At 43.6% G+C, this 144,179-nt stretch overlaps 6 protein-coding genes and 1 long non-coding RNA gene across 17 annotated transcripts in view; 6 read left to right on the top strand and 1 right to left on the bottom strand.

Moving 5' to 3' along the window:
* The first annotated feature begins 30,087 nt into the window (after window positions 1-30,087).
* On the top strand, window positions 30,088-34,162 carry SRP14 (signal recognition particle 14). Its single transcript, XM_072115280.1, has 5 exons — window positions 30,088-30,218; window positions 31,625-31,697; window positions 33,357-33,469; window positions 33,580-33,612; window positions 33,748-34,162. The coding sequence occupies exons 1-5, from the start codon at window positions 30,195-30,197 to the stop codon at window positions 33,835-33,837; spliced, it is 333 nt and encodes a 110-aa protein (XP_071971381.1). The 5' UTR covers window positions 30,088-30,194; the 3' UTR covers window positions 33,838-34,162.
* Window positions 34,163-50,380: 16,218 nt separating this feature from the next.
* On the top strand, window positions 50,381-63,897 carry CHP1 (calcineurin like EF-hand protein 1). Its single transcript, XM_072115274.1, has 7 exons — window positions 50,381-50,606; window positions 56,980-57,052; window positions 60,683-60,763; window positions 61,094-61,215; window positions 61,768-61,829; window positions 62,462-62,584; window positions 63,404-63,897. The coding sequence occupies exons 1-7, from the start codon at window positions 50,540-50,542 to the stop codon at window positions 63,455-63,457; spliced, it is 582 nt and encodes a 193-aa protein (XP_071971375.1). The 5' UTR covers window positions 50,381-50,539; the 3' UTR covers window positions 63,458-63,897.
* Window positions 63,898-68,751: 4,854 nt separating this feature from the next.
* On the top strand, window positions 68,752-79,193 carry LOC140069490 (uncharacterized). The gene is made up of 3 exons (XR_011848795.1): window positions 68,752-69,093; window positions 70,953-71,095; window positions 73,754-79,193. It is a non-coding gene; the product is annotated as an uncharacterized lncRNA (long non-coding RNA).
* Window positions 79,194-84,454: 5,261 nt separating this feature from the next.
* Window positions 84,455-98,344, top strand: NUSAP1 (nucleolar and spindle associated protein 1). The gene is made up of 12 exons (XM_072115271.1): window positions 84,455-84,655; window positions 86,069-86,134; window positions 86,425-86,586; window positions 86,897-87,032; window positions 88,764-88,856; window positions 88,947-89,059; window positions 89,270-89,320; window positions 90,312-90,478; window positions 92,315-92,484; window positions 92,807-92,920; window positions 96,642-96,744; window positions 96,928-98,344. Exons 1-12 carry the CDS (start codon window positions 84,563-84,565, stop codon window positions 97,013-97,015), a joined length of 1,356 nt encoding a protein of 451 aa, XP_071971372.1. The 5' UTR covers window positions 84,455-84,562; the 3' UTR covers window positions 97,016-98,344.
* Window positions 98,345-98,399: 55 nt separating this feature from the next.
* Window positions 98,400-108,273, bottom strand: NDUFAF1 (NADH:ubiquinone oxidoreductase complex assembly factor 1). Of its 2 annotated transcripts, none has more exons than XM_072115272.1 (5): window positions 108,116-108,273; window positions 106,217-106,777; window positions 104,366-104,551; window positions 98,969-99,043; window positions 98,400-98,582 (listed from the first exon to the last, which is right to left on the bottom strand). In XM_072115272.1, exons 2-5 carry the CDS (start codon window positions 106,703-106,705, stop codon window positions 98,445-98,447), a joined length of 888 nt encoding a protein of 295 aa, XP_071971373.1. In that variant the 5' UTR covers window positions 106,706-106,777; window positions 108,116-108,273; the 3' UTR covers window positions 98,400-98,444. The 2 variants fall into 2 exon arrangements, with proteins under 2 accessions (XP_071971373.1, XP_071971374.1); XM_072115273.1 differs by having other exon boundaries at window positions 107,994-108,122.
* A 331-nt stretch (window positions 108,274-108,604) lies between these two features.
* On the top strand, window positions 108,605-124,746 carry RTF1 (RTF1 homolog, Paf1/RNA polymerase II complex component). The gene is made up of 18 exons (XM_072115270.1): window positions 108,605-108,764; window positions 111,550-111,660; window positions 111,963-112,113; window positions 112,831-113,035; window positions 113,451-113,571; window positions 115,614-115,725; window positions 117,343-117,481; window positions 118,310-118,487; window positions 118,570-118,652; window positions 118,745-118,832; window positions 118,936-119,043; window positions 119,379-119,456; window positions 120,127-120,248; window positions 120,537-120,594; window positions 121,130-121,207; window positions 121,440-121,535; window positions 121,661-121,772; window positions 124,021-124,746. The coding sequence occupies exons 1-18, from the start codon at window positions 108,687-108,689 to the stop codon at window positions 124,125-124,127; spliced, it is 2,025 nt and encodes a 674-aa protein (XP_071971371.1). The 5' UTR covers window positions 108,605-108,686; the 3' UTR covers window positions 124,128-124,746.
* Window positions 124,747-133,124: 8,378 nt separating this feature from the next.
* The window catches only part of PACS2 (phosphofurin acidic cluster sorting protein 2), a 64,275-nt gene continuing 53,220 nt past the window's right edge, over window positions 133,125-144,179 (top strand). For 3 of the 10 annotated variants that reach the window (XM_072115258.1, XM_072115254.1, XM_072115249.1), the window contains exon 1: window positions 133,125-133,671. In XM_072115258.1, the coding sequence (XP_071971359.1) occupies window positions 133,562-133,671 (110 nt within the window). In that variant the 5' untranslated portion in view covers window positions 133,125-133,561. The remainder of the gene's footprint in view (window positions 133,672-144,179) is intronic. The other 7 variants (XM_072115257.1, XM_072115253.1, XM_072115252.1 and 4 more) reach the window with 4 other exon arrangements.

Here is a 144,179-nt window from a genome sequence, read left to right as displayed (position 1 = left end):
TATGCCTTGGAGCTCCCCCTAGTGGTAGTTGAAGCACTCAGAAATGTATGTCAGACTTTTGAAGATCTGTTTCAGGAAAAATGAGTTCTTTCTAGTGTAAACAAAAATTTAGGAATAAATCATAACAGAATGGAGTTTGTTCAGTGGTTTTTAGCTACAGTAGCGGTGTGGCTCCCTGCCACACCACTATCACCACATGTCATCCCAGTCTTGCTGCATGTGGGAAATGGGAACAGTCAGGATTGAGAAGGAGATAGCAGAAAGCTCTGTGCTCATCTGTCCTATACTGTAGCTTGCAGTGTATTTTTTATTCTTTACATTTACAGAATGTAGAGAGGGTTTTATTTAAAAAGTTCACCAGCTATTGGCTAGTTATTGCCATAAACCACTTTTAAATCAGCATTGCAGGATCGCATAAAGCCCAGACACAGTACCAGTCTCCTACCAAAGCAGCAGACAATTCCCTTATGAGCTGAGTTTCTAACCCAATATTGAACCCAAAAGGTCCAGCAAAAGTACCCAATTTGGAGACTGCTAGGGTCTATTTCCTAGGTTGGTGGAGGTTAAGGCCCTTACTTGGTGGAGGTTAAGGTGGAGATCCTGGACAACCTACTTACAATTCGGAGGGCAACAGCCTCACCCAGAGAAATACAGTCCCAGACCCTTAACCTTCCAGCACCAAAATTTTAAAGTAGGCACAAGCGTAGACTGCGATCCCTGAACACAGTGTCAGGCTGGGTTTCCTTTGGCCCACCAGATAAAATTATTCCACGGTCAACCCTCTCCCAACCCCTAGTAAATAAAGTTGGATGGCCTCCATCCTTGGTTGTCTTATGCCTGATCATCTATTGGGTTAAAGCCTGGGCCCACCGGAGAATCCTCTGGTGGTCTGGTGGGCCCATCCGACACTAAATCTAGCCTTGCCCACCTTTTGGACAGGAAGGAAAGTTCAAAGGGCATTATTTTGGCATGGAAGTCTAAGAGGTAGCCGATCTTATCCCATGCACTTCATATCACCCCACATGTTTCTATTTTGTTGTAAAAATGCTATAAGACATAGAAACCAGAACATAATGAAGCCGGTCACAATCCAGTGAAACATGAGACAATGTAATATTTGTAATAACATTGTACAGTGATATCTGCATGTTTGTCATGTGCTCAGAATAATCCTTGTAATCTGAGAAACGTGTGTGTCGAAACAAGGACGCCCCAGCCAAAAAACTTGGATTTGTGTATTCACAAAGTTTATTTTGCTGTAAGATCTGAGGTCTTTACTTTAGCTTGCATTTCGATTTATTTTCAAAGATAACATCTAATTTAAACAAATGTTGTCAATTCAGGAAGAAAAAACACACACAAAAACAGACATGAATTTAGGGCGATACAAACTTCAGGACAAGAGTACAGGGTGGGACATTTATATTGATACACCTAAATAAAACGGGAATGCTTGGTGATATCAACTTCCGGTTTGTGGCACAGTATATGGTAGGGGGGAAACTTTTCAAAATGGGTGTTGGTCATGGTGGCCATTTTGGGGTGGTCCATTTAGGATCCAACATTTTATTTTTCCTTTATATAAGGATGTATATAAGGATTCTGGCTGGTGGCGCTTCCATATGACCTTCAAAGATCAAGGATGATATATGTGCCATCACTCAAGAGAATGCTGAGGAATGATTGAGCCACACATCTCTTGTCAGCAGTCTCTGTAGGGTAAGTTTAGCATAAGTGACCATGCAATGCATGCCTATGTCTCAATGGATAATATATGAGGAAACCCCAAAGGTGGAGTTCCTGTCTGATATGTCCATAAAAGACCTTCTTGAGACAATCTCTATAACATGATGCCCAGTTGCTATTGCCTCTGAATACCAGCAGTTCCCCAGATCATCAATTGATTTAAATGGGTCCTGCAATCTTCAATCTTCAACTTCTCCGGTTTTGGCACGGGGCTTCCAGTACCTTCTGACTGATGGTGTCACGTTCTTGTGCACAAAACCAATAACTTGCTTCGATTAATGGAAAATTACACCAGATACTTGGAAGCAGGGGAAAGAGGAATGTATATTGCTGACAGAACCTTGGTGACTATACTCTATCTCATGTATAGAACAATTATAGAAGTCATGGCAAAGAAGAATTGGTAGGGTTCTCACTTGGCCAGTATTCTATTGGTCCAGACTACAGGGACGCCAAATGGAGATGGTCTCTTTGAGTCCTTCCCCCTGTTGCACCTGGTATTTTTCAGTCCTATATTTTTTATATTTTTCTGATATCTTTGAGTCACAACCATAAGAATTGGGCAGGTTGAATTCCCACATGGTTTTGTACTCTGAGCATTAGATGTTTTTTGGCATTGGCTCACTTACTTTTTCCAATTCAGAAGGCCTCCATACACTCTGGACAGAAATGTATATATGAATAGAGGAGTCAGACATGCATTTGGCATAAGGGTGCTATGGGTGCATGTAATCACAGATAGCATCCTGGAACTTCTGGTGCCGTTAGGTGTCCCTCACCATTCCTAATCTAGAAGGGGTGTCTGAATCCTAAATAAAGATGATAGTGTCCATCCCTCCATTTGTCGTGTGGAGTGGTTGTGACTGGGCTTTATTTTTCCCTGTACAACGTTTCACGCTGACTCTGTCACCTCCTTTACAGCTGAGGGCTCCACATGCCAAGTCTGTCCTGGCTCTGTCTGCTAATAATTGTTTGTGGCTTCGGGCCAGGGACTGACGCCAGAATCTGTCTCACTTGACTGAATGTGAGACGCAGAGTTTATTAATTCACGGTGAGCCCTATTGTCTGGGCTCCGGCCTGTGTGTTTATTTACTTCTGCAGGCCTCCATTAACTTAGGCACAGCCTGGTGCATTGTTTAACTCCACAGTGACCTCACGTAAACTCTCCCAAAAAAAGGAGGAAATGTGCACAAAAACAAAACTAACTTATAGCCTCTTTAGTTTATCTTTGGTTTAAGTTTTGGAGAGTATTACTATAATAGCGAATGGAAATTCACCGTACTGTACTGAGATGGCGAATTTTGTACAATGAAGTGAAAGCACAGTCTAATACTGAATCCCATGCAGAGAATGGATGTCAATGGCAGTGACTGATGTTTAAAGGTGGCATTCCAAGAATTGTGGAAAAATCCTTGGGGGCATAAAATAAGGGAAAACATATTTATTCTGCATCGTTTTTTTTTTGCTTACGGTTTAAGTTCTAGGAGTCATAGGACCCTCTTTTTGGCCTTTTTGAACCGAATGAACTGTGGTCAGAAAAACTGTTGAACCATAGTCCAAGGAGGTGATTCATTTGCCAAAGTGGGTCAAGAAAAACAGAAGTTCCAGGGTAATGCGAGAACCAAGATTATGAACAGCCTTCCGGGGGTTTACCAGAATTCTTAGAAAACGCCTTTTATTTTTTAGAATCCTTTTTTTTTTTTTTAGAAAAAAACACCCTGTCATCTTTTGTTTTGGTGTCAACTCGGGAAACTCCACTTAAACCATTGCAGGTGGCTTAGAAGTCACAGGAGTCCCTACAGCAAAAATGCAATGCTTCCCTTCATGCTATCTGAGTGCTAGGGGATAAATGTCCGAGATCTGGGGGTCAGAATACTAGGAACTCCAGCAATTTACAAAACCAGGGAACAAAAATCCCCCAGACCTGCTGGCTGCTGGTCACATGTCCATATCACATGTTCTGCATGTGCCTGGGCAGGTCATGTGATCACCACTGTTTGTCTGTAGTCGGTTGGGTGCAGTGCACCCAGTATGGCCGGTGTTGTGGCCAAACGTCATCCCAGGGAGGTAATGTGCAGTGATGGCTGTTACACATTATAACTCTGGTAACAGAACAGAACAGTCTGTTACATCATCACTTGGAGTAGAGCATGAGAGGGAGGAGCTGTTACTGAGAGCTGAGGGATCATGGGAGTTGTATGAGTTGTGAATCATAAAAGCAAACTATTCAACTCTGTTTAATGATTAATAACTTTGAGTTTAGTTGTATTCATTTATTTTATAACATTTCAGACATTCATATTCCCGGAATAAACCTTTAATGGCAATCTACCATCAAAATCAAGCATGATAAACCAGGAACACTTACTAATAGTTACAGGCACTGAAGCTGTGGTAATATTTGTTATTGATGGCATTCTTCCTTCTAAAACCTTTAAAATTATGCTAATGAGCCAAAAAGGGCTCCTGAGGGTGTTACCAGAGCCCTTCCATGGCTGCAGATTTTTAGATGTTATGGTGATGATCCTTTAAGTGATGGAATATAACTTCATTCCGTAATGTTTCAGTTCTTCTCTGTCATGTAAAGTCATTGGATAAGCATCAACAACACAACATGTTCATCATCACTTATGTCAAAGGTCTTCAGAATTTTATGCCCTGTCAGGAGAACATTTCTGCCTAATATGTTTCCATTAAAGGGAACCTGTCAACTCAAACATTGATACTAAACCTAGCAAGATACCTGGGACGAAAACTGCAGCTAAAAAAACTACGTCAATATCTTACTTCCCCAGGAATCTCAGGTCCTTCAACGCATCAAACAAAATATGGAGAATGTTCTAGGAGTCCTCGAAAGCGGGTGTGTTATTGTTTGCTGTCGCATGCTAGGGAAAGGGTCTTGGCTTCCTCCTGCCATGCAATGCGCATGCGCTGACATTATGAACCTGTGGACAGTGACGTGGGTTAGCGGGCAGGGTGGAGGGGCGGTGCATTGTTGTGTAGCGGTTTTAGTGAGATACACATCAGAGAGGAGGCCGGGGGAACTCGACTGGAGCTGAGATCTCTCTCACCTCCTTGACTTCATACAGTCATTAAAGCAAGAAGAATAAAATTAATTTGTAGAGAACATCAAAAACATACAGAAACCGATAAAGAAACATTGGAGCCTCTACACCGGTCTATAATGTATTGTGCGAGATTTAGCTTGAGGTGACAGGTTCCCTTTAAGTTGGCATTATATCAGCTCTTTACAATGAGAGATGTGCTGCCACCAACAAGCAATATTTTATCTCAAGTCCACCAAAAAAACTAAGTGGGAACAGCAGCTGGCACCACTGCCTGGTAGTGGCCACATAGCTACATGAGCGCTTGAGCCTTTCTCATGAATATATGAGGTTTGAAATGTACAGCGGATGTGAAAATATTCATGAGTTTCAGGACATTAAATGTGATGCAATGATCCCTGTAGACCAATTTTAAGAGGTAAAGAGTTTGCCGCATAACCTTAGGCTACAACTGAAATGCCACTCATCTCATTAATAATACAAACGAAGACATTTGTATACGAGCAATGTGTACTTTACGTGTGCAAACACTGAGCTTGCGGCAAAAATCTACCAGCAATATAAATAACATTTATTAAGATGTTTGTTCCAATCTAGTTTAGCTATTAGAAGTAACAGGTAGGTACCTACAGTAACATTTCTATTTATAAAAATGGCTCTAATATGGCTTATGGCTCTAATAAAAGTCACTTATGTAAAAATATAGGGGTACATTTACTTACATTTACTTGTCGCAATCCCCAATCCAGACTGTCCGACGAGGATGAAGTCCGGCGCAATTCACCAAGATCGTGGACCTGATATCCTGCACGTGTCGCTTCCCTGCTGGGGTCCGCCGGAGTTCACCATCTTCTTCCCGGTGAATGTGAGTCCGAATCAGTCGGGTTGTCTGACGGCCACACCCCCCGATTTGTGTCGCATGAAAGTCAGCACGATTGGGCCAAAATCCAATCAAGTGCGGCAAAAAACCCTGTTAAATGCAGCGCAAATCGGAAATAGTCGGGAAACCCAACAGAAATTCGGTGTGCAGAACCTTAGTAAATGTGCCCCATAGAGTTATAAAAGTTATGCAAATTACCCTGAGGAGCTAAGACCTCCCCTGAGCACATAGAGAAGGTGATGGGCGGGACTGCTAGAGCTACGGAGGAGATGCATAAATTAAAATATGAGACTCCCTGAGGCAATCGGGTGACGTAGCCTGAGCGTCCCAGGGTAATTGCCACAATCGCGGCATATAGCGCTATAATAAAAGAAGTCCTGAGGAACATCTTCACTCAAGCGTCCATTATAGGACACCTCTTCCATGAGAAAACTGATGGCAGATGTCCATTGAGGCAACAACAATCAAACCCTACAGTGCCCTGTGTGAAAAAGTAATTGCCCTCTAACGCTAATTGGTATAATATAATAACTGGTTGGGTTCTTATCAGCATTAACTGCTATCAAGCGTATATGATAACTGCTAATGAGTCTTTTACACGCTCTAGAGCAGTGGTGGCGAACCTATGGCACCACGGGTGCCAGAGGTGGCACTTGGAGCCCTTTCTGTGGGCACCCAGGCCTTCATCCCAACACAGTTTTCCAGTTAGGACTTTCTCCTGTGATCCAACACCGCCCAGGATGTGCCATGCTCAGCACAATTTTAAAGCAACATCCTTGGCTGCCAGGACTACAGGAGGAGCAGGAAGGGCTGGATAGAGATGGATTTTCATTTGAGCTCCTGCTCTGGGTCCCCTGATTCTACCTCTTCAGTGTACCCTGGAGGGAAGCTACAATCCAAATTTCTCCATCTTTCTATTGTATTGGTGAACTCAGGACACCAATACGATTAAAACCTGTGATACAGCAGGGATCAATAAGTTACTGCTTAAATTGTCATGTTGGCACTTTGCGAATTACAAGTAGATGGTTGTAGCTTGGGCACTCTGTCTCCAAAAGGTTCGCCATCACTGCTCTAGAGGGATTCTGGCCACTCATCTTGACAGAATTGTTGTAATTCAACATCATTCGAGGGTTTCCAAGCATGAACCTCTTATTTGAGCTCTTGCCACAGCATCTCAATTGGATTTAGGTCAGGACTTGGCTTAGTCTTCATTTTGTTTACTTAAGTCACTCAGAGCTGGACATACTGGATCATTGTCCTGGTGCATAACCCAAGTACTTCAGCTTGAGGTCCCGAGCAGACGGCCTGACATTCTCCTTCAGGATTTGCTGGAAAACAGCAGAATTCCTGGTTCACAGCAAGTCCTCCAGCTCCTGCCCAGACTATCACCCTACTACCACCATGTTCTTCTGTTGATATGATGCGCCTTTTCTTAAATTCTTTGCTCCTTCTAGACGTAATGTGACTCACGCGTCCAACATAGTTCAACTTCTGTCTCATCAGTCCACAGAGTCTTCTCATAAGAGTCTTGGGGAATAATTAAGATGTTTTCTGGCAAAACTGAGACAAGATTTTATGTTCTTTTTGCTCTGCAGTGGTTTTCATCTTGAGACTCTCCGATGCAGGTAATTATTGCCTAAGTCTCTCTCTTGTGGTGGAGTCATGAACACTGATCTTCACAGTTCTTTGGATGTTGATTCATGACTAGAGATGAGCGAACATGCTCGTCCGAGCTTGATGCTCGTTCGAGCATTAGCGTACTCGAAACTGCTCGTTGCTCGGACGAATACTTCGCCCGCTCGAGAAAATGGCAGCTCCCGCCGTTTTGCTTTTTGGCGGCCAGAAACAGAGCCAATCACAAGCCAGGAGACTCTGCACTCCACCCAGCATGACGTGGTACCCTTACACGTCGATAGCAGTGGTTGGCTGGCCAGATCAGGTGACCCTGGGATAGAATAGCCGCTGCCCGCGCTGCTCGGATCATTCTGTGTCTGGATGCCGCTAGGGAGAGAGCTGCTGCTGGTCAGGGAAAGCGTTAGGCTGTTCTATTAGAATAGTGTTAGGCAGGAGTGATTCTCCAAGAACCCAACAGCCCTTCTTAGGGCTACAATAACGTTCTACTTTTTTTTTTTTTTATTTGCATCTAGTACCATTTTGTGAGGAATTAGCAGGGGGACTTGCTACCGTTGTGTTTAGCTCTTAGTGGCACACATATCCACCTCAAACACCAAAGTGGGAAAATTTAGTAGGGGTTGGATTTCAATTAGGCACAGTCTGCCATTTTTCCTTTTTTATTTTACGTTTATTTTGTTTAATAACTCAGTGTCATCTCATCTGGCATAGTAGTGTGCTTTCATACTTGGCTAGAAAATAGCCATAGGAGAATCCAAACGGCTTACTTACGCCTACAGTAGCGTTATATATTTGATTTCTGGTTGATCTGCTGGTGGCTGTACTTGCTGCAGTGCATCTACTAGCCAATTGTGAGCAATTTGTAGTGAGACTTGCGACCGCTGTGTTTTGCGCTTAGTGACGCACATATCCATTGCAAAGACCGAAGTGGGAAAATTTAGTAGGGGTTGGATTTCAATTAGGCACAGTCTGCCATTTGTCCTTTTTTATTTTACGTTTATTTTGTTTAATAACTCAGCGTCATCTCATCTGGCATAGTAGTGTGCTTTCATACTTGGCTAGAAAATAGCCATAGGAGAATCCAAACGGCTTACTTACGCCTACAGTAGCGTTATATATTTGATTTCTGGTTGATCTGCTGGTGGCTGTACTTGCTGCAGTGCATCTACTAGCCAATTGTGAGCAATTTGTAGTGAGACTTGCGACCGCTGTGTTTTGCGCTTAGTGACGCACATATCCATTGCAAAGACCGAAGTGGGAAAATTTAGTAGGGGTTGGATTTCAATTAGGCACAGTCTGCCATTTGTCCTTTTTTATTTTACGTTTATTTTGTTTAATAACTCAGCGTCATCTCATCTGGCATAGTAGTGTGCTTTCATACTTGGCTAGAAAATAGCCATAGGAGAATCCAAACGGCTTACTTACGCCTACAGTAGCATTATATATTTGATTTCTGGTTGATCTGCTGGTGGCTGTACTTGCTGCCATGGCACAGTCTGCCATTTGTCCTTTTTTATTTTACGTTTATTTTGTTTAATAACTCAGCGTCATCTCATCTGGCATAGTAGTGTGCTTTCATACTTGGCTAGAAAATAGCCATAGGAGAATCCAAACGGCTTACTTACGCCTACAGTAGCGTTATATATTTGATTTCTGGTTGATCTGCTGGTGGCTGTACTTGCTGCAGTGCATCTACTAGCCAATTGTGAGCAATTTGTAGTGAGACTTGCGACCGCTGTGTTTTGCGCTTAGTGACGCACATATCCATTGCAAAGACCGACGTGGGAAAATTTAGTAGGGGTTGGATTTCAATTAGGCACAGTCTGCCATTTGTCCTTTTTTATTTTACGTTTATTTTGTTTAATAACTCAGCGTCATCTCATCTGGCATAGTAGTGTGCTTTCATACTTGGCTAGAAAATAGCCATAGGAGAATCCAAACGGCTTACTTACGCCTACAGTAGCGTTATATATTTGATTTCTGGTTGATCTGCTGGTGGCTGTACTTGCTGCAGTGCATCTACTAGCCAATTGTGAGCAATTTGTAGTGAGACTTGCGACCGCTGTGTTTTGCGCTTAGTGACGCACATATCCATTGCAAAGACCGAAGTGGGAAAATTTAGTAGGGGTTGGATTTCAATTAGGCACAGTCTGCCATTTGTCCTTTTTTATTTTACGTTTATTTTGTTTAATAACTCAGTGTCATCTCATCTGGCATAGTAGTGTGCTTTCATACTTGGCTAGAAAATAGCCATAGCAATAGGATAGCATCGTTTGGTTTTAAAAACTCAAAAACACAAAAAAAAAAAAAAACACAAAAAAAAGTTTAAAAAAAATTAAAGCTATAACTCTCATTTTAAAAATGTTTAACCCGAGGGCTAGGGGTAGAGGACGAGGGCGGGGACATGGGCGTCCAACTACTGCAGGGGTCAGAGGCCGTGGTCCTGGCCGGGGTGAGACACCACCTGCTTATGAGGGAGCAGGGGAACGCCGCAGAGCTACACTCCCTAGGTTCATGTCTGAAGTTACTGGGACTCGTGGTAGAGCACTGTTGAGGCCAGAACAGTGCGAACAGGTGTCGTGGATTGCTGACAATGCTTCGAGCAATTTGTCCACCAGTCAGTCTTCCACGCAGTTCACCCATGTCACCGAAATCGCCACTCCTCCAGCTCCTGCACCTCAGCCTCCTCCCCCCCAGTCTGCCCCCTCCCAGGAAAATTTGGCATTTGAACCGGCATACTCTGAGGAACTGTTTTCTGGACCCTTCCCACAGTCACAAACCACTTGTCCGGTTGCTGCTGAGCAATTTTCCGATGCCCAGGTTTTCCACCAGTCACAGTCTGTGGGTGATGATGACCTTCTTGACGTAGTGGAAGTGTGTAAAGAGGTGTCCGACGATGAGGAGACACGGTTGTCAGACAGTGGGGAAGTTGTTGTCAGGGCAGGAAGTCCGAGGGGGGAGCAGACTGAGGGATCGGAGGATGATGAGGTGACAGACCCAAGCTGGGTTGAGAGGCCGGGTGAACACACTGCTTCTGAGACGGAGGAGAGTCCTCGACCAGAACAGGTTGGAAGAGGCAGTGGTGGGGCCAGACGGAGAGGCAGGGCCAGAGCTGGTGCATCAGCGCCAAATGTGTCAACTAGTGAAGCTCCCGTGGCGAGGGCTCTTGCGGCGAGGGCTAGATCTTCAGAAGTCTGGAGGTTCTTTAAGGAAACACCGGATGACCGACGGACTGTGGTGTGCAACATTTGCCAAACCAGGCTCAGCAGGGGTTCCACCACTACAAGCTTAACTACCACCAGTATGCGCAGGCATATGAATGCTAAACACCCCACTCAGTGGCAACAAGCCCGTTCACCTCCGGCCGTGCACACCACTGCTCCTTCCCCTGTGTCAGCTGATAGTCAGCCCCCTGCCCAGGACCCTGCCACAAAAACCCCATCGTCGCCTCCACGATCCTCCACAGCATCCACCAGCGTTCAGCTCTCCATACCCCAGACGCTGGAGCGGAAACGCAAATATAGTGCAACCCACCCGCACGCCCAAGCCCTTAATGTGCACATCTCCAGATTGCTTAGCCTGGAGATGCTGCCCTATAGGCTAGTAGAGACCGAGGCCTTTCGCAACCTCATGGCGGCGGCCGCCCCTCGGTATTCGGTCCCCAGCCGCCACTACTTTTCCCGATGTGCCGTCCCAGCCCTGCACCAGCACGTGTCAGACAACATCATCCGTGCCCTGACCAACGCCGTTTCTGACAAGGTCCACCTGACCACGGACACGTGGACGAGTGCTGCCAGGCAGGGCCACTATATATCGCTGACCGCACATTGGGTTAACTTGGTGGAGGCTGGGAGCGAGTCTGACCCTGCGGCTGGTCATATACTGCCGACGCCGAGGATTGCGGGGCCTACCTCGGTCCAGGTGTTTCAGGCCTACTATGCCTCCTCCTCCTCCCACCCCTCCTCCACCTCCTCCTCCGAACTACCATCCGTGGGCACGGCGCCATCAGTCGGTAGCTCTAGGCACAGCAGCAGTGCCGTCGCTAAGCGACAGCAGGCGGTGCTCAAACTGCTGAGCCTAGGCGATAAAAGGCACACCGCCCAAGAGCTATTACAGGGCATCACGGCGCAGACTGATCTGTGGCTGGCACCGCTGAACCTGAAGCCAGGCATGGTTGTGTGTGACAACGGCCGTAACCTGGTGGCGGCTCTGCAACTCGGCAGACTGACACATGTGCCATGCCTGGCCCATGTGTTAAATCTGATAGTTCAGCGTTTCCTCAAGACATACCCCAATCTGTCTGATTTGCTCACGAAGGTGCGCCGCATCTGTGCGCATTTCAGGAAGTCCAGCACAGATGCTGCCACTCTCAGGGCAGCGCAGCGCCGCCTCCAACTGCCCGCTCACCGACTGTTGTGCGACGTGCCCACGAGGTGGAATTCAACACTGACCATGTTATCCAGAGTTTACCAGCAGCGCCGAGCGATTGTAGACTGCCAGATGTCAACTTCCACCAGAACTGGTAGTCAGGTCAGTCAGCTTCCTCAAGTCTACAATGAGGAGTGGACGTGGATGTCTGATATCTGTCAGGTGCTGAGTAACTTTGAGGAGTCAACACAGATGGTCAGTGGCGATGCCGCCATCATCAGCCTCACCATCCCGCTGCTTGGCCTGTTGAAAAACTCTCTGATCAGCATGAAGTCGGAAGCTTTGCGCTCGTCACAAGAGACGGGGGAAGAAGATTCCCTTGTTGGTAGCCAAAGCACCCTCAGGTCTGTTTCTCAGCGCATATCGGAGGAGGTGGAGGTGGAGGAGGATGAGGAGGAAGAGGAGGAGAATGTTGGCGAGACACAAGAGGGGACCATTGTTGAGTCCTTCACTGTTCAGCGTGTATGGGCAGAAGAAGAGGAGTTGGAGGAGTTGGAGGAGGAGGAAATGGACAGTCAGGCCAGTGAGGGGAGTGAATTCTTACGCGTTGGTACTCTGGCGCATATGGCAGATTTCATGCTAGGCTGCCTATCCCGTGACCCTCGCGTTCAAAGAATTTATTCCAGCACCGATTACTGGGTGTTCACTCTCCTGGACCCACGGTACAAGCAAAATCTTTCCACTCTCATCCCTGCAGAGGAAAGGAGTGTGAGAATGCATGAATACCAGCAGGCCCTGGTGCACAAGCTGAAACAGTATTTCCCTTCTGACAGCGCTAGCGGCAGAGTGCGTAGTTCTGCGGGACAAGTAGCGAGGGAGAGTAGGCGAGCAGGCAGCTTGTCCAGCACTGGCAAGGGTACGCTTTACAAGGCTTTTGCCAGCTTTATGTCACCCCAGCAAGACACTGTCACCTGTCCCCAGTCTCGGCAGAGTAGGGCTGATCTTTACAGAAAGATGGTGAGGGAGTACGTAGCTGACCATACCATCGTCCTAAATGATCACACAGCTCCCTACAACTACTGGGTTTCAAAGCTGGACATGTGGCACGAACTGGCGCTGTACGCCTTGGAGGTTCTTGCCTGCCCTGCCGCTAGCGTCTTGTCCGAGCGGGTTTTCATCACCGATAAGCGTACACGCCTGTCGACTGACAGCGCTGACAGGCTGACGCTTATTAAGATGAATAAAGCCTGGATTTCTCATAATTTCCAATCTCCACCAGGTGAAGGAAGCTCAACCTGAATACTTGATCCACTCCTCCTCCTCCTCATTTTCCTCCTTCTCCTCCTCTTTGTACAGTAAAGCAGAGGAAACTGGCTATTTTTTGACAGGGCCCACTGGCTCTAGCTATAGTACTTTATGCATTTAATTTTTCTGGAGGGCCACCTACCCGGTCCTCTGTTTTAAACAATTTTTGGGAGTGCCACATACAGGCACTCAATCTATTCAATTTTTCTGGAGGGCCACCTACCTGCTCCTCTGGTTTGAAAATTTTTTTGGACTGCCACATACAGGCACTCAATCTATTCCATTTTACTGGAGGGCCACCTACCTGCTCCTCTGGTTTGAAAAATTTTTGGGACTGCCACATACAGGCACTATCCAAATTAAATTGTCTCCATAGCAGCCTCCACACGTTGTCTCCATTGCTACCTCCAAAAGTCGTCCATATAGCTGCCTCCATACATCGTCCCTTTATCAAACGAGGTGTGTCAGGCAGAAATTTGGGTTGTTTTCATGGATTCCACATCAAAGTTGTTAACTTTGTCGCCACCCTGCTGTGTAATCCACAAAATATACTTGCAAACTTTTATCATTTACCGATATTATTTCAGCGCTTCTTGCGCATCTCTTTACATTCCCCTCACCCGGCATATCCTAAACTTATAAGAACGCTACTACACTTGATCTTATACAAAAGGTTCTTAGAAGTGCTGTTTGGGGAGTAGCCTAGAGACAGGGGCTTGGATTGGCGAAAGCTCGCCTGGCAGCAGAGCGCCAGCTCCATGCGCATCAGCCGCTTCTTGCGCATCTGTTTACATTCCCCTCACCCGCCATATCCCAAACTTATAAGAACGCTACTACACTTAACTTGGTGCAGGCTGGGACAGAGTCTGACCCTGGGGCTGGTCATATACTGCCGACGCAGAGAATTGCAGGGCCTACCTCGGTCCAGGTCTCAAAGGCCTACTATACCTCCTCCCAACCCTCCTCCACCTCCTCCTCCTCCGAATTACCATCCGTGGGCATGGCGCCATCAGTCGGTAGCTCTAGGCACAGCAGCAGTGCCGTCGCTAAGCGACAGCAGGCGGTGCTCAAACTGCTGAGCCTAGGCGATAAAAGGCACACCGCCCAAGAGCTATTACAGGGCATTCCACATCAAACTTGTTAACTTTGTCGCCACCCTGCTGTGTAATCCACAAAATATACTTGCAAACTTTTATCATTTACCGATATTATTTCAGCGCTTCTTGCGCATCTGTTTACATTCCCCTCACCCGGCATATCCTAAACTTATAAGAACGCTACTACACTTGATCTTATACAAAAGGTTCTTAGAAGTGCTGTTTGGGGAGTAGCCTAGAGACAGGGGCTTGGATTGGCGAAAGCTCGCCTGGCAGCGGAGCGCCAGCTCCATGCCAAGATCCAACTAACATAGTTTTAACTGCAGCACCTTTAATCTACTACTAGTTCACTGCCTCCATACATGGTCCCCTTATCAAACGAGCTGTGTCAGGCAGAATTTTGGGTTGTTTTCATGGCTTCCATGTTAACTTTGTCGCCACCCTGCTGTGTAATCCACAAAATATACTGGCAAACTTTTATCATGTACCGATATTATTTGAGCGCTTCTTGCTCACCTCCTTTGGTTCCTCTCTGCCACCCATTGGTTTGAAGCCTGAGTCCATTTAGGGTATGTCGCCATGCCACTCTCTAGCCTGCTGCCGCTGCCTCTGCATGCCGTCCCCTATAGTGTCAGGGTCAATAATAATAATAATAATAATAATAATTCTTTATTTATATAGCGCACACAGATTACGCAGCGCTGCACAGGCATGTCAAATTGGTCCCTGTCCCCATGGGGCTCACAATCTAAACAACCTAACAGTATGTTTTGAAGTGTGGGAGGAAACCGGAGTACCCGGAGGAAACCCACGCAAACACGGAGAGAACATACAAACTCTTTGCAGATGTTGACCTAGGTGGGATTCGAACCCAGGACCCCAGTGCTGCAAGGCAGATGTGCTACTCACTCAGCCACCGTGCCGCCCTTATTGGATGTTTTAGATGCTATCTAGCTTCATTCTGTCACTCTGTCATGGCCATGCTGTTGCCCATAATTTTGGCATAATGGTGCGATTAGGCAGCCTCAGAGGCATCCATGCATGCTGCCCCTGCTGTTTCCTGTCCATTTCCGTGGTGTTTCCATCCTTTTCTGAGGTTCCCAGGTGTTTGGCCAAGCTTCCCTGTGCAGAGCCTTGGTCCCCTTGAAAAATGCTCGAGTCTCCCATTGACTTCAATGGGGTTCGTTATTCGAGACGAGCACTCGAGCATCGGGAAAAGTTCGTCTCGAATAACGAGTACCCGAGCATTTTAGTGCTCGCTCATCTCTATTCATGACCTCTTAGATGACTCGTTGTTGTGCGCTTGGAGTAATTTTGTTGTACACATTTTCTTTTGGGTCTTTAAAAGTGACACAAATGATAAGTGAAATCCCATACAGTCAGTAAGAGGTTGTAAGAAGATTGTGAGTCAACACAATATATGCATGTTATGAGGAAGAAGGAAAGTCCGAAATTCGCCAACATGTATTTCTATGTGGCTTTTACGTGATTCAATAAAAGAACCATTTTAGAAGATGTACGTCTTTCTGGAATCCACCTTCTTGTTACTTATAGCCATGCAGATCCGTCGTCTCTTTGGGTGCACATGGCAATTTACTGATGACTTTGTGAGCTGTAATAAACATTGTTTCTTGCTTCTATTACTTGTTGACTTACCTCCTAATATACCCCAGTCCTTGACATTTGTCGCAAAATAATTTGAATGATTTCCGTGGTCAGTAATTTTAATCTTATGACAAATTACACTAGCAAAGAGTTTGTATGTAATCTCCATATTTGCGTGTGTTTCTCCTAGGTCCCCCGGTTTCCTCCCACACGCCAAAACATACTGGTACGTTGATTAGATTGTGAGCTTGATTTGATGCATTATGAAGCAAACATACCTTGAGAATGCTGTAGCTACACTGATGTAGGATCTTATCTTGGTTAATCCCTGAAATCCTTGACCCCTGAAAGCTGGGTCAGGCTGGCTGACATAAACACATTACACAAGGGAACTTGTAATTACAAATGGAGGTTAGTCAAGACACGACTAATCAACCTGAGCTGCATCACTCATACACAGCAGCTGGGGGATGGTGCAGCAATTGATTATTCTGCCTTCAGGCACAACTCAGGGAATACATCATCCTCTCCTGCAGAGAATAACTCACGTGCTAGGAGAAGTGCTGAAGCGACAGAGCTTCATTATCATAACGTTATATCTGTTTTATCAGCAAAACCCCTCCGCACAGTGTAGCTACAGCATTCTCAAGGTATGTTTTCTTCACAATGCATCAAATCAAATGGTAGGTTTTCTTTAAGTAATTATTATTATTTATTAGTGCATAAATACTGGTGTTAAATTGGCAATTGAGTATATACAACTGCTAAGCAAATCTAATTGTCTCCATAGTTACAGACTACAAATAAACCCTACGTAGTCAGACCTTGCAGTAATTTGTCACTTACCTTGTTTTATCGGTCATTTTCTACACACAATGGAATAGAAGAGAGAACCATGCTACATAATAACCAACTACTAATCAGTGTTTAGAACCTTTCCGTAACTGTTAGGAACAAGGTAACAGATTAAACATCCGTGTTGCAAAACATACATCATCTCTGATTAATCATGAGTGTTTTTCCCTGTGTTTGTCTCATACAACAGCCTCGGGAAGTTCATGCATAGGTACACACATGAGAAGACTAGAGGCCATGTCACATTACCATGTCTTACTGATCACAAGGTTTAACTTGGAACAGGGTTCTCCATTCACTTCCATTTAAAGCCAAGTCAAGTGATTGTATATATTATATGTATATGTGGCAACACTGGAAAAAATTATACTTATGTAACCAGCGTGTATTAATAGATATTGGGACTAGAAGAGAATAAATAAATGTACTGCTGTAATATTCTAACTCTTCTATCCGGTTAAGCTCTCTCCAGTGTTATGTCTTCCACCTTAAAGGGAACCTGTCAGCAGAAATTGACCTAATAAACCACTTCCAGTATGTCCTCAAGCAGCTGAACACCTTCTAGATCATGTCTATTTCATGGTCCATCGTGGTCGCATCATTTAGAAAATCAACTTTGAAGTGACATGTAATTTGGTTGTATAAAATCAATGAAGGGGAGAGTTTAACACCGAAGTCCAGCTCTCCTCACTTCAGAAGGCTCTCTTCACTGTAATTGATTGCCCTGCATCCAGACATATCACTAACCAGATCTCCTTCATTCTGAGGTGAGGAGAGTTTGACCTCAATGCTGCATGCCTCCATGACTTTATACAACCAATTTACAACTCACTTCAAACTTGATTTTCTGTATGATGCCACCATAAAGTGGCGCACCCTCCGAGTTTTTTGGTGCACAAACTAATTTCCATTTGACCATGACCCCTTTCCAGAGACCACACCCTTTTCCTCAAGGCAGGAAAGGTCGGAGAAAGGGCAAAAAATGGTCAAAAAAATTTATAAATGTGTTGGAAGGCTTTTTTTTTGGCGCAGAAGCAATAATAAATACCCCCCCCCCCAATGAGTTGTTTACTGCCACAACCCCTGTCCAACCACGTAACATACAACAGAGATGTTCTTCCAGCTCCATCTTTGTTGTAGCTTCTGCTGGCTCTGGATCCAAACAAAATCAGCTGATTGTTGGGGTTCCAACACTTGAAAAAGCTCATCAATATAAATAACCTGGAAATCCCAATACAAAATTTGGTGTTTCTGTTTTATGAAGACATTAGATGTTGATGTCTGCATTGGACAATGGTCCATATCGCCTCCCTGAAGGTGACAGAACAAATTGTGATGCCATCCTTGTACTAGAAGAGTCAAAAGTCCAGTGTTGTCTGTTGTGCTGAGCACAGCTGAAGGCAGTGGGAATCCAAACATCGGGAATCTATGGAGAATATCTGTTTTGATAACGTTTGAATCACAGGAAAGATTTGTGGCAATTGATTTCTGAGACAGTTCTGGTTTACTACATGACCACCCTGCTCTTGATCCAATATGGGGGCTTCCAAGATTGGTGGCTTGTAGTGGACATAGCCTTAAAGATAGGCTATTGTTGGGGTATTCAGAGAGATCACATAGGGGCACATTTACTAAGGGTCCGTTGGACGCATTTCCGTTGGGTTTCGCAATTTTTTTCCGAATTGCCCTGAATTTCCCTAGGTTTTTGGCGCACGCGATCGGATTGTGGCGCATCAGCGCCGACTTGCATGCAACACAAATCGGGGGGCGCAAACGTCGGACAACCTGACTGATTTGGACAAACCACGGAATTTAAAAACCAAATTGTGTTGCAAGATCAGCACTCACATACACCTGGAAGAAGATGGTGAACTCCGGCGGACCTCAGTGGGGGAAGTGACACATGCATATCGGGCACACAATCTTAGTGAATCACGGCAGCTCCGAATCCTCATCGGGCATTGCGGACCGTCTGCGTCAACGGGTAAATGTAAATGTGCCCCATTATCTTCTATTTTTGAAAGGCGTCCTGGGAGTTTTTACTCACACCATGTATGATCCCAAGCTCATGTATGACATGTATGAGCCGCAAGTAAGAGCCGAAGAACCCGGCAGCCATGGCTATACCTTAATCATCATGTTGTACTGACCAATGACATTGTCTCGGGGGAGGAGTCAGGATCACTATTATAAAAGGGCATTGTGTGGTCAAGGGTAAACCAGCCATGAGGCGATTTGAGCCCCTTGCTTCAGGCAGCACCCCCTGCAGCAAGATGGGGGGCAGCATCAGGGTAACAGTCACCTGCTACAAAGCAGAATGTGACACGTAAAAACAGCATTTCTTCACACCGGATGACAACATGGGTGTGATACACCGCATGGAAAATCCACCTATTAAAAGAAATAACCTGATATATTACTACTACTGGGGTGGAGTGGGTGCCATTCTAGAGAGTTTAGGTTCACCCCTGTGTATGGGGCATATTTAAACCTGCAAATGGTGTCCCAATTTTGACCACAAGGAGTTAAAAAGTTGTATTCTTTTACTTTTGCCTAAAGGTGAGACCCGGCCTGTAAATCACATCTCCAGCTGTCATCAGTACACAGTGCAGCCTTTTCTTGGAAACCTTCCTGCTCTGGTTACACTCTGACAGCTGGCAGAGTCAGCAGAAAGTAAATCACTGCCTTTATCTGGAATCTGCATGGTTTGGGGGGGGGGGAGCGGGCTCCGAGAGGGGTACAAGGTTATGGGCAGATTAGACTAAAGGACAAAAGGAGAAGTTAAGACAGAACATTGTTTATATACAGTGATGAAGAATGTAGTAAATCTGAGTATGGGAGGAGGGGGGGGGGGATAGGTAAGTCTATGTCAGAGACAAGTGATGATGTGAAGCTGAGAACATAATAAAGAATCATGTCTATTGTGTGTGCGTCTGTATAAAACAATCAAATAGGACATGGTTCAAAGTTATAGAAATTTATAACACTCTAGGAAATTTCATTGTATGATATCAGAATACTGTTCTGAAGAAGCAAAGTGTAATGTAAACGTAAGGGGTTATTGAGGGTATGTGGGGACCCCCTGCCCCCTTAATATTCTGGAAATCAAGACACATAATCAGCTACAGCAGATGTTATAGCCACCGGTGCTTCTTTGACAGTATGTGTTGGCCAAGGTTAATAACAGTGCCGGACTGTCCCACCAGGGAATCAGAGGATCCTCCGGTGGCCCCAAGCTCTAAACTAATACTGGACACCAAACATACTGAAGAAGACAACTTCATTTTAAACTCAGTCTGGCTCCATTTCGTAGGGGATAATGGAGGGTGATCCCCCAGAATAACTTTATCCGGTGGGCCCAAGGAACCCCAGACCGATACTGATGGTTATCCCCATAACATTTATGCTAACAATACATTACATAATGAAATATTAGATATCCACAAGATATGTGAAATATCTAATAGTGGGCGGCCCATGTATTATAGGAATAAGTCATTTGGACTGTGGAAACAGTAAATATTCATGCAAAACTGATGCCCCATGAAATTAGGCACAATGGACCCCCAGGGACATTTTTATCAATAGACAGGGGGTGCAAAAGCCATTAGGAGTAGGTGGGAGGACCAGTGGCCACTTTAGTCCTCCTATACAAGGGTCAATATTAGCGTGGTTCTTTACAATGCAAATACTATGAGCACCCCGGACCAAGGACTCCTTTTCTGGTGCTGTATTTCTGTACAGAGTCCAGTTCCAGCAGGGGCGTAACTTGAGGGGGTGCAGAGGTTGCGGTCGCACCAGGGCCCAAGAGGTTTAGGGGGCCCATAAGGTGTCACTTTCCCATATGAGAAGACTATTACTATACACCATACATTATAGTCGGGGCCTGGCACAGTCTTTGCACTAGCTTCTAGCTACGCCACTGAGTTCCAGAACTATAGTTCTCTACATAATCAGTTTCTAGAACAGTTTTTCTGTACTGAGCCTAGTTTTAATGATAAAGCCCAGTTCTGGTGCTATATTTCTGTAATGAACTTCATTATGGTGCTGTATTTAGATACTGGTGCTTTAATCTCCATACAAAGCTTGGTTCTGGTGCTGTATTTATACACTGAGCTCAGTCCTGGTGCTGTAATTCTATACTAAGCTTGGTTCTGTTGCTGCATTTATATACTGAGCTATTTTCTGGAGCTGTATTATATACTAATATTGGTTCTGGTGCTATACTCATATACTAAACTGTGCTCTGGTGCTGTGTGTATGAATATATGTGTATATATGGTATGTATACTATAATCCAATTAGAAGCAGTGTATTTGATACAATTATTAAGAGCAACTGTTGAAAATAAACAGGTTCATTGTATATATTTTAAGGTAGGGTGCATTTTTTGGATATTCGTCCTGTTTAGATGTTTGAATATTTCCCAAAAACTGCCCTTCCCCTTTTTCATGTTAAATTGGAATATCCAATTTAATATAAAGGGATCATAACTACACCCTGTATAGAGGTCAGAAGCCGGAGTTTATCTGAAAAGACCATTATATGTAAGATACCATGCATTAAATGGGTGGCAAAATATTTCCATATAATTTTATGAGAATATCCTCTGACGCCATAAAGTCCATGTAGTGGATTTATTATGAGGCAGAATAGGCCAATTCACATTTACTATAAATGGCCTTTATATTACAGAGCGGTGGTGAGCAACTCCAATAAATGAAGTATATTGTGTTGTTAATATAATTCTACAAGATACAGTACAAGCCTAGGTTCACTTTTGGCTCTATTTCTGCCCTTGTCTGCCAGAGATGAGCTCCAGATTAAAGGGTGAATGGAAAATAAGATCCATTCTATGTATCGCCCTCCAGCCAACAGGGTATAGAGCCAACACTTGGCACAATTGGTATGTGAACATTCATCCCAATAAATAAAAAAAAATACATAAAACTTTCTGACCTATCAACTCTCCAGTTTTTATCAAAACATTGTGAATTTTCGGATGATTTTGCATATATTTCAGTCTTCAATGTTATGGGATCGGAGAGAGAGAACACATTTGGCCATAGCCGTAAAAATTCTGTTTGTAATTCTGTTCATCTGGTATTCATTATAGATCTTGCATGTGATCACGTTGGTCTTGTCAGGTGCTCCTGGTGTCCAGAAGTAAGCACCTACCTAAAGTGGTCCAAGCAAGGAGAACCATTGAACTGGCGACATGGTCCTGGATGCCATAGCCTCATAGATGTGAGACTCATAGATAATTAGGATGTACCATGTTTAAATCCTATCCTTAATCTACAGGAAAGTGAATATTATTTTGAATGATGCTGACGGCTGGGACCCCACAAGCATTAGGGCTTCTGAACTGGGCCATGCAGCTATGGAGACCTATGTCCATTCATTTATGTGGATATTACATTGGGATCTATCAATCCCCTAAACACTGTACAGATGCCCCCTATTGGCTCATTTATAAAGTCCCTAGACTGTCTCATTTTAACTTCTTTAAGGGAGTCTACCACCAGCATTATAATCTGAAATGGATTGGGATTTCCAACATAGTTTTATAATTTCTATTCTTTATGCCAAGATATTTTCATTTTAATCCGTATGCTAATGAGGCAGTTGCTGCACTCAGGGCATGTCATCAGAATCAAGAGCATTGCTCTTCTTCTAGGTTTTCCCCATGTCTCTCATATGACAAATCTTCTGTTGATGACGAGGGGGGGGGGGTGTTTAGCCTAGGTAGGAATAGTAGTACTGCAGGTGCTGAATTACTGAAACTACAGTGTTCCACCCAAACATGGGTCATGGCATCCAACACATCAACCAACAACCTTTACTACGGGAACATGCAAGTTATGACACTAGCTGGTCCCCCCTTTCCATAGGAAAGGCCTAATATGACACCTGTCAGTGTTATGATAACGTAAAGTATAAAGTATTGCAATACAGCATAAAAACTGTATAAGAACCAAAAAGAACAATAACTTTTTAATAATTTTTTTTTCCTTTTTTTTTGCCACCAAAAATTAAATACTCCCAAAATAATCCAAATGTATCAAAAAAGTCGTTTGATATTGATATTTTTGAAATTTTTTGAAAATACACCTATAAAAGTGCCTAAATAAACCCAGATCCCCAAACCCTAGGGTAGTGGTGGCGAACCTATGGCACGGGTGCCAGAGGCGGCACTCAGAGTCCTTTCTGTGGGCACCAGGGCCACCACCCCAGCACACCAGACAAAACTCAAAGAATCTTCCTGCAGTTCCAAACAACTTAAAAGATGATGCTTCCAGTCATATTTTGATACTTACTTTGTTACTTGGGACTGTAGGAAGAGGGAGAAGGAGTAGACAGGGCCGAATTATCTTTGGAGGACCCTCTGCTGGCCCCACGATTCTCTGTGTACAGAGGGTCACTGGAAAGAAGCTAAAATGATGAAAATTTTCCATCTTTTTTCTACTGTGTTGCTGTCCTCAAGAGGCCAATATGATTGAAAGTTGTTGAACAGGGAGCAATAAGTTACTGCTTTAATTTTTGGTTGGCACTTCGCGATAAACAAGGGGGGTTTTGGGTTGCAGTTTGGGCACTCGGACGCTAAAAGGTTCGCCATCACTGCCCTAGGGGGTTATTTATCATTAGATCAGCTACTTGGGACAGTTGAAGAGCTGAAGAGGTGTATTTAGTCCTGTGAGACTTTTTAGCATTGAAAAGTCTCAAAAACCCTCAATGTGACTACTTTGAGGGGTTTTTTTACGCCAAAAAGGACAGGAAAAGCCATGATAAATAACCCCCAAATCATAAAATTAATCCAGACTCCAGACCTCTGAATGAACTCAGAATTAAAGGGGTTGTGTATTTAAAAATAAAAGTGATCAGGGGCAGAATGTGAACTAAATAGCATAATTCTGAGTTATTAGAAGACACTTAATGAAATGCGTCCTACAAGATCTTAGGCCTTGTTCGGTTGTGTTTACCTCTCTAAGGGAGTTAGTTCCAGTGAGATTGTGGAAATCAAATAGAAAAGACTTTTCCTGAATGCCAGACGCCTGGGTCTATAAAGCGCAGCTTTTCTTCCACCCATTGTTCAGTGGCATTGAGAGTCTACAAAACAGGAAGCAGCTTCCTCCAGCCCCTCAGCTGTGCTCTAACCCACCGTATCCTCTTCTACAGAGATTTTAAGGTCACGTTGGCTGTTGTTTGCGGATGTGCATAGTTACGCCAACGTTGTTGTCTAACTCCTTGTAATTTTGGCATACGTTATGCAATTTGTTACATTGGCATCTCCAGCACTCCACACCCAAAGGCTTCTGGTCCATCAGTGATGACATCATGATTATTGTCCGTGAAGCTATTGCTGACTGTAAAAGTGAAAGTCACTAGCCATCCATGCACACGTGACAGGTGAGGCCAGGGATAGGATAAGCGGTCGTTTCCATAATAAGAATGATGTCTTTGATGTTCAATGAAGGTACAAGTGGAGGGGACTAGAGCAATGGAACTGGGCGACCTGCCAGATGGATATTTTTGCTAGTCGTAAGTTGCTGTTTTGACCAATTTTTTCAAAGGGAGCCCCCTCGCACCCCCAGGATGCCTCCAGACACAACAGAGTAGAATATGGAGATACTGCAGCGAGAAGTCATCATTGTGCCTTTCCCACTGCTGTGCAGGGAGCCTGCAGGTGTGATGTCATGATGTCATCTGCCTGACCGTTTCATTGCTACACACAGCGGAAGGAGAGGAGCAGGGCTGCTGCGGAGGAATGGAGAGAGGTGAGAGGTGAGTTTATTTTTTTTTTTTTTAACTATGCAGCAATAGTGAAAGCAGGAGGTAACGGACCACAATATCAGGGGAGCAGCTAGAAGGGGCATAATATGAGGGGGAGCTGCTGGGGGCGCAATAAAAGGGAGGAGTTATTGGGGGGGGGCACAATATGAGGAGGCTTTTATATGAGGGGAAGCACAATATCGGGGGGCTACAATGAGATTAGAAAGGGGCTGCTATGTGACAATGTACGAGGGTACAAAATGTGAGGGGAAGATGGAGGGGAACGTAGGGGGTAATTATACTGTGTTGGGTTGAAAGGGTGGAGTAAAAGGCTTAGCGCAAAAAACTTTCATATCTTTTGTGATATCTTTCACTGCTACAAAAGTCAGAAAGTATGTTTGTTCTTTATTTTTAGGATTTTGGTGAAGCAATCAATTCTTCACATCACCATGGAAGACTGTAATTTAGTAGGATCCAGAACTATATGTGGACTTTGGACATATGACCATGTTCCTACAAATGCCGCCCATCAATACTCTCAGGACTTTTGTCTCCTATTCGCAGTCCACATGTCTTCATATCCTTTTCCCCCAGGCCCCGTTCACACCTTACCTTTTTGTAGGCGTTTTTGCATTGTTAAAGAAACTTTCATGTTTATTACATTTAATTAAATGCATTACTACATTACTACAAAATTACTACACATTACTACAAAATCCGACTTTAATTTTGCACAGGAGGTTTGCACATAATGGTGGGAAAAGTTGATTTTGTACAGTATTTTAACCTAGTATTGCAAATAAAGTAAACTAAGATTTTATAGTACAATTATTCACTAGTCTGTATTAAAATTATGATTCATATAGTCAAACGGCTCTGCTTTCATTTAACATGTTCTTACATAAAAGTTAGCAAAGCATCTTTATGCATTTAAACTATTTCTACCAGACCATGCTGACCTCCAGGTTTCAATATGTCCACTATTTTTTGGGCTAAGATTAGACAAACTTTCTGGGATTGATAATTTGGACGGTTGGTAACTGTGGATCAGATGATGTACAATGCGGTTATACAAGCTTCATATAAAATAGAATTAGGAGAAGGCGACCTCTGGTGGTAATAACAGAAATTACAGTATTTGTGAAGGAGCAGCTCTGGAAATACAAATGTTTTTTGCAGATGCTATAGTATAGAGGATTTTGAAATGATTCTTCCCTCCAGCCTATAAAAGTGATTCATCTCAGTCAGGTCCGTCACCTACCATGAAGCGGGTTGATGATCCCGCCTCAGGCGGCAGATTGAAGACCCCCTATGGGGGAGGCAACTTGCCAGTAGTACAGACTTGTCAAATGCTGGAATGTCCCTACTACCTGAACAATCTATTACATTGGCGACTTTAAGCGGATATACTATCTACTGGGTTGGGCTGTATATAATATATAAATATTATAATATATAATAAATTGTGGGTGCTACCATTTATTCAGAGAACTATATAAAGGATGCTTTATGTAGGGAATAGTGTGTTTGGTCGTCTTGAGAGGATAATATATATTTAGGAACTCGATCCATTATACTGTAAGTGACTGTGGTTTTTTTAGGGATGCCGCGTGGAGTTGTGCTGCATGGAGCTGAAGACATTTGACTGTGAATTCAACAGTAAAGGTTGAAAATCATGGGAGAAACTGTAATAAAGTGCTCTTTCTTATGGAGCAGATCGTATCCTGTAAGATACTAGATTTCACTTATGTCTGTGTCATAGACTGGCTACTAGTATGTGTAGTGTCAGTGAGACGTTGATGCTGTGTTAGAATGTCATCAATTATTGTTATTAGTGTTATCAGCCGTATATACTCAAGTATAAGCCGACCCGAGTAGAGTGGGAAATGTATTCACAGTCTCCACCCAGTATATAGCCAGCCAGCACATGCCCCCCAGTATATAGCCAGCCAGCACATGCCCCCCAGTATATAGCCAGCCAGCACATGCCCCCCAGTATATAGCCAGGCAGCACATGCCCCCCCAGTATATAGCCAGCCAGCACATGCCCCCCCAGTATATAGCCAATCAGCACATGCCCCCCCAGTATATAGCCAGCCAGCACATGCCCCCCCAGTATATAGCCAGCCAGCACATGCCCCCCAGTATATAGCCAGCCAGCACATGCCCCCCCAGTATATAGTCAGCCAGCACATGCCCCCCAGTATATAGTCAGCCAGCACATGCCCCCCCAGTATATAGCCAGTCAGCACATGCCCCCCCAGTATATAGCCAGACAGCACATGCCCACTAGTATATAGCCAGCAGCCCCTGCCCCCAGTATATTGCAAACAGACCCTGCCCTGCAGTATATTGCCGCCCCAGCATGTCTTCTCTTCTGTCTTCTCCAGCTCTGTCTTCAGCTCCTCGCGCGATCTCGTCGCATACACCACGATGTCAGCCGCATGCTGACATCATTGTGTGTGCCAATGGCGGTGTACACACTATGATCTCGGCAAGTAGCTGATGTCATGGTGTGTGCGACGCAGCGGGCAGGGACCCGAAGACAGAGCCGGAGCTGAAGACAGAAGAGGACCTGCGGGGGGCTTCAGAAAGGTGAGTACATAAATTTTGGTCCTCTTGGGATATAAACAGAGACAACCTACCTACATCTTAATGTTAGGATTTAAGGGCTACTCTATATCCTCTATATCCTTAATCGTATACTGTTCATAAAAGTAATTTAATGATGAACTTCAAATGTGCTATTACTACCGTCCAGACCCCCTTTTACAGAAATGTCCACAGCAAAGCCCCCTTTTACAGAAATGTCCACAATACAGACCCCTTTAATGAAATGTCCACAATACAGCCCCCTTTAATAAAATGTCCACAATACAGCCCCCTTTAATGAAATGTCTAAAGCCGAAGGCTCTTACCGTCTATATGAAGATCGGCCATTGACAAGGAGGGGGGGGGGCATTTTGTATTTTCCCCTCAGGCAGCAAAAAGGCAAGAATCGGCCCTAATCTCAAAGAGGTACAAAGAGGTCATTTTAAGGCCAGAAAGAGAGAAAGAGGGATGGAAAAAATTTGTGCCATAAACCACGCCCATTGCCCTATTAACCAACCCCAAAACAAAGTATACTATCAACCTTAATGGCTCTCCTCATAGTATAATGCCACCTTCTTGTAGTCAACCTTCCTATGGATCCATATATCCCTCCTTTCACTGTCCCCTCACTTATTTTACCCTAGCTTTCTGTACCCCTACTCCTCTTCACATTGTGGCCCCTGTCCTCCATCCCCCTCATATTGTGACCTCCTCTTCTCCATCCTCCTCATATCGGGCCCCCTATCCTCCACATAAAGTGGCCTCCAGTCCTACATCCTCCACATATTATGGCCTCCTCCTCATATTGTGTCATCCTGTCCTTCATCCTCATTATATTGTGACCCCTTATCCTCCATCCCCCTCATATTGTGACCCATTTTCCACCAGCCTCCTCATATATTGACCCTCTGTCCTCCATCCTCCTAATGTTGTGGCCCCCTGTCCTCCATCCCCCCCCTCATATTGGGGCCTCCACCCTCAATTCTCCTCATATTATGGCCTCATATACACCATCCCCCTCATATTGTGACACCTCGGCCTCCATCCCCTGTATATTGTGGTCCTCAGTCCTCCATCCCCCTCATATTATGTGGTTATTCCAAAAGAGCATAACAGCATCCAGTTTTAATGAAATGCAACTATGCTTTGTAGAGCTGTCCAGGTTGTCATCCTCTGGGGATATCTTTTTGCCAACATAATTAGTAGGAGGCCTTTTTTCTTTATTTTATTCCTTTTTATTTTTACTGTTTTGCTTCTATATATGTCTATTTCATATTTTTTGTAACCCATAAGCATTGTTCCTTTTGCATATTAAATTGTCCTTGAATAAGTTATCCTTGTAGCTCTACACGTTTCATTAACTTGAGTGTCTGAGCGCTAGCAGTGTGTGTCCAGGTGAACTGTCTGGCACCTAGAGGAGTGTGTATCTGGGTGTATATGGCCGATTATTATTATTATTATCCTGGTGGAGGCATCTCATAAGCCATAATTACAGTTGATGGCAGTGAGGAAGTGTGTGACTGTATCGGAGTGCAGAGTGGCTCTGTGCAGTAATGTTCCTTAGGCTCGTAAGTGGGGGATATATAGTGTGGTTGTGCGCCCCCTGGGTTGTCTGTGTGATGTTTTGGGTCAGGGAGTCTGATGAGCGGATCCCCTGACAAAATTGGGTGTTGGGAGCTAGGGGAGTACAATTTAACATAAAGACGCCATCCTGCTTAGATGGGCTGGCTTTAGGTCCTAAATCATGAGGCTCTCTAGTTGGTAACACTTACCTTTCCCTCTTTATCCCGCAACAGTCCTTCTTCCTCTTCTTCCTCAGCTTCGAAAACTGACGAGGAGGAGGAGGCAGGGCTTGTATGAGGCGGATCTAAGGGGAAGTGCTAAAGAGAAGCAGTCATGTGTGGAGGCAGCAGGAAGGATGGAGGACAATAGGCCACAAAATTGGGCAGCCCAGGGCAATCTCCCAACTGCAGTAATAAACTGGGACTGTCCTGCCAAATCCAGGACGGTTGGGAGCTATGTTATGGATATACACATACAGTACCTCACAACAGTTGCAGCAAAGGGGGGATAAACTGAAGAGGGGTTGTTATATGGGTCCGTAGGGGGCTTGACACATGGCATTGTACATGGTGGTCATGGTCTCATATGAAAGGGGGTGTAATAATATGTGTGGGCCACTAAGGTGGGAATTATATGCATTGGGCACCATTAAGGTGGCAATTATACCGTGGAGGTGTAGCAAAGGGGCAAGGCAATGATGACGAACCTTTAAGGCTACCTTCACACCAGCTTAAATTGTGCTTTGAAAACCCAAATCCAACCGGAACGTGTAAATGCAGCCCCAGAGACCAAGTACACAAACTGCAATCTGCAATGTTACAACATCAGGCAGAAGAATTGTGGTACCCGAAGCAGGAGCTCCAAATATGTTTCAAAAGTAAAGTAAAATAAATAAATTGTTAGCTCTTGCAATAGGATCCTCACTCCTACTACCGGTAATTATTTAACCAATTATGCTTTTACATGATTTGTACATACGTAATATCAATATACATTATTGATTCCATGTGTGTAATGAAAAACAATTTTACAAAAAAAATGCTCTCCACAAAATAATATTAATTAAAAGGGATCAAAATTGAACCAATAAAAATTACACGTTAATGCCACAAAATACAAGTTACATTTTATGATGTAAAAATTTCATTGAATAAATCCAGAATAAAATACAACTAGGCTTGGGGGGGAAAAAAACAAACTTGCAAAATATTAAAATGTTTTGATATGCTAAAATACACTCCTGGGGGTGCAAGCAATTGTAACCCCTCCCCGCCAAGTGCTATGTGAAGCCCCAACCATATTTGAAGATAGTTATAGGTTATAAAATTTTGATGCTTTCGGCCATATTAAACATTTATATATTTTTTGTTAGAAGGCTCTTAAAATGTAATATTTTTTTTATCTTATGATTCATTTAACTGCATAAAAAAATGTTACAAGCAATTGTAGTAAATCAGTAAATCATTACAATTAACAGCGCTTAACGCCTTCCACCGCTAGATGTCACTGCTCACACCTCTATCGCCCGTAGTTACTGTATTGCAGTATTTAATAACTCCCACCAATAGGTGTCGCTGCTCACACTCACACATCCTTCCACTCATTGCAGGCGACGCTCTATAATACAAGCTCTATGACCGCTGTGGTGAGCCGCAGTTCCGGGTGACGTGTTTCCGGTGACTCTAGTGCTGAGCTCAGCTCTGTAAGAAGATGGTTCTGCTGGAGAGTGAACAGGTGAGAGGCGCGGTACCGGCCCGGTGTGTAATAAGACTGGTTTACCGGTCAGGTAACGCACTGGTGTGAATGGTGTTACTAATAGTGACCTGCAGCAAGTAATAGTTGGCTACAATTATGGGAAGTATTAGTGTCTTAGTCAATGAGGGATTGGCTGCTGTTTGATGTTAGGGCTACAAATTGTTAGAAATTCTCTGACTTAAGTGATAGTTTAATGCTGTGTTCACTACTGCAGTATTATACTGGGTGGGTCAACCTCAGAATTTTCAGATTTTACTGTCAATTCCTTTCCTTCATAGAAGTACATTAGGTAATGAGCGGACCTGATGTTACCAAGCGGGTTTGGCTGTGTGACCCGGACACATTGCTGCCCAAACAGCCAATCAGACACCCCTGGCCAGTCATAGCCATTGCTAGTTTTTGGGGGCATCAGATGTGCCCGGGCTGGACCCTAATAAGAACATTGGTTCCCCTCATCTCTAGTTATGAATTAACAAATTTTTCCCATTGGGCCATTTGTGCTCATGACTATAGAACAGCGGTGGCGATCCTATGGCAAGGGTGCCAGAGGCGGCACTCAGGGCCCTTTCTGTGGGCACCCAAGCCATCGACCCAGCACACCATACTGGACTCAAAGAATCTTCCTGCAGTTCCAAGCAACTTAAAAGATGCTGCTTTCAGTCATATATTAAAGTGATTATTACTTCACTGCTTGGGACTGTAGGAAGAGGGAGAATGAGTAGGCAGGGCCGAATTATCTTTGAAGGACCTTCTGCTGGCCCATGATTCTCTCTGTACAGAGGGACACTGCAAAGAAGCTAAAGTGATGCAAATTTTCCCTCTCGTCCTCAGGAGGCCAATATAATTGAAAGTTGTTGATAAACCGGGAACAATAAGTTACTGCTTTTATTTTTTGTTGGCAAAAAATAAGGGGGGTTTGGTGTTGCAGCCAGCACTGCCTTCTACATGCTGAATATTGAGCTATTGTTCAGCTGTCAAGGGTATTTCAGCCTGTAAATTGACCTACAGGTCTTCATGGACCATTGGATAAGGCTCTTTGTGCCACGTCAGGAGAAGCAGTAGTCTTCCAAACAGATTTGTATCCTGAAAATTCCCTACAGATTATGGCTTCTTTATAATTTGTGAGTAGAGCTTTTCTACATTCACAAGGGATATTACAGGCAGCAGCAGAGCACTTTTCAGGTGCCAATGGGTTGCGGCAGGTAATGTTCTAAGAGTCAGGAGAGGTTATTTGCTGCCAGACTTCACAGCCCTATTGTCATGTCACTGGGGGTAGAAGCCCGGCTGTAACTGGGTTGTTGTATAAGTTTACATTGACTCAATCAATTATATGTTGGCAAATGAGCAGTGCAGTAATCTTCACTTGTATCTTTTTATTTTTACAGTTTTTAACTGAGCTCACGCGCCTGTTCCAGAAATGCCGAACAAGTGGAAGTGTCTTTATCACGTTAAAGAAATGTATGTATCTGGTTGTGGTTTCTACTGTTAGACCTCGGTCAATGTTCTTCTCTAGAGTTGTGCGGACCCAACATTTTAATTTGGCTGTGTGACCCAAACATATTGACAGCTAGGGTCACATGGCCAAATGCAAACCTTGAGTCTGCTCCTCTCTGTTCTTCTCTTTAGTCCAGGATGCAATTAGTATTTCTGAGGAAATTTTATATTTTATGACTCACATTCTCAATTTTAGCAGGCTCTATCTTTTAATCCATTTTCTCAGATCTGGTAACTAGTTGCAGTGATGTCTCCTACATACATCACACAGAAAATGGAGACTAATCTGCTCTTTGCCCATCTGTAATGTACTCTCATTAGAAGCTGCATCATGTAGGATAAATGGAGAAGAGCAGGATAGATGTTATCTATAGCAGGCTATCTCCACAAATTCATATGAGCTCTCCTAGGGATAGGCCATCAGTTCTTTGAGTAACACTAAACAATCAGAGTGTGTGGTGTTACTCAACTCTCCAGACTCAGAACCTGATGTGTCCAAGCATGCCCCGCAGGTGTAGTGGACACGCATTGCTTCCTTTGGGGATTTACATTGTGGAAAGGGAGTTTTTTTTTTTTTTTTTTTAACACCACAGTACAGTAACCAGCATCTACATTGTGTTATCGGAGAGTTCATCCCTTTGAACCGGCTGTCCAGAGGTTGAGAAACATGGCTGTTTTCTTCAAAAAAAAAACTGAGCCACGCCTGATCCTGGTTTGTGCCAGTATTGAATGTTGACAGCATAGGGCTGGGCAGAGTTGCAGGGTCAGGTGTGGCGCTGCTTTTGGAAGAAAGCAGCCATAAATTTCAGCCTCTGGACAACCCCTTTATGACCATCTGACCAACAGGATGTGGCAAATGTTGCTGTTAAACCCTGTTCTCCGTGTAAAGAGGACCTGTCACCCTAAAATCACACTAAAGTAAGCAGCTCCTAGTGCTAAAACAAATGCAGCGATGTTACAATGATACCGTTATCAGAAAGCTCCGATAACGCTAACACTGCTGCGCTGTACAGTACAAACTTCACCCGACCGCCCCGCTCGGTCGTCATGTCGCAGTCGCCGCCCCCAACCCCACCCCCTGATGAATAGTCTGGACCGCTTTGAGAGCAGTCCAGAGTTTGTAATGTACAGCGCAGCAGTGCTAGCTTTATCAGAGGATTGTAACACTGCTGCGTTTGCTTTAGCACTAGGAGCTGGTTACTTTAGTAGGCTCCTAGTGCCGTATTTCAGGGTGACAGGTCCTCTTTAAGCACTTGACTGTCCTTGTAGGAGAATTGCCCTGCTAACTGCTTATAAAATGTATATAAAATTACTGATGGTTGTAATAAGAAACCTTCAGCAATTTTCACCTGTGAGAAACAACCTTCTTATGATGGCATCCTGTTGTATCTATCTATTCTAGGGTGATCTTGCACAAAGCGGAAGTTAGTGGCTGCGATGCAAGTGCAGATGTAGTGCATACAAAACATGTTATTGACTTGCATCAATGACATGCCATGCATCCACACATCCTTAGACCTCATTTCAGAGATCCCAAGTTCTAGTAAACCCATGAGCTATAATATTCATGTATTGTAAACCTTTACTAAAATTCCATAAATGTGTTATTTCTGTTTTTAACAGATGATGGAAGGACCAAGCCGATTCCTAGTAAGGGCCACATAGAAGGATTTGAACCAGCAGACAATAAATGTCTTTTGAGAGCCACAGATGGTAAAAGGAAGATCAGTACTGTGGTGAGTAGCCGGGCAGTAAAGGGGCGCTCCTGTACTTAAAATATGGAGATAATATACTCCAGTACTTATAATATGGAGATGAGCTCACTAGGTGTCTTCTACCTCGACAGGTCAGTTCCAAAGACGTAAACAAGTTTCAGATGGTAAGTGCCCTCATATGATGGGATCTGAAGCCCCAAAATTTTTAATGTGTAGTTTGGAGTGGAAACAACTGCAGTCCCATGAGTTTTCCATGCACTATATTCTGGAATAAATCAGATCTGCCCTTTTTATTATAGGCTTATTCCAACCTACTGCGTGCAAATATGGATGGACTGAAAAAGAAGGATAAGAAAAGTAAAACGAAGAAAAGCACTGCTACCCAATAATGGACTTGGACTCTTTATATGATACGGATCAGAACAGTGGGGGAAGAGCATCGCCTGTGTGTGTATAATCCCAGAGGCCAGGAACAACTCATGGGCCTATTGGTATACAGGGCTCTGCTGCTGCCTGTTATATGTTATGATTTTTATTTTGTTTTGTAATTGGAAGATATTTTCTTTAGGTTTACTGTACAGATTTTCCGGTTAGGACTTCATTCTTTCATAAAATTTTTACTGAATTTGGTGCCCTGCTACTAGTACCACGGTGCGATAGGGGTACAATCCCAAGTACGGTTGTAGCAGGTAAACCAAAATGAGTTGCAAATAAGCTCAGTGTTTGCTTTATATTATTCTGAATAATAGAGACAGGGTTATTGGCACTTGCCAAAGCACTCAGATGGCTCCATAGAAATAATAGGCTTAACTGACCTGTACTAGGGTTAAGTAAATTGTGAACCAATCTGGTGTGCCTTTCAATTGAATGGCTTTATAGGATCTTTGGATAACCCCTGTTAAAGAGTTACTCCAAGAATTTATACAAATAGCCATAGCCTTTCCAGAAGCTAGGCCTCCTGCTGTGTAAGGAAGGATGATAACTGTCCGCTGCACTAATGAGCTGTCCAGCCCAATATCAAAAAAAGTGACCTGGAGCCAGAAGCAAATGGCTTTGTGTCCCTGGAGGCATTCACTGCTGTAGGCTCTGTAGTGATTTGGGGCTTTTGAGTGTAGTGTTTAGCATGAGCGACCAGATGATGTGCCCCACCCGTCAGGTATTGATGAAATGTTGATGTTTATATAATGACTTGGCCAACTCCTTTAGGGTGAAGACACACATGGCGTTTTTGGGCCGTTTTTACTAAGTGCGTTTTCAGATCGTTAAAAACGCATGCGTTTTTGTCCGCTTTTCATTGCGCAATTTCTGAAACCGGACAAAAACGGATGCGTTTTTTAACGCATGCGTTTTTAACGTTCTGAAAACGCACTTAGTAAAAACGGCCCAAAAACGCCATGTGTGTCTTCACCCTTAGGGTGCAGTCACACGTCATATCTAACGCATACGTTTCACCAACTGGAGAGAGATTTGCCTAATTAAACAGCTGTGAACATTTGCATTTACAAAACATAACCGCTAATGTGATGTTAACATTTCTGTTTTGTGTTAACACATTTGTTAACTGCAGTTTAATTAGGCAAATCTTTCTCTAGCTGTTTAAACACATGCGGTAGGCGTGACTGCGCCCTAAAACCTTGAACATCTCCTCCACAATTTTTCCTACAAATTTTTTTTTATTTTCACCCATGAATGGTTAGGCGACCTGTTGTAGTAACTATTCTACACCAGAAATCCTTATATGCTATTACATCTAGGCTTGTAACATAAAACGGTGTTGAGTCGGGGTGCAACTCAGCAGCAATGGCACCTTCATGCTACCTGAATGCATTACAGAGTAGCTGAAGGATTTAGTGTAGTGGTAATCCTACGTCCATTCCACAAGCATAAGAAACCATCTGGAATCGTCTCGTTTCTGATGCATTGTAAGGCTTGATTTCTGCACCGTTATCTGCAGAAATACATTTTAGCTGTGTCGAGTTTTTTTTTTTTCCCACAATGTGTGTATGGGGGCATCGCACCTTCCCCAAACACTTCTTTGCTAATGTATTATGCTGCAGATTTGCCATAAGGAAATACTGAGCTCCATGTCCACACATAATACCCTAAAGTCCAGCTGTGACCCTGATTTGTGGAGCATTCTGAGGATCGCCTATAGCAGGGGGGAATTCATCCCTTGCTACTTTGTATCACAATGGTGTAGCAGTGGGACAACACACAATCACATTTTTTTTTTTTCTCCTTTAGTAAATGGGGCTTAATAGGGGACAGCGCCTTTCAATTGTTGGAGGGTCTGTATGCTGCTACCACGTGTAATGCCATATATACTGTTATAATGACTAATCCTTTTCTAGATACTCCGCTCTGTGCAGTCTGACATGCCATGACTTTGTATTTATACAACCGGTAACAAAAAAGATTAAAAGTAACATTGTGTCCGATATACATCCTTTTTTGTGAGTAAATGTTTGTATGCATATTATCCATGTACATTACATTGGGGACCTTTGCTGTCATCATATATTATTGCCTCCAAGGTCCCACCCCTCTGGCACTGCTGGATACATCAGGTGGCTCATGTATGCTCTGGTGGCCAGTGACGAGCCAAATGCCAGGTCCGCTCATCTATATTTATGTTTCCTATATGATGCTGGTTTTACTTTAGGGTTGTCCCCCCCCCCCCCCCCCTTCCTTCTAAAAACTATAAATTTTTATTTTTCATTTTATAGAGCTGTATGAGGGCTTGTTACCTGCCACATTGTACTTCCGGGTACAAAAATAAAATCCATGGAAAAAAGAAAATCAATGTGATGTAGAATTATCAGGTGTCTGCTATATGAAATGGGCTGGGTGTCAAGTGAAGCCTAGGGAAATAGAAAGATGCCCCCTAACTATGAAAGAGTTATACACGGTGCTTAGTGTTAATATTCAATTGGGGAACCCACGGATCACAAAATTGATAGAGAAGGTGGTCACACTTGCTCCCTGCCATGTAGTGTGCCATTTCCAGCAGCCCTTGGTCTAAAATGACCCCTTTTCTGTAGCCCCACCAGATAGTGTTCCTTTTCCTGTTGTCTGCCTATAGAAGGGGCTACAGGAAAGTGGGCACTAGAACACCTATAGCCCCAAACACACCTATAATGTTCCCTTATTTGGGGGAATTATATATACTGTATATGTTATACGAGTATAAGAATGGCACCTATTTTACTACACACAAAATGTATTGACTGGAATATAAGCCTAGGGTTGGAAATGCAACTTTTTAATAAAATTACAGCAGCAGCCTCCCCTCACTAATGTAATGTCCACAGCAGAGCTTCCCTCAAGCAGGCTCTTTCTTCCCCCATAAGTACGAGTGTGGTGTGCCACGCTTCTTCCTATGAAAGGGGTGTTTAGCGCTCACCCTTCTTTAAGGCGCTGCTGTGTACAGGTGAGCACACGTCGTGTGAAAGGAGCTTAATGGGGTATTTTAATCTGGGCATTCACATTCAGTTTCATTAATCTGCCATATATATACATTTCCCCTAGCGTCCCCCATGACGGCCCCACATGGAGGATGACCCTTGACCCTGCAGGGACAGGAAGCGGAGAGGTTAAAACACCCCCCCCTGCATCCACATACCAGTGGCTTCCTGTCCCTACACGGGCAGGGAGTGGAGAGTACTCCTCCGGTCTCCGCCATGTGGGACTGTATGGGGGAGTTTTTTGAATAGGAGCGGGTACTTACCTTCATCCTGGGAGACTTGGGATCGCGATCAGCGCCGTGCCTCCTCTTCCTGGTCCCACGAAGTCTCCAGCCGGCTCTGCCTGCGGCTCCGGGAAGCCAAAGACACCCGGCGGCGCCATCTTGGTGCTCCCGGCCACGTGTCGGGAGCTTGATGACAACTTCCGGTGGACCACGTCTCACCGGAAGTGACGTTTCCGGTACTTGAAGCTGGCGCAGGGCGCCAAAAAATTTAAAAATGGCGCACGCTGATCTGAGGTCTACAGAATCTACTCGTGACGCCAGCGCTGGTCGACCTGCACGCTGCTCTGAGGTCTATAGGATTACATCAGCGGTGACTCGGTCGTGACACTCCTAAACAGTGGGTGCAAGGTACTTTGTCAGGTCTATGACCTTAATGTTGCGGTACAATATCTAAATTGCCTTATTCTGTTATGCAGGTGCAGCTTTAATCGGCAAAAACTCTGTATAAGGTCAGGTTTTGTCTTCTTGTAGTACATGTTATGTTTGGAATTATCTAAATGCGTGATACTCTGTTTAGATTGAAGGCATGGAATCCCTGATTATGGATGTGACATTACCAGAACCCCCGCCTATAACTCCTGTGAGTGGTTTCGGGGGTATCTGGGGGGACGGGGGGATTATCCTCCTTTACCGAAAAGATCTCTGTAAATTCCTGATCTCCATCTCTCTTAGCAGGATACTAAGGAGAAGGAGAAAACTAAAGAGGTGGAGAAGAAAAAAGCGTCTTCAAAAAGATGCAATATGTGTTATAATAAACTGTCTCCTAATTATAAAAAAAAAAAAAAAACAATCTGCAAGGAATGTATTGATGGGTTAATGCGAGAGGAAAGAACGTCATTTATGGATGAAATGAAGGGATTCATAAAGAGTGAGATTCAGACATCAGTATCTTCATCCATTTCTGCATTGATTCCGCAGTTACAGCCACCTTGCAAGAGACCCAGAGTGGTAGAATCCCTTTCAGAATCAGATTCTGAGGGCGAACAGGCATCCACATCAAATGTAGATTTATTTGAAATGGAACCACCTCCCTCTTCCTCGGCATGTAAAATGGAATCAAAATATATGTTTCTGTCTGAAGATTTAGATGCTCTGCTAAAAGCCGTACAAGATACGCTTAAGATCGAGGATGTTGAAGAATCCAAATCAGTTCAGGATGAACTCTTTGGTATTCTAAAAGCAAAAAGAAGGAGAGTATTTCCAGTGAATGAAACCCTAAAACAGTTAATCTTAGAGGAGTGGAGAGAGCCAGAGAACAGGATTTCGGTATCCCGAGAATTTAAGAACCGTTTAATATTTGATGAGCAGGATTCTCGCCTATGGGATAACCCCCCTAAGGTAGATATACAGGTAACCAAAATTGCAAAAAAGACGGATCTCCCGTTTGAAGATGCGATACAATTGAAGGATCCATTAGATAGGAAGGCAGACAGCTTGTTGAAGAAAACCTGGGAGGCTAGTATGTTAAACCTTAAAGCCAATATAGCAACAACATCTGTGGCTCGTACAATGTTCTTCTGGTTGTCGGAGTTGGAAAACCATATTAGAAGTGGAACCCCGAGGGAGGTCATCTTGGATACAATGCCAACTTTGAAAGCTGCAACGGCGTTTATAGCGGATGCCTCAGCAGAAGGAGTAAGGTTTAGCGCAAAGGAAGGCGCCCTCTCAAATGCTACCAGACGTACGCTATGGTTAAGACAATGGAGTGGGGATTTCCGTTCCAAATCCAAATTGTGTGGTATTCCGTTTCAGGGAGAATATGTTTTCGGACCAGATCTAGATGCTATTCTAGAGAAGGCTGCAGACAAGAGGAAAGGGTTTCCAGAAACAAAGTCTGTTCCAAAGAAACAACCCTTTCGTGAGCCAAGAGAAAGGAAATTTCCTTATAAAGGAAAAGGCAAGCAAGGGAGATGGAGCTATCCCAAAGGAGGAAAAGGAAGAGGTTTTCTCCTCAGCTCCAGCAACACAACTCAACCTTTCAGAAAGCAATGACGCCAGAGTGGGGGGAAGACTCCTAGGGTTCTATCAACAGTGGGCGCAGATAACATCAAACCCCTGGGTCCTGAATCTGTTGGAGAATGGCTACAAATTGGAGTTAACAGCCCTTCCTCCCAAAAAATTTGTAATAACAAATCTGCAAAATCGATCTCTTTCTCTTCAACTATGGCAGGAAGTCATGAAACTTCAAGAGATGGGTGTTGTAGTACCAGTACCAAGGAGTGCAACATTGACCGGACATTACTGCCCCTTGTTTCTAATAAAGAAGCCCAATGGCTCATTCCGACTAATTTTCAACCTAAAATCACTAAACAAATTCATCTTCTACAGAAAATTCAAACTGGAAAAGATCAGTTCAGCTACCAATCTCATCCCTCATCAGGCATTCCTATGTACAATAGATCTGAAAGATGCCTATTGCCATGTACCCATTTGTCCGCAGTCCCAAAAGTATCTCAGATTTGCGATCCTCTCTCCAACAAAAGAAATCTTCAGGTTCCAATACAAGGCCTTACCATTCGGGGTCTCATCAGCCCCAAGGACTTTCTCAAAAATTTTAATAGAAGTAATAGCCCATCTGAGAATGAGAAACGTCAAGATCATTCCATATCTGGACGACCTGCTAATAATTGGGACTACGGAAGAAGAGTTGATCTCACACAGGGATCTAACTATTTCAACCCTGCAACAACTGGGATGGATCATCAATTGGGAAAAGTCCAATCTTATTCCCAACAGGGTAACTGTCTTCTTGGGTATACAACTAAATTCCAGTCTCCAGATGTCCTTCCTACCAGAGGAAAAAAGGAGCCTTATGATTCAAAAGATGCTGTTATTTCTGCAACGTCAGTCTTGCACGATAAGAGAGGCTATGAAAGTGTTGGGGCATCTGACCGCCTGCATAGGAGCAGTCCAATGGTGCCAGAGTCATACAAGGACCTTTCAGAGTTGGATTCTGTCATCCTGGGACAAGGATCCCTCGCACCTAGATCAAAAGATCCAACTACCTCCATCCATAAAGTCATCCCTAGTGTGGTGGACAGAAGAAGATCATCTGAAAAAGGGAGTTCACTGGTTTCCTTGGCCAATAAAGGTCATTCAGACGGATGCAAGTCTGTCAGGATGGGGAGCATATCTGGAAGGAAGGTATCTTCAAGGGCAATGGTCCTTGACGACTCAGAAGCGATCCTCAAACCATTGAGAGTTGAAGGCGGTCTGGGAAGCACTAAGGGGAGCTTCTCAATATCTGAAAGACTCCCATATCAAAGTCTACTCAGACAATGTGACGACGGTAGCTTATCTCCGCCATCAAGGGGGCACCAGGAGTCAAGACCTGTTGCATCTATCAAGGAAAATTTTCACTTGGGCAGAGAACAACATTTTGTCCCTAACAGCTATACATTTAAGAGGCAGTCAGAATGGTATAGCAGACTTCCTGAGTCGGAGGTTGATAGACCATCACGAATGGTCTCTAAACCAAGAAATTTATGGCCAGATAACACAGAGATGGGGAGTTCCAGTGTTAGACCTCTTCGCTACCAGGGAGAATACCAAAACAGGTCTTTTCTTCTCGCTGCAAAGAGATGTCTCGATCTGTCAGAGAGATGCATTCAGTCACAAGTGGGACGCACCCTTAATGTATGCCTTCCCTCCAATGCCGTTGATATCCAAGATGATACAAAAGATTATCACAGACAGAGCAACAGCGATTGTGATAGTTCCCTTTTGGCCCAAGAAGAATTGGTTTGCAACACTAAAAGCATTAGCAATAGCAGACCCAATATTACTCCCATATCGGAAGGACCTTCTTCATCAGGGACCCATATACCATCCAGACCCGCAAAACCTGAAGCTTTCGGCTTGGATCCTGAATGGGGACTATTGAGGTCTAAAGGCTTGTCAGACAGTGTGATCTCTACACTTAAGGCAAGTCGTAAACCGATAACGTTTGCTATATATTCCAAAATATGGAAGAAATTTGTAGCTTTCTGTGGAACAGCAACCCCTAATCAATTATCTCCCAATATTTCTCAGGTCCTGGATTTTCTACAAGCAGGATTTGAAAAAGGGCTAAAAACCAATACGCTGAAGGTACAAATATCAGCTTTAGGGGCGTTTTTTGATATACCTCTTGCAGATCATAGATGGATTAAGAGATTCATTAGGGCCACCTCCAGGTTGAGGCCACAACTCAAACAAAGAGTTCCTACCTGGGATCTCTCCTTAGTTCTAAACTACCTAACCGGGCCACCGTTTGAACCTCTAGAATCAGCTAGCATAAAAGATCTGACCCTAAAAGTAACATTTTTAGTAGCAATAACCTCAGCTAGACGATTGGGAGAAATACAAGCCCTCTCCATTAGAGAGCCTTATTTAAAAATATCCAGTGATAGAGTAACATTAACTCTAGACAAAACTTTTATTCCCAAGGTTTCATCTGACTTTCATCGGAATCAGGAAATCATCCTGCCTTCTTTCTGCCAGGAACCCAAAAATCCGAAAGAGATGGCCTGGCACTCCCTGGATGTTAAAAGAGCTCTGTTACAATATCTCAAACAGACTGAATCTTGGCGCCAGGATCACAATATCCTTCTTCAATATGGGGGTAGAAATAAAGGCAAAAAAGCCTCCAAAGCATCGATTGCAAGATGGATCCAATCAGTAATCAGAGCAGCATATGCAACTCAACAATTAGAGACCCCGGGGAAGGTTAAGGCGCACTCAACTCGGGCCATGGCAGCATCCTGGGCAGAGAAGAGAGGAGCGTCAATAGAGGAGATCTGTAGAGCAGCTACTTGGTCCAGCCACATGACTTTTGCAAAACATTACAGACTAGACTTACATTGTGCTAGAGAGTTAGCCTTTGGTAGAAAGGTTTTACAGGCTGTTGTCCCTCCCGAAAAAGAAATGGTTATTTGTTATATCTCCATGTGGGGCCGTCATGGGGGACGCTAGGGGAAAAGTTGAATTATTCTTACCGTTAATTCCTTTTCCATTAGTCCACCATGACGGCCCATGTATATTCCCACCCTATGTCATATTATTGCTGTAAATGTTTTTATGACTATATTGTATGTGAATGAAACATATAATAAATGGGTTGTATCCACTGCCAAGGTTCGTTATTGGAAGCCACTGGTATGTGGATGCAGGGGGGGGTGTTTTAACCTCTCCGCTTCCTGTCCCTGCAGGGTCAAGGGTCATCCTCCATGTGGGGCCGTCATGGTGGACTAATGGAAAAGGAATTAACGGTAAGAATAATTCAACTTTTCAATTAGAGGTTATTAAAAAAAAAAATTCTCATTAATGCAGTCATATGGTCCCTTAGAAACAAGACTGTGTCCTTGGATACAGCCACCTTTGCTGGAGGGATTGCACAAAGAAACAAAAGGTTTTTGTATATGAAATGCAGGTCCCTGCAGCCGTCCTGTGGCAATCATTGCTGAATCCAGGTGGTCAGGCAAGCCTCAATAGCACATGTCTGGCCGCTGCTAACAAATGTGAGGTGGTTGTATCCAAGGAAGCTACCTCGTTTCTAAGGGACAATTATGAGAAATTATCTTCACACGGGAACATTTTGTTTTAATAACAATTGAAGAAATGAAAAAACGGGAAAGGGTCCTTAACCGGTTAATTTAAAGAAACCTTCAAAGGAGCAGATTTCCCACGATCAAGGATGAATATATATAGTATCCAATCGTATGTTGGCCATGTGTACACTGCTGAAATTCTCCCAACTGGACGGATTTGTAACCCACGTGGTAAAGATTGGAGTAAATTTAGACCATATTGCAGTTTTTCAGTGTCTCAGGATCTCTTTAGATCAGTTTTAAAGGAAACCTACCACTTGATCCCGCCCAAAATGACCTCCTCACACCACCCACTGGGCTCTGTACCACTGATCCCAGGACCTATTTTGTTTAGGGACAAAAAACGATTCTATAATCTATAGAAATGAGACTCTGGCAATTCCGCGCACCTCCAATATTTAATTATGCACGTCCCATCTTCATTGCATTCCTCCTCCTTGGACTGAGAACCGGTGATGTCACTCGGCTCTCGGCACTTCTATGGCTTGTGCCAGCGGCATATAAATGTGTTCGGGCAGAGGCATGGCTCCATTTGATCTCTCGCTACGTGTGACTGCAACCTAAATGCTGCAAAAACATAACAGGGAGGGTTTGACCAAAACGGAATGCAAAACATGTGGTGCTCATTCCAAAATGCAAGCGTTTCAGTGGAAACTCCTACATGTTTTGGTCAAGCCCCTCGCAGTTGCATAGATGTTGCGTTTAGAAATGCCCAGTGTGAATGTGGCCTTAGTTTGATTTTTAACAGACGGTCCTGCAAACTTAATTTTACCTACAAAATAGATGTAATTTTTTTTTAGCTTGCTTATAGATGTAGGCAGTGCTCCAAGCCACTAATAGACTGAACCATGGGTAACCATTGTATGTTAACCATCTTCATTGTATTCAAAGCATTGTCAGCTTAGTTTTAGAAAATTATGTATTAAACACACAGGACGCGTTGCATTTTTTGGCGCATTCCAAAGGCTTTAATTGTGACCACATGCTGAGGTTACATTGCTTTTAGCAAATGCAGTGGAAACGCAATGTAACCTTAGCATGTGATCAAGGCTGAAGCCCTTGGAATAAGGCAAAAAAAAAAAAGTAACACCCTAGGCCTAGGGTGATGCCACACATGGCGTTTTTGGTCAGTTTTTAGTCCGTTTTTCCCAATTATCTTAATAGATAAACAGGTTGTAAGCAGCCAAATGTATGGTAAACAGCCAAAAACGGATGTTTAAAAATGGACCAAAAACGCCATGTGTGGCATCACCCATAGGTGTGGATAAAGCATTAGGTTGGGTTTCCTTCCATGTCAATGCACACATATGAATCATCAGCAACTTGCTTTGGGCACATGCTTTTCTGCCATTGGCTACTGTGGAAGTGCACCATTTTGACACCAAATAGTTGTACAATGAGAGTGCTAGGGGCACAAATAGGAGACGTAGAGCCCCATAGCGGCTTCTGACTGGAGCCCCCTACCCCGTCAGAAAATATACATATTTTTTACTCACACATTTATAAGCAACGGGCGAATGTACAGCTTCACGCAGGAGAGGAGGAAGGTCGGAGCCGTAACTTGGCAAAATATATGTCCTATATTTCACCACACACGGTCACAGTGCGTTGAGGCATGTGCCCACCGCAGTGGGCACGCACATGATCAGGCGCCTTAGATCGTCCGCAAATGTTGTGGCCACATTTCAGTCCCCTCTATGTTTGTGTGAATGAGCCCTTACACAGATCTGTTACAGTAAATCGCTGTCCCACGTTGCATTTTGGCTGCATTTGCAAATTGGGAACCATGCCTGCGATCGTGAACGAGCCGCCGGTTTTTTGCGTCAATTTAATGCAAAACACCGGCGGCTCGTTCCCGTTTCCATAAAAATGGCAATGCGTTCGGGCCGCAGCCCACCTCCGTTGGGCGTGGTGTGGTTTGCATTTGCAAATGCAGCCAAAATGCAACGTGGGACAGCGCCCTATGGGTGATGCCACACATGGCGTTTTTAAACTGTTTTTGGTCCATTTTTAAGCAGTCCATTAAAAAACGCATCCGTTTTTGTCAGTTTTTAATTGTGCAAATTCGGAAAACCTGTCAAAAACGGATGCATTTTTTAACGGACTGCTTGAAAACTGACCAAAATCAGTTTCAAAATGCCATGTGTGGCATCACCCTACCTGCTGACCACATGGGAGAAAGAGATGGCAGGAATTAGAGATAATTAATAATATTTATTTATATAGCGCATACAGATTACGTATCAGTCCCTGTCCCCAATTAGGGTCACAATCTAATCAACCTACCAGTATGTTTTGGAGTGTGGGAGGAAACCGGAAGAAACCCATGCAAACACGGAGGATGTGCACTATTATATACATATTATGGAGAACAATGTGCAGCAGAGTATGTGTATAATGGTGCACATCCTCCATTCTTTAGTGAGTCAGGTTGGATGCTGGGGACCCCTGCCCCTGGGGGCCCCTTAGTAGCTGCTACCGCTGTAGTAACTCCCTCTGGTGGTTACATTCACACATTCAGTTTTTCTAATGTAATGTTTGAGGTCCAAACCAGGAGTGGAGTGAAAAAAAGAGAAACTGCTTATCTCAAGCCGCTAGTATTGCATTCATAATACTATGCTAGCACACGGGAGGGGCGGACCACTGATCACATGCGATATGTTCTCACCCATTATGATCCACACCTTTTTTTGGCTACAAAAACTGCATCTGAAAAACTGAATGTGTGAACGCATCCTTACTTGAATTTCTTTTAAAGGACATCTATCATCAGGTATAGAGATGGTAGACGCCTGTTTAAGGGTTTTCAGTCTGTGTAAACGCGATGTTAACACATGTGACCGGGTGACCGCGCCCTAAAAATGAAAATACATCGGGTGACAGCACCCTAAAAATGAAAATACACCAGGTGACCGCGCCCTAAAAATGCTCCAAGAAACCCCCCCCCCCCCCCCCATTTGGCAGCACGTAAAGTTAAAACACAAAAAACATTTAGGGCGCGTTCATAACGCGACGCTAGCGCACAGGGGGCGGAGTTTGGGGCGATCGCATATGCGTTTCCAGAGAAACGCATGCTATCGGGTTATTAATCGCATGCGTTTCCCGAAAAACGCATATGCGATCGGCCCGAGCCCCACCCACTGTGCGCTAGTGTCGCGTTATGAACGCGCCCTGAGGGCGCCTTCACACGTTGCGTTTTGACCTGCGTTTTCATTGCGTTTGAAACGCATATACAACAGCTGAGGAGGGGTGATTTGCCTAATTACATCACTGTTAACGTTTCCGTTTATAAAACGCATCGTAAACGCGATGTTAACGCATGCGTTAACAAAGCTTAACGTATGCGTTATGTTAACGCATACGTTAACATTGCGTTTACAAACGTAAACGGTAATGTAATTAGGCAAATTACCTCACATCAGCTGTTGTATATGCATTTCAAACGCAACCAAAACGCAACGTGTGAACGCGCCCTTAGGGCGCGTTTTGACCTGCGTTTTCATCGCGTTTGAAACGCATATACAACAGCTGAGGAGAGGTGATTTGCCTAATTATATCACTGTTAACATTTCCGTTTACAAAACGCATCGTAAACGCGATGTTAACGCATGTGTTAACAACGTGTTAGCGTATGCGTTTTAAAGCATGCGTTAACATTGCGTTAACAAACGTAAATGGTAATGTAATTAGGCAAATTACCTCTCATCAGCTGTTCTAATGCGTTTCAACGCAATGAAAACGCGCCCAAAACGCAACATGTGAACGCACCCTCAAAAAGCCAATATGCGAAACTGATGCATTTTGCATATTGCTATGAGAAAATGCAAATGTTAACAGCAATGTAATTAGGCAATTATCCTCTCTACAGCTTGCACCAAAATTAGCAGCTTTTTCAAACATCCACATCTGAAAACTTATGACAAATCAGGTGCTCCACTGAAAATAAACAACATTATGAACTTTTTTTTTCCAACTTTATTGCTGCTGTTTTACAAAGTTCGACATGTCTGGTTTTTCACGTTTTGGTTGCGTTTACATTGCGTTTGCAAGCCCATTACAACACTTGAGGAGAATTGATTTGCCAGATTACATTATTGTTAACATTTGCATTTACAAAACACAACCATTAACGTGCTGTTAACAAATATGTCAAAATGGTGTTAACAAACACGTGTTTCATTGGAAATGGCATATGCCCTCAGAAGCCAAAATGAGATGTGAATCAGGAAGTTGTGGCCAAACAATCCGAATGTTTGTCCTTCTCAGGAGTCACACATGAGACTAATTAATAGCTGATTCACTTCCTGATTATTCTGAGTAGGGGGATGGGTGGTGTCGTAGTCCATGGTTTTCCCTAGTGTTAGGATAATGATTGTAATTGGTAGAGCACAGGGAAGCTGGGTAAGTACTTGAGATATGTCATACACGGATGGGTTAGAATGCTTCTGCTTTGGCCGCGGTCACATGTACCGCTAGGCGTCCGTTCATAACGCGACACTAGCACACAGAGGGCGTTCCTCGGCCCGAACGCACATGCGTTTCCAGAGAAACGCATGCAATCGGTTTATCAATCGCATGCGTTTCCCTGGAAACACGTGTGCATTCGGGCCGAGGACCTCCCCCTGTGCGCTAGCGTCGCGTTATGATGGACACCTAGCGGTACGTGTGACTGCGGCCTTTATGTTTCATCTCTTTTCTGATAAACCCACCCAAACCTCAGGGTGCTTTCACACGATGCGTTGCGTCACGTTTTTTGATAGGCCGCGGTCACATGTACCGCTAGGCGTCCATTCATAACACGACGCTAGCGCACGGGGGGAGGTCCTCGGCCCGAACGCACATGCGTTTCCAGAGAAACGCATGCGATCGGATTAACAATCGCATGCGTTTCCCTGGAAACGCATGTGCGTTTGGGCCGAGGACCTCCCCCTGTGCGCTAGCGTTGCGTTATGACGGACGCCTAGCGGTACGTGTGACCGCGGCCATAGTTTTTTGAGGCATTCCAAAGGCTTCAGCCTTGATCACATGCTGAGGTTAGATTTGGTTTCCACTGCATCTGCTAAAACGCAATGTAACCTCCGCATGTGATCCGGGCTGTAGCCTTTGGAATGTGTCAAAAACGCCAAAAAAATATTTGACGCATTGTGTGAACGCGCCATCAGGCTGCGTGCACATGTTCCAGTTGGATTGCATTTCTGAACCAAAACCAACTATAACGTGGGGGCTTGGCTAGATCGCATATGCGTTTTAAGTGAAACACGTGCGATAGGTAAGGAGCTCTGCGTGATTTGCAAGTAGTTTGCAGACCCATAGGGTGCGTTCACATGTTCAGTTTTTCAGATGCAGTTTAATAGTTTGCAGTTAATAGAGAGTAGGAATATGTTCTCAACCATTGTGAGAACATCCAAAACTGCATCTGAAAAACTGAATGTGTGAACGCTCCCTCAGACCTCTATTGCCTTCCCCGATCCACATCCATGATGGCGCTTTCATGTGTTGCGTTTTGGTTGCATCAAAATGCATCCATTGTCAAATGTTGACAGGGGCGTAACCTATTACAAATATCATCTTGTGCTTTGTGTTTTATTTGTAAGGTAAAACTAGTGGTACTAGTTGTGAATCTTTCCATTCTACTTTGTAGTGTTGGTTTTGGCTCATGATAACTGCAATTAGACCCGAACCTGCAAGTGTTCAATTAGATGACGAGGAAGATTTCTGTGGAGGTTGTTATCTGTCCCAGAAAGTGAGGGGGAGTGTCATCAAATAAGTTTCTATTGAACCCGAGTCAATATTTTACTAAGAAATTGAGACCTGTTAAAAGCCATTGTTTAAAACAATAGGATTGTCTGAAGGACGCGGCTTGTATGATGTCCCCCCCTGCAATGGGAAGTCCTAGCATTGTATACTATCTGATGGGGACTGATGAGACCACTGTAGAATTTCCATAGAAATGCTTCTGCACATCTTTCATATAAACGTTAACCCCTCTATGTATAATGCACTGCAGGGCGCAGTCACGTGTACCACTTTGAAGTCGATTTAATGTGCACAGGGGCATGCCACAGGCTGATGTGTTTCTATGGCCGTGGTTCCATGTTCCGCTCGCGTCGCATTTATAACGCAACGCTAGCGCACAGGGGGCGGACCTCGGGGCTAAATTAACAGCTATGGAGTCTGGAGCACCTCAGGCTCATCTCTATTGTTTTTAAAGCGTTCTTTTTGTATCAAATTTCCTTTTTTATTTTTGGACATGTGCCCACTTTCCCCTCCTTTTTTGCTGCAGACATTATCCCGTTAACATTGTGGCAGCCCTGTGAACAGGGTGCATTATTGAATGGGGGTACAGTAAATTGGCTGTGGGCTCTATGAATATTATAACCCCTACAAGTCCATAGCTCCCTACCGTCCCGTATTCAGCGGGATAGTCACGGCTTTTGGGCACATGTGTTTTGGTCAAATTCTCTTCCCAATTTTGTTTTGGATGCATTTAAAAACGCAAGAAAAACACCACGTGGGAAGGTGCCCTCAGGTGGCAGGAAGGGGCCTGGGCGATCCAAGGGGAGAAGCTACCGTTGGATGACCCCACCCCGCCATCCAGGAGGAGGAGGCTGGAGGACATGAGGAGGCTGGAGGACATGACATGAGGAGGCTGGAGGACATGACATGAGGAGGCTGGAGGACATGACATGAGGAGGCTGGAGGACATGACATGAGGAGGCTGGAGGACATGACATGAGGAGGCTGGAGGACATGACATGAGGAGGCTGGAGGACATGACATGAGGAGGCTGGAGGACATGACATGAGGAGGCTGGAGGACATGACATGAGGAGGCTGGAGGACATGACATGAGGAGGCTGGAGGACATGACATGAGGAGGCTGGAGGACATGACATGAGGAGGCTGGAGGACATGACATGAGGTGGCTGGAGGACATGACATGAGGTGGCTGGAGGACATGACATGAGGTGGCTGGAGGACATGACATGAGGTGGCTGGAGGACATGACATGAGGTGGCTGTAGAAGGAGGTTTGAGGAAAGGAGTTCACTGTTCACAATATGAGGGAGGATGGAGGACGGGTCTAAATTATTTTATGCACTCTTGTGGATGGGGCTATAGGCATGGGTTGGGACTTTTTGTCCCTCTTTCTCTCACCCAAAAGTTGGTAGAAATGATAATCTGTAAATCACTTCCTACATATGGTAATAGACCCATCCTGGGGGATGGAGGATGCTCTCCCTTCTGCCTGCTTTCAATCTGTGGTTTTGGGACCTTTGTAGGACTTTAAAGGGTGAAAGTCCTGTTTCTTCTTAACATTTTGATGGGTGTCCATGAACCCCCTAGAAGGCTTGGGCCCTATACCGTACTATACTACCTATATTATAATCCACTACTGACTGTAAAGTTATAGGTAATGTGGGACACGTGATCATTCTGTCCACACACCACGGTAGAAATCTGGGCATCAGATAGGAAAATTGCCGCCTGTTCATGTAACCCCCAGCAGAGGGCGCTCCTATAACTAATACATCTAGTATGTAACCGCGCAAGTGCGGAAGACCTAGTCCAAGCCCCGCCCCCTGGCTGATCACCTGGCCCCGCTGCTTGTATTTCCTCGTCAGTCGCGGGTGGGCGGGCTCTGAGGTGTTTTGTGGGCGTGGTTTTGACGCCTTCTGCCGGCTTCCCCCTTGAGTATAAATACAGGGGGCTCAGCGGCTCCTCTCAGTGACAGACCGGAAGCGGCGGCAGTGAGGATGGGCTCCCGGGCGTCTACACTGCTGAGGGACGAGGAGATAGAAGAGATCAAGAAGGAGACCGGATGTAAGTCATTACACGTCAGTGTAGGGGGAGGCTCTGCCAATGCTGAGGGTTGTAGTCCTGTCACTGATGAATGGGTCACCTGCATGACATGACGCAGTGTTATAGTGTCACTTACAGTGTAATACAATGGAGTGTGATAATCCGCCCGCAGAGTACGGCGTGTTCTGTCCTGGGGCCAGGACTGTGTTCACACTACAGTAATGGAAACTGCCGTCATAGATACCTGCGGGGTCTGTCCTCCTGATCACTGCTGCAATTTTCCACTTGCTTCTATGACAGGACTGTGCGGGGAGCTGGGGCCATAAATACATTCTCTTATCCAGGACTTTGGGGCTTCAGGTTTATTTTTTTTTTTAAATCACACAAACCCCTTAACAAATAAAGATTTATTTCTGCAGCGCTGTACAGATCATGGGGGACGTGTACAAAAATAATAAACCATGGTCAGATAGAACCACAGGACTGAGAGCCCCACAAGAGCTTACAATCTATGAAGCTCCAGCGACCGATCAAACCTAGCAAGTGCCCCTGATCACCGCTGTGCGCTGCTACGTTTAGATATTTATATATAATTATAGACACATACGGTAGATACAGGCAGTCAACTTCTTAAGAACTCCCGACTTACAGACGACCCCTAGTTACAAACAGAACTCTGGATGTTGGTAATTTACTGTACTTTAGCCTTAGGCTACAGTAATCAGCTGTAACAGTTATCACAGGTGTCTGTAATGAAGCTTTATTATTAATCCTGGTTCCCAACATTTTTAAAAATCAATAGAGACCAAAAAAAATTCTGGCTGGGGTAACAATTATAAAGTTTACAGTTCCGACTTGCATACAAATTCAACTTGGGGGAAAAAAACCTACAGAACCTATCCTAAACGTAACCTGGGGACTGCCTGTATATATTATTATTTTCATCTTATTCAGAAATTTTAGCTGAGATCTTTAATAACAATTTTCAATTAAACAATTTGACAAGACCTAAACGGGGTAAAACCTGCAGGTTCTCTTTAACTGCCGGCCCCCTCAGGTAGGGGATGAAATATCCTTTCTAGAATTCCCATCTCAACAGTCTACCAATGGAGTGAGGTAAACATGACTCTTCTCACCTCTGTCAAATGAGATGAGTCAAGTTTAGTGGGTGCAGGGGGAGCTCCTGTATTCTTTTCTATAGCACCTAGGATCATACTGTCAAACAAAACTTTGTGTCTTCTTTAAGATAAGAATCTCATCTTTCATATCGCATCAGGTTTATGGCTTTGTGAGCGACAGAACCAGAGATACAGACAACTGAAGACAGTCAGGAATACAAGCTGCAGGTGAAGATCCAGTTCCTCCCTACTTTGTAGCTGCCTGTATGTCCAGTTCTGTACAACCATAAGCATGATGGGTTCTAAAAGATGAGATAAATATATTTTATGACACAAAAAAAAACTTTTTGGTGCTATAGAACAGACGTTCTGAAGTGTTTCTCCCCCTGCAAGCACTAAACCTGACTCATGTGAAAATGGGATGAGAAGAGTCATATTTGTCCTGACTTTGGGAGATTTTTTTATTTTCTAGGTAAATGGGTGAGATTTCACCCTAGAAAGGACATTTCATTCCCTAACTAAGGGGGTGGGTAGTTTAGTGGGGTAAAACCTGGTGACTGGTTCCCCTTAAATACCCCCGCCCCTAAGTAATTTTTAGGTGAGAGCACTGCGTACAAGTGTAAAGGGAAGAGACAAGTTCACTGATGGTGTAGTAGGTTATGAATTAATGTAACGGAATTCCGAAAGATCCTATAGGTGGATTCTCACCTTTTTACAACCACACGCATCGCTTAGGGTGCATTCACATGGCTGTCTGGGGGGGGGGGGGTGTATATGTGGCCGTATATACGTCCCCATAGGCGCCAATGCCGTACATGGGGAAAAGATAGGCAGGCTCTATCTTTCCCTGTGTGTGCAGCCGTGCTTTTCTCTCTCAGGAGGGGTCACCACCTCCTCATCTCCAGTGCTATGCCCGCCTGGCGGGCATACGACTGTGTGAATGTACCCTCAATGTAAGGACTACAGTCCTATGATCCGTGGTGCAGCTAGTGGGGTTCCGATCCAGGGTATTCGGGAAGTAGTTTTACAGAGAAGTGAGTCTGCAGCGCAGGCTCAAGAGATAAATTCAGGGTGCTCCTCTGATGGAGGTGAATTTCTTTTATTAAAATAAGTTCATAGTCATTTACCATGAATTTTCTCCTAACCGGTCCGAACCAGACCAGACTGAAGGCTTCAAAGCCGAAATGCATCTTGTATTCCTTTGTTTCCTTTAATGAGTAAATTCACATAAAACGCGGCGTAAAGCGCATTTCTGTTCTGATGTGTACCAGTCATTAGTGAACCATCTGTTTCGGACCCAGAACGCGTCTCGTAGTATTTTCTGAATTTTTTTTTTTTTTTATTTACCTGTGAATTTATCTTCAAGGAAACCTACCATCACGGATCTACCTAATAAGTTAGGTTCTTGTATTCTTTCCAAGCTATTTTTTCATGACGCCTTTAGTGTACCAGAACTTTTTATCTTCTCTTTTCACAACTGTTTTTTTTAATCTTATAACTTTTATATATGCAAATTTTTTTGCGGCTACTGGGGTTTGAAGTGGGAGCTACGTCTATACTACGCCCCAGTAGCCTCTTTCAATCCCTCCTGTCTTCAGTGTGCAGCTCACTTGTCTCCAAAGCTGGAGTTCTGCGCATGCGCAGAACAGGAGCCTGGCACCGGATCTTCCTTATTAGATTGATCTGTGATGGTAGGTTTTTCTTTAATAAATTATATTCACCTCCATCTGATGAATGCTCTAAAGTGGATTTTTCTTCTGATCCTGCCCTGTAGATCTACTGCATAGTGTTAAAGTACAGTGGTTATAATAGACTTCCATTCGTAAAAGATTAGAGTTCCCATTGGTCAGACAACTCTTGGAATTTTTGTTAAAATTGGCCTACCCTCTGATGGGTTGTCCTGACACCTTCTCTCACTAGCAGAGAGGTGGAGGGTTGTAAGAAAGATTGGTCAATTTCAACGTCCACGATTATCTCGATGCTGGTGATACATGGTCTGGAATCGCCTTTGGTGGTCCACATGGATTCCCACAAAGCTAAAAACAAAATTTGGCCTGTTTAGTTTAAAAATTACCAAAAAGATGCATTATGCACCTGAATGGTGCATCGGACTTGTGAATGGGAAAAGGGGGGTTTAGCCGTACGTGTGGGTGTCTGTGTAAATACAGTCAAGGGCAAGTAGAATCTGCGAGCACTTACCTGCTGTAATCCGAGGTGTGTTACATCCAGAGCAGGGTCCTCTCCTTCTTGTCTCTGTGTTTGCTGATATGTAAGAGGCTGTTTGTACAGTCTTGTATATCCCTGTCGGTTAATTGCCTCGCCGATTGCGATATACTGATGCTATATAAATAGCAGATACCGGCCTGCTCCCTTTTATTTGTATTTTGTTTGGATTAAAGGATTATTGTACCAGGGCACCGCCCGGGGAACGATATTACTGCAGTGGTGCCAGTTTCCTGGGAGTGTGGTCAGTAGGTGTATGGCTTTTCTCTGCCAGTGTTTTCTGCAATGAAGAACCCCCATACACAGTAAAGAGGAACCTATTTCTGTGGGATCAGGTAACTCTTAAGTCAGGGGCACACGACCGTGGAGGGCTGGCCAGATTTCGAGGACCGGTGTTAAAGCAGAGGGCTGGGAGTGCCTTCCTTGTTTCATACAGCAATATGATGCATGGATTCCCATCCTCTGCACTGTGAATGACAGACAACCCACAGTCATGTGCACTGGCATAATGATCCTATCCTCCCTAATCCTTAGGTTGTCTGGAAGATAAGCCACTGGCACAGTCTTATCCCTCTGGAAACTCGGGCATACTTGGCTAAACTGGGTGTGCATAAGGGAGTTGGGCAACATAAACACCTTGTTTTACCCCTTTGTTGCAGGGGATACCTTATGAATCCTCCTGATGTATCCTTACAACATAGGGCAAGACAAGGACTCACTGTACGCAAATACAGCGGATACGGTGTCCCGTTTGGGATAAGTCATCCCTAACTGAAAGCTGACCCCCAGTAATTTCACTGTTGCATGCACAATTTTATCACTGAACCCCCAGAGTGTATGCTCAGCAGAAGTCACGGATGGATGCCATAACATTGCATCCGTCCCCCATAGCTTCCGATGGCCTCCGCTGAGCATACGTGTTGCTTCATCTTAACATCCTATGTTTCCTGCAGCATATGATGTACACTCACCGGCCACTTTATTAGGTACACCTGTCCAACTGCTCGTTAACACTTCATTTCTAATCAGCCAATCACATGGCGGCAACTCGGTGCATGTAGACATGGTCAAGACAATCTCCTGCAGTTCAAACCGAGCATCAGTATGGGGAAGAAAGGTGATTTGAGGCCTTTGAACGTGGCATGGTTGTTGGTGCCAGAAGGGGTGGTCTGAGTATTTCAGAAACTGCTGATCTACTGGGATTTTCACGCACAACCATCTCTAGGGTTTCCAGAGAATGGTCCAAAAAAGAAAAAACATCCAGTGAGCGGCAGTTCTGTGGGCGGAAATGCCTTGTTGATGCCAGAGGTCAGAGGAGAATGGGCAGACTGGTTCGAGCTGATAGAAAGGCAACAGTGACTCAAATCGCCACCCGTTACAACCAAGGTAGGCAGAAGAGCATCTCTGAACGCACAGTACGTCGAACTTTGAGGCAGATGAGCTACAGCAGCAGAAGACCACACCGGGTGCCACTACTTTCAGCTAAGAACAGGAAACTGAGGCTACAATTTGCACAAGCTCATCGAAATTGGACAGTAGAAGATTGGAAAAACGTTGCCTGGTCTGATGAGTCTCGATTTCTGCTGCGACATTCGGATGGTGGGGTCAGAATTTGGGGTCAACAACATGAAAGCATGGATCCATCCTGCCTTGTATCAACGGTTCAGGCTGGTGGTGGTGGTGTCATGGTGTCTTTGGGCCCCTTGGTACAACGCCACAGCCTACCTGAGTATTGTTGCTGACCATGTCCATCCCTTTATGACCACAATGTACCCTGTAACATCTGATGGCTACTTTCAGCAGGATAATGCGCCATGTCATAAAGCTGGAATCATCTCAGACTGGTTTCTTGAACATGACAATGAGGTCACTGGACTCAAATGGCCTCCACAGTCACCAGATCTCAATCCAATAGAGCATCTTTGGGATGTGGTGGAACGGGAGATTCGCATCATGGATGTGCAGCCGACAAATCTGCGGCAACTGTGTGATGCCATCATGTCAATATGGACCAAAATCTCTGAGGAGCTTCCAGCACCTTGTTGTATCTATGCCACGGAGAATTGAGGCAGTTCTGAAGGCAAAAGGGGGTCCAACCCGTTACTAGCATGGTGTACCTAATAAAGTGTCCGGTGAGTGTATACTGTGCAGGCAGAGATAATAAGGAAGCCCCAGCTGCCTGTATATGTCTGTAGATACGCTCGGCACATGCATCTGGACACGCAACCTTAATTTTGCATGTAAGGTTTTGGTCAGGTTAGGTCAGCACGAACAGGAGTGGCCGGTACTGATGCTATATATCTGAATAGGCTGATGCTGCAGACTCTTGACCTGTGAACTGGTAGTCTGAGGTTTTTTCCTCCTCTCAGCGTTGGTTTCATTGATGGTCTGTCCTGGTGGATTGTGTAAGATTGTGGCTTTGATTTCCTGCCAGTGAGCTTAGCGGCTAATGCTTCTGGCACCTCTCTGAGCTCGTAGATGAAATATCTGCTGTGTAATTGGCTGAAGAATCTGCTGAAGATGTGAGATCTCTGCTAGTGGCATTTATACATGGGGGGGGGGGGGCACGTACTTGTCTGAGGTTTTTGTGTATGGCTCCCCTCTGTAACCACCAGCTACAATACTGAGCTGTCTGTCTGTCCCATAGAAAGGTGCAGCAGTGTGCAATATCGTCTTATATAGGAGGAATAAGGAGTCTTATCTATGCTAATTGTCGTTGTTGCCTGCAGGTTTTGTGGTGGCTCCTTGCATCATACATCACTGATGCTTGAGTCCTGTTGTGAGGTCAATCCAGGATTCACATGCTGACCAGTTGTCTCTAAATAGGAGCTGGGGGTTGCAGTTCTATAACCAGCCACTAGGGAGAGAAAGGGACTGGACTTCTGGCTAGGTTCTGTTGTTCTGGCTATTCTGTAGATAAGCTACAAATTTGGAAAACTCCATTCAGTGTGGAAATAACTGCACTTTGGCTCTCTAGGGCAAAATAAAAGCGCACACGTAGAAAATATAGTTAAAATCTGAACTTTACAAATGTATTTTTTTTTCTCTTCTAGTTTCGCACAGCCAGATAACACGTCTGTACAGCCGCTTCACCAGCCTCGACAAAGGAGAAAATGGCACGTTAAGGCAAGTCATTAAGGTTTATAGCTCTTAAACCCATCTCTTATCCATGTCTCTGGAATTGTTAAATGTTCTGTAAGTTTTTATTTTTAGGCTTTTAATGGCTTTGTGCATAATGTTACAGCTTGTATAGAGCCATCGCTTATCTTACTGCCTGTTATAGTCTAGTTTTGTTATATTGCCCTTACTGTAAGATGCAAGTTCTTATATTGTTACACAAGACAAGGACTGAACTCCCCAGGATGAGTATTGACGGTTCTTTTATGCAGGCACTTATTCTACAAAGCAGACATTGCATTAAAGGGGGGGGCTGCATAAAAAAAATAAACTAGTACTTTCCTCTTATTTACAAGGGACTCGGACAACTTCCAGGAGGCCTGGCGTGCCCACCCATCACTATGTCCCAGTGCTGTATCAGGCCTGTATCAGTTGTCCAACCAGAGCTGCCGTTCCCCTTGTAAACATAAGGGCATGGCACGGAGGGACCGCAGCACAGGACACTGAGGGCACCAGATGAAGGAAGTATCACTTTAAGAAATATTTTGTATATACAGCCCGCTCACTATTTTTAAGCTTGTACAGGCACAAGGCGGAGATTTTTCTCTTCTGCAGTCCTGACCATGGGCGGCCCTGATGGAAGGTCATAGGACCTTGAAGAGCTTCATCAGGGAGGAGCCCTGCCTGTCCCCAGGGGCACTCTACGCTCATGCACTCAGGGCCGTTAGCAGCCCATGATAAAAAATAATCTTTATAAAGTGCCATCAAATTACTTCGGAGGAGATGCATGCAGGGAAGATGTGATGTGTGCATGTCTGTAGACAGATCACTGATCATGGAGATCCTAACAGCTGTTGCCATTATATGTGATCTGCATAAAGAAATGGCAGGGGACACATAGCAGCGTTATTTCCACAATTTTTTTTCTCCTAAAAAGCTGCACGTTTAGTCAACACAGCACCCATCTCTTGTTGGTGGCGTCGGCCATTGCTTGGGCTGTCAAGGGTGGCGGCTTCAGCCATAATCTGGTCTAGGGAGGGCAGCAGCATAAGCCATAGTCAAGTCTGGGGGAAGGGGGCGACTGGCGTTGGCCATAGTGTGAAGGTTGAACTTTCTGAGGATACCAAAAAAAAAGGTTGTGCTACCTTAGGGTGGTGTCACACGGCCCGTTTGTAAACATGCGTTTTCAGTCTGTTAAAAAACGCATCCGTTTTGACCATTTTTGTCTGTTGTTCCCACTTATCTTAAGATGCGTTTTCAAAAACGCATGCATTTTTTTATAACGGACTGAAAACGCATGCTTCAAAATGCCACTTGTGACACCACCCTGACTGACTGTGGGTGTGAAGATTTGCCAGTGGCACATTGTAATAGATCATATGTAAAATCCTCATATTCTAGTATAGTAATACAATAGGCGAACCCTCACAGGTCAGACATTTGTCTACTATCCTCTGGACAACCCTTTTAAGCAGATACTTGACCCCTGATGTATGCCAAGGGAGGTTGCACAGTCCAAGTTTTCTAAAGTTTTTCTTTTTTTCTTCTCTTTATGTGGAGAGCTCTTGGTAATCCATGGGGTGGGGGCTCTGTAGTTTTGTTTTTTTTTTTTTTTTTCTTTGTGACCCTACTAGCAGAGGTGACTTGCCGGGGTAGAGTTGGGGGCACCTGGCAATGACTTGATTATCAGCCATGATGTTTTATTACACGGTCTCTGACCCAAGTTTGCAGCTCAGGACCGCACACGCCACACACTTGAGGACAAGGTCCTAGAGGGGTTAATCGGGTGGTTTTTCACATCAGCATTACTAATTGCCCTCCAGATGTAATTATGGCATGGTGCTGACCATTAATTGCTTTCTCAGTAGCTAATTGCTTGCCGTAATGGCTTGACATTTAATTAAAGAGCCGGAGTTATGTAAGGCATGCCATTATCTTGTTTCTCTGCAGCCATTCAGTCACTTTTTAACCCTATAAAAGTGTGCAGTCACATAAAGTCTGAACCACATGACCAGGTAGTTTTTATAAACCGGTTTATTGTGTGGAGATGAACTCTAGTAACTTTTACACGTCTTATTTTTATCTCCGGTGCTTCGTATAAAGTGGGGCTTTACTATCACTACGCTGCCGGGGTGCGTGTTGCATGTAGTTTCATTACATTTTACAGTGTGTTTATATAAATGTGACAGACGCAAAGTTAACGCATTGTTTATAGAGTGAATGTAATTGTTTTTAAAATGTGTTAACAAATGCACTGTTTAAATGTTAGATACACAGTTTTTTTTCGAGTCCTATAGTATCAGATAAAGCAGTGTTCACACACAGTACATAAGTGCTTGCCAGTAGTCGGACCACCCTCAATGATTTTGATATCCTAGTCTGATATGACAAAAATATCCATCCTATATACAATACTTGGTTCTTTTTGGAATCTCTCCTGGCTTTGGCATCAAATAGTGATGGTGCACAAGTCACTGGCGTCCTACTATACATGGCAGCCCCTGGCGTCCTGCAGTAAGCCGGGTACTTGGCACATGGATGGGACGGTTCGGGTTTCTGCTGCCAGTGTTCCTGCCTCCCGGGTTGCGTGCGTCCCCTGTCTTGCTGCTTATCTCCCTGCTCTTTTTATTTAACCATTTGTCTTTCTTAAACGTGACGCCGGAGTGAACTTTGCTCAGTTGGATGTAATAAAAGTAAAGGTTGGGTAACCACAGGGCAGCAGCACAATGCTGTATACACCGTCCTCTCCATAACTAGGGTGCAGAAAAATCACTAGCGCTCCAGCTTCAAGGCTGTTTGCATAAGGTATGGATTGGAATAGTATAAAGATTAATCTTCACAAGACACTTTTTGCGTAAATCAATATCCTCTGAAGTTTTCTCCAGATCAGATTGAAAGCGGTGTCTATATGGAGCATTCCCCCACAGGGGGGTTTAATTAACACTGGAAAATCCTTTTTAAGTACGCATTGACACTTGATAAAAGGCTGATCTGGAAGTGTTATATGATCGGGAAATTACCATCAAAATCGAGAGTAATAAACCAGATGTATAAACTCCAGGCACCGTGACTGTTCTAATCTTATATTTGTTATCCATGGCCGCCGCCTTTCTAAAATTACGTTTTTAAATGACGCTAATCAGCCAGAAGGGCTTTAACAGAGCCCCTCAGAGCTCTGGATTCACATGCTGTTGCACTTTCCCACTATGTGCTGCTGCACTGAGAATACAGCAGAAAGACTGGGGAACAAGGGAGACAATGTAACAGCCTCCAGCATGGAGGGACTCTTTTTACGCCCCTAGAGCCCTTCTGGCTCATTAGCATAATTATAAAAGTTGCTTTTAGAAGGAACAAGGCCATGGAGAACAAATATAAGAAGATTACCACAGTCCTGGTTCCTGGATATATGAATAAGTGCCCCTGGTTTATCATGAAGGATCTTGATGGCAGATTTCCTTTAAGGATTTTCGTCTCCAGAGAAGAGACGTCTGTAACGTGGTCTCCCTTGTACAATGGCAGCTGTGTTCCCTACCGCCCTAGTACAGCTCAGGGTGTTTGTCCTATCTTATTCAAGATCATTGCTACTGGATAACTCCGCTCTAACTGTTTGGTTATTACATTTACTTTTCTCTTCCACAGCCGGGAAGATTTCCAAAGAATTCCAGAACTCGCAATTAACCCTCTGGGCGATCGGATCATAAATGCATTTTTCAATGAAGGGTAAGTACATGTACATCTATAGTGTGTGTATACTATATACTGTATACTATATACATGAAGAACACAGTATGATCATAAGGGCTGGCATAGCAATATTCAGAAAGTTGATGCTTCCATAAACTTGATTGATTTGGGATGGAGCATATTGGGGAGGAATGTGAGCTGATGACGGCCTTTACAGACACTACTATTAGCTGTATGGTCGTTGTGATATGTCTCTAAAGAGAGAACTTACAAAATAGTAATAAAAACTGCTTTCTTGTCTTATCATTGCTTGCTTTCATTTATAATATAATAATAATAATTAAAAAAAAAATTCTAAACTTTAAGGGAGGACCAAGTTAACTTCCGCGGCTTTATGAGGACGCTCGCACATTTCAGACCGATTGAAGATAACGAGAAATCGAAAGATGCCATGGAGCCTCTGAACAGTAGAAGCAACAAACTTCTGTGTAAGATTTCATTTTGGAGCCTTCTCTTATTACTAGGATTTCCCAAATAGGAGACTGAGGGGTAGTTCCTTCTTAAAACTTTTTATTGCAGTTACCCTCTTAGGTTTTCCTTTTTAATTAATCTGTTTAATTTGATTTCTGTCCACCTACAATTTCCCCTTTTTTAGTTTTGTGTGCTGAGTCACGTGAACCCATTGACTTTGACTAGATTCTCCTATCCATAAGGTCTGTCAGACCAGAAATACAGTGTCATCCTACTCATCCCACCTCCCCAAGTGCCGCTTCAGAAGCCGCACAGGGTCTTGTGCCATTGGAATTCTGGGATTTGTAGTAAAATGGAGCTCTGCTCTGTAGTCGTGTCTGGAGAGGAGGGGTGAAAAGAAATGGAGATCAAGATGGTGTATTATACTATTTGATATGGTGTGAAAATCTTACCGCCGTGTTTTAAGTCGATATTCCCGAGTTTTCCCATTTACTATGACCTTGTCAGGCTTTTTGATATGACGATAAAACGCTTTTTGATTCTCACTAAAACTTTTTTTCACTTTTCAGTTGCATTTCGGCTTTACGACCTGGATAAAGATGACAAAATCTCCCGGGATGAACTTCTGCAGGTGACTGATTTTATGTATTGAAGTTTTGTGATGTGTCATGTTTTTAGAATGTGGAAACTAGTGATGGCGTCCACTCCCTTGTTTGCATATAAACATTTAGTGTTTTTAATGCATCCATACAGTGTGTTGTCAGTAGACAATATAATTATCGTTGCTGTGCTGTCACTTATCACACATCCGCACCTCCACTGCAGGTGACTATTTTATTTTTTTTTTTTTTCACCATCTTCTCTCCTGGGTCCAATTGCAGAGACCGTCAGCAATCGATCAGATCTCTATGCTATGGATAAGTGTGAACTATGACACAACCTCCTTGAAGAGTCAGAAAAATCATCTCAATTTATAAGTTTAGTTTAGATATATTGCCCACCTACATTCTGTATTTAATGACCCTTTAGGTGCATTTTACAAAACGTTCCACCCTCCAAAGGACTTTTAGAAATATCTCCTGTGTGATTGCTTCAAAGTAGTTTCTTCCTATAGTAAAGGGATTTATTGAAATGCAAACATGAGAAAGATGTCCCGGATAAACTTGTTCTACCTTCAGTTTCTTTGCTTGTTTTCTTCTTCCTGCAAATTTGGCACCTAATGGGTATATAAACTAGTTATGGCTTTGTTTTATTCTCCGCTAGGTCCTGCGAATGATGGTGGGAGTGAACATATCGGATGAGCAGCTAGGTAGCATCGCTGACCGCACTATCCAGGAGGCTGACCAGAATGGAGACTGTGCCATTTCCTTCTCTGAATTTGTTAAGGTGTGCATTTATGAGGCTTTTCACATCACCATTGAATTCTTTGGATGCAATCTGTCAAAACTGTTGACAGATCCATGCTTTGAAGGGGTTGTCTAGGACTGACCTGTCATTAAATGTGAATGGGGACCCTACAACTGCACCCCTGAGTGGCCCATTAATATTCACACACTATACATGAGAAATGTGGTTTGCAGATCCAAAGAAAAAGGAATCGAGGAGTCTCCTGGCTTGGACGGCTGTGCCAAGTTGGATAATCTCCTCTTTACTTTGAAGCAGTTACCAGCAGGGTCATCGCAGTAGAGCGCCCCTCTCTGGTCAACTGTTTGGGAGACTGATATCCCAGACAAAGCAGGTGAAAAAGCTAAATTATAATTAAGTGGGTAACCTCCTATTAAAGTGTTGCTAAAACTGGTTTAGCACCTGTGCCTGCAGGGGTATAGGAGGAACTAGTGTTCTTGTGTTCACTGTTAACCTCTTAGTGGCAGCAGTCCAAGGTGCCTGTGTCTCCCAGTGACTGGAGTGCAAAACTTAACTACTATTTAAAGGGATTTTCCCACAAACTAAAGTTGGGTCCTATCCACAGGATAGGGCCCAACTTGCTGATCAATGGGGCTCTCAATGTTGAGACCCCCACAGATAACAAAAAACGAGGGGTCCGCCAGACGGCCACGCATGACCGTTCTGCTCCATTAATCTCTATGGAGCTGACGGCGATTGGAGAGTGCGGCGCTCTGCAATTACTGTCGGCTTTAAACCCCTTTAACATGGATTTCTGTAATTCTCCCCATGATTAATTTGGGCTGCCTTTTGTTCTTTCAGGTTCTGGAGAAAGTAGACGTTGAGCAGAAGATGAGCATACGATTTCTACATTAACCCATCTCGCCTACGTAGATCCAACAGTAGAGTTAGACGACGTAATCTTCAGATAAGGGACGACATGATTAGGAGCACAACACTACTGCCGCAATATTGTTTCCTGTCTGACGTGCTACTGTAACTTTACAAGTTATTACTCCTTAATTTATGTTTTTTTTTGTTTTTTCTGTTTGTTTTTTGGCAAATACTGAAAACACTTTAGTTCATGGAAAACCTGGACAGAAAGCAGAGAAACTGAAACCATTCTGCAGCCATCTCTGTGCCTTTTTTATCAGTTGCTTTGTGAATGTTGTAAGACTGTGTACAAAGTGGTATTCTTATACTCTGAGCAAAACGCGCCTTGTATCTTTATAATGATCCTGAATCGTCCGCCTTTAAAAAAAAAAAAAAAAAGTCTATTCCTTTTATTAATTTAAATATCCAGTTGCTATTTTTAACGCAATCGGCATGTGTACACGTGTAATTGTAAATAAAGTTTTGAGAATGGAGAAGATGATTAAACCGGGTGTAGGATTGGTCTTTTGGAGAGAGAGTTGCAGCTTCAAGATCGTTAATTTACATCTATGTAGTAAAAGCTCTGCCGCTGGATTCATCAAAAACAGTTAATGGTTTTTATTGGAACTTTTTTGGAGAAATTACTCCCTGTAAGTTTCTTTCCTTTAATAATTATTATTGGGATGCCTTCTGTGCACAGCCAAAGCAATTTAAATGTCTGGTCTGGAGTGTGACTCTTCCATTCTGGTTCACAAACACTTGTTTCATTCTTTAGTTTATAACGTGTGTACTTTTGGGCCATTACCTTGTTATATCACCATTGTCTTGGAAGTCATGGACTGTGGACCTTACATTCTTGTGGAAAGTGTTGTGATACACCTTTCAATTCATTGTTCCATCAATGACCCTGTGTCCTGTTCTTGAGATTGATTACCAGGGCAGTTTCTAGGTTAAATTATGATAGTGTTTTTTTTGTTTTGTTTTTTTTCCCCATTACATTGTGAGGACACATCAGGGCTGATTCTGACGTGTCCTTATGTTTGGCACAGACATCCCACTATATACACCCCTGAATGTAGGGGGAGGAGTGAACTGGCAATTGGCTGCTGTCAATGTACAGAGTGTTTTTCACCAGGTGCGAGGTACAGTGGTCAGACGGGGGCAACAATCCATACCGCAATCTGTACTAGCACCAATCGTGAGTGCTGCAATATGCAGCAAACCCCTCCTCTATATGACAAGTGCTAACCCCATGATCCCTTCTTATACAGCATTAAGAGCTCCGCGCTGTACTATTATGGTGCAGTGTGTTAACTGGTTAGAAGAGATCTCCAGTCACAGCAGATTCATTGCATTCTGCCTCATGCAGGGCCTGAAGGGGGGAGCAGGACTCTAGGTTCTAGGAATACAATGAAAATGGGCCATGTTCCTCTAGGGCAGTGATGGCAAACCTTTTAGACACCGAGTGCCCAAACTACAAGCAAAACCCACATGTTTTTCGCAAAGTGCCAATGCAACAATTTAAGCAGTAACTTATTACTCCGTACACACACACACACACACACACACTAAAAAAAAAAAAAATCTGCTTCAATTACGTGCTGGCAAAGAATTCATAAAAACAATTTGGATGCTAGGAAGAGGCACAACAAGCAGCCTTCGTGTTTTGGAAAGGGGGGGTTATAAGGCATCGTAAAGAACGCATGCGTTTTTGACAGGTATGGCCAATTATCTTAATTTAAACTGGTCAAAAAGGCATGCGTTTTTTCCGATCTGAAAACGCTACTAAAAACGGCCTAAAAATCGGTAAAATTAAATTGCATGCGTTCTACGGCCACCTGTGCTTGGAAACACAGCACCAGCGCAGTGTGTGACCGCACCCTTAGGGCGCGTTCACACGTTGCGTTTTGACCTGCGTTTTCATTGCGTTTGAAACGCATATACAACAGCTGAGGAGGGGTGATTTGCCTAATTACATCACTGTTAACGCATCCGTTAACAAAACGCATTGTAAATGCGATGTTAACATTGCGTTTACAAACGTAAACGGTAATGTAATTAGGCAAATTACCTCACATCAGCTGTTGTATATGCGTTTCAAACGCAATGAAAACGCAACGTGTGAACGCGCCCTCAGGGTGAAGACAGACGTGGTGTCTTCACCCTAAGGGTGCGGTCACACACTGCGCTGATGCTGTGTTTCCAAGTGCAGGTGGCCGTAGAACGCATGCAATTTTTTTTTTTTTTTTTTTTTACCATTTTCAAACACAAATGCGCTTGCCGGAAGTGCGCCACCAAGCTCAGCCTTGCAAAAGGATTGTCTAGAATAAACAAAGTCTTTAAATATTTAGGTATATTATTGTTGAAGTACCAATGGCAATAATCCCTATTCAGATGACCACCTCTCCCCAATGTGCCTGCATTCATAGGATAATATCACTGACTGTTGTGCTGCAAATGCGACACAACCTGCTACCTGGACAATAAGGGCTTATTTAACCCCTTACCGACACGCGCCGGGCTGAGCCCTCTCCATAGTCGGTAAGTATTTGCTGCAAAGGTTTTGTACCCCTGTTGTAGATTAAAGCTTTGTGATACATAACAGACCTTTTATTTCTATTATTCTGTTTCCAAGATATTTCCAGTTTTATTTGTATGCTAATGAGGGAGTTGTATGAATCTAGAGCTATTCCTGCCAAATTCCCTTCCACCGTTGTCCTGCGTTTCTTACATGACAAATCCTCTATTTATCTGCTGGAGAGTGTAGTGGTCCAAGCAGGAGTCGTAGTGCAATGGATGCTGTGAATGCATCAGGCGTCCAACAGCCTCATTAGCATACGGATTAAAATGAGAATTTCTCATGGACAGATATAATAAAGGTGTGTTGGAAATTGCAGTTTATTTTTCTTAAAACATTCTTCCAGCAGATTATTATGCTTGTAGGGGGAATTTGTTGACTCCCTTTAATGCTCATTCTGGGTCTGACCTCGTAGATTTGGACCATACATGGACCTTTTAAAGTAAATGAAGCCATAAGAATTTTTCAGAGATAAGCGGAATCAGGGAACCAGTGAGTTCAGACTGAGAAACTCGCTGTGTGCGCTGGTGGTATTTTCTAGATCAAATTTCTTATGTCGGATCAGTCCATTGGTTTGAGGTTCGGTCCAGGAAAACCCATCTGCGCACAGAGAGATCCTAGGCCTTCCTCTATCACGCAATTGTCTTTGTCTGGTATTGCACAGATTTGCTGTATGGTTTCCATTCCATGATATGGAGAAGAGATTGTGGATAATAGAACACGAATTCACGTAAGGCGCTCACAGATCTCGCTGGGGCACCAAACGAGCCCACAAATTTATAATGGGGTCTATCTGGTTCCAGCGGGTTTGCATATAGCGCTATAATTGGTGTAAAAAATGTGAAAATAATTTAGATAATTGTGGCTCTCTGGTGCCCACGGATTGCTTTTCTGGGATATACAACACAACTACAGGGCGATTTCTCCCGTTGCCGCACATTGCCACATCGCCAGATAAGGGTGATGTTTTTGGTCCGTTTTTAAGCAGTCCGTTAAAAAAAACGCATAACGCATCCGTTTTTGACAGGTTTTACCAATTATCTTCATTAAAACTGGTCAAAAAGGCATGCGTTTTTTAACAAACTGCTTAAACATGGACCAAAAACGGGTTCAAAACACCACGTGTGGCATCACCCTAAGGTTGGTGACAGACTTGGCTTCTTTGCATCCTTGAAAAACGCATCATATTTGTGCAACATCCCCCACCGGGGCCTAGCCCTTTGGGGTGAGGCCTGGAGTCAGCCGGGGCCCGCAGTACCGGAGTGGCTGGCGGTTGCGGCCTAAGCACGCTATTGTCACGGTGCTTGGTACGGGGGAACCAGAGGGCTGTCCTACAGCCTGGCAGGTCTCCAGCAGGGTGGTGTTGGCAAGAAATGATGAGGGAGAGGCTGCTATAGCGGATCTCCCTGGGGCAACCCCTTAATGTCCCGAGTGTGAGTCTCTGGGTGATGGACAGGGTGCCGGTGATGAAGGCAGCCGTATTAGCAGGGACCAGACGGAGACAGAAGTTGAAGAAAACAACTTACAGTTCTTTATTTGAACCGGCAGGAACCGCAGCAACGTGCCTTTAACAGGTAGATGGGGTGCTGAGATGTGAGTTGGAGGGAGCCTCAGGAGATAGTTCACCAGCCTGGATGTAGAGGGCAGGCTGGGAGGCAGCTGTGTCCTGGTAGGAAGCTTCAGCTTGTCCTGTAGGGCTTCAGGTATCACCTTTAAAGGTAAGATAATACCCCTTTCCTCACTACACTAACTCTAGTCGGATGCTCCACTCTTCAGAGGCAGGGGCTAGGCTCTTCCTGCTCTGGTATGGGCTAGACTGAGATTACTCACTCACTCACTCTAGGATTCCACACTAGAATAATCATCCAGAACATTCCTGGCCAGGGGTTTTATTACCTCCCTTTGGTCAGGTGGTGGCTGCTCCTCCAATCACATCTCAGCTTACAGAGCACAGGATGTAACACAAATCATTGGACAACAGCATCTTGCATCATACAAAATACTTAACCTCTGCCTTGCCAGGCAGGATTCACCACTGCAATACCCCTATGTCCTATCAGAACCATGTAGTGTGATGTGGGTACATGCAGATGGGACGTATTCGCAAACACTCCCTCGCCATTGCATCGGCGAGGGTGTTGCATTTGCATATTTGCTTTTTCAATGGGTGTTCGGTTAAAGTGTCTTAACTTGGCGTTATGTCTGCGTTTTTTCAAGGCGGCTGGGTTATTGAAAAGGCATGCGTTTGTGGTTGGGGTATAGAAACGCATATAATTACATACACAAACACCATGGAGAACAAGATCAATGCGTTTTTACAAATTCCAAGTGACACTGCTGCATGCAATTACAGCACATCAAGCATTGCGTTTTTAAAAACGCAAGCAAACATTTGAAAAACGCATGCGGTTTCAATGCGTTTGAAATCGCAGGAAAAAACGCCACGTGTGTCACCCACCTACGTACAGATGCATTCACACACAGTGTACGAATTACGTTTACGTAAACGTGAAGTAAACGCAATTCTAACGCATTTCAAACGCAATGTGTGACGGTATGTGCATGGCAGGGTTGTTCTGACTAAAGAAATTTGTGACACTTCAGGTGTTGGGCCCTTTATTTGGTCATAAGACAGAAGTTGCGGCATTTGCCGCCATGTAATAAGCGCACGACTTCTATTTAACCCTGCAGGTGCCGAGCCCCGTGGTGACTGGGGGGTTTCTGAGGAGACCTCCCCTCAGTCGCCGCCCGCTGGTTTCCGCAGTGACCCTGATGACGGCGGCCGCACACTTCCGCCTGGATGCGGTGCCGCATACAATGTGACTTTGGCGGGAGGGGGGGCCGGTGCCGCAGCCTGAGGAGAGCGGGGACGAGTGACCTGCGACACACACGGCGTCCATAACTCTGCACACGGCATCATGTAGCCGGACCGGTACCGCAGTGTCGCCGGGAACATGGCTGCAGCTGCCGCAGCCTCCGTCCTGTACACACTGAGGGGCGAGGATGCGGCACCAGCCAGACCACCATTACACCCGGCTGTTCCCCTCACAGACAGCATCAGGTAAGTGTCTGCACCGCTCACATCCAGCACCGCAGCCTCCATTGCTTATTCCATGCGGCAGAGTAATGGAGGTCTATGGGGTCCGTCATGCAGAACATTGAGGGGTCCGACATCGGGACCCCCACTAATAACACGGACAGGGGGCACACATGCAGCTCCGGCCCCAGACTGATGAGGCCAGTGTGAACAGAGCCATGGAAAATGTAAGAACGTATTATAGGGTTAAGATTTGTAAAGCGCTGCAGAACCTGATGATGCTATATAAAGATTATTACACGCAGTCCTAGGGTTACATACAAGATAGGGTCTGTAGGTTTGTTCTTAAGTAGAATTTGTATGCAAGTCGGAGCTGTATACTTTATTATTGTAACCCCAGGCAAATTTTTTTTTGGCCTCTGTGGCAATTGGATTTTAAAAATGTTGGATTGTCATAAGAATCAGGAATAACAATAAATCTTCATTACAGACGCCTGTGATAACTGTTATAGCTGATTATTATAGCCTAAGGATAAAGTACAGTAAATTACCAACATCCAGAGGTCCTTTTGTAACTAGAGGTCATCTGTAAGTCGAGTGTTCTTAAGTAGGGGGCCTCATGTATTATTATTCAGGGTTTTCTGTTTTCTTGGGTTCACACCTACTGGTACCCACTTTATCCGGTGGGACCAGAAGTGGCTGAAGCCAATGGTAGAGCCACCAATTATATAAACCACGAGACCAGACCAATGACAGACTCTCTGATACCAGTGATAGACCTATTAATGACAAACCTGCTGAGACCAGTGATACATCTATCAATGACCAACACGTTGCAGCCAATAATATAATTCATGAGGCCAATGATAGACCCACCAATGACAAACCTGCTGCGGCCAATTATATAACCTGTGAGGCCAGTGGTGGAGCCACCAATGACAGGCCCCCTAATAAACCAGTGACTAGTAATAGACTGATGTGATAAGCTCTGTGCAGCGCTGCGTAATCTGTGTGCGTTATATAAATAAAGGAATTATTATTATTATACTCACCAATGGCAGATCCGCTGAGACCAGTGATAGACCCACCAATGACATACACTTTGAGACTAATGATAGACCCACTGGTGACAGATCCACTGAGACTAGTGATGGACCCACCAATGATATAATCTTTGTAACCAGTGATGACCCACCAATGATAGATCTGCTAGGACTAGTGATAGATGCATCAACGGCAGATATGCTGAGACCAGTGATAGACCCACCAGTGACAGACCCCTGAGACCAGTGATAGACCCACCAATGACAGACCCGCTGAGGTTTATGATAAACCCACTGGTGACAGATCTGCTGAGACCTGTGAAAGCCCCCAATAATAAACCCATTGAGACCAGTGATAGATCCACCAATGACAGATCTGATGAGACCAGTGATAGACCCACCAATAACAGACCTGCTGGGAGCACCCAATGACCCACCAATGACCGACTCGTTGAGGTTAATGATAGACCCACCAATGACATAGACTTTGAGACTAATGATAGACCCACTAATGACCAGACCTGCTGAGACCAGTGATAGACCCACCAATGATATAACCTCCAAAACCATCAGCAGTAACAGGATACTAATGATTTCTGGTCCATCTATGACCATCAACAGTGGCAATGGGCATGTTTGGAAGGCAGGTATCCCTAATGTTTTAATTTTACCAGTACCCTGGCTCCTCAGGTGGTATTCAGTGGTATAATTTCTGGGGTGGTATTTAGTGATGTACTGTGGTATTTATTCTGTCTGGGGTGGTATATAATGGGGTGGTATATAATGCTGTACAGTGGTATTTTGGTGTGTAATTATAATAATGGACGTTATGTCTTTTAGGCACAAACTATAGGAAGTTTCCCCACAGATACAGATGGAGAGATACACAGACCTCATGGCTTTGGATCCAGTGTATATTTGCCGCAAATTGTTTGTAGGTCGAGAGAAGACTAAATGATGGAAGCTCTTTCCATGACTCCGCAGTAAGTGTATTATATGTGGTGCTTCATGTTCTGACGATTGTGACATCTTATAAAGCCAAATGTGACTCTGCAGCTGCCAACAAGTGATATTAGGACATCGGGCCCCTCTGACACACATATTGCTTCTGTCTCTAGATGATCAGCTTCTTGTGCCCAAATTTTACAAGAAGCCTCAAGTATTGTTTATATCCATAGCAGCATTTTACTATTAACCCCTTAACGCTCTGCGCCGTAGCTCTACGGCGCAGAGGTATAAGGGATGTATGAAGAGGGCTCACGGGCTGAGTCCTCTTCATACAAAGGTGGGGGTTTTTGCATAATGCATAAAACCCCCACCGCTAATAACCGCGGCTATTAACACCCCCCCCCCCCTCAACCCCCCCTCCCCCCCGTTGCCGCCGGCGGCACTTAAAAGACGGCGGCGCGCGGGCGGCGCCATCTTTTTTTCGATCGCCACGCCCCCAACGTCATCGGGGGGGGGCGGCGATCGGTTGCCATGGTAGCCTCGTGTCTTCTTTTGACACGAGGCTATCTGGCAGCTGCAGATTCGTTACAATGAGCCAGTGGCTCATTGTAATGAATGTGCTGCAAAAATGCCATATATTGCAATACAGAAGTATTGCAGTATATGGTAGCAGCGATCTGACCATCTAGGGTTAATGTACCCTAGATGGTCTAAAAGATAGTGAAAAAAAAAAGTTTAAAAAATAAAAAAAATTAATAAAATATTAAAAATTCAAATCACCCCCCTTTCCCTAGAACGGATATAAAACATAATAAACAGTAAAAATCACAGACATATTAGGTATCGCCGCGTCCCAAAATGCCCGATCTATCAAAATATAAAAACGGTTACGGCCGGCGGTGACCTCCGAGGCGGGAAATGGCGCCCAAATGTCCGAAATGCGACTTTTCCACCTTTTTACATAACATAAAAAATGATCAAAATGTCGCACAGACCTCAAAATGGTAGCAATGAAAACGTCGCTTCATTTCGCAAAAATGACCCCTCACACATTTCCGTGCGCCAAAGTATGAAAAAGTTATTAGCGTTATTTTTTTTTAGCAAAAATTTTTTTTTCTTTTTTGTACACATTCGTTTAATTTTTGAAAATGTATTAAAACACAATAAAACCTATATAAATTTGGTATCACCGCGATCGCACCGAACCAAAGAATAAAGTAGGCATGTTATTTGGAGCGAAGAGTGAAAGTCGTAAAAACTGAGCCCACAAGAACGTGACGCATGTGCGTTTTTTTTTCAATTTTTCCACATTTGGAATTTTTTTTCAGCTTCGCAGTACACGGCATGTTAAAATAAATAACATTACGGGAAAGTAAAATTTGTTACGCACAAAATAAGCCCTCACACAGGTCTGTACACGGAAAAATGAAAAAGTTATGGATTTTTGAAGTTGGAGAGCGAGAAATGAGCCGAAAAACCCTCCGTCCTTAAGGGGTTAAAGGGATATTCCAGCATTGTTATATAGTAGAACACTACAGGTTATTCCTAGTGAATGTGGGCACACACATGTAGGATGTCAGTATACAGACAGTCCCCTACTTAAGAACACGTTACTTACACACGACCCCTAGTTACACACAGACCTCTGGATGTTGGTAATTTCCTGTACTTTATCCTTAGGCTACAATAATCAGCTATAACAGGTATCACAGGTGTCTGTAATGAAGCTTTATTATTAATCCTGGTTCTAATGACCATTCAACATTTTTAAAATCCAATTGTCACAGAGACCAAAAAAAAAAATTTGGCTGGGGTTACAATTATAAAATATAAAGTTCCGACTTGCATACAAATTCAACTTAAGAACAAACCTACAGAACCTATCCTGTATGTAACCCGGCGATTGCCTGTACTGTAAGAGGTAGTAGCTCATTGTATCTTTCAGTTGCCTCATCCTCCACCTACTCCTCCCCCTGACAGGCTGGAAGGGGGGCAGAGGCTTCCAACATCTACTGCACCTAGAAACCTACTTCGGCTGTCATTCTTAAGAGGGGAATTTCCTGGATTATTGTACCAGGATTGTGTTTCTAGGTGCCACAGAACCGGAGATATCCACGGTCCCACCCACTGATACGCACACAGCTGGTGACATCATTAGCATACATTTCTTTTAGGCGCATCCTGAAGTTACGAAAACCTGTACCTTATACTATAAAATGCATCGGCCAAGTAAGATTGGGCAGTCTACCATAACTCTCATGGTAGTTGTGCTTTAATATTAGCTGTGTGTTCCATATTTCTAGATGCAATGGTGCAAAAGATATATTCATTTGTAACTAGGGTTTATTTTTGGGTAGGGGTTATATTTCAGCCCTGTTCTAAAAATGCTGAAAGGTCTTATTTTTGGAGAAACATGGTATATAAATATAAACCATAAAGACCCCACCTCATAACTTACAGGACTTGTAGGAAGGATCTTTTGCAGACATAATTCATGCAACCTTAACAAACCTTGGGAATATCCGTGTTGCAGACAAATTCCCATAGTGGTGAATAGTAGTTACAGAAACAACATATTTAGATTACCCCATTCTTGCCGTCTCTATGTAGACGTCTGTATGTGATTGATGATGGGGTACTTGTAGTTATTGCTATATAATACTTCTCACTTCCTTTTTTTCCCCTCTCTCTAGGTTTTCCTGGCAGGAGCAAAGCAACAAACGTGTGACATCCCTCCCACACCCGATCAAACATAGTAAAACTTCAGAGCTTCAGAGCAGCCTTCGTCTTGGAGGGTTCTGTTTTCACGGATGAAGCCACAGATCTTCCACATTATTAATTATTGGGGCGTCATAAGGCAGAAGGCTCTAAAAATGACATGGCCGTGTAAGTTTATGTAAAGTGCCAGGGTCTCCAAACTTCTTAGATGTAGATTTTACATCAACTCTTCAGTCTTGTAAGGATGGATACAGATTCCACAGACTAATGGTCATAATGTCTGCTAATAATTGGAATCATCTCGGGCCTTGGGTTGGCGGATCTGTGATAAGGTGTTATGATATAGCAATGTTATATTTGTATACAGCTCTACGATGATTGCAGCCTCTCGGGGAGGGTCCAGTACCACATTGAAGACCTGTTCCCTTACATTGAGTACAAGTCGGACTCTCGAGACGGATCTGATCTGTTTACAATGTAAACTTTCCATGTGGATCAGACTGCTACATCCAGAGCTGAACGTATAAGACCAAAGTTGAATATTTTGGGGGTGTATGTCTTTAACCTAGGACATTTCTGGCTTCTCACCGTCACCCAGCAGTGAGGATCATAAGTCGCTGCTCGCTGTTAATCATTCACCGCTTTTCAGTAATCTACAGCATACGCTTCATTTATTCCAGTAGCAGTTAACAAATAGCAATGATTTGGTAGTGGCAAAAACAAAAATGCAAACACAAAGAAGCGAAAGGAAGTCCGTAGTTTTTACCTCAAATATTGTGCCAGGTAAAAGCCAAACCGGAAACTGATTTTGCATATGTCGCAGATCTTTATTTGCGAGTATGTTTGCAATAAATGCAATAATGTTGATTTTGCTTAATTCTCAGGTTACCCACCAGTTCTGAGGTTAGTTTTTTTTACTTTTTGCTGAATATTATACATTGACTGGTGGAGTCTGACCTTTTACTGTTCAGAAAATCTATAATAGTAGTAATAAGCTTGTAGTGTATAAGACGGAAAAATATTTTGGTTGATTTTGAGGAGCGGAATCCATATCAGTCTGTATCTGTACTATACACTGTCCACATATGGAAATTTACTATTTTAATGGGTTACACAACTTTTAGGTGTAACTTTCAGGTTTAGTGGACAGGTGAAGGTCTGTGGCAGCTACTGGTGTCTTATAGTAAGTCTGGAAACTTCTTTCCAGTACAGGTGGTCCCCTACTTAAGGACACCCGACTTACAGACAATCCATAGTTACAGACGGACCCCTCTGACCTCTGGTGATGTCTCTGGATGTTACTATAGTCCCAGACTGTAATGATCAGCTGTATGGTGTCTGTAATGAAGATTTATGGATAATCCTTAGTCTCATTACAGCAACAAAATGTTGAAACTCCAATTGTCACTGGGGCAAAAAAAAAATTGTCTAGAACTACAATTATAAAATATACAGTTTCGACTTACATACAAACTCAACTTAAGAACAAACATATGGACCCTATCTTGTACGTAACCCGGGGACCGTCTGTAATAAAAAGTTGCAGGGTTATCCTTAGAATGAGGTGTAAGATCGGTCATTTTACATTTGGTAATAGCCCTTCAGTCCTCCTGATAACTTCATGGTGGATGGACATTTCTCGCCTTTTTAACGTGCAAGAATTCTAGTTTTATGTCAATGGAACTGTTCATAATCTTGCAAATGATTTTCTTGAGAATAAATCTCCAAATCGTCATGAAATATCAGTAAAATGGTAACATAGTAAAATCGGGATTCCTATAAGGGTTAACTCAGCATAGGTGAAAATTGCAGGAGGGATGGCTGTCTGACCACCGGGACCCCCCGCCAATTATATGAAGAGGGGTCCTGTTTCCCTTGATGGAATGGAGATGTGGAAGAAAACATATACTGCCTCTCCTTCAGCCTCTAGTCTTCAGCTGTATCCATCATGAATAGTGCAGTAGTGCACATACCCAACCATTGCTCCTTTCTATCAGAGGATGCAGGACCCCTATTCACATGATCAGTGGGGGTCTAGTATTCAGATCATTCCACCTTCCATTAGGTCCTTGATTTGGTAAAAACCCTGCAAGCGCTTCTCCATGCGCATATGAGCAGCTATGCCAAAATATTAAATTATATGGGGTCGACTGGTTTACAAAATACATTTGTATAAGCTGTATTAGGAATTTTTGGGTAATGGCGAAGCTTCATCTGTTCTTAGCCTGTAATCTATAACCAGAGTGAATAGTGACTATAGAGTGTTTCTCTCCATTCTTTGTTATGCTTTATTTTACCTGTAGAGTCGATGCAGGGATATTGCATGTATTTAAAGTTTACCTCTCCTTTCAACAAACTTTGAATAGATCAGTAGCCTTGCGGGTGTACAGGAGGAGTGGCACTGTATTTAGCTACTAGCTATTATATTTGATAGATATAGACACATAGCTGCCGTGACTCTTTTCTGGCAGGTGAAAACCTAGCTGCTGTGACTCATCACTCCCCATCCCCTTTGTATAGACAGCAGTGTAATCTAAAACCTCAGCGAGCTTCTGTCCTTCTCACTAGCAAGATGGAATCTAGGCAAAATTTCATACAGGAAGGAAAGGAGCCAAGTAATTGGAGAAGGAAGAACTTTCCTCTGAAAAGATATATTACAAAGTTTCTTGTTGCCACTTGTACTATTCATTTATGCAAAGTTTGTTGAAATATTAGTGACCATTTTCCTTCAGATCACAGCTGAGCTGATCTCTTGGTCTCTGAGCAGAACGATACGCTAGGAACACCTTATAATTTAAGACGTTGTCCAATATTAGGGACACATGGCTGCTGTTTTCCAGAAAAGGGTCCACACGTTTCCATGGGTTGTGCCTGGCATTGCAGTGAATGGAGTTGAGCTGCAATACTGCACACAACCTGCAGATAGTGGTGGCGCTGTTTTTGGCAAAAGCAGCCATGTGTTTTCAAACTAGGACCTCATTCAACACCAAGAAATCGTCCAATATGTGCAGCCCCTTTAAATATAACTGAGCCTGGACCCATCCTGGTTGATTTCATGTCTCCTATCGAGCGCTCTATATGTTAACTCCGCTTCACTGTTCAATATTTTGCACATCTTTCTTCTTTTTTTTTTTTGCTCTTTCGTGCTAATTAACAATTTTGTAATGAGATAACGGGAAACGTGCAATATTAGTGTATGTACTATATATTTTACTACTTGTGGACAAAATGATGTTACAAGTTGTCTGAGAACAACAAAATCACCAATGTCTTCCATTTTTTGATATGTGTATAGTTCCATGAAAACATGAGTGTTACCTTAGCTAATCGTAGTGCCACTATAGGGGCCGCTGCATGATATATTAATGTTTTACTATGTAACTGAAGTATATACGTAGAAACTCAAGCTATTCTTTCACTTTGAGGTGCAGATGTCCATTTACAGCATGGTTAATGGTTTTCACTAGCCTCTAAGTATATTGAATCTATCCCCGGAGGTTTGTCTTTAAACTATTTTATGGGGTCCTATATTAAATGCATTAAGGATCATGACTCCTATATTATATATGGTTGCAGGTAGCTCAGTTTGCCATAAAGAAGCACAATAGCTCCAGAATTAATAAAATAATATCTAGCTCCTGCATTTTCAGTGTAAGCTATGTGCCATGTGTATTACTGATCAGGTGGCTTTAGGAGCATGTAAAAGTAAGGGGGTTACCCAAGCCAAAAATAACTTTGTGAAAATGATGCTTTAAAAAAACTAAAAGAAATCCTATTTTGCTTTTGTTTTTATGCAAATGTCAAAAAGGACCATAAACACTGGCTCTGAACCTAGAATCAGAGACGGATCAAGACCTGAGTAGAGATGAGCAGACCTGACTTTGCATTTAGGGTTCATCCCTAGCAGCTAGGGGGGGGTTAATTTACCAAATTGCGCGTTCGTCCTCTAATCTAGCAATATGTCCGGGTCATGTGGCCAAAAAGGAATTGGCTATGGGAAGGGCAGTGAATGTGTATAGTGTGGGTGAAGAGGATAGTACATTTACTAAGAATAGATTCCTACTAAAGGTAGTTACCCTGTAAGTCAAGGTCCGAACCATTAAAAAGCCTTGAAACATATCTAGTAATGTTTACTAAAGACTCTGTTGAGAGCTGTTTTGGGGTTCTTAAAGATCTTTTCTGAAGATTTTCAGCTTAAATAACGTGGGATAAGTCATGTCGGACATGAGTTGGACATTGAACTAGCTATTGAAACCAGTTTTCGGTTCTCGAATTCCTTTACTATACATTGGAGGCTTACTCTACTGAAGTGTGTGAAAGCCAAAAATATATCAGTCTGATGCCAACTCATGGCGTCTATCTCATGATATTAGGTAATGTGACTGATTGTAGTATAGTGATTTATAATGGACAAGAAACACGGAGACTTGTACCGTGCGACACATTGGGGCACATTTACTTAGCCGGTCCCTCGGAGTTCCCTAAAGTGCTTTGTCCGACGATAATGCACTGTGCCGTGATTCACTAAGATCACCCTCTTCCTCCCGGTGCATGTAAGTGGATAGTCTTGCGACACAATTTTGACGTTAAATCCTGCGCCTAGTCTGAATCAGTTGGATCGTCCGACGGCCCCTCCCCAGGTATGTGTCGCTTGAAAGCCGGAACCAATGTATACGATCGCGTGCGCCAAAATCCCCTTCTAAATACCTGTCCCAGCGGCATGATCCCTGAAAACCCGATGGAAATGAAGCATGAACCTGAGTCTGAATATATTCCAAAATCTATAAATTTGAATTTATTTTTCCAGCAAAGTTTTTTTGGTGCATGCCTGATATTGTAAGATAAGTGATGTATATAGTCCGGCGGCTTGGCAATACTGTTGTGAGCCTTCAGCATGCTGGCTGATCTGCGGGTTTGTAAATACGAAAATAAAATGAATAAAACCCTTTGAGATGGACACAGTATAAAGTGTATGTAATAGTATCCTCCAGGTATTCACGTCAGTATAATCTACTCCAATGGAGGAAGCAATAAGAACTGAACTTTGCTTGCAGTAGCGTACAATATGAAATACCTCTGACACTGTAATGCAACATAGCACAGTATGTACCTGTTGACGCAGACAAAGCCATACAATGTGTTAGATGTTTTGCAGCAATAACTGTCTCGCATGGTACAGTACAGGACTGGCCCATCAGTCCCATGTAGCCGTTATGCATGTTTAAGTTCTTATTTTTACAGTTTGGATTTATTATTTTTATGGAATTGGTTGTAAGCGGCCGAGGCTGCTCAAAATTACGTTTTATTTGTTTTGTCTAAGTATTTACTTTTGCTTCCTTTTTACCTTCTAAATATATTGCCTTCTTTTTTGTGTTAATGCTCATAGAATTGAATAAAGTTGAGGTATTGCTACTACTTCAGTCTCGTTTGTGTTTTCATTAAATTGTTTTTTTTTTAATTTTTATTATTTTAATACAAAATACATACTATATGATTCCAATATTAAAACTAGACAAAAGGTAAACAGCAATTGCATTTCAATTATTGCATATCATACACAATTCATACAATCTTCACTGCACCATGTAAGAGGTAGAAGATGTAAGAAGGAAAAAAAAAGAGAAAAGAAGAAAAGAAAAAAAAAAGAGAGAGAAAAAAGAAGAGAATAAAGATTAAAGAAAAACAGAGGGAAAAAAAAGATAAATTTTATAATTACCGTATATTCCGGCGTATAAGACGACCCCCCTACTTTCCTGTTTAAAATATAGAGTTTAAGATATATTCGCCGTATAAGACTACCCCTTTTCCAATGCATACAAAACACCGGTAAAATTTGAATTTAACATGGTCCTTTTTTTAATGTAAATTCTTATGACATGCAGGTATATAGCAGGAAAACTGTCGCTCATAAACATAAGGCATACAACAACAACATTACCATTACAGCACAGCCCCCAGTAGTATACAGCACAGCCCCCAGTAGTATACAGGACTGCCCCCAGTAGTATACAGCACTGCCCCCAGTAGTATACAGCCTGCCCCCAGTAGTATACAGCACTGCCCCCAGTAGTATACAGCACTGCCCCCAGTAGTATACAGCACAGCCCCCAGTAGTATACAGCACTGCCCCCAGTAGTATGCAGCACAGCCCCCAGTAGTATGCAGCACAGACCCCAGTAGTATGCAGCACTGCCGCCAGTAGTATGCAGCACTGCCGCCAGTAGTATGCAGCACAGCCCCCAGTAGTATGCAGCACAGCCCCCAGTAGTATGCAGCACTGCCGCCAGTAGTATGCAGCACTGCCGCCAGTAGTATGCAGCACTGCCCCCAGTAGTATGCAGCACAGCCCCCAGTAGTATGCAGCACTGCCCCCAGTAGTATGCAGCACTGCCCCCAGTAGTATGCAGCACAGCCCCCAGTGGTATACAGCACAGCCCCCAGTGGTATACAGCACTGCCCCCAGTGGTATACAGCACAGCCCCCAGTGGTATACAGCACAGCCCCCAGTGGTATACAGCACAGCCCCCAGTAGTATACAGCACTGCCCCCAGTAGTATACAGCACTGCCCCCAGTAGTATACAGCACAGCATTAAAAAATAAATAAACTTATATACTCACCCTCCGGTGGCCCCGATGTTCGCGCGGCTCGTCTTCAGTGTTCCGCACCGCCATTGATCTTCCACGGCAGGCGCCTAGTATGACGCGCCGCTGCTGACTGAGCCCTCTCCATGCAGCGGGATCCGACCACGATCGTCTTATACGCCGTCATTACCGGCGTATAAGACGATTACCGGCGTATAAGACGACCCCAGAGAAGACAGAAGATTTTTCTGTCTTCAAAAGTCGTCTTATACGCCGGTATATACGGTAGCTCTCTGGTGTCAACATCACATATGAAAGAGATTTTATACAGTATTCCTATCATAGCCTGGCCATGATTTCCACAATTAATCAAGATCATTACTCTTTATAATACCTTGTTCCCCAAGACATTTTTCCATTCTCCATGTGGAATTAACTAAAGAAATCATTTTCATTAAATTGTCATCATCAGTGTGTTACGTGTGTACAAATTTACAAATAAATAATATAAATAAACACATTTTATTTACAAAGAAATGTAACACATAAAATCTACAGATCATGTTTCAAAAAGTAAGTCCTCACACAGTCAAATTGACCGAAAATTTCAAAAGTTATGGCATTTAGGTGAAAATAGTTATAAGATTTGCATTTTTTTTTTAATATGCTACACAGAAAGGGTTACTAAATGTTTGTCAGTAAGACATATGAAAAATAGTGCTATTAGAAACTACTTTTAATCCCCTGAAAAACAAGACCCCATACTGCTACAGTAACATAAATTAAAAAAAAAAAAAAAAGTATATCTTACAGAAGGCATTAATGAAAGAAAAAAATGGCCTGCTCATTAATGTGGGAAACAGGGGTGGGGTTAAGGGGTTGATCATGATCCACCAGCGACGTGTAAAATTTTTTTTTTTTAATAAAGCAAAACTGTCATCAGGAGCCCTTTTTCTGGCTCCCCCATGCCCTTTCTGTATGCAGAGCTGTGCCCCTAGTCCCATGGGAGGGGCCAGTGAGGATCGGTTTCCCACCCTCGGTAAACTGCTCCGTCATGCATCGATTTCAAATAAAGAAAAAAAATCTCCCATGTCCCGCAAATCACTACCCCCTACTCTCAGGACGTCATTCATATAGATCTGCCCCACTACTCACTGGCCACTCCCAGGGGACAAGGGACACAGCTCTGCGTAAAGAAAGGTAAACTTTCAATTAACTTATCTTTTTTTTTTTTTTTTTTTAAATACAGTTCTCTATATCTTTAGCAATGTGTATAATATTCTCTATGGGGATATGGGGGAACCAGAAAAGGGCCCCTGATGACAGGTTCCCTTTAAAAGCAATCCCCCTATTACATCTTGGGGCAGTTACCACATACATAGTGTTCATCTGACCTATGGATCTGCCACCCTGGGGTCATATGAGTGGGTAACAATTAAAAATACACCAAACAAAGTACAGTATGTTCAACAATAGAACAACTATACCCATGAGTTCATTAACACATCTAATCAAGATTGAAGATGTGCATATATAAAACATCACGATAGAGAACGTTAACCCCACAAAATACTGTACATCTACATGAAAATAAACAATGCCATGCATATATGGACTTTCATCCACATCTCTGTTGTGGTGTCTTGTATACATGCATCTATCTTGATTAGATGTGTCAATTTGGGACTCTAAACCACATGTCCATACAATCCTGTATTTGGTTGTCCCAAATTGCCCTGACACGTCCCCTATAAATCCAACCAAGAGCAACCCCTGCATTCAGTTTGAATGTTCTGGCCATGCTTGTGTGGGTATGCTCATACTACCTCATACCCCCTCTGGATATTGTAGATAACCTGTAGTCCTAGATCACAGTTCTTTCCTGATGGACTTGTAAACCAAACATACCTTGAGAATGCTGATGCAGAAACATATTTGTTGTTGTTTTGTTCAAAAAGCAATTATGACATTCAGGACCTTGGGAAATCTGGGTGCAGGTGACTGCAGTTCATAAACGCATGGCATGGAGCTTCCTGAAGTGTCCAGAAAGGACTAATCAACTTAAGCTGAATGACTGGGGGATGGTGCAGTGATTGATTACTTCTGCCTGTCATGGACAACACACTTAGGCCCCTTCCACACTAGCGTTTTTCACGCGCGAGTTCTGCGTGTGCTTTTGACGCGCACAACTTGCATTGCACTCTGTCCCATTGTTTCCAATGGGTCTTTCCTCATTTGCGTTGTTTTTCACGCGCGTGCTTGCGTTTGCTTTGACGCATGTGAAGAACAATAGCATGTGAAGAACAATATATATGTGTGAAGAAGACATTGCAGATGTATGGAAACATCTGCAATGTGTTCTTTACACACATATATAGTGTTCTTCCCATGCTATTTTGTTCGCACCATACCGCGCGTATCTCCCGACAAGTAAGCAGATGTGCCGAACATCTGTAATCTATTCTGCACTGTGTTCTTTAATGTGTTTTTCACTTAAATGATCCTGTGTTCACTGTTTTTATTCTATTCTTCACTGTTCTTCACATCTGCATATTGTCGGGAGAATATATACGCGCGCGGAACAGTGAAGAATAGATTGCAGATGTTAGTATACATTTGCTAACTTATCTGAAGACATTCTTTTTCAATTAAATAAAACATTTTATTCCCGAACCATGGTCCCTTTGAAAAAGGCCCATTGACTTAAAAAACGTGCATGAAAAACGCACTGAAAACGCAAAAAAACGGGAACAACACGCGCGTGAAAAACGCAAAAACGCTAATGACTCCAAGCCTAATGAGCGGAGCATAATGAGCCAGCTCACTAAGAAGAGCCGTATTTCCCATCATTAAAGGGGACCTACCACCACGAATCTACCCATAAAGGTAGATCGGGTGGTAGGTGGATCAATAGGACGTGAGGATAGCCCTTTTAAGGGCTAATCCTCACGTCCCTGCACTGTTTTGTGAACTTATATTAAAGGTTTATGCTAATTTTGTTATGCGGCTACTGGGGCGTGGAGTAGCCGCAGCTGTGGCTACACGGCGCGGCTACTCCACGCCCCAGTAGCCACTTAACCCCTCCTACCCACAATCTTCGGCACGCAGCTCCTTGCAGCTGCGCGCCCTCGTCCGGCGATCCTGCCGTCTGCACAGGCGCAGAAAGCAGGCCCGCGCCTGTTTCGGAGCAGTGACCGCACAGCAGGCGGGCCTGCTGTTTTGCGCCTGTGCAGACGGCAGGATCGCCGGACGAGGGCGCGCAGCTGCAAGGAGCTGCGCGCCGAAGATCGTGGGTAGGAGGGGTAAAGTGGATACTGGGGCGTGGAGTAGCCGCGCCGTGTAGCCACAGCTGCGGCTTCTTCACGCCCCAGTAGCTGTATAACAAAAATTAGCATAAACCTTTAATATAAGTTCACAAAACAGTGCGGGGACGTGAGGATTAGCCCTTAAAAGGGCTATCCTCACGTCCCATTGATCCACCTACCACCCGATCTACCTTTATAGGTAGATTCGTGGTGGTAGGTCCCCTTTAAAACTGGGGGAGATTTATCAGATGTTTCTGAAGTAAAACTGTCCTGTTGTCCATGGAAACCAATCAGAGCTCAGCTTTCAATTTCCCACAGCTAATTTTAAACTGAAAGCTGAGCTCTGATTGGTTTACGTGGGCAACTAGAACAGTTCTGCTCTCTGACACTTCTGAGACACAGTTTTACCTTATGATAAATCTCCCCCCACAGTGGCCTGTAGTATGTATATATATAATGTGTACTGCCTATTGTTTATGTACTACCAATTCTTGAAACGATACTTGTAACTGTCTTCGCAATTGACGTAATTTTATATACTCCCTTTACAGCTTTTAGGGACTACATATTATGACACTCCCTTCCGCTGCCTCGGCTCCTCCCACTGACTGCACCCCCGCCCTCTGCTTCTCTCTATACTTTATTATTATGACGCGATTCATAAAATTGAGCGTCTGCAGAGCGCACGCCCACTAGCCAATGAGATCGGCGCCCTCCGGGCCACGTGACCGCGCCGGCCCAATCCCGCGGCGGGACGACTGAATTTTGATTCAAAGCCGTTAGTAACGTCACGCGGCGCGCGATTTCAAAATAAAAAAAAAAAGAAAAGAAAAAAAAAAACGCCGCCGCCGTTGTTACCGTTCTGACCGCTCGTTTTTACATCTCATTGATTAATCATGGAAGCGCCTTCTCTGGAGGAGCTGGACACCTACAAGTATCCCGAGCTGAGGAGGCTGGCCAAGGCGGCAGGACTGAAGGCGAACCTCAAGGTGAGATCACGGATGCGATAGGACGGATAGGCTCCGTTTTGACATGGTCACTGCGTTATGTGACAGCTGTCACTGTGATACTGTGAAAACCTGGCATGGACGATATGGGCAATACCCAGGGTATGTGATCAGGGGGTGAGACCTGGACCTGAGGCTGTTTACATGTAGATCTGTATAGTATAAGAGGCTACAGTCACCTCATGTATCTGTTCTCTATTGTTACAGTGTGTCAGGATATTTATAGAATCAATATTTATCAATATTTGTAAACCAGAGACTTCAGAAATACTTCACTCACTTTTACGAAAAGATACTGTATATACACAGGCGGTCCCCTGTTTAAGGACACCCTACTTACAGACGACCCTTAGTTACAGACGGACCTCTCTGCCCTCTGTGACCTCTGGTGAACCTCTCTGGATGTTACTATAGTCCCAGACTGCAATAATCAGCTGTAAGGTGTCTGTAATGAAGCTTTATTGATAATCCTTGGTCCAATTACAGCAAAAAAAATTTGAAACTCCAATTGTCACTAGGGCCAAAATTTTTTTTTTGTCTGGATCTACAATTTATAAAATCTACAGTTTTGACTTCCATACAAATTCAACTTAAGAACAAACTTATAGACCCTATTGTGTATGTAACCTGGGGACTGCCTTGGTTATATATATATATATATATATATATATATATATATATATATATATTATGGGTTGTCGCGCCTATCGGTAGAGGTCCTAAAACTGTGATTCCACCTGTCCCTTGCAAATGATTGGAATAGCAGGACACGGGGGCAGCTGCTCCATCTATTCTCTATAGGACTGATACTTTCACTGTGCAATGTGTGATCATCCATTTATCTACTGTACAATGAACCCCTTGTTTCCTAGTGGCTGAGGTTCCTATCATCTGAACCCCATCAATAAACAAATTATTCGCTTTACTAGAAGTGCCATAGGGAGCACCAACCCGGGGACACACACCCCAGCTTAGAGTTCATCAGTCACAACACGTTAGTCCCTAACCACAGGATAGAGACTAACTAGCTGATTGGTGGTGACCTCATTGAAGGGACCCGTTGTACTCCAAAATGAAAGAGCAGACAGTTGCACATGAAACCTGCTGCTCTATTTCTCACTATGTCACTGAGAAAGCAAAGAGCCTTACCAGGTTATCGCATGTGTGACCGTCCGCTTCATTCTTTTGGGGTGCAATGGACTCCTGAGACGTCAGGAGATATCTGGGTTCGGGCTATAGGATGTGTAGCTGTTTTTATGCATTTTATGCATATACTGCCAAATTCTGGAACACTATATTTTGTTTGTTTGCCTTTGTTGTTCTTCCTGAAGTGTATATATAATTTTATTTTTCTTTTAATTCATTGTTTCCGTTGATGTTCATTTTGGCTCCTAGGCTGACCGACTACTCAAGGCTTTGAAGAAGCACTTCCATCCATCTGTCATCACAGAGAGCAGCAGCGTGAGTCACATTTGGGTTTCATATTTTTGTCTTTTGGCGGATTCCTGAATTGTAGAGCAACTAATCCAGCATGAGAACCTATTGTTTCCTGTGTAATATCAGTCAGGACTTCCTCATACGTATTACGGGAACTTCCAAAATCCACTAGTTAAAACCCCTTATATGCCAGTGGTGTCCGATCAATGAGGATTTGGAAAGTGCTCTACTCAGGGCGTGTAGTTGGAGATAATTTTCAAATTGGTTATTTAGAATCTTGTCCTATTATCTGTTAATGACATTTTAATTTCTAGGATTCGGATGGGAACTCTACCCTCACTGATGACTCGCAAGTCAAACTGGATGAAGAAGAGCAGATCTCTGTATGTCATGTCACTCACAGACGTGGTCGGGGGAGAAAGGAAAACCAAGCCGACTCTAGTCCGGAGAAGGAGAACCAAATAAAACCCGTTCAGGTACTTGGTACTGTGCAATCTGTGCCTTGAAGAGCAAATTTAGCCAGGATCCCGGCCATAAGTCCTGCTGTCGAAATTGTTGGTATAATGCAACTCCCTCCTTATCCTTCCTCCTGCTCCCTCAGCGCTTCCCTCAGTTCTATGGACATGGGAGTCATCTTGTGATATCTTGCCTTAAGTCCGTCTATATCTGACATGACATGTAGTAGTGCTGCAGGCCTGTGTGCCACACACAATCCCTTATCACCTTATACTAGAGGGCTAGATCTTTTCATGTTGCTGTCAGAGGCTGATCTTTACTTATCTCTAGGGAGAAGACTCTGGGAATGATGTAGAGGAAACTTCTGTTCCCGTTTCTACCATCAAGCTGCAGGCGCAACAGAGCGCTGAAGATAAGACCCGTGAGACTACAGCAGATGCTGCCAAGAAGCCTGCAAGGAGGCGAAGTATGTACAATAACATTAGATGGGTTTTATAAATTTGACGCTAATACTATCATTATAGCAGAAAAATAAAAATTGTCACCTTCATTTATATGGAAAGTAAACATTATCATTTTACCCGGCTGCCTAGAATGTTCATAATTTTTCCATTTAAAGGGGTTTGCCCAAGAAAATTCTCAAATTTTAATCCCCTAGTGAGGTTTACACAATAAATAACATTTTAACCCCCTTACTTTATGTTCCTCAGTTGTATTGCTGTTTTACCTCCTATCACTCAGTGGTGGCCAGTGTAAGATACCAGAGTATGGGCGGGGACTCTCTAAGAAAACACTTCATGATCCCTCTGTGCTGTAGGATAGAGTGAGCTGACAATGTGCTTAGATTGTCAGGGTACAGGGTTTATCTACACATTTATTCACCTTTTTGAACATTGTACTAGTATCTGACACAAACAAAAAGAGCAATGAGACATATCAAAGATCATAAGATCTATGAGATGGATATAACACACAATGACACTCAGCTTTGCTATCTCGCCTATAACGCACACAGTCTGCTCTGCTATGCCTTCTCACCCCCTGGATATAGACCTTATCTTGTCTGTAGCTTGTAAAGTAAGTCTCTGTACACTGCTGCTTGCCGGCAGGAAGTGCCTTTGTCTGAGTTGGTCTTGTAATATAGGGGGATGGTGCAGACAAGAGAAGCTATTCATTTGGGGGCAACCAAATTGTAAACACCAGGACTGACAGAGACGAATTATATCTGGGAAGTGCATTGTTTTTGATGAAGGGCTTTGCCCATGAAAGAAAATTCTCAAATCTCAATCTCCTAGTGATGTTTACACAATAAAGATAATTTTTAACCCTTTAATTTACAATTGTACACGGTTTTATTTCTGTTTTAGCTCCTAGAACTCAGTGATGGTCAGTGCAAAATTCCAGGGTGGGGATGGGGACTCTACGCTTCATGATCCATCATATTCTGTGAGCTGAAAATGTGGTTAGATTATCGGGGTACAGATGTATATATACTTTAATTTAGCTTCTGAACATTCACTAGTATCTGACACATAGAAAAAGAGATGAGACAGATCAGAGTGAGAGATAATGAAATGCATACTACACACAATGACACTCTGGCTCTTGCTACATGTCAGCTACACACTACTAGATATGATGTGTCTCCCCCTTATCTGCCTGAAGCTTGTAGTTCTCCTCAGGCTGTGTACACGCTGGCAGGAAGTCAGTGAGTGGGAATCCGTGTGAGCTCCATCCTGGAATGCAAGGGAGCCGAGAGAAAGACGAGCTCTGTGAAGCTTCAGGCAAGATGGCTTCCCCGAGCCTTAAGTCAGAAGTTACTAGGGGCAACTGAAATTGTGTACAGCTAGGACTGATAGAGACAGTGAATTAGAGAATGTGTTATTTTGTTATCCTGAGTATATTTTTTGCGGCTTATTGAAAGAGGCAAATGTAGAGCATTTATTAAAGGGCCGAAGCCACTTTAATGAATCTGACGAGCAGCGGAGCTCCAAAGACAGACTTGGAACTGTCCCAATGAGCCTGTCTAATGATAAATCTCCCCCCTTGTCTTCATGGAAATGCCCCTTTAAGTGTAGTTTAAAACCCCTTTAATATCAGAGGAGCAGAAAGCCACCATAAAACTTGATTTTGCTACACTCCAAACAATTTGATACAAGAAAAGACCATATATATTGAGACTGTTTTACTTTTTTAGGTAAAGGTAAACGCTCTTCTGCTAGAAAATCTAGTGGAAAGATCCCGAGGATTGCAGCCATTTCCAAAGCCGGATCAAAACCCTCAACTCCCAGTAAGTCAAACCCTCCACATAAAGGGTTTCCTTACATCACCTGATTTACAGTATACGTTATCAGATTAAACCAAATATTTCTATTCTTAGATTTCAAGAAACTTCATGAGGCCCAGTTCAAGAAGATGGAATCGATAGACAAATACCTGGAGAGGAAGCAGAAGCGTGTGGATCCAATAAGCACCTCCAGCCAAGAAGTGAAGGTTTGTAAAACTTATGCGAGAAATTCTAGAGAGGATTTGTTATAAAAGCCAAAACCCACAAAGCAAAAACCTTTTAAAATTTACAAAAAAAACTGACAGTGGATCATACAAGACAATGGCTCCATTCAGACCTATTCTTGTATATAGTTTATTAACAATTTACAGTACAGAATATAATCTTAAGATCTTATTTCTTTCTCTGTTATCTAGATGCTGACTCAAAACTGTAATCAGAAGAAGACCCCCGGCAGCAATACAAAGGTAAAGTGATGCCATGTTTTCTATACATTGATACACAAGGCGATGGCCCCCCACAATGTACTAAAGGGAATTTAAAGAGAGTTTTAAGATTAAAAGATCAGTGAGGGTCAGATTTTTTTAACGAAGAATAAAGAAGCATGCCATCCGACCAAAGAGCTATATTCTTTATCTAATCTAATTACACCACAATATAAAGAATTTATAAAAACATTTTAAAACATGAACAAACGTCACCAAAAAATATCCAACCCATATGATAGTGTCGGCTGCCCTGGAACACCAGCGCCCCCTCCTGGCCAGAGACCAATATGGCAGTAGTAATGTGTACCAATAGAATATTAAGAGAAGCTAGGGACATGAGTACCACAAAAGATAGATGAGCCCAAAAATACAAGATCCAAGATCCAGTCCCAAGCTAGAAAAGCAACAAATATTGCCTGTGAACAAACCAGCTGGGGGGAAGCTGGGTATGAACCCCATGCGTTACTCGGAGGTACTCACTTGTGGTGTGCCCATTTAAATAAGCCTCCTCCGTGTGTCTCGTGTTGCGGCCAATTGCAGTTTCCAGATGCTACTGACAAGCAGGGTGCGCTAATAATGTATTCATGCGCGAGCCGGTTATAGCCTAGGACATATTGCGCAGGTAGTACCTTTTGCAGCCACTAAGCACTCTTCTGATCAGTGGGAGTCGGACCTCACTGATCGAACTTGAGGCCATGAATATTGAGGCATACCCTCCATTACAGGAATGATATTGGTTCACTGTGTTATATGGTTTATATACCAGCAGGGAAAGAGTTACCCAATAATTTTGTTAAAGACTTTTTCTTTTTATGGGACAAAATTCAATTGTTTCTGTATGTGATGATCTCCACATAAGGGTCACAACACTTAACTTATAAACAGTTCATGATTTTGGGATTGTCCTTATATTTACTATGACACCTTTTATCAACCTGTTCAATTGTATTCCTTTTATTTCCGATCTTAGAAATCCCTACAGAACAGATTCTCTCTACTAAGTCCAGGACCACAGACCGGTCACCTCTTTTCAGCAAAAACGCCAGCGAACCCCAGATCTACCAGAAAGCGGAGCATACTGGTTGACAAATCTGGTGCTAAACCGTCCACATTGTCATCATCTAAGATGAATGTCAGGTAAATAGGAGTCTGATACCTGAGATGCACATTTAATGGTTAGCACCCTTTTGGGGCCTTGCACTAGGAATGATCCTATAGAGCCCTAATAAATAACTGATACCCTTCTTTTAGGCAAAAATAGTTTTGCTTACATCCCCAAAAATCTCCTTTTACTCCTCCCCATGCCTTATGCCTCCTTACCGGTCACAGTTCATGTAACATCATCTTGGGTCCTTTAGCAAATTTTACCCCATGCATTTATCTGACCACATTAAGTCACAGGAGCCTCCATGGACTTCTACTCCGCTCCATCCTCCAAGGAGGCTGCTGTGATCTCATGTGTACATGGTGTACAGTTAGAGGTTTATGTGTCTATAGTTGAATATTAGCAGACAATCCCTCAATACAAGGAGGCAGAGCAGTGATTTGAAGAGACACAGAGCTGTCATTCACAATAATGGGGCATGGATTACTGCCAGAGATAAGAATCACACATACCAGACATGAGTCACAAAAGCTAATTTGCATATCAAAAACTGTCTGTAATTAAGGTACAGGGCGCCACTGGCAGCTAATTTTAGGTCATATAGGGATAACTTGTAACCATTTATCAGCAGGCATTGTTACACAGGGTGGTCAAAATCTGGTGACAGGTCCTCTTTAAGGTATCTTCCTGCAATCCCAGGGAGCCTAGGACGTGACACGCTAAGCATTATTTTAAAATGAAACTTCCTGGTCTACCCAAGATTGCAGGAAAGGAGAGAACGTATGGATATGGTCACATTATTATATGGAGCTCCTGTCCGGGCCCCACAATTCTTCCTGTTTGGAGGGGCTCTTGAGGGAAGCTTTAGTGACTTTCAGAATTTCCCCTTTTTCTGTTAACGATATTGGTTAGTCCCTAAACTTGACTAGGAAACGCATGCAAAATGTTTTACCAGATCACCCTTTAGGACCTATTCACACAACTGTCGTGGGGACGTATATCTGGCCACAAATTTGCAGCCTTATATACAGTACTCTCTCATTATATGGTGACCTGGCGGTGGTACGTTGGCACATACCGCACTGTACACTGGGAAAAATAAAGCATGCTCTATCTTACTCCATGCTGTCCGTCGCTGTTTCTTCCTCCTCTCCAGTGCGCCGCCATACGCTCGTCTGGCTGAGAAAATGCTTGTGTGAATGTAGCCTTATGCTATGAGTTTGCAGACGGCTAAAACAAATGTAATACAAGACATGGTATGATCTGTCTCCCCGCAGCAGTAATATATGTAGATCATGGCCTATTGGCAACTAATGAGCAATGCAATAAAAATGAATAAGAAATAAAAAATAATAGCTACTCCTAGAATTAAACCTCCCCTCTGTACTAGTAGGAGACATAGAAAATTGTTGCGACTTTGCCCATGTCCGTTAGTATTTTTTGTTTCCCTAATTTATCCTCCAGCACAGATGTAATTGGTCTGAGGGCCCCTTCACACGGCTGTGGTTGACCTGTGAAACCATGTGCTGGCCGGTTTTCATTGACTGGAAAGGGACTCCAAGCATCACAGTGATATGATACAAGGAGTCTGGTCGGTCCATGAGATTCTGTGGGAGGCTGATGGCTGGGGCCAAATTGAAAAGACCCGTTACTGAATATGTATCAGGGAATCCAGAGTATTCTGTTTAAAGCTGCTTCATCAAAATACACCTTGATAATGTTATTAGTTTTGCCAAGTTCACCGTGGCTAGCCCTCTGCAATTACTACTTGTGTGTACCCAGGCGTAAAGATTTTACACAGATTTACAATAATCAAAGTATTTCTTAATTTTTAAAATAAGTTCTGACTACATGTAATCCGAATTCAGGTTTTCTGGAGCGACAAGGGACAATGAACACAAGTACTCTCTGGTGAAGACCCCCGCCAGGAAATCTACTACTCATGTACCCAACACACAACAGAGTGACCCAAGGAAGAGTTTACCACTGAGCACCATAAAGGCCTCACAGAGTTTTCATGAGATGAATGTTTCATCAGGTATCTGATGCCAATCTTATGTATGTTCGTGTTATGTGTACGGTCTTGTGCCTGGCTTCTTTAAAGGATATCTACCATCAAAATAAAAAAAATCCTTCAAGGTCATTAGAATAATTATAAAAGTTGATTTTAGAAGGACCGAGAACGTGGATAACACATAAGAATATTCCCACAGTCACGGTGCCTGGATCTATGAGTAATGTCAATGCTTTATCATGATGGATTTTGATGGCAGATTTCCTTTAAGTGAGACACACCCGAAATATCTAAGAAGGACATTTCTGTATCTATGTTCTTCATGGATTTTCTCCTTTCCATGTAGCTACTACTCCCTTCAAATTTACTGCTGAAAGTATGGTCACTCCGAAAAGTAACAAAAAGGCATTCGACCTTCAGGCAAGCCTGGCGCGACCTCTTGGATACCAGCCGCATAAAGGTGAGGGTTTTGGAATGACTTGTACAGGGGTCAACGAGCGTTCACTTTTTCTAGTAATCCGGAGCCTCCCACTTACCAATCATAGACAAGTTGAAAGGAATTTAAGTCCCAGCTCCATAAAATATAAGAAACTTTCTTTATTGAAGCCTAAATACAGTGACATGGCTATCCTTACTAAGCAGCTGACGCGTTAGTGCTACCCTGATGTGTGTATATAAACAAAAAAAAAAATCAATGATTGGTAATGGTAGCACTAACAGACTAGCTATGACTAAGGGCATGTGATTTTCTTTTCGCCCGAAACGTGTTAGTGGCTTAGTATGGATAGTCATGTCACTGTATCTGAACATGCTTCCATAAAAGTTTTTTTTTTCAATTTTTACGGAGTTACTGTATATACTCGTGTATAAGCTGAGTTTTTCAGGCTGGGCTGGCTGTATACTACAGGAGGCAGGCTTGGTTGGCTGTAAACTACTGGGAGCTGTCTGTATACTGCAGGGGGCAGGCTGGGCTGTCTGTATACTGCAGGGGGCAGGCTGGGCTGTCTGTATACTGCAGGGGGCAGGCTGGGCTGGCTGTATACTGCAGGGGGCAGGCTGGGCTGGCTGTATACTGCAGGGGGCAGGCTGGGCTGGCTGTATACTGCAGGGGGCAGGCTGGGCTGGCTGTATACTGCAGGGGGCAGGCTGGGCTGGCTGTATACTGCAGGGGGCAGGCTGGGCTGGCTGTATACTGCAGGGGGCAGGCTGGGCTGGCTGTATACTGCAGGGGGCAGGCTGGGCTGGCTGTATACTGCAGGGGGCAGGCTGGGCTGGCTGTATACTGCAGGGGGCAGGCTGGCTGTATACTACAGGGGGCAGGCTGGCTGTATACTACAGGGGGCAGGCTGGCTGTATACTACAGGGGGCAGGCTGGCTGTATACTACAGGGGGCAGGCTGGCTGTATACTACAGGGTGCAGGCTGGCTGTATACTACAGGGGGCAGGCTGGCTGTATACTACAGGGGGCAGGCTGGCGGTATACTGCGCGGGGCTGGCGGTATACTGCGCGGGGCTGGCGGTATACTGCGCGGGGCTGGCGGTATACTGCGCGGGGCTGGCGGTATACTGCGCGGGGCTGGCGGTATACTGCGCGGGGCTGGCGGTATACTGCGCGGGGCTGGCGGTATACTGCGCGGGGCTGGCGGTATACTGCGCGGGGCTGGCGGTATACTGCGCGGGGCTGGCGTCTGTGATCAATGCATTTCCCACCCTCGGCTTCTACTCAAGTCAATAGGTTTTCCCAGTTTTAGGTGGTAAAATTGGGGGTCTCGGCTTATACTCGAGTATATACGGTAGTACCTTCTACGAAATAACATTTTCACTTTCCAATCGTGTTCGGGATTTCTATCCAGCAGTCGCCTCCTTTACAAAAATTGGTGACACTATTCTTTTAAATAGAGCTGTGCTTTGTACTTTGCCATTAGTAGTGTCAGCTAGCTGGATGAAGAAGTGGGGGACAGCTGTCAATGTCTTTATTTTTTTTTTTGATCTGCTGCACCTCCACCCAAGGTACAATTTTATACTGGAACTTTCAAAGCGCTAGATCATACGTACTAAGAAACCTTTATATTATCCTAATTTCTCTACTAGGTTGCCGTGGTTATTTTTGAAGCGGTGACAATGTGCAGTGCAGGTATATTGGTTGTCACCTTTGTAAGTTGTCTTTAGCATATTGGTAGAAATGAAAAAAAAAAATTGCAGAGAAATGTGAAATAAATGAAATTAAACCTCTGCTGAGGAGAGGGGGGGGGGTATTTGTTTTAAGTACAGGGAAAAGTTGTCGTTTTCTTGTAAAAACTTAATAAAAACTATCTGGTTTAAAAAAAAAAAAAAACACTGTCTGCTAATCGAGGTACTGGCATTCATTTTGGTTGACGATAGCCCTTTTGGCATAATTTTTTTGGTGCGTAATAAAATACCATGAATTTTATGTTTTGTAATATTATTATTATTTTTTTTTTCTTCAAGACTTTTTCCCCTCACTTCTCAATAGAAACCTGGTCCTAAAAAATGCTGTATTAGTAAAGGCCGCTCTGTTTATAGGGAATTTCATAATTCCCTGTTCCTATACAAGTGACTTGCTACTTTTGGAAATGGTTCCTAAAAACCATTGTGCCTGTTCTTGCTCTCCGGCCTCCTGACCTTTCCAGCCTCTGGTGTGCACATGTTTAAGTGTTTGTGAACAGCCCAGATCGAATATTTATTTCACTTTACCATCTCACCAGACAAATTTAAAGGACACCTGTCATCAGGTCTGTGTCACTAGTCCTGTCACCACTACCTGTTGGAGCAGCTCACAAGGATCCATCCCAGCCTTTATCTAGTTATTTCATACATTAATCATTATAAAATCATCATTTCTTTATCATATAAATGAGGCTGGTCACATGGTCAGAGGCAGTGATGTCACCCCTGTTACCCCTCCCCTCTCCTCCCCCTGCTCATGTCTGTGTGTAATGTATAGTAAAGCATGGCTAGTGTGTGTGCTGCATGAGCTGACATGATGTATCCTCCTAATATACAGGTGAGAGACACAGACATCAGCTACACATGAATCTGACATGTTCTGCTGTAACATGGCTGCCTGGAGCTGCTGTATCTCTCCTATACACACACACAGGCTACAGGGGGCGTGGCCACCAGCACCAGGAAGCACATCATTATACAGCCTCACATCATTATACAGGCTGTCAGTCATGCACTGGGGGTGTGGCTGTACCTCCCTCTCATGAATAGAGTGGACAGCTTGAATATGCTAATGCTTCATTGGACATTTCACAGGTCATTTGCATACAGCTTTAGGACCTCATTGCTTAGGTTTACAGGCATGTAGAGGGACACTGAAGGGATAGAGGCAATGCTCTCTAATGGCAGTTTATGAAAATATATTTAGTTTAGGGGGGTTATTTTGCATGACGGGTTCTCTTTAACGTCCCAACATAGATTGGCTATTTAAAGGGGTCTTTCACCTGTAAGTTGATGATGTATTTGAATGGGAGTTGGAGCAGTGGTTCTGGTCTGGTGTTCAAGAAGCTTAAAGGGAATCTGTCGGAATGATTTGGGACACTAAACCACCCATAGGTCCTTATGTATCAGTGGTTTAGTGTCCCTGTGGGGAAAAAAAAACTTGTATACCTACCGCAGTCCGGAGATCCCTGCTCTGCACAGTCATACAATGAGGCTGGTGTAGTACACCGCGCAGCCACTGTACATGTGTCCGTGCTGTTTGGCATCACTGAATTTACTGGGTAGGTGCAGGGGACACCAGAGATGGGTCTGATGCACTGCAAACCCATCTCTAGAGAAGTATATGGAGTTTCTTTTTTAAATACCGCTCACAAAAGAGCTGTAACAGGGCAATTTAGGGGCACTTAACCATAGGTCCAAGATTTAGTGTCCCAAATCGCCATTAGCAAGTTCAGACAGAGAAAAACGCTCCAGAGTCATCCTCTGCACTTTGGTCTCTCCGTGGTCCACAGTATGACCCCTGTCATCTGAGAATCTGAATACTGATAGGTCCCGAATACAAAACAGCTGAAAGTCTGTTAATGGAATTGTATTCTCACAAAGATGCCAAAACTATATTTCTACACGAAGCTTCCACAAAATGTGATCTATGAATACTGTGGAATGTCCTGTTTTCCCCACGTTTTAATTTGTGTTTTATATCCTATTTATAGGTAAACTTAAGCCTTGGGGAGATGCAAAAGAAAACAAAGCGGCAGAACAGAGCAAGGCGTCCATGCTGAAGACCACCTACAAGCAGCCCACTCTCTCCACCAGGTACTTCTAATGATCTCTTGGAAATGGTATTAATAACCCATGTAACAGTGGGGAGGCTTGGCTGCTTACACCAAAAGTTAGGAATGGAGGCTCTCCAAGCCAAACGCAGAAATTCTCTGATCTATTACATATGATGTTTCCGTTATCCAGTCTCTTCCCTACATGTTTCTTTGTTTCCCGCAGAGAGGACAGGCGTAAGCAGCAGGAGAAGGAGCGGAAGAACAAGAGGGACAAAACACTTGGTTCCCGCAGAGGAGTCCCTGTCCCCTAATGAATCTGATGAGGGGCCACAACTTTTAGAGACTGATCTTAATTGTCGTCTTCTAGTTTTGTAAAATAAGGGAAGTGTTTTATTGTCTGTTTTGATGTTTTCGGGTTTCAAATCTTTTTGCCATTTTTCTTTCCTTTTTGTAGCTAAATAATGGTTATGGTAATAATACCGATGCGGCAGCTAATGTTAGAGCAATAGTCAGACAGATATCCTGCTTGAAGGGCTATAAGAAATAAAAGCAGTATTTTGGCTTCTAGTGAAGGCATTTATGTTCCTATATATATGTTACCATAGAATAGCATCGCATTAATGGAAAATAGGCACTTAACAGGTAGAAATGCCTTCCATGTGGACAATGGAAAGATGTGAAGATTGTGTGTACTAAGAAATTTTATACTTAAAGGGCATCTACATGGAGGATGAAGGATTGTATGCAAATGAGGGTCTCCAGGCTCCATAGGTGTTAAGCCTGGAGCTCCTCAGGCTCATTTGTATACAGTCCTATATCCTGGAGGTAGATGTCCTTTAAAGGGGTTGTTCACTCATAGAAAATTTATATAGTCTCTTTAATAAAGTTATATAATTTTCCAATATACTTTATAAATTTCTCCGTTTTCTAGAACTCTACTTCTTGTGGATAATCAGCCCCTGGTCATGTGACGTCATACAGGTACACGGCTCGATATACCCCTGATCATGTGATGCCACACAGGTGCACGGCTCTTTTGTATCCCTGGTTATGCGAGGCCATGCACCTGTGTGACATCACTATGATAATGGAGCAGTTTATATCCACAGGAAGTAAACAATTAGGGTTCCTGTTCAGTGACTGCAAGCAGAGATCTAGAAAATAGTAGGGAAAAGGGATTGATACAGAAAGTATATTGGAAAATTGTATAACTGTTCATTACACACACAACATCAATGATCTGCTGAAAGTGAACATCCTCTTTAAGAATCTGGTGACTTCACAATTTATACTAAATTGCTAGACATGTTGGCTATTTTAGTTTTGGAAACCCCACCCACATGCTTATGTTAAGTGATACTGGACCCAAATGTACATCACACTTCCATAGCATTGTCGCTGCCACCCCTTTTTGCAGCCATTATTATCCCCCCTTGAATCTGTGTACATATTTTGCAAAGGAAACTATAACTAATCTACAAGATGACTAAAGAAAAAAAAAAATATTGGGATTCCTCATGATAGCAGAGCTTGTAGATGTTTTGTGTGTCCTGTCTGGTACCATATATAAATGTTTAGTAGTGGATGTGAGTGTTATTTATTACAATGGTAACATATCCCTAATAAATGCCATTTCACTACATGGTGTCCGACTCTTTCATCTCCAGTAGAGGCTGCACATCCATATCTACTCAATAAAGGGAATAAATTATACTTTATTCTGAACACCATACATCACACTTATATAGGGGTGGTTTTGTACATCTCATAGGCAAACTCTTCTGTATGTGCTGGGTCTTTACATAATCCAATGAAGTCAATTTCGAGTTGAAATGGTCCATCTGCTCGGTCTGCAAGTGTAAATCCAAGGGTGGTGATCTGAAAATGATGGTAGTGTTAATAAACATGGATTCCTATGCCATGTATACAGTTTATCTATTGCCCAGGACTGGATCGTGGGTCTGCAGCTCTACTGCTAGACATGGGGTCTCCAGGTCCTATACCCTTCAGATCCGCTCATGTGTTTGATAACAGTCCAGTATTAGTTAGGCCTATTGCCCACAAGCAAGTTTGATGCATCCAATGCGCATTGTGTGCTTGCTGAAAAGTCCGTCCCATACCCTCATAAACCAGAACTGAACTTACCATGTCAGCGTTCTGCCCACATGTTCTAGCAAGCACACGTATCAAACTTGCTTGTGGGCAACGGGGCTTATACACATATACATTAACCTATGAAAACACTGTATTGTACATTAACACACCTTGTCGGGCATCAGAGGGTACTGGCCATCTTGGATCCTTCCTCGGCTTGTCAAAAAAAACTTGGACAAGGGAATCTGTAATATAGTTGAAAAGAACACAGGACTGCATGACTTATGGCTCTGGAACATTACTGAATATGATAGAGGATTTGCTCCCCCTGCTGGCAATCAATGGTTGGCGAAGATCTACTGTCATTAACTGTCTACTGTGATTCTACTGAACTGGGGATCAAATATGCTGCCTGCAGATTACATAGCATTAAAATGTAGTTACTGTATCATCATGTACAAAAAAGCACCGCAGGCTACAATCCCTGTACAGCGAGAAAATTACCATCAAAATAGTAGGGACACTTAGGCCTCATGCACACTAACTGTGTCTCCCTGCTCGGCGCTCCCAATCTCACACAGGCCATAGACCTCTGACCTGGCGACAACAATTACATCATTACGGAAAGGTGTCGCCAGCAAGAAGAGGTGAGTATAAACTATTTTTTTTCTAATGTGCACAGTGGGGTCTCTAATACTACTGGGGACATGTCTACCGGGGGAAGGCACTGTAACATCATCAGATTTAGGCCATGGCACCCAGGCTTTGTACCCTGGTTGCAAAAAAAAAAAAAAAAAGTGCAGTAAGTGCAGGCATTACACATGAACTCACAATTCTAAACTATTTTTTACTCTGAGCTTGGTTCTATTTTTATGTACTGTACTAAGCTGGGTTCTGGTGCAGTACTTATTAACAGATCTCAATTCTGGTTCTGTATTGTGTTCTTCTAATCTCTGTAAAGACTTGGTTTTAGTAGTGTATTTCCTGTAAGTACTGGGCTTTGTTCTGGTGCTATATATGTACAGGCGGTCCCCTACTTAAGGACACCCGACTTACAGATGACCCATAGTTAAAGACGGACCCCTCTGCCCACTGATCTCTGGGAAGCTCTCTGGATGCTTTACTATAGTCCTAGACGGCAATGATCAGCCGTAAAGTGTCTGTAATGAACATTTATAGATAATCCTTGGTCCAATTACAGCAAAAAATTTTGAAACTCCAATTGTCGCTGGGGCAAAATACAATTTTGTCTGGATCTAAATATACAGTTTCGACTTGCATACAAATTCAACTTAAGAACAAACCTATGGACCTTATCTTGTATGTAACCTGGGGACTGCCTGTATAGAACTTGGTTAGGGGCTATATTTATGGTATGATCTTGGCTCCTAGTGCTGGTTCTGGAGTTGTCAGTGTTCTACCTTCTGGATCTACACTCACCGGCCACTTTATTAGGTACACCATGCTAGTAACGGGTTGGACCCCCCTTTGCCTTCAGAACTGCCTCAATTCTTCGTGGCATAGATACAACAAGGTGCTGGAAGCTCCTCAGAGATTTTGGTCCATATTGACATGATGGCATCACACAGTTGCCGCAGATTTGTCGGCTGCACATCCATGATGCGAATCTCCCGTTCCACCACATCCCAAAGATGCTCTATTGGATTGAGATCTGGTGACTGTGGAGGCCATTTGTGTCCAGTGACCTCATTGTCATGTTCAAGAAACCAGTCTGAGATGATTCCAGCTTTATGACATGGCGCATTATCCTGCTGAAAGTAGCCATCAGATGTTGGGTACATTGTGGTCATAAAGGGATGGACATGGTCAGCAACAATACTCAGGTAGGCTGTGGCGTTATACCAAGGGGCCCAAAGAGTGCCAAGAAAATATTCCCCACACCATGACACCACCACCACCAGCCTGAACCGTTGATACAAGGCAGGATGGATCCATGCTTTCATGTTGTTGACGCCAAATTCTGACCCTACCATCCGAATGTCGCAGCAGAAATCGAGACTCATCAGACCAGGCAACGTTTTCCAATCTTCTACTGTCCAATTTCGATGAGCTTGTGCAAATTGTAGCCTCAGTTTCCTGTTCTTAGCTGAAAGGAGTGGCACCCGGTGTGGTCTTCTGCTGCTGTAGCCCATCTGCCTCAAAGTTGGACGTACTGTGCGTTCAGAGATGCTCTTCTGCCTACCTTGGTTGTAACGGGTGGCGATTTGAGTCACTGTTGCCTTTCTATCAGCTCAAACCAGTCTGCCCATTCTCCTCTGACCTCAACAAGGCATTTCCGCCCACAGAACTGCCGCTCACTGGATGTTTTTTCTTTTTCGGACCATTCTCTGTAAACCCTAGAGATGGTTGTGCGTGAACATCCCAGTAGATCAGCAGTTTCTGAAATACTCAGACCAGCCCTTCTGGCACCAACAACCATGCCACGTTCAAAGGCCACAAATCACCTTTCTTCCCCATACTGATGCTCGGTTTGAACTGCAGGAGATTGTCTTGACCATGTCTACATGCCTAAATGCGCTGAGTAGCAGCCATGTGATTGGCTGATTAGAAATTAAGTGTTAACGAGCAGTTGGACAGGTGTCCTAATAAATAATATGTTCATTAAATCATTTTAAATACAAAAGGTTGATTTAAATACACTGCTCAAAAAAATAAAAGCTAAAACTCAACACATCCTAGATCTGAATGAATGAAATATTGTTATTGATTACTTTGTTCTGTACAAAGTTGAATGTTCTGACAACAAAGTCACAAAAAAAAAAAAAATCAATGGAAATCAAATTTATTAACCAATGGAGGCTTGGATTTGGAGTCACCCACAAAATTAAAGTAGAAAAACACACTACAGGCCGATCCAACTTTGATGTAGTGTCCGTAAAACAAGACAAAATGAGGCTCAGTAGTGTGTGGCCTCCACGTGCCTGTATGATCTACCTACAATCCTCGGCATTCTCCTGATGAGGCTCAGTATCGTGTGTGGCCTCCACATGCCTGTATGACCTCTCTACAATGCCTTGCCATGCTCCTGATGAGCCCATCCACAACCTCACATCTGATCTCTTTCCAGAGCTAGACTAAAGCATCCGCCATCTCCTGGACAGTCTGTGGTGCAATGTGACGTTGGTGGATGGAGCAAGACATGATTTCCCAGATGTGCTCAATCGGATTCAGGTCTGTAAAATGAGCCGGCCAGTCTATAGCTTCGATGCCTTCAGCTTGCAGGAACTGCTGACACACTCCAGCCACAAGAGGGCTAGTGTGTTGTCCTGCATTAGGAGCAACCCAGGGCCAACCGCAGCAGCAGATGGTCTCAAAGGGGTCTGAGGATCTCATCTCATTATCGAATGGCAGTCAGGCTACCTCTGGTGAGCACATGGAGGGCTGTACGACCCCCACAACATTACTCACCCACTGCCAAACCGGTGCAGGCAGAACATCACTCTCCATGTCTGTGAACTGGCTTTCATCTATGAAGAGCACCAGGCGCCAGTGGAGAATTTGCCAATCCTGGTGTTCTCTGGCAAATCCCAAACGCCCTCTACAGTGTTAGGCTGTGAGCACAACCCCCATCTGTGGACATCAGGTACTCATAATATCCTCAAGGAGTGGGTTTCTAACCGTATGTACAGACATATGTACATTTGTGGCTGCTGGAGGTGATTTTGCAGGGGGCTCTGGCAGTGCTCCTGTTCCTTCTTGCTGCAGGGTTGCTTTTTTTTTCTTCTACGTCCAGCTCCACATCTCCAGCTGTACTGGCCTGGACACTACCAAACAGACACAGCAAACCTTCTGGCCCTAGCTCGCATTGATGCGCCTAGATGAGCTGCCCTAGCTGAACAACTTGTGTAGGTTGTAGAGTCTGTCTCATGCTACCACCAGTGTGTAAGCAGCACCAACATTCAAAATTGACCAAAACATCAGCCAGAAAGCATTGGTACTGAGAAGTGGTCTGTTGGCCCCGCCTGCAGAACCAATCCATTATTGAGTGTGACTTGCTAATTGCCTGTGAAATTGATTGTCTTTATTTTTTGAGTAGTGTAGTATATTAAAAAATGCATTTTAAATATTGGAATTGTTAATTATAAAAGGTAGTAGCGGTTGTGTGTATGAGGTCTCACTCACAGACCCAGGCACCCTGACTGCTTCACAGGATATTGCAATATGCAGATCAGATCACCCCTCCCCTCCTGCTACTACTATATCACAGGGGGTTGAGTGAGACATTTTCTGCTCATTGAAACAGCCAGTGAATCTGCAGCACTGAAGGGCACCTGTAAGACCCCCAGAGCCCTTTAGGCTCATTAGCATAATTATAAAAGTTAATTTTAGAAGGAAGGATGCCATGGATCACATATATAAGAAGATTACTACAGTCACAATGCCTGGATCTATGAGTGAGGGATTTTGATTTTCCTCATAGGCTGCATTCACACACATGTATGGGGGACGTATATAGGGCCGATATACGTCCCCCCATACACTTCTATGGGCTCGTGGCGCCCTACGGAGCGGTATGGTGCCGCACACGTGCGGCACCGTACCGCTTCGTAGCCCGGGAAAAGATAGGACATGTACTATCTTTTCCTGTATTACGGCGCCGCGGCCATACATCGCTATGGAGAGGGGCGGGGATGAGCTGCGCTCACCTCCTCCTCCTCCTCTCCCCGCGCTGCCGTGTGCCCGTAGCCATAGGGAGGTTTACTAACAGGTTTTCCCATACAAAGCTTCAGGCAGTGCTAGTTATTGGCCCTGGAGATCTGTGTAATCATACCTTTGTGTGTCTTAGTAGCAGCAGGACAGCAGATAATACATTCATATTCCAGGACTGTAGCTGGAATTGTAGCAGGGGGGTTTTTCCAACACTGCTGTGTTCTTTGTTAAGTTGCCTGAATTTTTAAACTAATATCTAAGCAGAAGCCTCTTAGTAGGGGAGGGGCTGTGCTGTGATATCTCACTAAAGAGCTCCAAGTACAATCCTAAAGGCATATTTCACAGTCCTGCTGCCACTAACAGCACATATAAATAGGTAATGTACCTGCAGATCTGCGTATAATCTAACAATGACTGCAGCTTTGTATGGCAAGATCTGCTGGCAGATTCCCTTTAACGTGCCAGACATTTGGCTAATCTGTGTGCATACTAGCCGCAGGGATCTGAGCCTCAGATTACTTTATGAAGTGGGTGTGGGTGGGGTTATTTATGGAGGAGAATTGAAGGATTTACGGTGAAGATCACATGTGCATGTTATCTAAGAAGAAAAACCATGCTGCCATATACGTGCAGGACTCATTTCCATTCTATTCATATAACCTGGAGTCCTGCTCCTCCCCCACAAGGTATAATGCAACTAATCAGCTATGACTGGAGTGTTCCTTTAACTACATATATGAGCAGAGCCCAAGGCTGAGTTTTTCAATGTAACCTGACGTTGCACTAAAGATCGCAAGAAATTATTAAAAAATGACAACGCTAGAAACTGTGTGTGTGCACATAGCTGTAAGCTATCCCACATTTTCCTTATGTAATAGTAACCAGCAGCATCTTACCTTAACATCCTGCCAGTAGGGCCCCCCGCGAGTGTATAGGAAGTAATTGTATAGATCATCCCACTGTATAGAGAAATAGGTCTCAGATTGGATGTTCACCATCCAGGGTCGTCCGTCTCCCCGAATCCTCAGATGCAACATATTAAATTTGGACCAATCGTAAGACAACTTGCGGTTGAACGCTCCCTGTAAGAAAGAAACAGATCAGTGATAACGGAAAGACAGAGACCTGGTACAAGTACAACACATACAGACTGACAATACCTACTCGTCACCTACCTGCAAGGAGCTTAACTCAACCCTGTGGCCCTTTTTTAAGTTTTGAGTTTCCATTTTTTTGCTAAAAATCCATAACTTTTTACATTTTTCTTACGTATAGAGATGTTTTCTGTGTAATAAATAGCTTTTCCTAGTGATGGTATTTAATATTCCAGGCCATGTACTGGGAAGTAGCAAAATACAAATTCAAAATTTGGTAAAAAAACGCATTTGTGCCATTTTCTTGTGGGCTCTGTTTTTACAGATTTCACTGTGCGCCCCAAAATGACATGTCTCTATTATTTGGGTCGGTACGATCATGGGGATACCGTTTTTTTGTGTGTTAATACATTAAAAAAAAAAAAAAAGGCCTTTGGTACAGAAAAAAAAATGTCTTTTGTTTCTTCATTTCGCCATCTTCTGGCAGTATGTGGGGATTTTGCACATCATGGGGCAAATTTACTTACCAGTCCCTGCGCGATCCCTGACAAGAATGTACAGCTGCCGCGATTCACTAAAATCGTGCGCCCGATATCCTACATGTGTTGCTCAGATCCGACAAAGTTCACCTTCTTCCCGATGCATGTAAGTGCTTGGCTTGCAACAATTTAAGTGTTAAATCCCGCGTTTTGTCCGAATCCTTCGGATTGTCCGACGGCCCGCCTCCCGATTTGTGTCGCATGAAAGCTGGCGCCGATGAGCCACAATCCCCTTTTAAATCCCTGTCCCGGGGGCGCAATCCCAGAAAAGAAAAACCCAAGGGAAATGCGGCCGCGGGACCCTTAGTAAATAAGCCCCCATGTGTTGCAATGTGCCACTGGCACCTCGTAACAGATTTGCAGAAAATACACAGCATCACACACTGACTCCCACGCACTAAACAAGGCTTTTCACTGCTGGTGGCAATAAAACAGTTAACACCTGCAATCGGGGTGTTCCTGTTGGGCGATAGCTGCACTATGCAGCAAACACCAAGCTTGTATGGAGAGGGCTATTCAATGATACTAAAGTTAACCCTATATGACCCAGCCTCTCGCACATCGGGGGCTGGTGTAGCGCGAGTCCCCGGATCTGATGTGTATTTATCAAAATATCTCCCTTTTCAAAGTTTTTGCACACGTTTGGTCGATTACAGCGCCATCTGTCACCAGAACTGAAAAAGACCTAAATGAAATCCATGTTATTTTTCCTGGAAAATCCAAATCTCTAGTACAAAATGGGGTTTATAACATTTTAAAGTCCCCCCCCCCCCCAATTAGGGTAGGAGGCTGAGTTTGGTATCATTGGATAGATTTAAAAAAAATATTTGATGTGCATTTTTAGTTTTTATATCCAATGTGTATTTTCCGACATATTCCACCGTCCTGACCTTTTTGCGACACCCTGTATGTATACACGTGAGGCACCTAGAAACCCAATTCTGGTGCGCTATTGACAAGGGGAATCTCCCCTTTAATGGAATATCAGCATTGTGTTTCTGGGTCAAACAGGACACAATTGATCAAGGAGCTGGAGAGAGATGTGTATAGTCTGTGCCCCTATGATGCCTACATATATAGAGAGCCACTACTACTAACCATGATCTGTACCAACCTTTGGAGGCTTTGTCCTCAGGGTACAATATCCGCTGTACTTGGTTTCTCCATCTCGGGGCAGCTCATTATTCAGCACCCCATAAAACAGGCCCGTCTGCTCGTTGTTGCCCAGTTTTAGGTAGGCCTGGCTTTTCCCCCCAATCTCCACATCCGATGACACCACCCAATTCTTCAAGTCCTCCGGCCTCCGGAACTCCCACACCACATTGGTCTGCTCCAGGAGGTCTTCCCTCAGCGATTTACCGTTCGGCCCTCTAAGATGATCCGCCGCTTCTTTCACTGCAAGACCGAGGTGTTTCCTCAGACTTGTCACTCCATTCCTGAGACTAAAATCGGTTTTCTTCCAGAAGGGCGTCTGATCCGGGGGGAGGCCGGGTCTTCTGTATGTGCCGCTGTATAACACCGGACACAAGGCAGGACTGTGGAGTCTAGTCCAGTGGTTTCTGCATAGGAGGAGTCCTTGCTTCATTTGAGGGGATAAAGCCATGGTGTTACAATGTCCTGCTGGATATAACCACCCCCTGGCTCCTATATGTACAATGTATCCAGAGCCATCCTCCTGAAAAGACATAAATCAGTGTAAGAAGAATTACAGGGAATCCACAAATCCAACGAATACATCTGTAAAACGGGGAGGAAAATTCCAGGATTGCAGCTGTCCAATTACAAAGGGGCATGAACTCACACTGCTGAGCTCTGTGCACAATGTAAATGTATTTTTCACAGTTATGCCGCTACTTACAACACACACAAAACTAAGATTACACCGATCTGACCGATTTTAAAGAAAATCAACCGTCAGTATCAAGTATGATAAACCAGGGACATTACTCATATATCCAGGCAGGGTGATTGTGGTAATCTTCTTATATTTGTTATGCATGGCATCCTTCCTTCTTTCAACTTAAAAACATATGCTAATGAACTCAAAGGGCTCCTGGGGGTGTTACCAGAGCCCCTCCGTGACGCAGATTCATAAGCTGTTACACTGTGCAGGAGCACTTCCCCTCCCACTGTGTGCTGAAACTTCCTCTTTCAGCGAGATTACAGGCAAAGTAAGGGGGAAGTGCTGAGGGAACAGAGGGAGGGTGAGACCGCCTATGTCCCAGGTTTATCATTCTTGATTTTTATGGTAGATCTCCTTTAAGGAACACTTTTGAGAGCTTTAGGGTGCATTCACACGTTGAGTTTTCATTGCGTTTTAAACACATTACAACAGCTGTGGAGAGGTGATCTGCCTAATTACATTACTGTTTACATTTGTTAATGCAATGTTAACAAAATGCATATGTTAACATCACATTTACTATACGTTTTGTGAATGAAAATGTTAACAGTATTGAAATTAGGCAAATCCCCTCCCCTCAGCTGTTGCAATGCATTTCAAACGCAAGCCGAAACGCAGCGTGTGAACGTGTCCTTAGAGTTACATTTGGTATCCACATTATTGTACAGAAAGGACATTTTGTCCTGCAGAAAACAAGCCCCCCTATAACTATGTACATGGAAAAATAAAATCAGGGTTTTAGAAAGGTCCATTCAGACAGGTTTTTCAACCTCTGGAGATCCCCTTTAAAGGTTCTATTATTGCTTTGGAAGTAATTTTACAACTAACTTAAAGGGGTTGTCCAGGAGTTTATATCATTTGCCCCCCCAGCAGTAACATTGTCTGGGGCGGTGTTAGACGTGTGTGAACATTGCTCTATTTGAAGAGAGAAGAAACCGCACGTCCATGTATATTTGGTTCCACTAGTCACTGATCCCCCATTACTGACCACACGCCACACATAGATCCCGAGCTGCCGCTATTCAATGTTCATATATTCACTGCGCCACAGAGAAAACGCACACGGTAACGTAATGCGGTTATTTATGGAAACTCCGGGCATGCCCTTACCGTCCTATACACACTGCGCGGCAGGAAATGACACGAGGCGGGGCTAATGACGTCATCCGCGTGCGACTGCGCTGGAATATTATTTACCCACACACACACGTAATGCCATAAGCTCTCCAGCAGGTGGCGGCTTGTTCCCGCCGAGCCCTTTTCTGAGGTGGGCGTGTATACAGAGCAGCCCAGCCCACCGTTTTTACGCTAATTCCATAACTTCCATAGAATTGAATGGAAGTTACGTAAATAACGTAGTGTCGTGATTTACGCTGCTTCCGCAAATCCGGCTTTACGGAAAAGGCGTAACTCACTATATTACGTTGTTTACGCAAACGCCGTTAAGTGTAATAGGCGTTACGTAAACAGCGTAACTTGCGTCATGCACTTCATTCCCTGCGGCGATTGTCCACGTGACGCGGGCGCGCCCCGCCCTCTATTCGAAGACGTCGGCGCGCCTTGGCGTCACAATATCGAGGGGCGTGTCCGCGGGTCTGTTGTCGCGCACGCATGCGCAGACATTTTGTCAGTGCTGGTGGAGGTTCCGGCGCCGCGGCCGTGCTGCACACAAGCTGCAGTCATGGTGAAGAAGCGGAAGAACCGGATAGTCATCGACTCGGACACCGATGATAGCGGCACCGATGATAACCTGGATCAGGTGAGAGGCGGGGATGGAGCTGGTGGGGGTCACCTTCTCCCGGGCCCCGGCTGCTGCACACTGGAGCCTTTATGTCCATGCTCCCTGATCCTGTGCTCTGTGCCGGGCAATGCTCCCTATGCAGTATACAGGGATCTCCCCATCAGTGGATGGAATCTTACAAAATTCCGCCTGCGAATTGTGAGAATTCCGTAACCAACCGCCAGCGATCTGATTGGTTCACCGATCCTGGATACTAGCTGGTAATTCTAGGCGCTAACCATCTTATCCTTGTATATAGCCTCCAGGTCTACATGACTAGGATATAATTTATGGATACTTCCAGGCGGCGATGGCCACAAAAGTGAATAAAGTCGCCGTTCCATTGTGTGTTATCGTATTCGAAACTTGTACCGTAATCCATGTAAAACCTGATTTGTATCTCCGATATGTAACTTGGGTTTCTATGACGCTGTTCACATGACGCTTGCTTGTGAGGGGGGTTCTATGGATTTTATATAGAAAAGCCAAGGATTTATCCTATTGAGTGACTTGTACAGTGTCACAAGTGCTGTAGAAATCCAAGTGTCTTCTGTATTAGGCCCAGTTCACACCTGCGCTATTACCTCTCTGTTATTATCCCACACCATGAAAATAACAATAGAAATGTCCTTTGATTCAGTTTGAACCACTTCTGTACTTTCATTAATTCTACGGAAAATTGGAAGATAGTAACACTGGGCCTAATTCACACAGCGGATCCCATCTGGAATAGAATAATAGAATCCTGTGCTGAAGCTCTTCACAAACTTGTGCCAGATTTCTTTGTGTTTCTCATGCAGATCTCTGTAGTAGATGTGTAATAATGATTACAGACTGATAGCTCGGGGTCCTATGTAACATCAGCGATCATAAAAACAGAAACCTGTCAGTCCCTTTAAGGCTTTAAGCTGAGAATATCGGATGATATTGTCTTTTTTTCACGACCGATTTGTTTCAGTCCTGCATCTGTTTTCTGGTGTCCTCCTAAACCATAGTCTGAGTAATCGGTGTAAACCCGTTCTGACTAGGACTTGTTCTACTTGGTGGATTGGTCACACAGTCCACTAAATTAACAGCCATGGGCACTGATCCATTGAATGGGATAGCGTTAAGTGCTACCTTGCATTCAAAGAGGTGATGGACATGACTGTTTTTCACTGTTGTGTGACCAGTGGGCCCCAATTCTGATGATAAGTAGGGTAACGTTGGTCAGGTACTGGATGGGAAGTCCTGCGCCCGTAGGGAAGTCCTGTGCCTGGTCTTCCCTCCATTAATGATCACTGGGACCAACTTATTACGCTTCTGCTGCTGTTTTATCTTCCCTGATCTGTAGATGGGTACCAACAATGGGAGATCCCTTTAAAAGGGGTAGTACGAAGTTTGATTGGTATCCCGTAACAATTTGATTAGTGAGGGTCCCAGCAGTCAGACCTTCACCAATCACAAGAACGGGGTCCTGTTCTTTGTAATTGATGATGTGGTGCGTAAGTGTCCTACTGCTTCATTCAATACTACTGGATCTTCGGAGCACCGCAATCCGGTATCAGTCACAGTCTGACAGTGCCGGTGATAGCCTTTGACAACGTCCAACTGTTCCCGTGGTAATGTATAGAGCTTCTGGACACGTGCTCAGTTACTGAGAAGGGGGACCCCCCTCTAATCTATTATAATGTATCAATTTATAAAGCGACTGTAACTGTCATTAGAGTTCCCATAATGCAGTGCAGAATATCAAAATCTTAAATGTTGGTTTGAACTTGTTACATATAGAAGTAAAGGGCTGATGTTATCCACAGGGTTAAGTCATCGGGGGTCCAAATACTCAACTCCAGTGACTGATCAGTGTGGACTCGATCCTAAATACAGGAAAATAGAATGGAATCAGATTTTGATCTTTGGTTTGAAATAATTGATGTAATTTAGTGAAGTGTGAATGATCCCTATAAGAGAGCGCCAAAGTATCTTCAATGTAGCCAGAAAATATATAATTTTTGGCAATAGATCTCCCTCCTTATGATGTTCTGCAATGAAATGTAAATTGTAAGAGGGTTGCTTTTAACGTTAGACTTTTTAAGGGGTTGTCCAGAGGTTAAGAAACTTTGCTCCGTTCTTCCAAAAACATGGGTGGTGTGTAGTATTGTCAATCAACTTCATTCATCTGCATACAGCTGAGTTGCAGTAATGACACAAACTATGTTTATCTAGCCTCACGACAACTCCTTTAAGCGAGCACTGATAGAACTGCTTATCTGCGACCACTGCATGTCCTGATATCGGACCCTTACAGAATAGTAATTTAGCATTATATCCATATATCATGTGTGCGTTCACATTTGCATCATGGCGTTTGGCCGAATGTGCACTGTTGACTAGTAAGCAGTCAGGCTGTCTGTCTTAAAGAGAGAGGTTTGCCCACCAACCACCACCATAGGATAGTACCTAATTTGATGATCGGTGGGGGTCTGGGTGATGACCTCAGATCACAGGAATGAGGGGTCCGATGGGGTCCAAGATGCAGCCATTGGACCCCTCTTTGCTGCCAGAGATGAGCGGTGCAGACTGCCGTGCATGTCCGTTCTGCTCCATTCATCTGGGACCCCACTGATCAGAAAGTTAGGCCCTATCCTGTGGATAGGGTCCAACTTGTGTGGTGGGAAAACCCCTTTAAAGGCGCCTGTTTCATTGTATTAATTGCCTGCACTTAGTCAATGATGGAACTTAATGCAAAATGAGTGAAACAATGACCCTTATTTTTGCCTTTTAGGAGCTGCTGTCCCTTGCCAAGCGCAAGAGGAGCGACTCCGAGGAAAAGGAACAACCAGCGAGCAAACCTGCTGCAACCTCCGACTCGGAAACGTCCGATAGCGATGATGAAGTGAGTGGACGTGGGTTCTGGGGTAGTCCCTTACACAGGCGACTTGTCGTAAATGTGATTTTTAAGTGATTTTTATGACAGATCACTCCTCACAAATAGGATTTTATGCCATAATATACGGCTTTATGTTAGCGGTTGTATAGAGTGAGATGTATCCACTCCTATATCCCCTGTATGTAGAGGTAGTGACCATAAAGATGATGATGATTCCTTTCTCTTGTTTGAGAAAGGAATAATATAAAGAATCCAATGTATGAGAAGTTCTATGAAAAATCAGTATTTTCAATTGTGCTTGTTTTTAGTGGACTGTTGGGGGGGTAAAAAGCAAGAAAAAAGGAAAACCCGTAAAAGGGCTGGACAAAAAAGGATCTATGAAGAAGACGACGAACCGAGGCGCCTCTTCTGGCAGCTCTGGGAAGGATAGCTCGGGGGAGAGCTCTGCTCCTGAAGAAGGCAAGTAGAAATCTAAAGTACTTGAAGATATCTTCTAGGAATAAATCTTAAAGGGCATCTACCACCAGGATCAGGGATTGTTAACTAAGCACTCTGTGTACCCTGCTGGCAGGATCACAACTTCTTTGCTCCTTATTTTTTGCAAAAAAAAATCTTTACAAATCGTGCAAATGAGCCCAAAGGGCTCCAGGGTTAATTAACAGTTATGAAGCTTGGAGCCCCTCAGGCTTATTTGCATAATTTGTAAAGACTTTAAAAACAAAACTATTTTTATTAATATAAACAAAGGCATAAGAAGGTAAAAGAAGTTCTGATCCTGCCATAGGAGGCACACGTCAGTATGTCAGTGTGCTTGGTTTACAACCCTTCATCCTGGTGGTAGATTTTTTTTTTTTCTAAGACTTCGACCACGTTACCGAGTTGTCGTCTATGTACGGGACAAAGGTTAACACTACTTTATCACACCATTAATAATGGAATAACATTCAGCAAGTTTAATCTTGTAGATCGTTGCTAACTTGCTCCAAGATCTTTATTAGCCTAAATTTAGAATTGACCATCAGTCTGATTTATGGTGGTCTGAGCCCTGTAAGAAGTGGAGCACTTATTAGCCGCAGGACCATATGTGAGCTGTTCTCTCAATCTCCCATAAATTTCTGAAAAGCCCCTTTAAGACGCCAAACATTGAAATAACGTATTGCTTAATCCTATTTCCAGGTGAAGTTTCGGACTCTGACAGCAACAGTTCCTCCTCGAGCTCCGATTCGGACTCCTCTTCGGAGGAAGAGGAGTTTTGTGATGGGTACGGAGATGACCTCATGGGGGATGAAGAAGACCGGGCCCGTCTGGAGCAGATGACTGAAAAAGAACGCGAACAAGAGTTATTTAACCGGATTGAGAAACGAGAAGTGCTTAAAAGACGGTAAGAGGACGCTATGTTGCATAGTACAGACGGTTCCCTACTTAAGGACACCCGACTCCAACCTCTGGATGTTGGTAATTTACTGTACTTAAGCTTTAGGCTACAATAATCAGCTGTAACAGTTATCACAGGTGTCTGTAATGAAGATTTATTGTTAATTCTTGTTCTAATGACAATCCAACATTTTTAAAATCCAATAGTCATAGAGACCCAAAAAATGTTGCCTGGAGCTACAATTATAAAATATACAGTGCCGACTTACATACAAATTGAACTTAAGAACAAACCTGCAGAACCTATCTTGTACGTAACCCACTAATCGGTCCTCCTGGTTCAATTCCTTCAGAATTCTAGGCTTCTTATTGGGGCTATTGAAGAAGGTTTTTTTTCCATGCTAATGATTTACACTTTGTAGGTTTGAGATTAAGAAAAAGCTGAAAACTGCAAAGCGCAAGGAAAAGAAAGAGAAAAAGAAGAAACACGATGAGGAGCAAGAAAAGAAAAAACAGACCCAGATCCTTGAAGCTCAGGCTCAGGTACAAATTCTAAAGGACATCATCTATGGCAGTGATGGCGAACCTTTTAGCGGCCGAGTGCCCAAACTGCAACCCAAAACCCCCCATATTTATTGCGAGGTGCCAACCAAAAATTAAAGCAGTAACTTATTGCTCCCTGTTCTTTAACAATGTTCAATCATATTGGCCTCCTGAGGACAAGATGGAAAATTTGCATCATTTTAGCTTCTTTCCCGTGTCCCTCTGTACACAGAGAATTGTGGGGCCAGCAGGAGGTCCTCCAAAGATAATTTGGCCCTGTCTATTCATTCTCTCTTTTCCTACATACCCAGGTAGCGAAGTACATATCACTTAAAAGATGGGGCTTTCAGTCATATTTAAGTTGCTGGAACTGCAGGAAGATTCTTTGAGCCCTGTCTGGTGTGCTGGGGCTATGGCTCGGTGCCCACAAAAAGGGCTCTATTCAGTGTCTGTGTACATCCCATTTGGATGAAGTGGAGGTGCAGATGTGTGGACCCTACTGGTGGCCATGCCTAGATTAACCCCTTAATGATCTATGTTCTATGGGCCAAGACCCTGTCACCAATCGCCAACCCACGGCAACGAGCCCTGGGTTGTCCACGGTGTTGCTCTGGCCTGATCTAATAGTTGCTTGTCAGGGACATATAATGCACTCTGATAAATAAGTCATGAAGTGCATTACATAAGAGATTACATGATTTTGTGTGAGTGTTCCCTTGTAGGAGAAAGTAATAAAAAGTGTAAAAAACAAAAACAAACGATAGGTTTTTTTTTTGGAGGGGGGGGGGTTCCATTGCACACATATTAATCGCAATTAAAGTTTACAACCAACTAAAGTCTACAGGATGTTTTGCAAAAAAAAAAGTGGACACATTGGAAAAAAATATCAAAAGTTATGGCATTTGAAAGGTGGTGATGCAAAAAGTTTTTTTTTTACCCCTTTAAAAGTATTTTATTATGCAAAGATGGGTAATTTATAAAAAAAAAAATTGGTATCACTGTATGCACAAATCAAGAGTTGTTTTTTTTTGTCATTTAGGTACAATGATAAAAGACATTTTATTAGGAAAAGTCAGATTTTTTGGTTTTTTTAAATTTTATTTTTACAAAAAGGCTAATACGTTTACCAATAGAACATGTTACAGCTTTGTGGCATCATCCATAAAATCTACTTTGAAGTGAGATGTTAGATGTATAAAGTCAAGGAGGCAGAGGTTTTAATACTAAAGTCAATCGTTCTCCATCAGAAAGCCCCCATTACTGTAATTGATGGTCCTTCATCCAGAGAAATCACTAAACAGATCTCCTGAAGTCTGATGTATGATATCAATCACAGAGAAGGAGGCATCAGAGCTCCACATCTTGACTTCAGTGTTAAACTCTCCTCCTCCCTGACTTTATGCACCCAATTTACATCTCACTTCAAAATAGATTTTTCAGGCTGATGCCACCACCCTGGGACATGAAAGAAACAAAATCTATTTTGTGATATTAAAAACTTTTATTTCGTCCAGAGAAAAACCAAGACCCACTTTAGTGGCAGAAAAATATAAAAGTCATAGCTTGTATAAAGTGGACTGAAAAGCAGCCTGGGCTTTAACGTAAAAAACAGGTGTGGAGATAAGGGGTTAAACGTCCATAATGTACTTGCATATTTGTAGAAGGGTAACCCCCTTAATCTGTAGTATATGACGCATGCAAAACTCCTATGTAAAGGCGGCTGCTCACCAGCCGGATAGGTCCGACAAACTAGTTCTGCTTCTAGGACCAATCCTAGAATCTGAACTGAACGGACATGATGAACTCATTTATTTGGTTTAAGGCAAATCCTGCGAGTGCATGGAGCAAATTTCAAGGTCTAAACTTGTGCATGGGCAACCGGCTTAGTAGAACAGACCACCTACCGCTAATGTCATTACTCATCCCACATTCTGTCTAGAGATGAGGTTCTATAGTCCTCGCTGCACTGAGCTCCCCATTATAACCCATAGAGTTGTATGGAGGAGCGGGATACACTCACACTGATTTTCCTTTACATGAAGGTAACTTCCCATAACAAGGAGAGACGTTCCAAGAGAGATGAAAAATTGGACAAGAAGTCCCAAGCGATGGAGGAGCTGCGAGCCGAGCGTGAGAAGAGAAAGAACAAGACCGGTATGACTTTTTGTAACCCCTTCCCCCTCGTCTTAATCCGTCAGTATTTTTAGCCGCTTGGTATGTGACAAGTTATGTCTATGTAGATATCATCTGAGTACAGTGGGTATAACTAGTCTCCGGCTGAATCCATCCGGGGGGTTGTATTTGTTGTTACTCGTGTCTTGGGTGGAATGTGACCATTGCCAGTAAGTTTGTAAGAGACCCCCACCCCAGTAACTGACACTATGGAATGGACTGTATACAGAACCATCCAAATCAAGCGCAATATACACTCACCGGCCACTTTATTAGGTACACCTGTCCAACTGCTCGTTAACACTTAATTTCTAATCAGCCAATCACATGGCGGCAACTCAGTGCATTTAGGCAGTAGACATGGTCAAGACAATCTCCTGCAGTTCAAACCGAGCATCAGTATAGGGAAGAAAGGTGATTTGAGGCCTTTGAACGTGGCATGGTTGTTGGTGCCAGAAGGGCTGGTGTGAGTATTTCAGAAACTGCTGATCTACTGGGATTTTCACGCACAACCATCTCTAGGGTTTACAGAGAATGGTCCGAAAAAGAAAAAACATCCAGTGAGTGGCAGTTCTGTGGGCGGAAATGCCTTGTTGATGCCAGAGGTCAGAGGAGAATGGGCAGACTGGTTCAAGCTGATAGAAAGGCAACAGTGACTCAAATCGCCACCCGTTACAACCAAGGTAGGCAGAAGAGCATCTCTGAACGCACAGTACGTCGAACTTTGAGGCAGATGGGCTACTGCAGCAGAAGACCACACCGGGTGCCACTCCTTTCAGCTAAGAACAGGAAACTGAGGCTACAATTTGCACAAGCTCATCGAAATTGGACAGTGGAAGATTGGAAAAACGTTGCCTGGTCTGAGTCTCGATTTCTGCTGCGACATTCGGATGGTAGGGTCAGAATTTGGCTTCAACAACATGAAAGCATGGATCCATCCTGCCTTGTATCCACGGTTCAGGCTGGTGGTGGTGGTGTCATGGTGTGGGGAATATTTTCTTGGCACTCTTTGGGCCCCTTGGTACCAATTGAGCATCGTTGCAACGCCACAGCCTACCTGAGTATTGTTGCTGACCATGTCCATCCCTTTATGACCACAATGTACCCTGTAACATCTGATGGCTACTTTCAGCAGGATAATGCGCCATGTCATAAAGCTGGAATCATCTCAGACTGGTTTCTTGAATATGACAATGAGGTCACTGGACTCAAATGGCCTCCACAGTCACCAGATCTCAATCCAATAGAGCATCTTTGGGATGTGGTGGAACGGGAGATTCGCATCATGGATGTGCAGCCGACAAATCTGCGGCAACTGTGTGATGCCATCATGTCAATATGGACCAAAATCTCTGAGGAATGCTTCCAGCACCTTGTTGTATCTATGCCACGAAGAATTGAGGCAGTTCTGAAGGCAAAAGGGGGTCCAACCCGTTAATAGCATGGTGTACCTAATAAAGTGGCCGGTGAGTGTAGTTGGTCTTGGTCAGACATTTCCTCTACGTAATCTACAAAGTTTTTAAAAAATTCTATATTGTACTCCTTGGTATAAAATTCTTGAATTCCCAATTATTTATTTATTTATTTATTTTTGTTTAGCTGAACTCATCGCTCGTAAGCAACCTCTAAAGACGAGCGAAGTTTACTCTGATGATGAAGAGGAGGAAGAAGATGAGAAGTCTAGCGAGAAGAGTGACCGCTCCTCTAGATCGTCTTCCTCCTCTGATGAAGAGATGGAGTAAGTTTCCAAGTTGTAACGTAAATGATTGATGGACCTTGTAGTTCTTGTTCAGAGAAGTTTGTATATATCACCTGTAAATATTATGTGACTAAAGTGGAACTGTGATCCTCTGGTCTGGGAGATTCTGCTTGGCAGTGCGAAATTTGTTGTAAAGTTGCAGGATCTCACAATGTCGACTATCTGCCAGTTCTTTAAAGAGGACCTGTCACCCCCAAAAAATGCACTAGGAGCTGCTTACTAAAGTAAGCAGCTCCTACCACTACCCCATTTTTAGCAAGGATAAACTGCTAGCTTTATCTGAACCCTCTGATACAGCTCGCAGACATTGCCGCATCGTACTTTCACCGGACCGCGCCCAAAGCGTTTGGGCGTATTCATGAGGGGGTGATCTGAGGCACTACTTCTTCCCCGGACCGCCCTCGCCATAGGCCGGCGGTGACTGCCAGGCTTTCAGCAGTCACCGCCTTCTCAGACCGCCACCTCATGGACATGCCCGTCCGCTTTGAGCTTGGGTCAGTGTTTTGAAGGTACGACTCTGCAGTGTCTGCTAGCTTTATTGAACGGTTACTGCTGATATCTTACTAACTTTTCATACTATGACTACCGCGATAATGTGATTTTCATAGAAATTAAATGGCTGATTTGGAAACTTTAAGGGGTTTTCCCACAAAACAAGTTATATGCTAACTTGCTGGTCGGTGGGGATCTCTGTGATAAGACCCCCACAGCTCACGAGAATGGGGGGTCCGATGTATCCCAGTGGCTAGGGCCTAACTTATTTTGCAGGGAAAACCCCTTTAATCAATCGCTGTTTGTTCTCTACAGAACAGAAGAAATCCCTCCAAAGTCTTTACCCGTTTCCTTGCCGGAAGAACTTAATAAAGTTCGCCTATCGCGCCATAAATTGGAACGCTGGTGCCACATGCCCTTCTTCGCCAAGACAGTGTCTGGCTGCTTCGTACGGATCGGTATTGGCAATCACAACAGCAAACCAGTGTACAGGGTAAGGAGACTGTGACCTATAATATTTGGCTACGTTGTGCATATGTTCTGCATGGTCTTTACATGGCCGTTCTCTTTACCAGGTAGCCGAAATTACTGGTGTAGTGGAAACTACAAAAGTTTACCAGTTGGGCACCACAAGGACAAATAAAGGCCTGCAGCTCAGGTAATACTTCTCTTGCTATGCCCCTAGTATATGTCATTGTAAAGCAGCACCCTGCCTGTGGTTCTGTACTTACCTCCACTCTCTTCACTCAGGCATGGCAGCGACCAGAGAGTATTTCGTCTAGAATTTGTGTCCAACCAAGAGTTCACCGAAAGCGAATTCATGAAGTGGAAGGAGGCTGTGAGTAACCTATGGAATAGAAAATAGGATTTGTTCTAATGATGATTTTTGCATAGGGGTATAAGGGTTAACTAAACCATGATCCCTTTAATTCCTCATGTAGATGTTCTCCGCCGGCATGCAGCTCCCCACGTTGGACGAGATTAACAAAAAAGAGGTTACTATTAAAGAGGCCATGAACTACAAGTTCAATGACCAGGACATTGAAGAGGTGAGAGATGTCACATGGGGTGCGAGAAATCAATGGTGGATTACACCGCAAAAACGGAACAATATGGGATGTTATTGCAATGGGTTTTGAAGGTTATGCTGCTGCTGATACCACATTATGCATTAAAGTTGTAAAGGCCTGGGGTCTGCGCTGAATACGGATTGGATTTTTTGGATCTCATGCACTTTGCTGCTGTACAATGCAGCAGATTATCTACAGTTAAACCTAGCGTGGACAAGCCTTTCATCAGCCCTCAATGGCTCAAGTGCAATGAGGCGTTTTTTCGGTGAACAGTCAAAGTTTTTGTTTTGTGGCTAACAGTTTCTTTTTTACAGATTGTAAAGGAAAAGGAACGGTTCAGGAAAGCCCCATCCAATTATGCCATGAAAAAGACCCAGCTCCTCAAAGACAAGGTACGGACCATCACTAGTTGATCGACTTCCACACTTTACCTAGATATGTAGAACTGGATGAATATTAAAAGTTGGTTCATTAAAAGTTTGATTGTGGGAGTGTCACCCAGAACCTTTCTAATGGGCAAAGAATGATGGGTACCAGCAGCGCCCTTACACTACATGCAGAGCCGGGATTGTACCGCTCTATACGTAGTGTATCAGCTGCAATATGGGCTCGGTTCACACTAGGACTGATGGAAATGGAGTAAACACTCAGCTATCTGTCACTGCCTTTCTGATTCATACATGTGACTTTGGATGCCCATAATGGGTGAAGGTCCCAGTGGTCGGACACCAGCAATACTGTAGATTAGTTGCAGGTAAATATGGTATAACCCGTTTAAGATCCTGTTCTTTAGGCACACTAGTTAAAAGGGCTGAAAAACAGCTGCTTTCTTCCAAAAACAGTGTCCCACCTGACCATGGCTTTTGTTGGTATTGCAACTCTGCTGTATAGAAATGAATGGAGCTCAGTTGCAATACCACACACCACCCATGGTCAGCAGAGGAGCTGTTTTTGGATGACTCCTTTAAAGCGGACTAGATCTTTGTGTTATGTGGAGCTTCTTGAGTTGATTCCCATCTTCTGTACACAACAAGGTCACTTTAATACTTGACATCATTTTAGGCCATGGCCGAGGAAGCTGGAGAACAAGAACGGGCAAAGGCCATTCAAGACCAGCTGAATGAATTGGAGGAGCGGGCTGAAGCTCTTGATCGTCAGAGAACAAAGAATATTTCCGCTATTAGGTATGGGGATGAGTGTCAGGACATGCAGTATTACAGTATGTATCCCATTTCTCAAGTCTCAGGGAATAATTGGCAAATCTCAGAGCTTGTTTAGTTCGTAAAAGGATTCTCTTGGTGAGATGTTGTGTTGAGGGACCCGAAATATTCAGAAAAATCGATATTGATGTGCAGATTTTATGCATGGGATGAACTATAATGAAATATTAAATCATTCTTTATTGATGCTTTGCTACTTTGTCACGTTTTTAAGAAGTGTAAATGGTTGATTTCATCCTTCTGTTTTCTCAGTTACATTAATCAACGGAACAGAGAATGGAACATAGTGGAATCTGAGAAAGCCCTAGTGGTAAGTTCACATTAAGAGAACCTCATCCTAAAGCCGGTTGCCCTCAAATCACTTCTAGTGGGATTTCCTGGATGGAACCTTGAATCACTGAACAGAACTCGGCATGTCCATTCAGTTCAGTGATTCAAGGTTTGGGGAACGGATCTGATATTGGGCTCTGAACGCGATGTGGGAGTTGTCCATCCCTAGAGCATCATGACCCCTTGATAAGAATGTGACCCGTGGGTGATTATTTCCCATATAGCATGCAGTGGTGTCTCTAAATGTCATTGTCACACCAGGTGGGAATTTACACCTTTAGGACTAACTGTGGCTCACGGCCCTATTGACTTCTATTGGGAAGAATAGGACATGTCATATGCGGTGGGGTAGTCACTACCTATGGACATCGGTGGAGTGGACACTGCTTATCTGCCGATAGACAGACTGGAAAATGCACTCGTTTCTGTGGATGAGGCTTTAGGGATAAGTAATGAAGACACTGGTATAGATTTTGTTATGTAAAATACATATAATATGTGTAATCTCTTTATAGGCTGAAAGTCAGAGCATGAAGCAGCAGCAGATGGATCCCTTCACCAGAAGACAATGCAAACCTACTATGGTCTCCAATGTAAGTCCTCCTGTTGGTGCAGTGTTATAGAAACTCTGTCCTGGCAGGTTGGTTAGATTGTGAGCCCCCATGGAGACTGGGACTGATCTGGCAAGCTCTGTGCAGCGCTGCGTAATCTGTGTGCACTATATAAATAAAGGAATTATTATCATATATATCTAAGACATGCAGTGGGGAACTTGTGTTTGCAAAGATTTTTGCTTCTATTTACCTGTTGTATTTGGATTTCCAGTCCCGGGACCCAGCGGTACAGGCTGCCATCATCGCTCAGTTGAACGCCAAGTATGGATCAACTGGAAATCCAGACCCCACTAAAGACATAGCAACGGTAAGAGCAGTTCTTATATATCCTATATCTGAAAATTTAAGGCAACTGAGATGTCCAGGAGGCAGCAGTGTATCTAGTTTTCCTAATTTAATACCAATTTTTTTTTTTTTAATTAAATCCTTCAGACTCAAACTAAAGATAAAGACGGAAACACAAAATCCACCAGCGACTTGTCGGAGGACCTATTTAAAGTGCATGACTTTGATGTTAAAATTGATTTACAAGTCCCCAGTTCAGGTAAGTGTCCTTTTATTTTTTTCATGTTACTTTCTATATGTCCTTCATTGACCAATGTGTATACTCCACTAATGTATGATCTCTTGTACTCTAACTTGCTTGTTCTCAAAGCATTTAAAGGGAACCTGTCATCAGACATTGGCCTAATAAACCATTAGCAGTTAGTTGTCGAGCAGCTATAAAGCTTCTAGATGATGTTTCTTTCATGGTCTGGTGTGGTGGCATCATCCACTCTTCCTGCCTCAGAAAGCCCCCTTCACTGTAATTGATGGTCCTGTGTCCAAGGCACATGATGTCCATCACATGGGAGGAGGTGTTCAGAGGCAGTGAGAGCTTGACTTCAGTGTTAAACTCTCCGCCTCCCTGACTTTATATATCCAACATCTCACTTCAAAGTAGATTTTTTTGGATGATGCCACCAAGCTTGGACATGAAAACAAAATGATCTAGAAGTTGTTCAACTGCTTGACAACATACTGGTATTGGTTTGTTAGGCTAAATTCTGATGACAGGTTCCCTTTAAGTGATGCTGAACAGAGCTGGCATCTAAGCCTAAATTCACATCTCTGTAATTTCTTCAGTTATTGTGAGTCAAAACGAGGTGACGCAACTTCCCATAGGTAAAGTATAATGGAAAGACTTGCAGCTGTGTGTTTCTGATCACAATAACTGATGCAAAAATCTGATGACCTAAAGAAGATGTGAACTGGCCCCAAGGCTAACCTAAGGTGGGGGTCATTGATATTGGCCCCCAACTGAAGAGATATGATTTAGCTTCAAGTGGTTGTACCAACTATTTAAGTTCTTTAAGCTATCTATAAGCTACTAGATAACAATTATGGGACCCCAGCAATCCAGAGAACAGGGGGTCTGTTCTCACTAATGGGATTAGTGGCAGGATGCATTATTATAAGGCATTGGTGGACATTGCTGATGCCTAGTGCTCTCTCTAGTACTGTCATTGACCGTGAATGGAGATACCTGGGCGCTGTGCTTTCCAATTTGCAACACTTCCATAGTGTTGAGTGGAGCAGCAGGATAATATCCTATTGACAGTATACCTAAAATATAGTTGACCAACCTCTCAAGTAGCAGGATAACCCCTTTAAGTGCCAGGCTGTCTTTTGGACCACATTTAGCAGGGGCAATTGATGGAACCGAACGGCTCTAATCCAGAGCATGGGTTACATAAGCCTAAATCTTAAAGGAGTTGTCCACTTTAAGCACATTCTAGCAAATAATTGATATTGTTTAGTACAAAGTTACAAAAAGTGTATTGGGAAATTTTATATGAATTCCTGTCGATTTCCAAAATCTCGTGCAACAAGAAGCTTCATCAATTACTTTCTGTAGATAAACGCGGGTCCATGGTCAGGTGATCTCATACAGGTGCACCGCTTGTTATAACACGCTGTGTTATGCTAACTAGCTGTACACCTGTGTGACATCACATGACCAGGGATATAACGAGCCGTGCACCTGTGTGACCCCACATGACCGGGGATATAACGTGCTGCGCACCTGTGTGATATGACCTGGCCAGGGATATTACGAGCCGCACACCTGTGTGACATCACATGACCAGGGATATAACGAGCTGTGCACCTGTGTGACATCACATGACCAGGTATATAGCGAGCCGCACACCTGTGTGACATCACATGACCAGGGATATAACGTGCTGCGCACCTGTGTGACACATCACATGACCAGGGATATAACGAGCCGCGCACCTGTGTGACACATCACATGACCAGGGATATAACGAGCCGCGCACCTGTGTGACACATCACATGACCAGGGATATAGCGAGCCGCGCACCTGTGTGACACATCACATGACCAGGGATATGGCGAGCCGCGCACCTGTGTGACACATCACATGACCAGGGATATAGCGAGCCGCGCACCTGTGTGACACATCACATGACCAGGGATATAGCGAGCCGCACACCTGTGTGACATCACATGACCAGGGATATAGCGAGCCGCACACCTGTGTGACATCACATGACCATGGACCGGTGTTTATCTACAGGAAGTAAACACATAAGTTCCTATAGACAGGCAGCAAGCAGAGATCTAAAAAAAACTTTGAGGAATCGATACAGAAAGAATATTGGAAAATTTTAACTTTTCATTACACAAACTATTTTATTTGCGGTAATGTGCCTAAAGTGGACAACCCCTTTAACTATAGAACGACCTCTCCGTTTGATATGTAACTACACCATTCGTTTTTCTTTTAGAATCCAAGTCGCTCGCCATCTCCTCCAAAGCTCCTCCTGCCAAGGACGGAGCACCAAGAAGATCCTTGAACTTGGAAGACTACAAAAAACGAAGGGGACTTATCTAAGAGCCTGGTGTGGCTGCTCCGGACCCTGCATGTTCCATCGTGTCGCCATCATCCTCAGGTTTTATTTTTAATCGCTTCCCTCCGGCTTCTTTTTCTTTGTCTTCACCTGAGGAGCAGCAGAACGAAGAGAAGACTTGAGGAATTATGAGACTGTAAATAACCTGTATATATCCTTCAACATGTCTTTCTTTTTGCCCCTTTGAATTGTGGATTTGTGACTTGAGTTGTCCCCAATATATATATATATTTTTTTTAACCTGATCTCTCCATGCTCCAGTATTACAAGGTATTTAGAAAAACCTGCTCTGCAAAATAAGGAAAGTAACGTAACGGACTGTGTCAGCGCCCTATGGGTTACCACACCAGATGACCTGGTGTCATGTTTTACCAGTGCCCTGCGCTTTCTTCTTCTAAGCAAAGAATTCTGAGAAACATGGCGCCACATTTTTTTGTTACAGAAGGAAGGTTTTTCTTTCCTCCCTTCGTTATACATATTTTTATTTTTTTTTTCCCCCTTCTGAAATCCATGATGTCTTTGGCCGTTAAAAAAACAAAAAAACTCTACAAGCTGTAAATAACAAAGGAAGAATCTCATTAAATGAATGTTCTTAAAATCTTGTGTTCCTGTATGTGTCTGAGTTTGTCTATAGATGATATCTATATGTTTAGGGGTCTCCTGACGGTGGATTGAACTTGTTTGATGCTTTGCTTCATGCAAGGACCTACCTGTCTTTTCGCTTTACTTTGTGCATGTGGTGGATTGATAGGTGATCATCTGCCTCAAAATCTGTTCCCCAAATGTCCCTGTCAACTGCTGAAACTACAGCAAGACCGAGCATAGTAAAAAAGTCAGTTTTTGCAATGTGAGAGACTAGGGAAGTCTTAAAGGGGTTAAAAAACATGGCCGCTTTCATCCAAAAACTGTGCCCCTATAGGCAGTGCCTAGTGTTGCAACTAAGCTCCATTCATTTTTATACAACTGAGGCTACAATACCGGCGCTAACCATGGTCAAGTGGGACCGTTTATGGAAGAAAGAAGCCATGTTTTTCAAGATTTGGAAAATCCCTTTAAGAGAAGATTTTGGGGGCAGTCAATAACATTTAAAATCCATTCCACAATCTTCCCTGTGAACATACCTGGAGATGAAGGCTTCTTTCATCCAAAAAACGACCCCTCTCCTGACCATAGGTAGTTTGTAGCATTGCAACTAAGCTCCATTCACTGTTATACAGCGGAGCTCATAAACATGGTCCGCTCGGGCACAGTTTTGGAAGTACCCTGTTTTTCAAGATATGGAAAATCCCTTTAAGAGCAGTGGACCCCTGAAGCGTACGTAAGGTCAAATTATTTTTCATACACTTCCTGAACGCACATGTTCCACGAGGCACAGGAAGTGAGTTAGTTGTATAGCACAACACTTGCCCACAACCCTGAAAGGCTAAAAGACCCTTTCACTAGCCTCAATGAAACAGAGTCTTATTAGTATAGTAGGCTGCCACCAACTGCTTACTAGATATAATACCGGTACGAATCTGCCTTTTATTGGGTCAGAAGTCAACCTGGCAGCATGCAGATTTTCAGGGCAAACCACCAACTTAAAATCAGTTCCAAAATCCTCCATGTAAACATACCTGGACATGAGGCTTCATACTACAGAGGTATAAAAATTATTGGTTTGGAAAAAGTGTAACATAACTCAACTCCTTTGTATACAACAATCTCTGTGGGGTGTTGTATTGGGTTGCTGCAACATAGATCGTTGTATAAAAGGGCTTCATAATTAACTACCTGATGCTATATTATTCCAACACTTGATAGTAAGTAAGGACCTAATCTCCTTGATCCCCACTAATCCTTAAAGGAATTGCACATGGGTTGAAAAACATGACTGCTTTCTCCTGAAAACAGTGCCACACCTGACCATGGTTTGTGCTGGTATTGCAACTCGGCTTCATAGAGATAAATGGAGTTGAATTGCAATATCGGCACAAAACCGGAAGGCTCAATATGATGTGACCTGCAGACCACACAAATACAACAGTTGTGTGTGAACTTGGTGGTGGTCCGTAATTTTCATGTTCCCATAGATGTCTATGGGAATGTTCGAGTCCCAAACAAAGGCATAAATGGGACCTGCGCTGAGTTTTCTACAACTTCCATATGAATCCGTATAAAACACATTTATGTGCATGGGCCCATTGAAATTAATCTGTCAGAGTGAATTCAAATAACAAAACAAATAGCACACAGGTATTGTTCATGTGTAACCTAAAAGTAGGGTGGCACGGTGTCTTACTGGTTAGCATTACAACCTTGCATCGCTGGGGACCTGAGTTCAATTCCCAGGGTCAAAATCTGCAAAGAGTTTGTATGTTCTCTCTGTGTTTGCGTGGGTTTCCTCTGGATCCTCCGGTTTCCTCCCACACTCTAAAAACATACTGGTAGGCTGATTAGATTGTGAGCCCCATTGGGCAAACTCTGTGCAGCGCTGTGTAATCTGTGTGCTCTATATAAATAAAGGAATTATTATTAAAAGTAAAACAGTACAGATTTAACTTCTGGGGGCGGTGGAGGGAACAGGTCAGACCTTATATACTCATTAGGTGGATGCCATATTTTATCCCCCTTCAATCAACAAATGGTGAATGATATGAACTTTCCAAAAACTTCTCAGAACTTTTTCCTTTAGTTTAGGTTTGTATTCAAAAGAAAAAATCTCCCAAATGTATAACAATAATAATTCTTCATTTATATAGCGCACACATATTACGCAGCGCTGCACAGAACTTGCCAAATTGGTCCCTGTCCCCAATGGGGCTCACAATCTAATCAACCTAACAGTATGTCTTGGAGTGTGGGAGGAAACCCAGGCAAACACGGAGAGAACATACAAACTCTTTGCAGATGTTGACCTGGGTGAGATTCGAACACAGGACCCCAGCGCTGCAAGGCAGAAGTGCTACTCACTCGGCCACCGTGCCGCCCTACACTAAAGGGGAGGTGGGGGGGGGGTCATATTGTCACAATTCCTTGCTATGTTCTCTTCAGAAATGATTCCTAACATGTACAGAGGAGCTTGTCTGTGCTCATGTGTTACAGTATCTGTCAAACATCCCATCATTTCCTATAACCTTGGTCAGAATCCCTCGGCGCTGCTGTCCCCAGTTGACCTGCAGTCACCGGCGTTCCTTGTCAGATGTGATATGATCCCTGTGATACTCCCTGATGAACAAATAAACACGGCCCATATCAGATATGTCTCATATACGCTGCAGTATGAAGGAGATTTATTATTACTTTTTTAAATTTAGATGGTGTGAAACTAAACTAAGTCAGAAAATGATGTGCCCAAATTATCACTGGGGCTAATGTCCTCTTCTTAGATTTTGACGTGTCCCGTTAGAGGTTTTAGATGCTACCATCTTCTTATCTTATCCCACTATTTGGCTTACTGTACATGTGTCTAGTTTCAGCAAATAAATGTTGTTTGTATAATAAACATTTTCTAATAAAGTTTCTGTATCAATTCCTCATTGTTTTCTAAATCTCTGCTTGCTAATTCAACAGGTAACTTCAGTGTTCACTTCCTGTGGATATAAACCAGTCCCGGGTCATGTGATGTCACACAGGTGCACGGCTCGTTATATCCCTGGTCATGTGATGTCACACAGGTGCACGGCTCGTTATATCCCTGGTCATGTGATGTCACACAGGTGCACAGCTCGTTAGATCCCTGTTCATGTGATGTCATACAGGTGTATGGCTCATTATATCCCTGGTCATGTGATGTCACACAGGTGCACGGCTCGTTATATCCCTGATCATGTGATGTCACACAGGTGCACAGCTCGTTAGATCCCTGTTCATGTGATGTCATACAGGTGTATGGCTCATTATATCCCTGGTCATGTGATGTCACACAGATGCACGGCTCATTGTATCCCTGGTCATGTGATGTCACACAGGTGTATGGCTCATTATATCCCTGGTCATGTGATGTCACAAAGCTGCACAGCTTGTTATATACCTGGTCATGTGATGTCACACAGGTGCACGGCTCATTATATCCCGGGTCATGTGATGTTGCACAGCTTGTTATATACCTGGTCATGTGACGTCACACCGCTTTGATCACTCTCAGATATAAGTAGCCATGCACCTGTGAGATATCACATTCAGCAGAGATCTAGGAAAACAAGGGGAATTGATACAAAAATTATATTGGAAAATTGTTTAACTTTTAATTATACAAATCTCTATACTGTGACAGATTACAAGATCCTAGGTGGAGAGGGCACTAGATGGCGGTATTCGGGAATAATAACAATGTGAGCGCTGGTGATCTGTGCTGGGGCCTTCAAGGGAAACTCTTTTAACCTATTATTCCACAGAAGTTTTATCACGGTTTCTTTTCTCCTTATTTGATGATTTTTTTGTGAATTTTATGACCAAGACTTTGCCTACATGGGTTGACAATTGTGTCCAGAATGTGTTGATCTAAGGTTATTATTAGGCAATGCACATAGGTATTTGTGCTTGTTTAGTCTCGTGTATTAATGGGGTTATCAACCTTCAGGTGACCTCTGCTGGCCTGCATATTTAGTCTTGGCCAGACTTGTGCTGCCTCTGTAGGAGTTCATTGATCTGCACTGTAAGCAGGATGCAGTGAGGGGAGATGACTGTGCTATCCTCAGCCTATGACCTGCAGAGTTATTTAAAGTAGAATGTGACTTAACACACATTGAGTTTTTTCTAGATTTTTGTAGTATCTGGTTTAAAGGAATTCTACCTCTTGATTTAATGCATTATGAACCAAACATACATTGAGAATGCTGTAGCTACACTGATGCAGAAACATATCTTGTTAAATCCCTGAGCTGAGAGGTTTTGCTTAAAAAAAACATTTATAAAATTCAGGAGCTTGGAAAACCTGGGTGCCATACATAAACACATTACACAGAGCTTTCTGAACTGTCCAGACATGACTAATCAAACTCAGCTGGATGACTCATACACAGCAGCTGAGGATGGTGCAGGTGATTGATTACTTCTGCCTGTCAGGAATAACACAGTGTTTACATCATTCTCTGGAACAGTGCACGATTAGGGTAAGTAAAGCGACAGAGCCTCATTATCCAGAATTTTATAATTGTTTTTTTTAGCAAAACCACTTAGTTCAGGGATTAAACAAGATATGTTTCTGCATCAGTGTAGCTACAGCATTCTCAAGGTATGTTTGGTTCATAATGCATCAAATCAAATGGTAGATTTCCTTTAAGTCGAAAACAATCAGATTGAAACAAGTAACAGCGAGTTTGTATATCTTTTCCCCATTATAGTGGAGTGGGAATGTGCAGACATATTTGCATACACTGCATTGACTGCTTTATTCAAATGTGACACAAAAGACCATTGTTCTTGTAATCTTCCTTTTGGGTCCCTGCTCCATAGACCATGAAGCATCTATGTATTCTGATACCTTAGTGAGCTTCTGTTAGCTAGCAAGATGGAATTAAAGAGAACCCGTCATGCAAAATAACCCCCCTAAACTAAATATATTTTCATAAACTGCCATTAGAGAGCATTGCCTCTATCCCTTCATTGTCCCTCTACATGCCTGTAAACCTAAGCAATGAGGTCCTAAAGCTGTATGCAAATGACCTGTGAAATGTCCAATGAAGCATTAGCATATTCAAGCTGTCCACTCTATTCATGAGTGGGAGGCACAGCCACACCCCCAGTGCTTGACTGACAGCCTGTATAATGATGTGAGGCTGTGTAATGATGTGCTTCCTGGTGCTGGTGGCCACGCCCCCTGCAGCCTGTGTGTGTGTATAGGAGAGATACAGCAGCTCCATGCAGCCATGTTATAGCAGAACATGTCAGATTCATGTGTAGCTGATGTCTGTGTCTCTCACCTGTATATTAGGAGGATGCAGCATGTCAGCAGATGCAGCACACACACTAGCCATGCTTTACTATACATTACACACAGACATGAGCAGGGGGAGGAGAGGGGAGGGGTAACAGGAGTGACATCACTGCCTCTGACCATGTGACCAGCCTCATTTACATAATAAAGAATAGATGATTTTACAATGAATAATGTATGAAATAACTAGATAAAGGCTGGGATGGATCCTTGTGAGCTGCTCCAACAGGTAGAGGTGACAGGACAAGTGACACGGACCTGATGACAGGTGTCCTTTAAGTGGAGTTGTAAGAGTGTGAAGCAGATTAGGAGGGAGAATGATAATATGTTACATTTAATCTGTTACTTTAATTAGTATCAGTTTCCGTATTGGCCAAAAGTCTTCCAGATGTGTATCCACTTTTATCCAAGAGCACTTTTTCCAGTTGGGATATATGGCTCAGGCTAAATGATAGCAATCTACTTCTGACCATATAGACTAGACATTTCAGCACATGGGTGTTTCCTGCTCATACTGGTCAGTTATTGTTACAATGGGGAAGATGGGGATAATCTTGATCTTGATCTCTGTGTCAAATTCAAGTCGTGGTCATACACAAGTATGATGGTTAGCAGTCAGTGCTGATACAGAAAGAAAGAAATCCCCTTGGTTAACACTAGAAGCAAATTCAAAATAGAAAATGACTTGGCAGAAAAATATTGGCTGCACGGTGGCTTAGTGGTTAGTATTACAGCCTTGCATTGCTGGGGACCTGGGTTCAAGTCCCAGGGTCAACATCTGCAAAGAGTTTGTATGTTCTCTCTGTGTTTACATGGGTTTCCTCTGGTTTCCTCCCACACTCCAAAACATACTGGTAGGTTGATTAGATTGTGAGCCCCATGGGGACAGGGACGGATTTGGCAAGTTCTTTGCAGCGAATGCGTAATCTGTGTGCGCTATATAAATAAAGGAATTATTATCATAAAAAAGAAAAAAGTCTGAAAAAAGAAAAAAGTCTTCAAGCAACGAACACTAGGAGGCGCTTGTTGAACGTGCATTTTCATCACTCTCATTGACTTTCATGGACACTACTACCTTTACTTGTCATCTTCTGCGTAGTATATATTTTAGCTTTAATCCCGCGGATTAACCCTATTTAGGCTCTCTAAACCTCAACATTGGTCGAATTAAGACTTTCTATGGAGTTGGACTGATCCTCCATAAGCCTCCAATTTTATATGCAATGCTTTATGGGATAATATCCATGAACTAGTACTTAAAGGGGTTTTCCCACAAATTAAATGGAGCCTACGGAAATTGCTGTGCGCAGCGCTAAACGATCTTCGTCAGCTCCATACAGACGAATGTAGCAGAACGGTCATACGCGGCCGCGTGCTCCATTACTCTCATGGAGCGATGAGGGGTCCGACGTAGGTACCTGGGAACCCAACGGGCCCCTCGTTTTCATGATCTGTGGGGGGTCTCATCACTGAGACCCCCACCAATCAGCAAGCTAGGCCCTGTCCTGTGAATAGGGTCTAACTTGAATTGGTGGAAAACCCCTTTAACAACTCGCCTGGAATGTCTGTCAGGGCGCGTTCACACGTTGCGTATTGGTTGCGTTTTCATTGCGTTTGAAACGCATATACAACAGCTGATGTGAGGTCATTTGCCTAATTACATTACCGTTTACATTTGTAAACGCAATGTTAACGCAAATGTTAACAAAACACATGTGTTAACGCTTTGTTAACGCATGCGTTAACATCACGTTTACGATGCATTTTGTAAACGGAAACGGTAACAGTGATGTAATTAGGCAAATCACCTCTCCTCAGCTGTTGTATATGCGTTTCAAACGCAATGAAAACGCAGGTCAAAACGCAACTTGTGAACGCGTCCTGAAGCAACCGAAAAAAAGAGAAGCCCTCCTCCCAGATTCTGATGCAGTAGAATGGACTGGACTTGAGTGAAGTAGTAGGTATAATCCATGTCAGGTAATGGACCTGGTGTTGGTTTAAAGGGCACTTGGATGGTCTGACAATCCCAACTGAACACTCAAGAAGTAATTCTGATGCAGGTTCATAAAAATAAAAGGACCAATGACTTCCCGATTTCTACTTCTCCATTGGTCTATGTGCCTACAGCATGTGTCATCATGGCTTCCATCCCCAAGCTACAATGCCAATAATAAGGCCAAAAAAAGAGAGAGATACTGGATCCACAATGGATGGGTACTAGTAATTTTTTTTTTTTTTTAGGTCATTTGCAGGGGTTTACAAGTTTACATGTCCAAAAAAAACCCTTTATCATCTCATCACTGGGCCTTTGCATGACATGGATATCACATACATGCCAAGAGTAGCGAATTTGCCAAAATTATGCAGAATCTCGACAAAGACTGCATGTCCTGGCACGGGGGTCAGCATGTGCCAAAGTGGGTGCTCTCAGTTAGCGAGGTTCAAGTCCCAGCAGTGGCACCTAAATGGTTTTTAGATTCTAATGAAAAAATTGATTTAAATGGGCCTTTAGCGGCTACTATTAGGGTCTGTTTCCACCACTTCCATTATATCAGCAAAAAAACTGGATGCAGTGACATTTTTTTTTACAACTTTTTTTTAATGGAAACCTAATGGAATTAAAATTAAAATTTGTTGAAATTATTAAACATTTAGGTATGAACTGGACCTTAGCTAAAATTTGACAAGGTAAACTGTTGACGGGTTCTCTTTAAACGTGAAAAAAACTAAAAAGTGGCCAAGTCCTGAAGGGCAGGGTTTTATTGTTATGTCTCATTGTTTATTTTGGTAATTGGTCATTGTATTAGTCTGTTGTGCTATTAAATAAAGATTATTTTGTTCAAAGGAAAACTAAGCAGATGTAGATGAGTATCTGCCCAAAGTAACCAATCAGAGTCCAGCTTCTATTTTCCCTGTCCCTGTTCTGAAATAGAAGACGCGATGCGGTTGGCTGCTATGGGATAGTTTTATTTCTGCATAGAGACCTCCGTGGCAGCAGCTCCTGCGTCCCGCTGTGTAACCTCCCGCCCAGGCTTTCACATGGCCGTCATAAATCATACATTATGCAGCACCACAGCTTTCTCCCTTCTGACGTCACTTCCGACCGGGCGGATTTGGTAGCCTCGGATAATAATAGCTGTGAAACAAATGAAAAGCTGAAGCTTTGGCCAATCAGAGGCCAGTGCCGGGAGCGCGCACCAGGGATGTCAATGGGGGCGGCTCAGCGTCCCCTCCACTTGTATATTGTTTACTGAGCCGTGTTGTTGATAAAGCATTTATTATTCAAAATAAAAAAAAAAACAGTATTTTCTGGAAAGGCTTGGGAGCAGCGTACGGCGTGAGCGCGCGGGCACGTGAGGGGCGGGGGCGCGCCTGAGGAGGGCAAGGAGTGGAGGCTGGGGAGAGACACAGGGAGAGATGTGACCGGAGGGAGAAGACTTGTGTCCTCCGCCCTGAGGCCGGCCACATCCTACTGCTGCACCGGGGGACACGACGGCCACCATGGCGGACAAGGGGAGGCTGAGCTTCCCGGGAGCACTGAACAGGCCGGTGCCCATGAACTTGTTTGCCACTTGGGAGATTGATGGTTCCAGCCCCAGCTGTATCCCCAGGTAATGATGGGAGTAGTCGTGTGCTGCCAGCATTGTATAATCCCTCATCTGGACTGCTCAGCAGCACAGAGGGGGTTGTTGTGCTCTTGTTTTTTGTGTTTGTTTACATGGACATTGGATTTACCCCTAAGGATCACTTCAGCATGGAAAGGGTGTATATAATCTAATCCTAATCCTGCACTTATAACCGGGATTACTGGATCAATGAATCCCTTCAAATACATCTTCTCTATCTCCTGTCCTATCTATCTTATTCTCTTTATTTATCTATCTATCTATCTATCTATCTATCTATCTATCTTACCCTCTCTATCTCTATGTAAATTTACAGCTGTCACTTTAATGAAAAGAAGTTTTGGTGGACAAATCATCAACTAAGTCTCAAATCATTGGGGGTCCGACCCGTGACAGATTGCCGCTCCCTCTATTTTCTCCGGAGCTGTTTTCTAAAGCAAAGTATACTGTTCAGACCTCTTCATCAGCCCCATAGAATTTAAGTGGATTGGCAAGTCACACACAAGAGCATCTCTGCCTTTAAATGTGAGGCAGACATCCCCTTTTTGGGGGGATCTGTGACATTCCCAGTGGTTTGACCTAGTCCTGTAGTTAAATTTTATTATTTTCGGGTAAAAAAATCTCTTTAATGACATAGTTAGCACTTTGCTTAATTGAACTTGATTGAACGGCCACTTTAAAGGGGTCTTCTAGGACTTTTCTATTGATTTTTTTCTTATCGATAATCAGAATTGTGGATGTCTACGATTCTCCAATGATCATCTGCTGTAAAACTGGACATAGCATGGGTTTGATACTGGTGGAGAACCCCTTTAAGAAAAGTGTATATAGGCTCTCCACGGGTTACGAACAAGATAGGTTTTTGTAGGTTTGTTCTTAATTGAATTTGTATGTAAGTCCAAACTGTATATTTTATAATTGTAACCCCAGGCAAAAAAATTTTTGTGACAATTGGATTTAAAAAATGGTGTGCCTTCATAAGAACTAGGATTAACAATAAAGCTTAATTGCAGACCCATTTGATAACTGTTAAAGCTGATCAGTGTAGCCTGGGGATAAAGTACAGAAAATTACCAATATCCAGAGGTCCGTTTGTATCTAGGGGTTGTAAGTTGGGTGTTCTTAAGTAGGGGACCACATGTACATATATAGAATCATTATATATTGGAGAGAGAGCAGTGAACTATGAATTTATCTTAAGCAAATCAAAAAATTTTTTTTAAAAATGTCTCCATGTAAAATGTAGCTATTTACCGTTTAGTCAGCAAGTAACGTATCACACATCAATGTATGTTCTTTATTGGCTTGCAAAGAGGAAATGATTTTGAGATTGGGCCACAAGGGGTTAATATAAAGCTATAGCCGCCCCTGCCCCTCTGCTTTCTTTCTTCTCCTTCATCCATTTCTTATGAGTCTCCATCATGTCAGTGAAGTTCTTATTTACAAGCGACCAATGAAAAGATGAAGGATGGCGAGTGCCTCTTGGCACTGCAGGATAATGTATCTGTCTGTTGTAGTCCGTGTTGTCTCGTGTTACTAAGCCGAGACGGATTTGTCATCCGAAAGGTGTCAACCGTCACGTCGTTACGTTTCCCAAATGTAGAAGAATCCTGGATGTGATCAGCATGACCTAAATCTGCTGAGATGCGCTGAAAAGTTTTCTCGGCACAACAATGTATCTTGTGATGGAGAACGCTCGTGACAATGCTGCTATTTATGGTTTGGGTAGAATGTAAATGAGTTTAAATGTGTCATTTTTTTATCATTCTTCACCGTTCCATATCATCTGGTGGATGGGGATCTGTGAGATGAAATCCCTGTAGGTCGCTGCATCTAAGGGACTTTGGAGTCAGCTCTGCCCCTTTTTTTTCGCTTCTGTGAGCTTCACACAGACCATTGAAATCTATTGGGACTGTAATGCAAATCAGCTTCGCTCTCAGTCAAGCAGAATCTCGTTCTCATAGACACAAAATGTAGACCATCAAAGGGGGGATTTCTCTTCATTATCCAAATTGGTCATAACAAATCTGTCTTCTTTCTGGAGTGAGACAAGTTTTGCTGCTTTTTTTTTTTTTTTTTCCTCCATTGTCTTGATTGATGTCTAACCGCGCCCATTTCCCATCTACTTTTTAGAACTATAACCTAATGCAAAATCTTTGCACATGTAACCCAACACATTGTGATGCCCTATTTTAACACAATGTGCAGTCAGCACCAGAGGACAGAATTTGAATATCCCACCCACCCCAAATATCTATTTGCAATGTAGCAAGTGAGTGAGGATGTGCTAATAATATATGGATAGTAATTTATGAGTGACGCTGCCTTATTTTGTATACAGAATGATCTGCATGTCACAATAAGATTCCGTGTTACTACAGAACATAAAAATAGCCCTTCTATGATGTGCTGTGTGGCTGCCCTAAAGGGAACCTGTTATGCAAATGCAGTATAATCTGAAGGCAGTGGGTTATAGAGCAGGAGAAGCTGAGCAGAATGTACATAGTGTCCTATCTGCAGGCAGCATGTTATAGAGCAGGAGGAGCTGAATAGATTGTACATAGTGCCCTATATGCAGGCAGCATGTTATAGAGCAGGAGGAGCTGAGCAGATTGTACATAGTGTTCTATTTGCAGGCAGCATTTTATAGAGCGGTAGGAGCTGAGCAGATTGTACATAGTGTCCTATCTGCAGGCAGCATGTTATAGAGCAGGGGGAGGTGAGCAGATTGTACATAGTGTCCTATCTGCAGGCAGCATGTTATAGAGCAGGGGGAGGTGAGCAGAATGTACACAGTGTCCTATCTGCAGGCAGCATGTTATAGAGCAGGGGGAGGTGAGCAGAATGTACACAGTGTCCTATCTGCAGGCAGCATGTTATAGAGCAGGAGAAGCTGAATAGATTGTACATAGTGTCCTATCTGCAGGCAGCATGTTATAGAGCAGGAGGAGCTGAGCAGATTGTACATAGTGTCCTATCTGCAGGCAGCATGTTATAGAGCAGGAGGAGCATAAACTGATTGCATATAGTGTCCTACCTACAGGCAGCATGTTATACAGCAGGGGGAGCATATACTGATTGCACGTAGTATCCTATCTGCATGCAGTATATTATAGCGCATGAAGAGTTGAGCAATTTATACATAGGGGGGGGGGGGATTGTCAGAGTTTGTACAATAGTTTTCTGGCATACATGCCCTTAAGTAGCTGCGTATGGCCAGGAATTATGACTACTCTACTCCTCTATTCCATGGCATGTGAATGGGGTTTTTTGGTGATCCGGTCCAATAGGTAGAGCATGTTATAGAGCAGGAGGAGCAGTTGTGGGAAGATGTACAATATAATATGTAACTTATTGGTTTAGGTCTTGTTGCAGTTTTTCAGCGGCGCTGTTTTGTCTTTGTACACATTATACAATATCTTGCCTGACAATTAGCGCTCCGTTATTAGTGTAGTGCTCTCCCCGTCGCCTATTATTATTACTCCTACGTCTCCGTATAATTAGTACTTTTCTTTGTGTTGTGTCTTCCTAGTTGTAGAGTAAATTACACACAAATGACAAGCCCTGTGGTGCTTCTTAATAGAGATGGATGTTGGGGCTTTGCTAGAAGATGTGTATTGTACAACAGCTGGAGGGCTGCAGGTTGCGCAGCAGTAAGGAAAACAACGTGCGTCCCGAATCTACACCCAGAGAGACGCAGGGGACTTCATCTCATTAGAGATCAGTTTGTGAGGAAGGGGAGGGGGGGACGTGACTACCAAGAGGATTATCAATGATCGTACAGAAGCCAAACCCCTGGCTGTGATCTGTGTAAGCTCAGGTAGAAATAGCGAGGATTATGTTCTAGTGGTGGTGCCTGATTTTTGGGAGGTTTCCTCCCTGCTGTACTGCAGAGCACTGCTGCAGGCGGACAATCCAGCTGTGGGGCAGTGATCAGCACTGTGGAAAGCTTTGTGTAGAGCTTATACAGGTAGAGATGACAGACGTCAGTGTAGCAGAGATGCCTCCTGTCAGCCGCCCAGTGATGAGCTGTGCAGAGTGTTATGGTAATAGGATAGGACTGTCCCAGGGTTTGTATGGGTCATGCTCCTCGGTGCAGTTTAGGTCACCTGGCTATGTATTTGATATGACTGATCATGTTGTAATGTGTTTTGAAAGTTGAAGATCTCTCAGTAAATTAATTTAGTTTCTATCTGTACTCCTAGGACACCAAATAGGATGGATTCTATCCGCAGGCAGCTTGTTATAGAGCAGGAGGAGCTGAGCACATTGTACATAGTGTCCTATCTGCAGGCAGCATGTTATAGAGTAGGAGGAGCTGAGCAGATTAACATGCTGCCTGCAGACAGGACACTATGTACATAGAGCAGGAGGAGCTGAGCAGATTGTTTCTGAAATTTCTGAATAGATTCAATGTAACTGAAATCCTTCCTTCTGGCCTTAGGACTCGGATGTGCAGTCCTGTTGCAGTCTTTCAGTTGTGCAGTTTTGTCAGTATACACGTTATACGCCAATAATTGCATTTCTGTGTGTTGAATGCTTAGCTTAAAGGGAACCCTTTAGTAGGTTGGGGCTCCTAAAAGTGACTACATGCCTTCATGCAGCGGGTTTTAGGGAGTTTGTAGCCTGTAACCATTGAAGACACTATGTGCCATCATGTGACCGCTCCATAGTGTAGGTGACTAGTAGTAGGCGTGGGGTTGATTTGCTATTGTCCTTGCATAGAGGAAGGTATAATGGTCCCGGTCATTTGCATCCTTGCTATAGTAATGTCCTGATGACATAGAGGTAACTGTACAGCACCTCTCATCACTTAAAGAGAACCCGTCATGCAAAATAACCCCCCTAAACTAAATATATTTTCAAAAACTGCCATTAGAGAGCATTGCCTCTATCCCTTCATTGTCCCTCTACATGCCTGTAAACCCAAGCAATGAGGTCCTAAAGCTGTATGCCAATGACCTGTGAAATGTCCAATGAAGCATTAGCATATTCAAGCTGTCCACTCTATTCATGAGTGGGAGGCACAGCCACACCCCCAGTGCATGACTGACAGCCTGTATAATGATGTGAGGCTGTATAATGATGTGCTTCCTGGTGCTGGTGACCACACCCCCTGCAGCCTGTGTGTGCATGTGTGTGTATAGGAGAGATACAGCAGCTCCAGGCAGCCATGTTACAGCAGAACATGTCAGATTCATGTGTAGCTGATGTCTGTGTCTCTCACCTGTATATTAGGAGGATGCAGCATGTCAGCAGATGCAGCACTCACACTAGCAATGCTTTACTATACATTACACACAGACATGAGCAGGGGGAGGAGAGGGGAGGGGGAACAGGGGTGACATCACTGCCTCTGACCATGTAACCAGCCTCATTTACATGATAAAGAATAGATGATTTTACAATGAATAATGTATGAAATAACTAGATAAAGGCTGGGATGGGATCCTTGTGAGCTGCTCCAACAGGTAGAGGTGACAGGACTAGTGACACAGACCTGATGACAGGTGTCCTTTAATGTGTAGAATTATAGATTTCCAATGGATGAAACTCTGCCCTTTTCCTATGAAGATCACACGCCCCAAATATCAGATAGAGCTTTTGTACCTCTTTCAGGGAGAACAATGTTTAGTTTGAGTGCTATTATTGTTATACATCTAGAGATGCCCTTTCCTGATCTGATTGACTAGTTATACCTTAGAAGAACAGCTTTAAAGGGGTTGGCCAGTCTTTTACACAAGTTTTCCATGTGTCTTTACTGCCCTGTGGGTAAACCCTGAATGTTCATCAAATGATTCAGAAGTTCTGCTACTGATGTGTCGCTCGGGAACGAGCCGGCTTTCGGTAGTGGACAATGGGAGCGGGAGCCGATGGCTTGCTTAACCCCGCCACTAAGTGGCTCACCACATTCCCCTTTAACCCGTTACAATGGGTTAAAAGTGGAGTGGTGTGTGGAGAATAACTGGCCCGCAGCTTCCTATTATATATTTAATAGGGAGCCGTTCAGGAGCCAGTAGAGTGATGGGAATTCCGGCTCTTCTTGGTTATCTGGCTCATTAGGTTTCACTCACTAAGTTCTGCTACTTACTTTTGTACTGTGTACAGACTCTCTTGTCTACAGCCATGATTAATAGGAGGAGCTGTAGAAGCAGAGACATAACTCATCCTGCTCCCTTCCCCTCTCCCTGTCTGTCAGTGAGGAGAGAGGCACAGTGGGTGATGCCATGAGGATGGCCTAAAGCAGTGAGAGAGGGGAAGCTGTGTATGTATGCAGAGGGCAGCAGGGTGAGAACAGGTAAAGGCTGAAGCTCTTAAAGAAGGCGAAGACACAAGTACCTATACATGCAGAGACATGTCTAATGAAGGAGACTTGTACAAGTGGCCAACCCCTTTAATTGCCATGTGCTATATGCATATTCCCTTAGTCCTTCAACCCACTTCCTAAATTTGTCCTTCTAGATCACTTCAACTCTGTTCCAAGTCTTGCACATTCATTGTGTTCCCATAATCGTGACCATGTGTAGTACGCAGGTAAATCACTACAGGTACAATGTAATTAGGACTCTCAAGCATAATGCTGAATCCTCATGGGTAACTACCCCTGAAAGCTCGGGTGCTAGATAGACCGCCACAATCTTTGTTACCCTTTGAGAAGTTGTAAGGTTTCTGAGTAGGTGATTGTTCTCCCTCCTAAGGGCGATACTGACTATTTTAATGTTATTTCAAATATTAAGGTGTTTTTATGCAATTATTTGCTCTTTGCTGTAGATATTCGGGTTACACAGTCAGTATATTTATTGAGGTCAGCCATTCATATAGACCCAACCCTAGCTAATCCAGAGGAGGATAAAACACCTTACATCAGCAAACAGATCCTTGGATCAACTTCCACTTTTACTTCCCTAAATCTGTGTAGAAAGTTGATGCAGAAAACAGTTAAGTTAGCCACGTGTGCAATAACATAAGTGCTGTTAAAGGGGTTGGCCACTCTTTTACAAAAGGTCCCTTTACTGCCTTGTGGCTAATGCCTGAATGTTTATCAAGTGATTCAGCAGCCCTGCTACTTGCTTTTGTGCTGTGTGCAGACTCTTCATGCTTCTTGGTTTATGTGTCTGAGCTCTCCTGAATAGTAGGTGCTGTAGCAGGAGAGTTATGGCTCATTCTGTTCCCTCCCCTCATGCTGTATGTCATTAATATTATTATTATAATTATTATTTAATTCTTTATTTATATAGCGCACACAGATTACGCAGCGCTGTACAATGCATGTCAAATTGTTCCCTGTCCCCATGGGGCTCACAATCTAAACAACCTAACAGTATGTTTTGGAGTGTGGGAGGAAACCGGAGTACCCAGAGGAAACCCATGCAAACACGGAGAGAACATACAATCTCTTTGCATATGTTGACCTGGGTGGGATTCGAACCCAGGACCCCAGCGCTGCAAGGCAGAAGTGCTACTCACTCAGCCATTGAGGAGACGCCATGACAGGATGGAGTTGTGTGTATATACAGAGGGAAACATAGTGAAAAAGGAGAAAGGATGAATCTTTTAAAGGAGGCAAAGACATGGGTACATATACATGCAGAGAATGAAAGAGATTTATTAAAAAGTGGCCAACCCCTTTAAGATATTTAGTCCCGGCTGACGGAGTATTGGGCTTTAAAGGAAACCTACCACTTGAAGTGGCAGGTTTCCGATGGCAATACCGAGCACCAGCTCAGGGTGAGCTGGTGCCGGAGCTTATTTTAGTTAGTTTTTTAAACCGCGGTATCGCGGTTTAAAACACTTTTTAAACGTTATAGCCGGCGCAGGGAGGTACGCGCTCGGCGCTTACCATGCGCGCGGCTCTCATTCACTTCCTATGTAGCCGCGCGCACGGTAAGCGCCGAGCGCGTACCTGCCTGCGCCGGCTATAAAGTTTAAAAAGTGTTTTAAACCGCGATACCGCGGTTTAAAAAACTAACTAAAATAAGCTCCGGCACCAGCTCACCCTGAGCTGGTGCTCGGTATTGCCATCGGAAACCTGCCACTACAAGACGGTAATCAATGACATCACAAGTTGCACAGCACTTGTTTGCTTTTTACATATGTGGACATTTCACCTTTTTTAACCAATTCTCTCCCCTAGAAAGTTCCTATGGGGTTATTGGTCATATGATTGTACAAATGAGCGGATTATCAGAGTAATGGGAAGAGTAGATGGATGTCAGGTCTCTGTATAGAATCATCAGTCACATTTTCTAAACACATTTGCCCAGTCCCACGGGGATCTGCCCTGCTAAATAATTTGTTAGTACAACCCCCAGCTAAGGAGCTGTAGTCCAGGAGGAGATGTGTCTGTACTAGTTATACTGCCTGCTATCTTCTAACCTGCCCCACTTCTGTGCTGTCACATTTATACCTGGACGCTTTGATTAATTTTAAAGGAAATCTACCTTTTGAGATCAAGCCTGATAAACCAGGGACACTTACTCATAGATTCAGGCACCGTGACGGTGGTATTCTTATTATATTTGTCCTCCTTTCTTTTAAAAATCAACTTTTAAAATTATGCTAATGAGCCTGAGCGGCTTTGGGGTAATTTCCGTTACAGGAGCACCCCCCCCCCTCCACACACTGTATTCTGAGATGACATCCGGCTGGGGGGGGGGATTAGTGGTGAGACACTGTAACAGCCTTTGAAGCTGTTCTCAGAATCCATGCTGGTATATAGAGGTATTACAGTTTGCGGATTCAAAAAGAGTCTTTGTTGCTTAGTTGCCTCTATAGAAACAATTCTCAGAATTTTAGGATCAAATTAGGGATGTGGTTCTGATCCGCCCTAGACTTTTACACACATCCCATATTACAACGCTTGGGAGATGCACTTAATCTTTACAGAAATCTTTCCTAGTTTCTTTGTGATCCTGCATGTGTAAGGTGCGGAGCTGTGACGGCCATGCACCTGTATTCACTTTATATATAGGTGTTTCCATGACTATTATTCATGCGTTGCTCTTCCTTGTATATCATATGATGAATGGTGAAGATATCTGCTTGTTTTGGGCATAGTTTGGATTTACAGCACCTGGATTCTTATAAAATCTTACCTCCTTTCTGGATACCGGGGAAGTTTATCTTCCATCAAGACCATGGGGTCTAGTTTTACCTGCAGAATTGCATTCTTGTTGGGCTTTGAACATGAGGAGGAATATGGTTGTAGTCGTATCCCAGACCTCGCCTCTAGAGATGAGCTGACCTGAACTTTAGACTCTGTGGTCTCCCTTTGGTAGGTGGACGTGTTGCTTGATGGGTTGCAGAGCTGCCATTTGTGCCGTTTTACGCCTCTAGCAGCTAGCTATGGCTATTAATGGCCAGGTGGACACCAAATCGACACACATGACCAATCCTAGCCATGCCTAGTTTCTAGGGGCATAAAGCCACATGTCCGGGAAAGGTGGAGGTGCCAAATGGATGGCGGCGCACCTATTGTTTGGATGGTGCGGAGTAGCTTTGAGCGGATCCGAACTATAGGTTCAGTGTCCTCCGTTCGTGTGCTCCACCTAAACTGAACGTGTTGCTTGATGGGCAGCTTTTAGGCCCCTAGCAACTAGCCATGGCATTAATTGGCCAGGTGAGTCCACAAGGTGTCCATGTGTCCAATCACAGCCATGGCTAGTCCGGTTTAGGCAGAGTGCCTGAACAGACGCCGCAGAACATAATAATAATAATTTATTATTATTATTATTATTGCGCCTACAGATTACGCAGTGCTGCACAGAACTTGCCAAATTGGTCCCTGTCCCCAATGGGGCTCACAATCTAAACAACCTAACAGTATGTTTTGGAGTGTGGGAGGAAACCGGAGGACCCGGAGGCAACCCACGAAAACACAGAGAGAACATACAAACTCTTTGCAGATGTTGACCTGGGTCGGATTTGAACACAGTATAGTTCAGATCCGCCCATCTTTTCTCTGCACCATCCAAAGTGCACTTTTTTTTTTTCTTGTGGAGATGCTATTCCTGCCCCATGTTTGTGGCTCAGACCTTCCCATAGAAGTCTATGGTATCATCCCAAGAGTATATTTGCAGATCAGTTGTTGGATAACACAATCATGTGACCCTTTAAGACGTTGGGATAAGCTACTCACATCACTGGGCAGCCTTCCATTTTTTTCTTGATTGCTCCATAAGACAGATTTTTGCGTTCACACTGTTAAGTCAAGGGTTATGCATGATGACATACGGACCACAAAAATGCACCACAGATCTGTCTACATCCCGAGTGTGAATATACCTAGTGTCCACAGGCAAAGAAGCGACTTATTTTCTCTGATTGTCTTTTCATTCTGAGTCTTGGATCCTCTCCAGTTTTATTCCTCTTTGGACGTTCAGCGTCTGACATTGAGCATGTGACATTGAGGCCCGGCGCATATTCATGAATTGCCATTTAAAGCTTTCCAGGAATTGGCACGAATATATCCAAACCTTCCCAGGAGATTTCCA

Source organism: Engystomops pustulosus, chromosome 7 (genome assembly GCF_040894005.1).
Source record: "Engystomops pustulosus chromosome 7, aEngPut4.maternal, whole genome shotgun sequence".
Taxonomy (NCBI): domain Eukaryota; kingdom Metazoa; phylum Chordata; class Amphibia; order Anura; family Leptodactylidae; genus Engystomops; species Engystomops pustulosus.
The sequence above is the reverse complement of the archived record's forward strand: the minus strand, read 5'-3'. Positions and strand labels throughout refer to the sequence as shown.

Excerpts from the sequence above, each read along its gene's own strand:
- SRP14 (XM_072115280.1), top strand. The coding sequence starts at position 30,195 with ATGGTTCTGCTGGAGAGTGAACAG. Across the intron at positions 33,470-33,579 it reads AAAGGAAGATCAGTACTGTG|GTCAGTTCCAAAGACGTAAA; the intron begins GTGAGTAGCCGG and ends CTACCTCGACAG. Across the intron at positions 33,613-33,747 it reads ACGTAAACAAGTTTCAGATG|GCTTATTCCAACCTACTGCG; the intron begins GTAAGTGCCCTC and ends TTTTTATTATAG.
- CHP1 (XM_072115274.1), top strand. The coding sequence starts at position 50,540 with ATGGGCTCCCGGGCGTCTACACTGCTGAGGGACGAGGAGATAGAAGAG. Across the intron at positions 50,607-56,979 it reads GATCAAGAAGGAGACCGGAT|TTTCGCACAGCCAGATAACA; the intron begins GTAAGTCATTAC and ends TTTCTCTTCTAG. Across the intron at positions 62,585-63,403 it reads CCTTCTCTGAATTTGTTAAG|GTTCTGGAGAAAGTAGACGT; the intron begins GTGTGCATTTAT and ends TTGTTCTTTCAG.
- NUSAP1 (XM_072115271.1), top strand. The coding sequence starts at position 84,563 with ATGGAAGCGCCTTCTCTGGAGGAGCTGGACACCTACAAGTATCCCGAG. Across the intron at positions 87,033-88,763 it reads GAAGCCTGCAAGGAGGCGAA|GTAAAGGTAAACGCTCTTCT; the intron begins GTATGTACAATA and ends TTACTTTTTTAG. Across the intron at positions 92,485-92,806 it reads TGAGATGAATGTTTCATCAG|CTACTACTCCCTTCAAATTT; the intron begins GTATCTGATGCC and ends CTTTCCATGTAG.
- NDUFAF1 (XM_072115272.1), bottom strand. The coding sequence starts at position 106,705 with ATGGCTTTATCCCCTCAAATGAAGCAAGGACTCCTCCTATGCAGAAAC. Across the intron at positions 99,044-104,365 it reads CCTACTGGCAGGATGTTAAG|ATTCCCTTGTCCAAGTTTTT; the intron begins GTAAGATGCTGC and ends ACTATATTACAG. Across the intron at positions 98,583-98,968 it reads ACCCTCTGATGCCCGACAAG|ATCACCACCCTTGGATTTAC; the intron begins GTGTGTTAATGT and ends CATCATTTTCAG.
- RTF1 (XM_072115270.1), top strand. The coding sequence starts at position 108,687 with ATGGTGAAGAAGCGGAAGAACCGGATAGTCATCGACTCGGACACCGAT. Across the intron at positions 108,765-111,549 it reads CCGATGATAACCTGGATCAG|GAGCTGCTGTCCCTTGCCAA; the intron begins GTGAGAGGCGGG and ends TTTGCCTTTTAG. Across the intron at positions 113,036-113,450 it reads CGAGAAGTGCTTAAAAGACG|GTTTGAGATTAAGAAAAAGC; the intron begins GTAAGAGGACGC and ends TACACTTTGTAG.